Source organism: Lissotriton helveticus, chromosome 7, assembly GCF_964261635.1.
Source record: "Lissotriton helveticus chromosome 7, aLisHel1.1, whole genome shotgun sequence".
NCBI classification, from domain to species: domain Eukaryota; kingdom Metazoa; phylum Chordata; class Amphibia; order Caudata; family Salamandridae; genus Lissotriton; species Lissotriton helveticus.
The window spans coordinates 1,064,868,510-1,064,990,405 of NC_136068.1; the positions used below are offsets into that span (position 1 = coordinate 1,064,868,510).

At 50.1% G+C, this 121,896-nt stretch overlaps 1 protein-coding gene across 1 annotated transcript; it reads left to right on the top strand.

Annotated features, from left to right (window-relative positions):
* Nucleotides 1-7,760: 7,760 nt before the first annotated feature.
* Nucleotides 7,761-120,321, top strand: C1QTNF1 (C1q and TNF related 1). The gene is made up of 4 exons (XM_078653975.1): nt 7,761-7,931; nt 34,051-34,263; nt 60,794-60,930; nt 114,799-120,321. Exons 2-4 carry the CDS (start codon nt 34,067-34,069, stop codon nt 115,347-115,349), a joined length of 885 nt encoding a protein of 294 aa, XP_078510101.1. The 5' UTR covers nt 7,761-7,931; nt 34,051-34,066; the 3' UTR covers nt 115,350-120,321.
* The last annotated feature ends 1,575 nt before the right edge of the window (nt 120,322-121,896 follow it).

The following is a 121,896-nucleotide window of genomic DNA, read 5'->3' on the forward strand; positions in this document are numbered from 1 at the left end:
CACCCTTTTCTCCTCGCAGAATTCCTTGAGCTGCGCGCCGTGTAAGTTTCCAGGTTGGCCAGCTCAAATTCCATCTTGCCAGGTAGGACCTCAGACGTTCGTAGAGAAAACCAATGGAACTTGGCAAATAGAACTTTGCAAAAGAGCAGCCAGTCGGGGAGAATTTAAAAATAAAAATGCCAATTGGAGAGGATAGACAAAAAAAGGTTTCAGTGGAGTCAGGTGTAGGGTTGTGATGTACACTGAGTCACTGTGTGGTGTTAAACTAGCACAAGTCCTATCCCACCGCTGTCACCAATGTTAGAACCGGGGTCTCTAGTTGGCAGGGGTATGCACCCTAGTCCAAGTAGGGACCACCGCTTCCGACCTGGTAGCTTGGCGCAGAGCAGCAAAGGCGTAACTTCAGAGGCAATGTGTAAAGTATTTGTGCAACACACAACGGCGATGACACAGTAAAAACACTCACAAGAGGAACACCACACCAGTTTTGTATAAGAATAAGAATTTCTTTATCTAAAAATTATGCGAGAACCAACAGCAGGTAAATCCAGCTCCAGGCACGATCAATAATAAAAAGGATTCCAGTTTCCAAGCAAGATCAATAATCAATAAGAATGAATCCAGTTCCCAGGCCTGATCAATAATAAAAAGGATTCCGGTTTCCAAGCAAGATCAATAACCAATAAGAATGAATCCAGTTCCCAGGCCTGATCAAATCACCAAAAGCTCATGTGTGCCAAGGGCTCCTGCTGGTAATGTCTTTCTCACAGTGTCCTTGGATGGTAAAAGTTCACTTGAGGTAGGTTCTTATGGTCAAAATTCACTGGGGGAAGGTTCTTAGGCCAGAGTTCCCTTGTAGCGTAATAAGTGTGCCTCTCATAGAAATGATGCTCCCAGCGTAGGAAGTGCGGCTGCCCAGGCGCTGCTGGTAATGCTAAAAAATGCCCCAGTGTCAATTTCCAAGTAATTATGCCCCCGTAGGCCGGTCAGTGAAGGACGGTTCCCAGCCAAGCACAAAGCTCACACTCCAGGTACCCGGCCAACCCGCACCCCGCCCCCTCGCAGCAGCCTGGTTGCACTGAGGCGTTACCTGGGGTGGTGGTTGCGGGCGCGGGTGCGAGGCTCCTCTCCCCCTGGGGCCTCGGGCTCAGCAGGCGCTGCACGGGTGGGTGTCACGGCCAGACAGCGCTCCTTTAGCACAACGCTTAACAGTGCCTCCAAAACCGGGGCAACGACGGAGCCTCCTGCCACACAGCGCTTTGCTTCTCAGCGCTACACAGCGCTACACAGCGCGCTCCGGTCCCAGTGGCGGTGACCTCAGGGCCAGTTTCAGTCGGCTTGCGCCAGAAGCAGAGGCAATCACAGAGCCCTCGGGAGGATCAAGGGGCAAGCAGTGCTGAGGGCAGGCACAGCGTTGCAGGGCAAATCTTGAGAGTGTTGTTGCTGTTCCAAAGGGCAGTCTTTAAAATGCTGTGGTCCAAGGACAGCTAGTTTCCTTTAGCTTAAAAAGGGTGCAGTCCCAAAAAGGCAATCTTTAAAAGGTTGAAGACTCTTTAAAATGTGGTTCAAAGAAAAGTAGTTCCTTTGGGATGTTGTGGAGACACTCTGGTGGTGATGTTGCAGTCTCCCATGCAGGGCAGGATCAGCAGACAGTAGGGCAGCTCAGCAGGTTGTGGGGCAGCAGTTCCTTGGAGCAGTCAGCCTCCTTCCCAGTGGCAATCCTCTTGCGCAGCAGTTCTCACTCCAGCAGGGATTCTTCCAGGTCCAGCAGTGTAACAAAGAGTGAGGCCAGGACCCTCCCTTATATATCTTTCAGTCTAGGGGCTAGAACGTGGTAGAAGTCTCTGGAAGGGGCTGGGGGCAGGGGCTTCTGGAAGAGTCCAGGGAGTTCTGGTATGTTCCCTGCCTTCCCTGACCTAGCTGTCACAGTGACGAGAGACAGGCCGTTAAGGCTACAGTGGGCAGCCCATCACAGCTCATCCCAGGGAAGAAGGTGTGAATCACCACTCCCACCTCCCAACCCAGGCAGGCTATCAGTATGCAGAGGGGAGGGGGGAGTCTGCAGAGCCTAATCTAAGTGTAGGCAGGAAAAGGTCCCCTTTATAAAAGTGGGATCCCTAGCGTAGTAATGCTCAAACCCTATATATCATTGGAAAGGGTTCCCCGCCCCGAGCCCAACAAGACAAAACATGACAGACTTATTAGGTCCCTGTCAGAAGTTATCCCATAAGGGGAGGTTCCCAATGTTAGCCTATGGAGGATTAAGCCTTACTACGGTACCAGTGGCTTGTGGCAGATATGCCAGCCTCACAAGGTTTTATGGGAGAGCACCTGCACCTCAGCACTGTTTAGCAGTGCTGAGGCGCCCAGAGTCCTAAGTCCAACAAAAGGTAAGGTAAAAATGGGAGGCAAAAGGGCAAAAAGGTAGGGGAAGACCACCCTAAGGCTGACAGGTCCAAACAGTCTGCAACAAAGAGAAATTTGGCATTATCAAGGAATTCACCACCTGAGATGCCGCAACCAACTATATCACCCCTCCCAGGAACTCAGTAATTACTTTTTAAAGTACTGCAACTACAACACGCAGAAATCTACAATAACTTTGAAAAGCAACCAAACCCTGAGGATATCAGTAGCAAACTGCACACCTACCACTCAACAGACACCCAACCAACTGGAGAACACTCACTGAGGTAAGTACCATCTCAAACATGAAGACCGTCCACTCCGGGGCCCCACTGACCCATGTCCACACCATATCTACAACCTAGGACCCGTAATCAGAAAAATCCTCACCCATATCATCAACTCCCCCATCGAGTCTGCAACTTTTCCAGAGTGGGAGCATGTTGCAGCCACAGCCCTCCATAAAAAAAAACATCAGCTGACTCCAATGAACTAAGGGACATAATTACAAGGAAATGGCAGAGCTGTGGCAAAATTTGCAGTACCGCACTCTGCCATTTTCAAAATACAGTGATGCACCACATTTACAACAATACGGCACAGCCCTGTGTTTTCCCCAGTGCTGACACTAAAAATAGCTACCTAGCACCAATACAGACATCCTTGCTTGCGTTGCAGGGAATGGAATGGAATGGATGGAATGGAATTGGATTTGTAGAGCGTGTGGCTACCCGAGGGCGTCACAGCGCTGACTTGTGGACTGGTTAAGGAGCAGGGGTGCACTAGGGGAAAAGGCAAGTTTTCAGGAGTTTACGGAATTTCAGTAGATTGACTTCTTTGCGAATGTTGAGGGGGAGAGAGTTCCAGAGCTTTGCAGCATTGTAGGAGAATAGACTTCCTCCTGTTCGAGCCTTCCTAATTCTGGGAGTGTTTGCGAGGAAGAGGTGGTCAGATCTTAGCTCTCTGTTGGCTTTGTAGGTGGTGATCAAGGCTCTTAAGATGGGGGCCCTTGCCCTGAAGGATTTTGTGCGTTATGCAAAAGGACTTGAATTTGATTCTCTCCCGGATAGGGAGCCAGTGGAGGGAGTTTAGGGCGGGTCTGGCTGAGGACCGATTTTTTGTCCCAGTGTGCAGTCTGGCTGCTGAATTCTGAACGAGTTGGAGTTTATTTATAACAGATTCCGGTACGCCTAGATAAAGGGCGTTGACGTAGTCCAGTCGGGATAGGATGAGGCCCTGAATGAGGAGTCTCTTGGAGTGAGGTGGTAAAAGGGGTAGGATTTTCCGTGCAGTGCGAAGCAGGCCAAAACAGGAATGATTGTTTATGCGCAGAAAAGTGTCCCTTCCTGCACTTAAACGATCAATAATGACGGTTTGTTACTTCTATGTGTGCGGCATTCTGCAGCACACATAGCAGTAGTGAATTGTCATTATTTAATGATTGTTTATGTGCAGGAAGGGGCACCTTCCTGCACATTAATAGTAATTAATGGTGTTTTGCTCTTTCTGTGTGTGCTGCAAAATGCAGCACACATAGAAAATGCAAAAACAAGGAGAAATAAAGGTATTTCTCCTCGTTGCACCATTCTAACGCCTACTATTGCATGGCGTTCGTTTTTGGCGGGTCTCAGATTTACACATTCTTGTAAATCTGAGGCAGCGTCAAAAAGCAATGTGTATTGTGGTGGAACGTCCACAGCAACACCCATTGCACGCCCCTTTCATGTAGAAAACTGTGTGAAAGGGTACCATATTCACAAAGCAGCGTTAAGCCACAAAAAGCGACTTAACTCCACTTTGTAAATATGAAACAAGGTTTTGCACCACAGGAATCTTGGTAAAAGTGATGTTCCAGTGGTGCAATCCCCTTGTTAATATGCCCCTAAGCAACTTCCAACCCATTCCTTTACTACCTTACCCAGCAAAGGAGATAGAGAAAGCAATCAACCAGCATCTCACCAACTACCTGGAACTCCACAATCTTCTCAACCACTCACAATCTGGCTTTTGTAATAATCACAGTACAGAGACATCATTTATCGCCGCCACAGATGAGATCCGCACCCTTATAGACCGAGGAGAAACCTCTGCTCTCATACTGCTGAACCTCTCGGTAGCATTTGACATCAAGTCACACTCCAGTCTCATCAGAAGATTACACAATACAGGGATCCAAGGCCTAGCCCTCGTATGGATCTGTTCCTTCCTCATAAGGAAAAAACAGCGGGACAGACTCCCCCTCCGACTCATCGGAGCCTAAGGACCTGATCTGTAGAGTCCCTCAAAGATCACCCCTCAGTCCCACCCTGTCCAACATTTACATGACACCACTCACTGACCATCAGATCCCACCTTGTCTCCTACGCAGATGACACCCAGCTAATCATCTCTGTCAGATACGTCCCTGTGAGCAGATCAAACTTTACTGAATGCATGATCCACGTAGCAGAATGGATGAGAACCAACTGCCTGAAGCTCAACACTGATAAGATAGAAGTTCTGATCATCAGGAACAAAAACTCTCCCTGCGAATCCACGTGGGGCCTTCAGGGCTCGGTCCAAACCCATCATTCACCAACCATGCATGTAACATAGAGCTCATATTCGATGACAAACTCAACATAGCCACACAGGTAAATCTAGTAAGCTCCTCCAGCTGCCACATGCTATGCATCCCTCAAAAAAATCTTTGGATGGATTCCCAAGAGCACCAGACCTCTTGTCACTCAAGCCCTATTTATCAGTAGACTTGGCTATGGCAACACACTTTGAGCCGGAATCCCCAACCACATCCTCCACCGGCTTCAGACCATCCAGAATGCCGCTGCCAGACTCATTCTGGCCCTCCCTCTGCGCACCCACATCACTCCTCAACTCAGATCTCCACTGGCTGCTAATACACACATGCTGCCAATCCAGACTCCTCACACACATACAAGGCACTGCACAACATTGGACCAGCACACCTCAACTGCCGCCTCACTTCCACCAGCTCACCTGACACCTAGGCTCTGCCTCTCTCTCGCACACACAGTGACAGCTCCTCCGCTAAGGTGGAGGAGCGTTGCCTTACTTCGATGCAGAAGTAAATTAAAGACAACATAAAATGATAACTCAATATTATTATCATTTTATGTTCTCCTTCAGTGGCAGATTTGTGTGCAAGGCGGGCCAGGCTGCTCACACAGGAGCAGGGGGAGGAGTGGTTTGCCCACTTGAAGTAGGCATGAATGTTTGGCCGGCTGCCTCAGTCCGGCCAAACATTAATGCGCACTTTGCATGTTGTCCACCCAGGCTGCATTACAGCCTGGGTGGAGAACATGCCCAGGCTCCCACTGGCGCTCAGACCAATTACAGCGTTGCATTGCAGGGTTGTGATTGCCTTAGAGGAGCCAATCACAACCCTGCATTGCAACGTTGTGATTGGCTATGGGGAGCCTAGTGCTTCCTCCTTCCTATTCTGGCCGGGAGACATGATGAGGGACACAGAGGAGAGATGCAGCAAGCAGGTAAGTTATTTCTATTTATTTTTTACACCCCCTCAACCTCCACCCCCGCACTCCATCCCCCGATCATTGCCGAGCACCTCAGCACACACATACCCTGTATCCGCAAAAGCAGAACTCAAGGCCTAGCTTTCTTATTCGTCACACCCAAAATATGGACCGATCTCCCACTGCGCTTAAGGGCCTCATCCTCCTCGCTTCTGGATTTCCGGAAGAAGCTGAAGACCTGGCTCTTCAACTGAGACCCTGCAGACGGCCTTCACACCTGCTCCAGAGCCTGGGTACCCCTCGGGGACCAGTCGCGCTTTACAAATCCTGATACATCATTTTAACAAGTCAAGTTAACCTCGGTTATATACATGATTTGGGTCAGGGTCAGTACTTGAAATGGAAAAATAGAAGTGTGGGTACTCTGTAGCAGAGTACGTGCTTGTTTCTGAGAAGTATCGGTACTCTCCAATTAAAAGTATAGAATTTGTCTTGAGAAGTGCCGGTACTCTCCCTCTCAAAATAGAAAAGTGTCGGTACTCCGTACCTGACAGTACCGGCCCATTTAAAGCACTGGTTAGGGTGCTCTCATACTGGAGCACGTCTATTAGCAGGCAGGGCTGAGGCAAAGTCAGTCCCATACCAGAACGGTGTCTTCGAAATTCCAGTGGGGGTGGTCATGTCTGGGCAGCACTTCTCAAATGCTGGCGGGACTAGGACATTCAGCCACACATTAGACCAGTCTATCCGGCAAATAAGCATGTTACCGAATAAAAAGGGCACTCCTGTTATCATCCTTAAAAGGGTGAAAAACAGGTTGTCTTGCAATGTTGTCCTAAACAAAGATGTATGCAATAGGCTGGGCTTACCGCTGACCTCCCTGGTGCTTCTTAGCCCGCCCTGCTCATCACCCTTGGCGATGAATAACAGGCGTTTGTTTAGCCAACTCAATGGCACTCATTGTTTTGACATTGGAAGGATGAAAGACCGAGCATCCCCGCCTAGAATTCAACCTGTGACCACGAGGTCAATGCAGATTTCCTTGCAGAGGATGAATGAGTCTAGCAGGGAACTCACTCTGCATATAGTGCATCCAAAGTACAGGGGCACACCTACAGCTGCCCCAGGGAGGGTGGGAGCAGGAGGGAGACCCTGCTACACTGTACTTTTACAAGTGCAACTCGTGCTCTCTGCATCTCCGGACACCTGAATACTGACGTAAGATAGGGAACACCGAACCCCAGGCTCGTGCCACCTGTCGGGGGCAGCATCGCAATCTCTGCCGAGTCTCCAGCTCTGTCTGTGCAGTCACGCCGCAGATACAGTCACGTTAGGTCAGTGTCAGCGCCAAACACTGGTTTTCCTACGTGTTGTAATGCAAGGGACCCTCCTAAACCCCTAGCACTCCTCTTCCTTCTCACGAATGAGCTCCCGTGTCTGTTCGGTCACTGCCTGCAAGAGGTTCCTGCACTGCAGCCCGACTCAGGAGGGACCCCGGCCCGGAGCTGTGTCCCTCTCCCGACGGGGGAGGCTGGCCCAGGAGGGAGGGACCCTGCGCCCGGAGCCGAGCTTCCTGCTGCACGCTGAGGCGGCCGGGGGAGGCGGGAGCAGCAGGGACCCTGCACCCGGAGCCGGGTCCCGGCGGGGGGAGGGCGGCCCGGCCCGCGCAGCTTCCTGTGCAGGCTGCGGCGGCCGGCGGAGGCGGGAGGCGGGATGGGTGCCAGCAGCGGAGGGGTTGTGGCGGGGAAGTTTTCACAGCGTGTCCTCCGTTTTCATATCTTCCCTCAGAGGAGCAGAGCCTCGGGTCTCTGGGTGGAGGAAGGGAGAGAGGGAGGGCGGGGGTCTGACTCAGGGTGGAGCTCTCTAATCTCAGCTGTCTGCAGACATTAACCGCAGCTCCTGACAGGACCCTGCAGCTGCCCGCACAGCTGGCTGCAGGAGGGTTTGTTGTTCACTCTTCTTTCCAAATCCAGCTTTTCTTTCCCCAACGGCGTTTCCGCTCCAGTTCAAGCCGGGACAGGGATCGGGAGGGTGAGTCGAAGCATCTCTGGAGAGTCTCTCTGGTTCTCTGCCCCTCCTCGCCTCGCTCTGTTTTACTTCTCTCTCTTCTGCCCTCGTCTCTTCTGTCCTCTTATCTACCCTGTTTCGTCCCACTCCGTCACTGCACCCCACCCTCATCCCCCACCTCACCAGTTTGCTCAGTTCATCTCTCGTCTACTTTCCCACCCTCTCTGTCTTATTGTCTCCTATCTGTTCCTCCCATTTTGTTCTTTCCCCTCTCCTTCACACCCGCCATCTATTTTCATATGTTATGTTTATTAACCCTCATCTTTTATTAACTTCTTAGTTCGCTCTCTCCTAATTCTCTACTTCTCTTCACCCTCAATTGACCCGTTATCGCTTTTGTAACTTGTCTCCCTCTCCAACCTTTTGGTACCTCCTGCATTGTTTCATTTCCCTGGTTTTTCCACTTTTATTATCTGATTCGTGCTCTCTTCTCATCTCTCCTACCCATCCCCATGTTTTCGCCCTCTCTCACATCCTTCCTTCCTTTCTTCCTTTCTTCCTTTCTTCCTTCCTTCCTCCCTTCCTCCCTTCCTCCCTTTCTTCCTTCCTTCCTCACCTTCCCTTCCTTCCTCCTTCTTTAAGCTATCGACACAACCATTTCACCCCTTCCTTCTTTCTTCCCCCTTCCCTCTTCCCTCTCGCCTCTCTCTCCTCAGTCTCCTCTACACATTTCCTCACAAACAATTTTATTCTAACCATCTCCCATTCTTTTTCCCTCTTGATATGCTTTTCTGCCACGTTCCTCCCCCCCCCCCCTCGCCTCCCATCACCACATGTGTGGCACAGCCTCCCGTGTATGTGTTTACATTCTCTTCCTCCGGGCTCTCTCTCCTGCAGTGTATATGGCTGTATGCATATATGGTCTGCTCAGTTCCCTGACGTTCTCTTCCTCTGTCCACATTTGAATTATGTATTTCTGTGTATTTCTTCGTGACCAGCGTAGAGCTCCTAGGTGGGGTGCTTAAGGCACACCACTCTACCAGGCGCTACATACCTTCTCTACTCAACACCAGGAGCCCGGAGGGACCAGTGCCCGCCAGAATGGACTTCCAAGCCTGATAGGACCAGTGGCCCCCTCCAACTGGAACCAAAACGGATCTTCGGGTTAGAGGGGACCTGTGTCCTCACCACCTGGTGCCAGGAGGGACTAATGACCCAGAGTCCCTGCTAACAGATGTCAGAAGGGATCTAAGAGCCAGAGGAGAGGACAGCTGTAAGGGGACCTGAACCAGAGGATACCAGTGGCTACACCGCCAGAAAGCAGAGGGTCCCAAAGGGGTCACTGGTTCACACCACCAAGAGCCCAAGGGACTAGTGTCCACCACCAGGGGCAGAAGGGACAGTGGGATAGAGTCGACCACTTCCCCCACCGCTAGAAACGGGAAGAAGGGGGCAGGGAACCTGAGGCTTCTGGTGGCCTTTGCCACTAGAAACCCACAGGGACCCGTAGTTCTCATAGTCAGGAGGATCCAGTGGAGACGCGTGTTCCTCATCCCACCACCGAGAGCCAGAGGGCACCACTGCTCTTTACCATATAGAGCCAGAGGACACCACTGCTCTTTACCACCGAGCGCCAGAGGGCACCACTGCTCTTTACCACCGAGAGCCAGAGGGCACCAGTGCTCTTTACCACCGAGAGCCAGAGGGCACCACTGCTCTTTACCACCGAGAGCCAGAGGGCACCAGTGCTCTTAACCGCCAAGAGCTAGAGGGCACCAGTGCTCTTTACCACCGAGAGCCATAGGGCACCAGTGCTCTTTACCACCGAGAGCCAGAGGGCACCACTGCTCTTTACCATATAGAGCCAGAGGACACCACTGCTCTTTACCACTGAGAGCCAGAGGGCACCACTGCTCTTTACCATATAGAGCCAGAGGACACCACTGCTCTTTACCACCGAGCGCCAGAGGGCACCACTGCTCTTTACCACCGAGAGCCAGAGGGCACCACTGCTCTTTACCATATAGAGCCAGAGGACACCACTGCTCTTTACCACTGAGAGGCAGAGGGCACCACTGCTCTTTACCATATAGAACCAGAGGACACCACTGCTCTTTACCACCGAGAGCCAGAGGGCACCAGTGCTCTCTACCACTGAGAGCCAGAGGGCACCACTGCTCTTTACCACCGAGAGCCAGAGGACACCACTGCTCTTTACCATATAGGCCAGAGGACACCACTGCTCTTTACCACCGAGCGCCAGAGGGCACCAGTGCTCTTAACCGCCAAGAGCTAGAGGGCACCAGTGCTCTTTACCACCGAGAGCCATAGGGCACCAGTGCTCTTTACCACCGAGAGCCAGAGGGCACCACTGCTCTTTACCATATAGAGCCAGAGGACACCACTGCTCTTTACCACTGAGAGCCAGAGGGCACCACAGCTCTTTACCATATAGAGCCAGAGGACACCACTGCTCTTTACCACCGAGCGCCAGAGGGCACCACTGCTCTTTACCACCGAGAGCCAGAGGGCACCACTGCTCTTTACCATATAGAGCCAGAGGACACCACTGCTCTTTACCACTGAGAGGCAGAGGGCACCACTGCTCTTTACCATATAGAGCCAGAGGACACCACTGCTCTTTACCACCGAGAGCCAGAGGGCACCAGTGCTCTCTACCACCGAGAGCCAGAGGGCACCACTGCTCTTTACCACCGAGAGCCAGAGGACACCACTGCTCTTTACCATATAGAGCCAGAGGACACCACTGCTCTTTACCACCGAGCGCCAGAAGGCACCACTGCTCTTTACCGCCGAGAGCCAGAGGGCACCACTGCTCTTTACCATATAGAGCCAGAGGACACCACTGCTCTTTACCACCGATCGCCAGAGGGCACCACTGCTCTTTACTACCGAGAGCCAGAGGGCACCAGTGCTCTTTACCACCGAGAGCCAGAGGGCACCAGTGCTCTTAACCACCAAGAGCCAGAGGGCACCAGTGCTCTTTACCACCGAGAGCCAGAGGGCACCAGTGCTCTTTACCACTGCTCTTTACCACCGAGAGCCAGAGGGCACCAGTGCTCTTTACCACCGAGAGCCAGAGGGCACCACTGCTCTTTACCTCCGAGAGCCAGAGGGCACCAGTGCTCTTAACCACCAAGAGCCAGAGGGCACCAGTATTCTTTACCACAAAGATCCAGAGGGCACCATTGTTCTTTACCATCGAGAGCAAGAGGGCACCAGTGCTCTTTACCTGCAAGAGGGTACCAGTGCTCTTTAGCCCCAATAGCCAGAGGGCACCAGTGCTCTTTACCACCGAGAGCCAGAGGGCACCACTGCTCTTTAGCACCGAGAGCCAGAGGGCACCACTGTTCTTTACCACCGAGAGCCAGGGGGCACCACTGCTCTTTACCACCGAGCGCCAGAGAGCACCACTGTTGTTTACCACCGAGAGCCAGAGGGTACCACTGCTCTTTACCACAGAGAGCCAGAGGGCACCACTGCTCTTAACCACCGAGAGCCAGAGGGCACCACTTCTCTTTCCCACCGAGATCCAGAGGGGGGCACCAGTGCTCTTAACCACCAAGAGCCAGAGGGCACCAGTGCTCTTTACCACAGAGAGCCAGAGGGCACCAGTGCTCTTTAGCACCAAGAGCCAGAGGGCGCCAGTGCTCTTTACCACTGTGATCCAGAGGTCACGAGTGCTCTTTACCACCAAGACCAAAGGGCACCAGTGCACTTTACCACCAAGAGTCAGAGGGCACCAGTGCTCTTTACCACTGTGATCCAGAGGTCACGAGTGCTCTTTACCACCAAGACCAAAGGGCACCAGCGCACTTTACCACCAAGAGTCAGAGTGCACCAGTGCTCTTTACCACCGAGAGGCAGAGGGCACCAGTGCTCTTTACCACCAAGAGCCAGAGGGCACCACTGCTCTTTACCACCGAGAGCCAGAGGGTACCACTGCCCTTTACCACAGAGAGCCAGAGGGCACCACCGCTCTTTACCACCAAGAGCCAGAGGGCACCAGTGTACTTTACCACTGGGAGCCGGAGGCACCAGTGCTCTTTACCACCGAGAGCCAGAGGGCACCAGTGCTCTTTACCACCAAGAGCCAAAGGGCACCAGTGCTCTTTACCACCGAGAGCCAGAGGGCACCACGGCTCTTTACCACCGAGAGCCAGAGAGCACCAATGCTCTTTACCACCGAGAGCCAGAGGGCACCAGTGCTCTTTACCACCAAGACTAAAGGGCACCAGTGCACTTTACCACCAAGAGCCAGAGGGCACCAGTATTCTTTACCACAAAGATCCAGAGGGCACCATTGTTCTTTACCTGCAAGAGGGTACCATTGCTCTTTAGCCCCATTTGCCAGAGGGCACCAGTGCTCTTTACCACCGAGAGCCAGAGGGCACCACTGCTCTTTACCACCGAGAGCCAGAGGGTACCACTGCTCTTTACCACCGAGAGCCAGAGGGTACCACTGCTCTTTACCACAGAGAGCCAGAGGGCACCACTGCTCTTTACCACCGAGAGCCAGAGGGCACCACTTCTCTTTCCCACCGAGATCCAGAGGGCACCAGTGCTCTTAACCACCAAGAGCCAGAGGGCACCAGTGCTCTTTACCATAGAGAGCCAGAGGGCACCAGTGCTCTTTAGCACCAAGAGCCAGAGGGCACCAGTGCTCTTTACCACTGTTATCCAGAGGTCACGAGTGCTCTTTACCACCAAGACCAAAGGGCACCAGTGCACTTTACCACCAAGAGTCAGAGGGCACCAGTGCTCTTTACCACCGAGAGGCAGAAGGCACCAGTGCTCTTTACCACCAAGAGCCAGAGGGCACCAGTGCTCTTTACCACCAAGAGCCAGAGGGCACCAGTGCTCTTTATCACCAAGGGCCAGAGGGCACCAGTGCTCTTTACCACTGTAATCCAGAGGTCACGGGTGCTCTTTACCACCAATACCAAAGGGCACCAGTGCTCTTTACCACCAAGAGCCAGAGGGCACCAGTGCTCTTTATCACCAAGGGCACCAGTGTACTTTACCACTGAGAGCCAGAGGGCACCAGTGCTCTTTATCACCAAGGGCCAGAGGGCACCAGTGTACTTTACCACTGGGAGCCGGAGGCACCAGTGCTCTTTACCACCGAGAGCCAGAGGGCACCAGTGCTCTTTACCACCAAGAGCCAAAGGGCACCAGTGCTCTTTACCACCGAGAGCCAGAGGGCACCACGGCTCTTTACCACCGAGAGTCAGAGAACACCAATGCTCTTTACCACCGAGAGCCAGAGGGCACCAGTGCTCCTTACCACCAAGACTAAAGGGCACCAGTGCACTTTACCACCAAGAGCCAGAGGGCACCAGTGCTCTTTACCACAAAGATCCAGAGGGCACCATTGTTCTTTACCATCGAGAGCAAGAGGGCACCAGTGCTCTTTACCTGCAAGAGGGTACCAGTGCTCTTTAGCCCCAATAGCCAGAGGGCACCAGTGCTCTTTACCACCGAGAGCCAGAGGGCACCACTGCTCTTTACCACAGAGAGCCAGAGGGCACCATTGTTCTTTACCATCGAGAGCCAGAGGGCACCAGTGCTCTTTACCATCGAGAGCCAGAGGGCACCAGTGCTCTTTACCTGCGAGAGGGTACCAGCGCTCTTTAGCCCCAAGATCCAGAGGGCCCCAGGGCACTTCACCACCAAGAGCCAGAGGGCACCAGTGCTCTTTACCACCGAGTGCCAGAGGGCACCAATTCTCTTTACCACAGAGAGTCAGAGGGCACCAGTGCTCTTTACCACCAAGATCCAGAGGGTACCATTGTTCTTTACCATCGAGAACCAGAAGGCACCAGTGCTCTTTACCTGCGAGAGGGTACCAGTGCTCTTTAGCCCCAAGATCCAGAGGGCACCGGGCACTTCACCACCAAGAACCAGAGGGCACCACTGCTCTTTACCACAGAGAGCCAGAGGGCACCAGTGCTCTTTATCACCAAGAGCTAGAGGGTACCAGTGATCTTTACCACCAAGAGCCAGAGGGCACCAGTGCTTTTTACCATGAGAGCAAGAGGATACCAGTGCTCTTTACTAACCCTGGGCGTAGTTGGCGCAGTAGCGCTACGCGTAGCTACGCAAAGTGCACTGCGCACTACGTGAGCTACGCGTAGCACTACGAGAACTGCGTAGTGCTGTAGGAAATGCTGTCCGCGATGATTGCATAGTGCCGGATGCTTGTCCGCACTGTGCAATCATTGCAAACGGCATCTTGCACAGTGCAAGTGGTCGTTTTCTGCCGCTCGAGTAGATTTCTACTCGAGCGGCAGCTTTCTCAATGCGAACTGATAGTTTCTCATCGAGTGCGATCGCGAGCATACGCGACCACTCGTAATGAGAAAGCTGACCTCACCGCGTTGAGAATCTTGCCGGGAGATTTATTTTTCACGCTCGCGATCGGCAACTTGATGTTACTGATCGCGAACGTGGAAAAAGTCTCGTTGGGATGTCATTTTGCTCACTCGCGGTCACCAACTTGACATTGAGGACCGCGAGCAAGCAAAAAAAGACCGCTACGCTACGTGCAATTCGCGTAGAGCGAACTTGCGCAAACTTCGCAAACTACGCGAGCATAGCGTAGTACTTCACCCAGAGTTACTCTTTACCACCAAGAGCCAGAGGGCACCAGTGCTCTTCACCACCGATAGCAAGAGGGCACCAGTGCTCTTTACCACTAAGATCCACAGGGCACCAGTGCTCTTTAGCACCAATATTCAGAAGGCACCAGTGTCTTCACCACCAAGAGTCAGAGGGCAACCGTGGTCTTTACCACCGAGAGTCAGAGGACACCCGTGATCTTTACCACCAAGAGTCAAAGGGCACCTGTGCTCTTTACCACCGAGAGTCAGAGGACACCCGTGATCTTTACCACCAAGAGTCAGAGGGCACCAGTGTCTTCACCACCAAGAGTCAGAGGGCACCCGTGCTCTTTACCACCGAGAGTCAGAGGGCACCAGTGTCTTCACCACCAAGAATCAAAGGGCACCTGTGCTCTTTACCACCGAGAATCAGAGGACACCCGTGCTCTTTACCACAGAGAGTCAGAGGGTGCCCGTGCTCTTTATCACAGAGAGTCAGAGGGCACCAGTGCTTTTTATCACTGACAGTCAGAGGGCACCAGTGCTCTTTACCACTAAGAGTCAGAGGGCACCAGTGCTCTTTACCACCGAGAGTCAGAGGGCACCAGTGCTCTTTTTCACTGACAGTCAGAGGGCACTTGTGCTCTTCATCACTGACCGTCAGAGGGCACTTGTGCTCTTTATCACTGGCAGTCAGAGGGCGCCAGTGCTCTTTACCACCAAGAGTCAGAGGGCACCAGTGCTCTTTACCACTGAGAGCCAGAGGGCACCAGTGCTCTTTAGCACCGAGAGCCAGAGGGCACCAGTGCTCTTTACCACTGAGAGCCAGAGGACACCACTGCTCTTTACCACTAAGAGCCAGAGGGCACCAGTGCTCTTTACCACCGAGAGTCAGAGAGCACCAGTGCTCTTTTTCACTGACAGTCAGAGGGCACTTGTGCTCTTCATCACTGACAGTCAGAGGGCACTTGTGCTCTTTATCACTGGCAGTCAGAGGGCGCCAGTGCTCTTTACCACCAAGAGTCAGAGGGCACCAGTGCTCTTTACCACTGAGAGCCAGAGGGCACCAGTGCTCTTTAGCACAGAGAGCCAGAGGGCACCAGTGCTCTTTACCACTGAGAGCCAGAGACACCAGTGCTCTTTTTCACTGACAGTCAGAGGGCACTTGTGCTCTTTACCACCAAGAGTCAGAGGGCACCAGTACTTTTTACCACCAAGAGTCAGAGGGCATCAGTGCTCTTTACCACCTAGAGCCAGAGGACACCAGTGCTCTTTACCACCGAGATCCAGAGGGCACCACTGCTCTTTACCACCGAGAGCCAGAGGGCACCACTGGTCTGTACCACCAAGAGTCCGAGGGCACCACTGCTCTTTACCACCGAGAGCCAGAGGGCACCACTGCTCTTTACCACCGAGAGCCAGAGGGCACCACTGCTCTTTACCACGGAGAGCCAGAGGGCACCAGTGCTCTTTACCACCGAGAGCCAGAGGGCACCAGTGCTCTTTAGCACCTGCCTAGTTAGCTAACGCTTTTGCCAGCAGCCCCACCCCGCCCAGCTTTACGCCACTTCCCACCATACACACAAACACAGCCCCTTATTACAGGCAGGCTCGAATTCACCTGTCAAGCAGAACAAAGCTGTTAAGCGTCTCTCACCCCTGCCCGTGCTGTCTGCAGTAACTCTTGCCCCTCCCCTCTCTGGGGCGGTTTAGGAGCCACAGCAGAGACCTCTTGGCGCTTCTGCTCGATATACTCAGGGGAAACTCCAGCCAAAGGTAGGTTTGTATTCTACCATCTTGTGTGACAGCTCAGTATTGTTAATTGTTCACACCTGTGGCTAACGAACCTGCGAATTGAGAGGCGCGGGATGCTGACAGGGCCCCGGGGCTACGGAAGCCCGTCTCCACCTGTCAGCAGCCCCTTCATGCCGCGACAGCTCTGTGTCCATTCCAGGAGCACAGCCTGTGGCAACCTCCAGGTGTCGCCTGCCACCGATTCCAGCTGGACGCAGTGTCATTTTAAGGATTTCGGGTGGTCCTGGGCAAGAAATATTTTGAGGAGCCCCTTTTTGGAACAACGTTGTTATTTTACGCATTTTTTTTGCTAATTCACGTTCTATGTTGTTTAGCATTTTGAATTATATCAAAACTACACAGACGTGAGCTGGAGAGAAAGTTTCCTTTCCCTGGGGGGTCCTTGGAAGGTGGGGGCCTTGGGCAGTTGCCCACTTTGCCCATGCCTTAAAACGCCTCTGCCTGGACGCAGATTGGCTTTCTATGGATCTTCCGTTTACCTTTATTGGCATGACGTGTGAGGCAGGTAGCGCCAAGGTATACACACACAGGCGCGAGGTGGTTCAGGAACTACATGATGTTGCCAAGTGGTTGTGGACCGAGTTGTTACTATATGTGATGCTAACAACAACGATTGGACTCACCCAGACCTAGATTCCCCAAAATATCCGCGTACCCATATTGTAGGCAGTGGGATCTCGGGCCGCTTATTTGGCAGTTTGGCTTGTCAAGTGCAATGCAGTATTATAGTTTGGGTAGATGCCTGCAAAACGGACAGTGAACTATCCGGCCTGCATGCGGGACTGTGTTCTAACAGCAGCTCAAACATTGCTAATCTGGACAGGGGCATCACGCAGACCCCTGAAGCTCCCGGGGGAGACGGGCGTCTATCGAGGGGCTGAGGGGGAGGCACCAGTGCCCTTCAGGGTACCCCCTTTGAATCCAAGGCTATTGGTATCTGTGAGACAAGGGAGGTCGCAGGTCCTCGTGCCAGCTCCCTTTTGACAGGTCTCCTGACACTGAGATTCAATCGCCCGCACTCCTCTTCCGTGCACATCTCTCCTGCTGCATTTTTGCTCTTCCGTCTCTGTTTGCATTTTTCGTCCTCTTTTATTCCTTTTTGCTCTTTTGCTCTTTTGCCAGCTGTTTGCATTTTGTCTTATATTTTGCCTATTTCCTCGTTCGTCTCTTTGCACTCTGTTTGCCTGTGTCTTCAGTTTGATTGTTGTCCTCTGTTGCCTATTTTGCCCTGTTTGCCTTTTTGTCTCTTTTCTCTTCACTGCTGCCCATGTGTGCCTTCCTCTCACCTCGCTCTCCCATCCGCTTCCAGTGTTCCCTTACTCCTGCCTTCCTCTACCCAGCACCCCTCACACCCCCCAGGAACAACTTAATGGTGGCCGCAGCGCAGCTGCGTGGGCTCGCCAATTGCATTGACAAAGGCAAGACTGTGGTGCCCTTCCGCACCTGGACCGTGCCCAGCGCCTGGAACCCTTGGCCCTCCCGCCACCCACTACATCGCCGAGGAGCTCCATGCCCTGGACCCCGGATGATGCAATAGCAACTGCTGAACCTCCTCCCCTCGAGCAACCAAAAGACCCTGCATCTGCCTACCCTGCCCTTCTCCTACCACACAGGACTGCCAACTTACACAGGATCCTGTGCCACACCTTCCCAGAAGACTAAGAACAACCCAGAACCTCTCCAGTGCATCCTGCTCAACGCTCGATCCCTCTGCAAACAGGCCACAGAAATCTGGGACACCATCAGCAATCTCTCCCCCGACGTAGCCTTCATCACTGAATCATGGCTAGCCCCTCCTTGAACCCTGACATCGCCACTGCAACACCTGACGGCTACAAGATGATACACCAAGACCGTATCAACAAACATGGCAGAGGCATCGCCATTATCTTCAAGAAAGCCAGCTGATGCCTCACCACCGATTACGAGCTACACCTCTCATGGAACACCTCAACTTCCAACTACAGATCGACGCCAAGACATCATTAAGAGGTACCCTCGTATACAGACCCCAGAGACCTTGACTGGCCTTCTGCAATGCCATTTTTGATTTCATTGTCCCTCTAGCTATTAATTCCAATCACTACATTCCACACGGCAACCTCAATTTCCACGTCAATGACCCCATCAAGGCTAACTCTATAACTCTTCTGGAGATCATGAACAACATCAGCCTCACCCAACTAGTCTCCGAACCCATGCACAAAACTAGACACACACTCAACCCCATTTTCACCTCCAGCGTCAGGGTTAAATTCAACCACATCACAGAACTCACTAGTCCGACCACACCGTTGTTCATTTCACCATCTCTGGCGAACAGCATACCATCACAAAGCAGCACAGCTCCTCCCACTTGCAGCTGGGGCAGGGTAACAGAGACACCATGGACTCACCCCTCAGCACCACCCAACCTGAAACTTCATCAGATCTAGAACAGGCTGTCCAGAACTTCTCCACCTGGATTGCCAAATGTGCCGACAAAGTCGCCTGATGAAGCCAGCAAGAACCAACGAAACCTCAAGATGAGCAAGCTGGTACACCCAAGAGCTCAGAACCACCAAGCGCAACTGCTACCCACTAGAGAAACGATTGCGCTCCACCAGGAACCCCTCTGAGAGCGCTGCTCAAAGAGCAGCCGTCAGCAATTGCCATCTGAGTATCAAGGAAGCCAAGAAAGCAGTCATCACAGCCCTCATCTATACAGCAGCCAACAACATGAAATAACTTCAAAATATTCAAGGAAAAAAACCTCCAACCTGACAGCCACAGAGAACACAATTTACCTGTCCCAAAAACTCAGCAACACCCTCTCAGACTATTTCCACAGCAAGATTGCCACCATTTACAACAACTTCAATCCCAACCCAGAGTTCTCACCTCAACAGTCTTGACCAACCAACGCACACCAGCCAAAATATCAACACTTGGACCCCGCTCCCCACACAAACCACAACGACCAACATGTCATACATCCACTCCGGAGCACCCACCGACCCATGTCCCCATCATTATTTCAACCTCAGAATCAATCAAATTAGCATGGAACTCACCAGTATTCTCAACACCTCCATAACCATGGCAGCGTTCACAGACAGATGGAAACACGCAGAGATCAGACCCCTCCTAAAGAAACCCTTGTCCGATTCCAGCAACCTCAAAAATTATCGACCAATCTCTCTGCTCCCTTATCCTGCCAAAGTAATCGAGAAGGCCAACAACTAGAAGGTCACCGAATGCCTGGAACAAAACAACCTGCTTGACGTCCCCCAATCAGGATTCTGAGCCAAACACACCATGGAGACCACACTGATCGCTGCTACAGACGACATCAGAACCCTCCTCAACCAGGGTGAGGCTACAGCCCTGATCGTCCTCAACCTCTCCGCTACATTCAAAACCATATCCCACCACACCCTCATCAACATTGGCTTACCAGAAAACGCCCTCAAGTGGATTGCTTCTTTCCCTACAGGACCTATGCAGATCACGGGGCTGCCTCCCTTCACCTCCGAACCCAAGAACATCATATGCTGTGAACCCCAAGGATCATCCCCCAGCCCCACATTGTTCAACACCTACATTGTCACCCTTGCGGACATCGTCAGATCCCAAAGTCTCAACATCATATCCTACGCAGACACATAACTTATCCTCTCTATCACCGAAGACCTCCCCCACAACCAGAACTAACTTCTGTGACGCCATGACCAATATATCCAACTGGATGAGAGCCAATTCCCTTAAACTCAACTCCGACAGGACAGAATTACTGATCTTCGGAAGAAACACATTCATATGGGGCTGTGGCTGGTGGCCAGTTGAACTCGGACCCACACCCTCACCAACAGGCCATGCATGCAACCTAGGCATCATCCTGGACAGCAAACTGACCATGAAGCAACAGATCAACACAGTCACCTCCTCCTGCTTCCACACCCTCTCCATGCTCCACAGGATCCTCAAATGGATCCCAGTCAACACCAGAAAGACTGTCAACTGTGCTTTTGTCACCAGCTGCCTCAACTACAGCAACGCACTCTACTCCGGCATCTCCACCCAGCTCCTCAAAAGACTCTAGAACATATAGAACACTGCAGCCAGACTCATCCTGGACCTCTCCAAATGGACCCACATACCCCCACCTCAGAAATTTACACTGGCTCCCCATCGAGAAGAGATGTCAGTTCAAGATCCTCACGCATGCATACTTAGGCCTACACGGTCAAAGACCTGCTTACATCAAACACCGACTGAACTTCCAGCAACTCATAAAACACCTGTGCTCCGCCTCACTAGCCCTCGCGCACACACCCTCATCGGTCACAACCACTGGGTTGACCTTTCCTTCTCCTACATTGCAGCTAAGACCTGGAAAGACCTGACCCTGCACCTTCGAACAGCACCCTCCCTTGCGGATTTCAGAAAGAAACTCAAGATCTGGGTTTTTGATGGAGATCTCGCATTCCAGCACCCAGATAACCTCAGGGTGACAGTGCGGCACTCTACAAATGCTGATTGATTAATGTGACTCTCTGGAGCCCCTCGACACATCCTAGGGCAAGGAAGTGGATTAATTCTCCTGCTCCAGACATATTTCCACAGTGTGCAAATCATAGATGAGGGTATGTCTTTGGTCCATAAATCTGTGTGGAATCGGTAAAACACGAGTTTAAATCCAAGTCAAAAATCTCAGGGCTGGGCCAACGTGCGTACGACAGATCTGGCGTAACTGACATGTCTCTCGTTTGAATCCTCAGTGAGTAACTCAGTCAGTTCATGCATCTGTTGGTCAGATTAGAGTAAATTGTATGTCACATATTTTAGTTGCAGTAACATTGCTCTGTAGATTGTTGTGTCTGCTTCAGATATCAATGTGCAAACTGCAATCTCGGGTTCCAGTCGAATTCAGAACGCACCAGGGCAGAGCATCGTCTCCAGGAGCCTGTATCTAACCTTAAAGCCACAGGTACCAATCCCAGCAAGGGCAGCTCATCCCTTTGACTGTTCGAGGTCATCGTTTCAAGGTCAATACAATGAGTGCGGTAATAACGCATAGGCTACCCTCCAGAGGCACTGGCCTGGCGTGTGGCTGAGTGGATCCCCGGCAATCCTAATCAATGATCTCAAGCATAAAGCTTCTGTTGGAGACATGTCACGATCGTCGTCTCATGCAGTCGGTGTGCAATCCTAAAGGCAAGGTTAGATTGACAAAAGCAACATGTGGAACGAATTCTCAAATTTCCTCAACGGTGTATATAACCCCTGAAGAGTCTAAATGGCTCTCAAAGATCTACTCCCCCTGCCTCATCTATTGTGTTGATAACTTCTGAGGAATTTAAATGTCTCTCTCATTTATCCTATTCATTTGAATCTCGTGCTCACATCAACACTCTTCTCTTCTGTCACATTTTAATCCATGAGCTATGCAAAGTTTTTCCTCAGGTCTCCCTCCTTCAGCTTCTTTGCTCATACACCCCTTGTATCCTTGAATGTCTCTCGTTGATCACTTCTCTCCCTCCTCCACTGCATTGTGTTGTAATTGTATTCATCTAGTACTTCATTTCTATCCTTGATGAATGTCCTTGAGGTCAGGTGTTTAAATACCTTCCTGAGACCACCCCTCGTTCCTCAATTACATCTCAACCCACCCTTTATAAATGTATCCTCCAGACTCCCTCCCATACTGTTTATACCCATGATGTGTTTAAATGTCTCTCTCGCATTATCCCTTTCCTCTTCTATTGCAATTGATTGATAATTAATTGCACATTAAGTTAAAGGCGCCTCTCATATCACCCCTGTTCCAACTGTACCCCATTTATAAAGAAACGTGCATTCTCTCCCATCATACCTCTCCCTCGTATATTGCTTGCATACCCATGATGTATTTAACTGTCTCTCGCATACTACCTCCCACCTCATCTAGTGCATTTGTACCGCAGACGGATTTGAATGCCCCTCTCATATCACTGCAGTCCTCCATGTATACCTCTCATGTATGTGAACATCTTTAACTAGTCACACCTCGCTGTCCAGTGTCGCTTTTATACCCCTGACGTATTTAAATGTCTTTCTCATATTACCCTCACCGCCTTTATTGCAGTAATACAGCAAATGTATTGAAATGTCCCTCCAATCTCACTTGAGTACTCCAGTTCTACCTTTAATTTATTTAAATCTCTCTCTCTCTCGCCATCCCTCTCCTTCCTCGAATGCTTCTATACCCCTGATGCATTTAAATGTCTCTTTCATATCACCCCCACTTCCTCTATTGCTATTATACTGCAGATGTATTTACATTTTAATGTATAGCGCTCTAATACCTTCGGGTCGAGTCCGCGCTATATAAAACTGCAACAATAAACATGAATAAATAAATGAATGTCCTTCTCATTTCCACTGATGTCTCTCATGTATTTAAATCTCTTTCTCTCATCACCCCTCTCCCTTCTCTTGTGCTTGCATCCCCCTGATGTTTGGAAATGTCTCATATTATCTTCATCCACCCATATTGCATTTATACCTCAGGCGCTTTTAAATACTTCTCTCGTACCACCCCAGTACTCCATTTATATCTCTTATGTATTTAAATATCTCCCCCATCACCCCCCACCCCCTCTATGGCATGCATACGCATTATGCATTTAAATGGTTCACTCATCTTTTCTCTCCCTCCTCATCAGTGTTTATATTTCCCTTCCATGTCGCCCCCTGCTCTGCCCACGGTAACTGATACCGCATCACTTCAGCTTGCCCAGAGGGGGAGAACAGGACAGAACCTTCGATAGCACATCCCACGCAGCCCTCTTGACCTGTCTCCATCACCTTGCAAGTCTTCAGGAGCCCAGCTCTCCCTCACAAGTAGTGATGAGCAGGTCATACATATCTAGAGGCAGGACAGGAGGCTTTGCTTTCAGCCTCCTAACGTGCCCCCCTGCACCCTGCCCAGTCCCTGCCCTATCTGCAGAATCCAGAGCAGTGGCGCAGCAAGAATATCACCCCTAGCGTACTTGCAGACCTACCCACCTGCTCCCGCTCTCTCTCCCGACTAGACATTTCCTCTTCACTGACCTTGCCCTTTCCACCTGCAGGACACCCTTGTTATGTTATGTGTAATTGTAAAGCGCACTATCACCTGTATGGGAATCTTGGCACTTAGCAGGTTTGTGTGTGGAGCCCTGCCTAGGGTAGGTTGGTTAATTCAATAGCCAGGTCTTCAACTTCTTGCAGAATTCAAGAAGAGAGGAGGTTCTTATGTGGAGTGGGAGGTCGTTTCACAATTTAGTAGTGATGGAAGGGAGTGTCCGCCCTCCAGATCTGATATGTGCGTGGCATGTATGCGAGTAGGAATCCTGTGCAGCGGAGGTGTCTAAGTGGTTGGTGGACGGAGATGCGACTGTTCAGGTAGGTGGGGCCTAAGTTTTGTAGTGCCTTCTGTTTGTGTGTGGGGAGTTTGAAATGAGGACATTTGTGTATTGCGAGCCAACTGAGCTCGCTGAGGTGTAGTGCAATGTGAGTTCTATGTGGGAGGTTAAGGATGAGTCTGGCTGCCGAGTTTTGGTTGTTTTGCAGACTTTTGGTGAGTTGGTTGCTTGGTGATCTAGACGTAGAGGGTATGCCAGTAGTCCAACTTGCTGGTGACTAGGGTGTGAGTGACAGTTTTTCTGGTGTTGCTTGGGAGCCATTTCAAGATCATCCTCAGCATCATGGAACCAGGATGCAGTGAAGGCATTGACTTATACGGGCATGCCCATTTTGTTGTCAATGATGATTCCGAGGTTCCTAGTGTGGGTCCAAGTTCTGCCGGCCTCTACTTGGCGTCTTATGGTGAGGTGTTCTTGCTGAAGATCACCACTTCTGTTTTGTCAGTGTTGGCTTTCATCCAGTTACCGACCTCGGTCATGCAGTCTGTGAACTTGTTTCTTGTGTTGGGGTCTTGTCCGAGAGGTAGAGTATGAGTAAGCAGATGACATTGGCCATATGGATCAGTATGTGTTGAAGAGGGTATAGCTGAGCGATGAACCTTGAGGCACTGCGCAGATGAGTTTGCTGGCTTCCGAGGAGTAAGTTGCTAGGCTGACAGCTTGTGTTCTATCCATTAAGAAAGAGCAGATCCAATGGAGAGTAGGTCCTTGGATGCCAATTTTGTGTAGGAGGCTGATAAGACTGTGTCAAATGCAGAAGAGAGAATCAGGAGATTGAGGGCTTCTTTGTCTCCTCTGTCAAGGGACAGATGTAGTCTGTAGTAGCAATGGATGCTTTTTCTGTACTATGATTGAGCCTAAATCCATACTGTGTAGCATCAAGGAGCTGGCTGGAGAGGTGGTCGATGAGTGTCTCTAAGACCTTGGCCAGAAATGGTAGCAGGGAGATGGGTCTGTAGTTGGAGAGTGTGACTGGGTCAGCGGATGGTTTCTTGAGCAGGGGTGTGATGGTGGCAAGTTTCCAGGTGTCTAGGAATGTGGCTGAGTTGATAGAGGCATTAAGGATGGGTGTTAGAGCTTCGTTGATCAGTGGGAAACCTTTGGTGAAGGTCTGGTGAGGAAAAGGGTCAGATGGACCCCCAAGTAGATGGTATTCATTGTAGGGAATGTTTTGCTGGTGGTGAGGGCAGACTACAAGGTCAGGGTTTGCTTTTAGGCCATGATGAGAAGATGAGTTGCAGCAGTGATGAGGTCCGGTTGAGAGCCGAAGTTGCCTTATATTGAGATGATTTTGTTACAGAAAAATTCAGAGAGCTTGTTGAAAAGGTGTTGCCAGGGGTAATTTTGCTGGAGGCGGCAGGAGGCATGGTGAAACCTTTGCAATAATTTCATGCCGGACACTATATACAGCCTTTCTAATTTGCCTTATTTTGTTACTTCCGTGTCTGTTTGTATTGTTTTGTTTGGAAAAGCTGTGACACTAGTTAGGGGTTGCGCCAACTCCTCTTCGTATATATTAATCGTAAAAGTGCTGAGTATCCGTTTTCTAACTATCCAAATAGCATAAATTCAAGAGTCACTTTGAAATGGTGAAATCATTGAGGGTGGCAAAGACTTCCTCGGTGCAGTTTGTGCTGGTGTCGGTGCAATCTGCAAGAGCCCTTCAATATGTCCAGGGGAATAACTAGCAGCCTTTTCAGCAATGAGGGAAAAGCGAGAAGTCGTACTGTCAGGAAGCATTATAGGGCCATGAAAGGAGTGGTGCTTTATCCCAGAGCTCTGCAGAGCTTTACGGTTCCCCTAAGCACTCTGATGTGACTTGCACAGTGCAATGTGTTGCTGACTGACAATGCTTCCTGAGCCAGTGTCAGCGGTTTGTTGGTCCATTCGTAGTAAAGGAGAGCTAGATTGTTCATTCTGGGCATATTCCAAGCTCCGTGCCACACAAAGGACCAGGTTAGCTCACAAGCAGTTTCCCTTTGCAGGGAAACTACATGTGAGCTAACCACACGTTTCCAGGGCTTTGGTAGTACAGTGCAACACAAAGCAGGACCCTTTCAAGCAGATGGCAATGCCAAGCCTACAAGAGTTTATTTCTTAAAATAAACTATTTATGACCAATAAATTATCCTAACCTGACAGTCGGACCTGTTGAACAACCATAACAGTGCAACCTGTTTTTAAACCCACAGGTCACACATATGACACTAGTCAGTCACCATCAGCTCACCTGATTGAAGCTGCTTAACACTGATGAGGATAGACACCAAAGCCCCAAGAGATCTACAATTATGTATGGCATCTTGGGGGATTTCAAAACAATCCAACCTGCAATTTCCACCCTCATCCGTCACTATTTTCAAAACGGACATAGTAAAGCATTATAAATTATTTGAAAACAACAAGGCATATTTAAGGGATGACTGTAACACAGACAATTCACGTGAATCTATGTCCTCTCTCTCCCATCTCTACACAAGATTTCTTAATTGCTGTGTCCAGCATATGAGGAGGTTTGAAAGTCATTTGGAAATCACCATAAAATCAACAGGGGACTTGCAGTGTAATTTATAGCAGACAGCTAGTTATAACCTGTGTCCACTCTGTCTCTCCCATATCTTCCTCCTTTTGATCTTGACATGTTTAGAGCACCAAGGATGTGTGGGGTGGGAATGCCTGTGAATGGTGTATGGTCGTGCTCCCCTGCTCCATCTGTCTCACTGTGTATCTGCTATCCTAGTTGATGATCTTTTGCCCAGCCTCACACTACTTCCGGGTATATGCAGCGCACCGGGCCTGTCCCTTGACATGAGTGAGGGTCTGAACCCCCCCTTTCACCTGGAGGGACACACCAGGCATGTACTCATATCACTGACAGTGCACTAATGTCCCTGTCATGGGTTTAGTACATAGCGCCGTGGTGGCAGTGTTGTGTGAAACCATACTTTTGACCAGACCTTTTTATCTGTGTCACTGGAGTGTAGGCCTACTGGACCACTTGTGTTAAGTTCAACTTCCATGCCATCACCCAGATCCTAGCACCAACATTTCAAGTGTATGTTGTGCATCCTGGTACACGTGGGCTGCATGGTACCTGCATTGTGTGCATGAGTGTGCCTTTAGAATCCATTTTCGATGCCCTTAGCCCACCACCATGGAGAAGATGGAGGTGGAGTTGTTTTCCCATACAGTGAAACTGCTAACAATTCTGAAGCTGGAGGGAGAAGACCTAGACTCTAGAATGGGAAGAGAAGAGAAAGGCTCCTTTAGTAATTCGATAGGCCTTTAGCTTGAGGTTCTACTGATTACTCTTCCTGTAGCACTGCTATTTGGCAGATGGTGGGTGTAAAGGGTGAGACTGCAGTTTCTATTGTTCAAGGTGAAAGGGGCCCCTTAGATGAGGCCACCCTTTTGTCTTTCTTTTGTTCACATTTCAGGGAGGCTCATGAAAGCCGGGTGCAGGAAACTTACAATGTGTGCTTCTGTTGTGGGTGCTCCAGACTACCCTACTGTGAGGAGCATCCCTCTACACAAAGAGGAGTACCCCTCTACACAAAGGTAGTGTCTGAAAAAGACACTTGAAAGGAGAACCTTCCCAGCCTGTTCCGAAAGTGCAGACAGTGGATCCACATCTCCTGTCTGTTTTGACTGCATAAAAGTGGGACACACTTGTTCCAGTTTCAAGCTCTCTATGACCAAGGAAGAGTGTGCTCTGCAGAGTGCTCGAAGGACTGCTGTGCAACCAGAGCTGGCGTTTACCTAACAGCCAGCTTCCCAGAAGTGATGGGACATCACACGAGTCTTGCCTTGCTGGAAGAAGCTGTTAGTCTGCCCTGAAACACCTAGAATTCAGTCTGCTTCATGAGAAAGGAAAAGAGCCTGCTAGCCCTGCAGGAGGAGTCACTGCCCAGTGGGAGTCAGGTGCAGCAAGACCTCAGTGCAGGTGGCGTCTGCCAGATAAAGGAGATCGTCTGTGTGGCCCATGTGTCGGCCGCTGACCAGCCGCTGTAGGTAAGGGTGGTGGGCGGTGGTGCCGGCTGGGGGGGATTTCGAGGGACGATCACAAGGGAAAATTAAGTAAATAATTAATTAACCCTCATGGTCGTCTCTCGAAATCCCCCCCAACCGGCCCACCACCCGACAGCTCTACCTGCAACAGCCGCACCTGCCGCTGACAGGCTCTCCTGTTTGTGGTTCCAGGCAAGAACAGCAGAATCACGGCTGCCCGGTGCTGCTGCAAGTGTTCCTGTGCCATTGTGACCAAAAGAACTTTTGCGGCTACCATGTGCTGCTACACGCCATCCAAAATCTGAAACATACTTGTGTGCCACTGGGTCTGAAGAGATCGAGGCCTGGCCCAAGCTCGTTTCACAAGGAGCCTAGTGCCTTGAAGAGGAGCCGTGTGAAGCCTAGCACTCAGATCCTGGTCAGAGTGTGGGAAAGACAAGATCCAGCCTAGTGGGCCTTCTACGGCTCCAGGTGTTCTGTTTTGCATTCTCTGTGGGCACTCTGGCATCTGCTTCTGGTGCCACACTTCAGCCTCGACCTTGCTGCAGCCAGAGGAGGCTGCATCGGAAACGTGGCATGCATGCCCACCTAGAAGCAGGAGAAGGGATGCATGCTGCTGCCAACTAGCTGCCGCCTGACAGCTAAATACCTTTAGGACTCATTACAGTGAGGGAAAAACTTCATGAACTATGAAAGACTGAGCACAACGACATGCATGCGGGCCTAAACTCATACTATTACAACTACTCCAGCCATTGCCACTGATACCACTAAGTGTCAAGTGTTGAATGGGTAGTATTTAGTCCAGTTTGCACAGCCATGGTAGGACACAGACCCCAGGACATCAGATGGGAATGACCCAACCCCCTCGATTGAGGCCCAGCAACCCTTGCGTGTTCTGTGGCGTCCACATAGTGTTTGCCATCAGGTCACTTCTGCACCTCAGCAAAACACTTCCCATAGAGGCCCACAGCAAACACACCACTCTTAGCTCTCTTCCGAGCACTCTATCACGTTATAGTGTGTTACCAGCTCATCTGCTTGACCTCCTCACAATAGGGTAAGAAGTACTATACAAATGCAATTGAAATACAACAAAAACCTAAACTACCAAGCAAATGTAGGCCACAAGGGCCCAACTGTAGTAAAATAAACAGAACACCTCACATAGAAATACTTGGCAATGCGTTATACACCACAAATTGGCATTTTTGCTTTGTCTCTCTTTGGATCAGTTTGAGTCTACATTTCAATTTAGTTTCTGAATGAGGTTTTCTCCTGCTGGAGAAAAATTCTCCATTTGTTAACGCAAGATTACGTTACATCCATTCTCAGTGTCTTTGAATCGATCTGTGGTTGCGTGAAATGTAATTCACACAGCTAGGTGCTCTGTATGGTTGATGTGCTTCGTTGGTGTCCTATTTGGAAAAAGGATGGTGGATGTATATGCTTAGCGGTCCAGAGTATGTCAAACACTCTGGGAGTGGCGCAATGGAAATGGCAATTTCTGTAAAATAATCTGGGCTTATCTTTGCACCCGGCCCTCAAAACGCTACCTCAAGGGAGCCATGGTAGGGTCTTCGAACCGCTGGACCTGACAGACTAGGCAGGGGTGAGACCTGTAGTATGTCAGCATTTCTTTGGAGTAGACTGTGCTTAGGTACTTTGGGGGGTGGTGGGCTTCTAATAATGACAGTGGTGTTCGGACTCCTACCCATAAGCCCTCACTGGATGCCCAGTCTGGTTCCAGAAGGGAGGACCCATGCTGGCCTTAGGTGCTCGGCAGAGTGCTAGGCCTCGGCTTACTGGCATGGTTTGTACCATGATGAGTTCTGGCAGCTGGAGGTGGTCTCAGCATCTTGAATTTGAAGGCTTACCTTTGGTAGCCTTTCGGGGGAGAGACGTAGGCACTGCAGGTAGGCAACACACAGTCGATTGGATTAGAGGGTCCCCACAGCTCAAGACTTCACAACTTAAAAGTAACATAGTTAAAAGAATGACGAATGTAACTACACACTAAGTTCATGAAAGGTAAACAAAAATGTACTGGCTAACCACCCGCTGGATTGAAGACGTTACGAAGGGAAAACGGAGTAAAATTACTTCAACAGTTTTCAGTGACAGCGAATGAGGCCATCTGGTGACATAGAAAAATGAATGGGAAAGAAAGGGTGGGAAAGTCGGGAAAATGTTGCCATCGGAATTTCAGTGGTACTGCTGCCAAAGGAAGGACGACTTGAGGGTGCTCTTGGCTGTGGAGTAATGGTGACCAGTTTCCTCTGGATTTAGCAGTCCTTCATGGAGCTCACAGCCCTGAGGCTGAGTGTCCAGACTGAAGATTGACACTATATGCTCTGAAAAGGGCCAGCAAGATGAGCTCCCCCGAAGAAAAAGAGGTGGGCTGAGACAGCTCATGCAGAGACGGACTCAGGATTGAGGAGCTCTTTTCTATCACGTCCTCAGGGGAAATTCACACGCAGAGCATCTGGATCAAAATCACAAAATGGAGATGATGAGTCTGTTTTAAAGAGCGGCTTTGGCACAGCTGGAACACAGTCATAGAGGAGTGACCACATCATACACTATTTGATGTATATTCTCTCTCTCGTTTTTTTTCTGCATGACATCAATTCATCTGTTGCCTTTACGCATTGGTCCAACACACCCATTGCTAACTACCTCTTCACTCATTTAAACCCTCTTGTCATACTCTTGCCGTACCCCCTCCTCCCAGGCTGCTTAGTGATGATGGCTAAAGGCACCAGAGAATGAGGGTGTGCTTAAACATGACATCTGATCTGTGGCTTCCCCCAAGGCCAGGGCTCGAGTCGGGGTACCACGCGGGTGGACAGCGTCCCCCCACTTATTTTACCAGGAGGACGCCGTCCCCCCTGCCAAACAGCTGGACTTCACTCTTTGGCCTCTCTGGGACGAGGAGCTCGGCACCTTTCGTGACATCACTTCCTGTTGTGACGTCACTTCCGGTGACAGCGTCCCCCCACTTCTTTTTTTACGACTTGTGCCCTGCCCAAGGCTCATCTCTCAGCTCACACTCTTCAGCATCTACATGGCTCCGCTAGCCAACATCCTCTGCACCTATGGGCTCAACATCATCTCATACACCAACAACACAGCTCATCCTCTCCCTCTCTGATGACAATACAAACAGCTAATCAAAGGTTCACCGAATACCAGTGGTGTGGAAAAGGATTGGTGCGGTCGGGGGTGGCCAACGGTCTAGCTATGCCACTGCCAAATACATGTCAGAAGTCGCCCTCTGAATGAAGACCTACTGCCTGAAGCTCAACTCGCACCTGCCTGAGGGGGTACTCTTTGCAAAAGACACCTTGTTCTGGTCTTCTGACTGGTGGCCATCTGAACTAAGATTCACCCCATGTTTCCTAGATAGGAACCTAGGGATCATGATCAACAGCAACATCTCAATGTCCAGCCAGGTTAACTCAATCACCTCCTGCTTCAACTTTCTTAAGCTCCTCAGGAAAATCTTCAGATGGCTCCCCTTCAATATCCGTTGTGCTATCACCCGAGCTCTAATCACCATTAAGTTAGACTACGGCAACGCACTTAACATAGAAATCAACACTCAACTCACAAAAAGGGTCCAGGTCATCCAGAAGAACGAAGCAGCCAGGCAGACTTACATTCAATCTTCCCACCACCCGCACCCACATTTCCACTCAGCTCAAAAACCTCCTCTGGCTCCACATCCACAAATTCCCCCTTTTCAAACTACTAATGCATCCATGCAAAGCACTGCAAAACCTAGGTCCTACTTGCCTTAACAGCTGTGTCAGCTTTCACACCCCTGCCAGACACATCTGCTCCACCAACCGCCAGCTTAAATCTGTGCCCCCGAAGAGGTGGTGGTCATACCTTTTCATACCTGGCTCCTAAGGTATGTACCAGTCTCAAACCCTCACATCGGAGCCACCAGCATAGCACTAGAATTCGGGTAGAAACTTGGCTATTCTAATAAACTCCAGGCAGGGCAGTTTCCTCTTCTCTTAGCTCCAGGATACTCTTTCAACTAAATGCATGCTCTACAAATTTACATAATATAATATAACATAGTGTAGCATAGCATAATATAACATGACATACATCCTGACGGATCCGTATGCCTACAGGTATAGTACATGCAGTACTATGCTAAATCTGAAATAGTAGTAAGCTTAAACAAGAATTGTCCAGCAATGTCCCTCTTCCCACCTATCTGCGCTTCAGCATTACCTCCTATTCAATTCCTGGTCCCAGTCCTTGTGTGTGCACACTCTAAAAACAGGTACCTGCCTGCCTAGCTAAACAAAAAAAATTATTCAAACCATTCCCCCACCAGGTGTGTCTAAAAAGGTCCAACTATCCAGAAAAAAACTTTTTTGTTGGTGGGAGGCAGGCATCGGGTGCTTTCTGCCTACCTTTAGACCCTGTTTGGCCCCTTACTACCGCTTCACACCCACCGCTGGGTCCCAGTTCTTGCTTAGCCTACCTCCTTATCCCATTGCTGACTGCCTCTGGGTGTGGATGGATGATGTGGGCTGCCTTGGTGTGACTTTTAATTTTGGTTCTGTTCCTTCTCCTTTTTTGATTTGGGGTCTTTCAGATGTGGTGTGTGGCTCTTGCTGTGGGTTTACCCATGCCTGGCACTTGTGCACTAGTGGGCCTCCACCTGCTCCAGCGTGTGTGATGTTGTTGTTTTCGTGCCTTTTATGATTGTCCTTCCTCTCTCCACTTTACCAGGATTGACTGGTGTTTGCTGCAAAGGATCTGCAAATTAATTCTGCTCATCCTCTGATGGGTCCTCCTGGTAGCCCCTTGGGTTTTTGTGGTCCAGTCTGCTGGGTGGGCCTTGGAGTCTGGGTCCTTTTGGCAGGATACTTTAGTGGGTAATCTATGCCAGCCATGCCTTCTTTGGTAGATCCTAATGGCGTAATGTTGAGACAATGAAGTGATAAGGAGGCTATGTTTTGTTTGCTTAGCAATAATACCATTACTATGATGCTACTACCTTACCCCAGTCCTTACAACGCTTGCACCCTCCCTGCTGTGTACCCAGCTTTGATAGTGCTCCGCTGGGCAAATTTGGTAGTCGACTATGGAGATTTCTGGGTAGAGGTGGTCCTTTCTAGATTTCCTTGGAGGGTGAGGAGTCTTTTTTTTTTTATTAGGTAGGCAGTGGGTAGCCTGTTGATAGGGTGCATACGCACCTAATGATGTAAGCAGTGGAATGAGGAAGTAGAACGGGAGTAATGGGAATACCAGTAAATAATCAAAACGTTATTAAAAACTATTCTTCCATCATCACTTTGAAGGGACATTTTTAAGAGAATCTTCTTGGTTATGAAGGAGCTCTTACTCTGGAGGCAATAACATTCACGACATAACTCCAACCTGGCTGAAACGTTAAAAGTCATAGACAGCCCTGGACATAACCATTACTTCCATTCATGCATTTCTGGTAAGTTTCGGCTCTATTCCTCTTGTGACCAGACATCCACATCAATTAAAAAATGAATTTTGGTGCTATGTAAACCCATTGTTTATTTTTCAGCGAGGTGAATAGGTTCCACCTTCTGTGATGCTTAAAACATCTTTGCAGAGCATTGCCATTCAACAAGAATGACTGGTACCACGACAGGCCTCCTCTTCACACCTGTTAGACAGTTCTGCCCTTCTTCTCTGCCCGCCTGAGACCCCGGGTAAAGATGGCCACACCTTCTTTAAGCCCCATCTCGTCTTTGCCCACATTGAAGACAGACTTTCTCGATCTTAGTCTCAGTTAGAGATGGACTGCTTGTATCCTCCTTTAGAGATGGACATGCCTGATCATATAAACATTATTGATGGATGTGTCTGCTCGTATCTCCTGTAGAGACGGGCATGCTAATATCCATGTTAGAGATGGACATGCCTTCTAGTATAGGCTTTAGAGGTGTACTTTCCTGCTTTCGGCCACCATTAGATATGGACACTCCATCTTCAATCCCCATGAAGGACTCTCCTGATCTTACACCTGTTAGAGAAGAACACCCTTGTCTCACCCATCCAACAGATGGAGAGTCTCCTGTCAGCCTCCACTGGAGATGTCTCTCCAAATCTTACCACCAGTGTACATTTAGGTTCTTATTCGCCTACACCAGTTGGAGATGGACTCTCCTCTACCAGCCGCTGCTAACAAAATGACTCCTAGTGGAGACAAACCCTTCTCGCTTTCTTTCCTTGTAACGCAAGTCTCTACTTTTCTTCTCTTAGGCAAAGCTGTGCAAGGATGAATCAATTGGCCCGCGGCTCCCCCATCTTCATGTACCTGCTGCTCATGGAGATGTTGTTCAATGGCAGTGTGGCAGCCCAGCGGAGCAATCCCCGGCGGTCTCACGGGCATTCCGACAAGCCACAGCGTGATGTTCCTCGCAAGCAGCCTCCTGCACCCACGTCCTCCACACAACCCCAAAGCCAGACCTCCAGGTGAGACGAATGTGTACGAATTATTTAGTTGTCTTCTTTTAGATGGAAATAAAATAACAATGATGTCTGGAACTGCTTGACAAGCCCGAGACCATGGGGAGGTATAGCACAGTTGCAGGAAGATTTATCCTTATATATTCATTATTAGCTTCACTTACTGAAATTGTGCACTAAACATAAACATAGATGTGTAAAAAAAAACTACTGACTAAATGAATTATGTAGTTGTCTCTCCTTACAGAGTGGGTGAGTAAGTACTTGCAGTAACTAGGTCACAGGCATACATTAGAAGGCTCAGTGACAATTGGATGTGCGCTCCTGTTTATTCCCTTAAGTGCCAGTCCTGTACACAGCCTAGAGGGAGAGATATAACAGACAGATATCCCTGAACACCACAAGTGGTGGGTGCTTTCTCCAGTCCTGTCAGTCTGGAAGGCAATATGTTGGATGTGTGATTAGAAATCTCAGGCAGCACTTCCCCATATTGGGTCTCTGAAAAAGGGTTGTGAGGAAGGTACATCCTTAGGCACAGTGACCATGGGTGACCTAGGTGAGTTTAAATGGCAAGAAGCAGAAGGGAAGACTGCAGCTGAGGTAGGTGCACTGGTTGATTCTCTACAGCCTCCACAGCTGCATGTTCTAACTCAGGCAGAGGGAGGGGTACAGCTCCACTGGGCAAAGAGAGTGGAGTCACCATGTGTCTTGTGCGGGCAGTAGGACATGGTGTCTTATCAGATTTCAAAGTAACACAGCTGTGTTAGATAGAAAAGGTAATCCAAATTCTTCTTCATTTTTATCTTCAATCAAGCCCACCATCGCACGTTCTCCAACGCCAGAATCAGATCTTTAACTGTAGAGTTGAAGACTTGATTTTAGAGTTAGAATCATCACTGCCTTCATGCGACTATTAATTCACACGGTTAATACTTGTTTACATTCCCGATAACACATGGCCATGGAGTTGGAGTTCCTCTCCCTCATGGGTCCTTTGTTCATATTGGAAGGGATCTTGTACGCATAACAACAACTCATGAACAACACTCCAAGACAACTCAGGGGACAGGTCATGGAAAGACTTGGGTACAATGCACAAAGCAAGGGTGAGAAGCAGCTAACATCAACAGAGGAGCATTCCTACACCAGCCTCAGGGCATTCCTACACCAGCCTCCTGCATCGACCAATCTCTTTGATGAGAAGGAAGCCTCTGGTCCTGAATACATTAGTCATCATAATCCTGGAACTCTGGAGACCATGGGATTCCCCTCAGGGAACTCAGACGTTTGGAGCACCAGAGAAGGCTCACAATACAATACACCAGATATAACAAGTTTACAGGAGGAAAGTATCACGGGATTCCTGATTGTGATGGAGAACAGACATCCATCAGGGAGGAGCCCCCCCTTTCTAAGCAGAGAGGACCTGATATCACAAATGGTGGCCACAGATAATGGGAAGGGAGTCTGGTTGCTCCCCGGCAATTTGTGCACATGCCCGCCTAGCTCCTTTTCTTCTTTCTAGGAACTGCGATCTTCGTGTCTCTTCTGTAGCTCCAGTCTACCCAGAGTATAGGCATCAGTTCCTTTGTTCTCAGTTATTGTCTAGCTGTTGCTGGGCAGCAGTCACACTGTTGCGAAGAAACACCACATACTTGTGAAAGATTCATTGAGTGTCACCTGTTGTGTTGAGCAGCATCATAAAATCTTTAGCATCGTTTCCGTTTGAGTGGGTTAGAAAAACAAATTTCCACACATCTTCATATTTCGTGCAAATGTTTTACATTTGCTGTTTATTGGAGTACATGCATTGCAGTCTAGTGTTTCAAGAATGTTCTGGTTAATGCATTCTATGTCTTTGCTCAAAGGTTAGCGTTCTCTTCCAAGTCAGTTGTCTCCCTGACCAGCTCAGAGGAGTCCGCTCTCATCTTGTCTCCAACTTGAATAAAGTACTGAAGTTTACCTGTTCCGTATGCCACTTTCATTTACTACATTTATCTTCCCTTTTCTGTCGTGAATTAGAGTCTCAGAAGTGATAATTGATTGGTTGATCAGCATTTGTAAGGTTATATAACTAGTGAATGATTGGTTTCTGATTAGGTAGGAACATAGGTGGTGTCACCTTGGGCCTGTCCTGTGATCATGAAGGGGATGCCCCAGAGAAGAAGGAGACAAGAGAGTCTGTAGGTTGCTATAGACCAAAGTCAGACAGAATGCAATTTCCTGGTCATGTCTTGTGAACTCTAGGCACTTTGGGAAATCACTGTGTCCTATATACGACTGTGATCCCTGTGTATAGTGTAGATAATTGGTCTGTATGCATTTTAAGGACTTCTTTCAAGAAATCAGGTTTGCTAGTGTATGGAGATTGCTGGCTCCTGAGGTGGGCACAGATCCCGGACTGGCATCAGACCAGATACCTGGGAATAGTGATTCTCCGAATTATATGCCACGAGAATCTGAATTTCATTAAAGACACTGAGGCTAACAATATGCATTGTTCCTTTAATGCAGCTCTACACAGCCACTTTAAAGTATTACCTCACAAAGAACACTATTCCAAAACAAAATACTTCTGGCACTTAATAGGCAAGCACAAAGTACAATCTGCCTCTTTGAAATGCGGTCCAAATTCCTCTATCATGCATCATGAAGAATCCGAAAATGGCATGAGAACAACAGGATAAAGAAAAACTTCATAAATAACGAAGACGCTTCATAGTAGATCAAAGGAGAGAAAAACATCAAACGCACCGATATTCCAGGTGATGGAAAATCCACGAAGATCCAATCTACTGGACTTCATCTGAAATTAAAGAGGAATGTTAGTACATCCTATACAGCTAACTGTGTAAATGACCAAAAATCTGTCAACATATGAACTTATTCAATAAGCATAATATAAATGGTTAACTTTCTAAAACATTGTTTTAATATACTTTTATACTTATCTAAACACCTCAAGACAACTCCAGGGATTGGAGGGTGAAAAATGTTTAGCCTCTGTGTCTTTAATGCAATTCAGATTCTCTTGGCATATAATTAGTAGAATTGCTATTTCATTACAAGACCAGAGGCTACCATTATGCATGTTGGTAGTTCTGAAAACCCACATCTGACGTGCTCAATCGGCTTACAATAATATTTTGAAAAAGTAGCAGAATTTAACCAATCAGCGGCCCTAAGGATGTCCTCTAGTCTGCCACCCTTCCAGAAGGACTGACTAGCCATAGCACCCCTCATAGAGTGAGCTTGAAACTTGTTAAGGTCAGTGCCCCTAACTGCATAGTCCATTTAGCCCATCTTGCTAATGTTGCAGAGTTAACAGCTCTAAAGGGTTTTACAAAGGAAATGAGAAGTTGATTAACACCATCTGGATGATGTTCACTCATTCTTATGTCATACTCCTTCCAGTGGCAGCTGGTGACATTTGAAAGTGGTGAGGTGTAAAATGATTGTGGTACTGCACTGCGGCGAGCGAGCATAGCGTGCAAGCCCGAACAACCTACGGGGGTTCAGGGGTAGAACGAGTTTTCCCCCTGAGAAAATTTAAAAAAAAGAGAGGACAAATGGTGCATTGTCAAGCAAATTCGAGAAAGCAGGAAGGTTAATAAAGCAATTGAGAATCAACTAACTACACAAACAAGCACCCTGTTACATACTCACTGGAGCTGCTTTTGTTGATATAGAGGGCTGCAATGAGTATTGGTCAAGAAGATTAATTTAGTTGTTTCACCTCTCACTTTGGTTAACACCTCAACTATCCCCAAAGCCTGCATGACAACGAAAGTAATAGAAAATTAATCTGCTTTTAATGACCAATAAATTACTTTGAAACATCAATTAGGCAATCACAACTGCCAAAAAAGTTACACAACACATGATAGTTCAAACAAAATGGAATGTGAAAGTCAAATAAAAACTCTTACCTTTAGGGAATCAAAGCAGGCAATAACCCACCCATTTTCAACCTGGCAACTCTTGGTGAATGTGCAAAATTGCATTCCTCATGAGACCATGAGCAAGTTCCCCTCTGAAACTGCTTGCACACTTCAATTGTCAGCCATTTTGTATCACGTACAGGAGCCACTTTTATAGCCATGTTGGTAAAAAATGGATTTTCCTCTGTTGCAAATATAAAAAAATAAAATAAAAGGCAACACAAGACCCAGCAAGTTTCAAAATTCACGTTGAGAATAAATAACAAACATGCACAGCCTTTAATGGAGATGCTGTGAAGGAATAAATGTGGTTCCAGAGTCGAAAAGCAGTATGAAAACGTGATACCCGACGAGTGAAAAAAAATTCACTCGTCGATACATAATCCCCAAGTGAGGATTCGATGCAACAAACAAAACATGCTCAAAGGTAGCCCATGTGGTTAATGTAGAATCTTGATTGTTTCAGCAACAAACTTTAAAATAATCTGGAGTGCTATGCTGTGACTGCAGCCGGGACCAGTGTTCGTTCCAAGCATAAACACAGCCAACAACAAATGGAATACAGCACACCTCCAGTATTCTGTGATTCGGGCATCATCTTTTGAAGCGAGTTGTGTAGGAGGAGTAAGTCTCTTTGTAGGATAGTAATGTGCACCTCCAGCAGTGGGAAGTGATACAGATGCAGCACATGTGTGGAATAGGTGGCTTAGAGTGGGCATCTAAACACTATTTCTCTGGCATAGCTGGTCCCAATCATGCACAGAGACGGTGTAGCTAAAGGCTGGTTGGCAAGGTACTGCCTTGGCCTCCAGGGCAAGAGAAGTAAATAGGCATGCCTCTGGGTCAATACACAGGACCAGCAATCCTATGTGTGGGTCTGAGCACGGGACTCCTATACCTGGGTTCTGGCTTGATGCTGGTGACCTCTTCTAGGTCCGAAGTCCTTGCGGCACGGTCCAGTCTAAGGGCCTCTGAGTAGGGCACAGGAGAGTCGTCCTGTATAACTTCCAGTCCACAGCCTTTGGAGTCCACCCACGAGCACGCCCTCACTTCACCTACATCAGGGGGTGCTCCGGAGCAGGGACACTGTGCGGGCCAGGTGTTGGTAGCCCTTGGAGTCCAGCGTTAGATATAACAGAGCCCAGGCACCATACTGACCGCACTGATCCCTGCCGGGATGAAGGTTTTCCAGCACTAGTGTCCACGTGGAAAACTCTACACAAAAAATGGACACACTGGGTTTGTCATTGCCTCACAAAAATCTATTTATTTACCCCACTGGTGGACCAATCGGCAGCGCTCACACTTGTCAGGCTGCTTAAACAGGAAGAATATTTAGTTCACTTTATTTGGAGAAACATTACAGGAGGGCACTGAGCACCGCACTGAAATCCTCTCGTGCATCACAACAGCCCTGTACTGAAGCACACGGAGGACTGCAACAACTTACGCCTACCTTAAAGGACAGCGAACTCTGCCGTGCTATAGACCGGAGGGGGGGGGTGGAGCGTTGGAATGGGGCAAAGCAAGGACGATATGGCTCAAGTGCTGTGCGTAGAGTGGAATCTATCGACTTAGATCTAAGCAAAACCGATTATACAGGACTCAGGACTAAGCGATTTGTCTCTTGGCGCTTAACCAGTCGGAGAGTGTTCTTATTGAGCATATCAGTTCTTCAGCTTTGGGAGGCTGAAAGGCCAAGTCGGGCATGCCACGTGATGACCCCCATGCTTGATACCGACCACATATCAAGAACGGTTACCACTTGCTTTTAGTAGTTGATATAAAATTATAGTTTTACAACCTAATGTGGCCGCTAAACATTAATACATACCACTGACATTCTGCAGTTGGAAGGTAAGCCCTAAGCACGCTCCTTCCAAATACCGAATCGGTATGTAGTCACAATTCCAATTTGCAATTCGGTAACGTGCTACCAAATTGTAATTTGGGATTTATACACATCAGAATGCTTTTTTTGCGTTCGCCAAAAGGCCGATTCTACTTTTGCAACCGCAGAAAGGATTTGTACATATGACCCCAAGACCTGTGAGAGTGGATGTACATTTTTGAATGGGAAAATTCAAGGCGGGGAAGAAGGCAGAAGGAATTCTGTGGCAGTAGAGGTTGGGCACATGGGCGTCCGCAGGGGGGGGCAAGAGGGGGCGCTTGCCCCCCCTGGATTCAGGCCCAGTTCTAGAGGATGGGCCCACATACCTGGGCCGATTTTCCTACCTGAAAGGTTGCTACAGCGCCGAGTGTGACTCTCAGCAGGTCACAGAGTGAGGCCGGTCCATTGTCATGGGCAGAATGACAATGGGCCGGCAGAGGAGGCACAGCATGGAGCATCTCCGCCCATCCCAGGCCTCAGGAGGTAAGCAGCACATTTAGCAAGTCTTAGGCAGGGGACGGGAGCTTTAGTCTCTCACAGCAGGCCACAACAATCAGATAAAAAGCAATGGGGCGCGGGTGGGGGCTTTTGGGGAGCGGGGTTAGTGCAAACATTCTTAGTTTAAAAACTGTGAAGTGACAGACCGGATAGACCGGATTGAAATTGAAACTTTATTATGAAATTCCATCCGTTTGTGCAATGGGGAGAATGCTGTATACAGCTAACAGGGAAAAAACTCTGCAAAAAACACTAAGGACTGAAATAACTACATTTAAAGAACAATATGACTAAAAATGGAAAAAAAATGGAAATTCGATTTTGACCATGTTGTAGTGCAAAATTTAATTTCTCCTCCATGTTGTGGCCAAGGGAGACGTAAGAGCAGAGGAGAGAAAAAGAGAGAGACAGAGCCAAAAGGAAAAATAGGAAACGTAGTGGGGAGTAGAGACAAACGGAGAGGGGAGAGGAAAGAGGGAGAAATGATTGACGAGAGAAGATAGGAAAAGAGGCGAGAGGGGGGGACATAATTATAGATAAACACAATGACGGAAGGAGACGGAGGGAGACAGAGGGCGACAGACAGAGGGAGACAGACAAAGGGAAGGGGTCGACAGAGGGAGGGAGACAGATAGAGGAAGATACAGGGTGGGATACAGACAGAGAAAGACAGGGAGGGAGACAGAGAGAGAGGGAAAGAGAGGGAGACAGAGAGAGAGGGAGACAGAGAGAGAGGGAGTCAGACAGAGAGAGGGAGACCGAGAGAGAGAGGGGGGCCAAGAGAGAGGGAGACCAAGAGAGAGGGAGACAGAGGGAAACCGAGAGAGAGGGAGACAGAGGGAGGGAGACAGAGAGGGAGCCAGGGAGGGAGACAGAGGGAGAGAGACAGAGGGAGGGAGACAGAGACAGAGAGAAGGAGACTGAGGGAGGGAGACAAAGACAGACAGAGGGAGACAGAGAGAGAGGGAGACAGATAGGGAAGGAGACAGAGGGAGAGAGGGAGGGAGACACAGGGAGGGAGACAAAGGGAGGGAGACAGAGGGAGGGAGACTGGGAGGGAGCCAGGGAGGGAGACAGAGGGAGGGAGACAGAGAGAAGGAGACTGAGGGAGGGAGACAAAGACAGACAGAGGGAGACCGAGAGAGAGGGAGACAGATAGGGCAGGAGACAGAGGGAGAGAGGGAGGGAGACAGAGGAAGGGAGACAGAGGAAGGGAGACAGAGGAAGGGAGACCGAGGGAAGGAGACCGAGGGAAGGAGACCAAGAGAGGAAGACAGAGGCAGACAGAGGGAGACAGAGAGAGAGGGAGACAGATAGGCGGGAGACAGAGGAAGAGAGAGAGAGAGAGAGAGAGGGTGGGAGACAGAAGGAGGAAGACAGAGGGTGACAGACAGTGGTGGGGGGGTGACAGAGGGAGGGAGACAGATAGAGGGAGACAGACAGAGACAGACAGAGGGAGGGAGACAGAGAGAGAGGGAAATAAGGAGACAGAGAGAGAGGGAGACAGAGAGAGAGACGGAGAGAGGGAGACAGAGGGAGGGAGGCAGAGGGAGACAGAGAGAGAGGGAGACAGAGAGAGAGGGAGACAGAGGGAGACAGAGAGAGAGGGAGACAGAGAGGGAGGGAGGCAACGGGAGGGAGGCAGAGGGAAGGAGACTGAGGGACAGAGACTGAGGGAGGGAGAGAGAAAGAGGGAGACAGAGAGAGAGAGGGAGACAGACAGAGTGAGTGAGACAGAGGGATACAGAGAGAGAGATAGCAAGGGAGAGCAAGAGAGAGAGAGGGAGACAGAGAGGGAGGGAGACAGAGAGAGGGAGGGAGGGAGGGAGGGAGACAGAGACAGATAGAGACAGACAGACAGATGGAGGCAGAGACAGGGACAGGGGAAGACACACAGAGACAGACAGAGAGACGGAGAGGGAGACAGAGGGAGGGAAAGAGGGACAGATAGAGACATACAGATAGAGGCAGAGACAGGGACAGACAGATTGGGGCAGAGACTAAGACAGACAGAGAGACAGAGAGACATAGAGGGAGACGGAGGCGGCTACGGTGGAGTACCACGCCTCCACGTAGCACCTGAGTGCCATGCTGCTGCCCCTCCCCCACACGAGGTACACGATGGTGGAAGGTGTCGGCGTTTGTCTCGGCGTCTGTCTCTCGTAGCGGGATTGAAAGCTACGGCGGTTTTTGACCAGCGTTTCTTTGGTGCCTTGAGCCATATTCGGTTGGGACGCGAGGAAGAAGATCAACGGTTGGAATTAACAATTAACAACGCCATAATGCTGAAGAGACCATGCTGAGGGAGCCACTCCGCTTTTCCGTGGGGTATAGCATGGCGGTCTCACCGTGAAGGAGTCTATTTGTTAAAAACGGCGTCTGCATTCTGAGGGAGCCTGCATCGGCATCTGCATCCGTAAGAACTGCGGTAGGTGCAGAGGAGACACGTTGTGTGTTTGTTTCAGCAAGTAGAAGCTGGTAGCCCTCTATGAACTTTTCTGAGCACTTTTCAATTTGGAGAAAGCAACATTGTTATTTGACGGGAAAAAACGTCGAGTAGCAGAGCAGGGCTGAATTAGGCTCAAATCATCACGTCTTTTAATTGAGGAAAATAAACGGTGGCTCCCACTGACTACTCTTACCATTCTAAAGAGACTGTATTTAAAAATACGAGGAAGCGTTAAAAACTGTTTAAAACTGTGAAACATTAAAGGAAACAGAGAAACAGAGAAGATAACGCCTTGCTTGGTGTTAGTAATTAGCAGTCGCTGGGTTGTAAGTTACCCATCGCTTTTTCTTTTTTTCCCCGAGTGTTCAGGGTTAATCTGCTTCCACTTTAAAAAGGGAAAATAAGAAAAAAAAACTGTGGATGCCTCTGCAATTTCTCTGCAATATTTTTGCAATACCTTTCTAATAGTCTTTTGCAATAACTTCTTGGGGAGTGTTCTTTAACCCGGGGGAGAACTGAGCTGCTGAGCTGCTGAGCTACTGAGCCACTGAGTTACTGCTGGTATGGGGAAGATCCTAAATGCACGCAAAGCTAAGCAACGCCGTCAGCAGGCAAAAGAGGCAGAGGCTATGGCTAAATTAACAGATGGAGGTATGATAAAGGAGGTGGATTCAGAGCATTCATCGGACTGTTCGGAGACAGAGGATGGAGTAACAGAAGATTTAGTGCATCTGAGTGTGGGGGACAAAGCTGTAGAGTTCCATAATGGTGATAGGTCTGACATCCTTGCCTCACCTCAGCCTCTCGCACAACCACCCCATCCGCCCAAACAATTTCCTCTGTTTGTAAAGAAAACTCTTCCTCTTGTGACCAATAATGTGATCTCTGAAACAGCTATAAATGGGGCAGTATCTCAGGATCACTTAGTTTGCACAAGCGATGCAAGCATAGCCGTCAGCCCCTCTATGATTTCAGCTTCATCTGCACAACATGCCTCAGCAGCATCTATTTCTACGACAGTTTTAACATCTGACTTAAAGCAAACAACAGTGGATTCACTGAATTCTAAGGCTTTGGAAAAAAAGGACTCAATGAGTAAAGTATCTCAATCTCCATCTATATCTGACAGAAATCTGGCGGTGGAGGTGGCGGGCTTTACAGCCCCTGTACTAGAGATGGATACGGAAACAGAAGGAGAGATGAAGATGTCCGTAAAAGACATGCTAAACTTAATATTAGACGAATTAAGAGAGATTAAGAGATCACAAAACGTGGAGCTGTCAGCAATCCATCAGAGGCTGGACAAAATGGACAAAATTGAAGAGCTAGTCTCCACCTTTCCAGCCCGTCTAACTGAGGCAGAGGAAAGGATTTCCTCTCTCGAGGATCAAATGGTTGCAGTAAAGAAAGAGACTGTAGACGTATCCAAAACATCTAGGGTTCTTGAGAATAAGCTGGATGATCTTGAAAATTACAATAGAAGATCCAACCTACGCATAGTGGGGTCCCCGAAGGAATTGAGGGGTCAGACATCCTCCAATGAGTTTCTACATTTCTACAACAGGGGGTGATACCGGAACACAAAGGAGATTTAACGATCACCAGGGCTCATCGTGTTCCTGCACACCTCCCAATGAATTCTATGTTACCTCGGACTATTCTTATCAACTTTGCTGATGTTAGGGTAAAGGAGCAAATTCTATCCAGAGCAATTCGACAAAGACAGTTCCCGGTGAATGCCACAGTGAAATGCCTGATTTTCTCAGATATGTCTGCGGTGGCTGCAAGACGTAGGAAAGAATTTGTTAAAATTCTTCATCTTTTTAAAGCACATGCGGCACAAGCAATGATAGCACAGCAGTCAAAACTTAGAGTGCTCTTTAAAGGTAAATTCTACATGCTATCGGATGTGGAGGCAGCACAAGAGTTATTGCACGGGATTCAAAAGGGCTAAATGGCTGAATTCGGACTTAAGATAGACTACTTGCATGAGATGTGGACTCTTTTCCTTTTTTTTTTCCCCCCTTCCCATTAGGTGATTTATTTCTTGCACTATGTTGGGGTGGGGGTGGGGGCAGGGCAGGACAGGAAGGTTGAAGAGGTGTATCAACACGACACCTCAAATGGAAGGGAGAGGATCCTGTGGCGTGCGTGGAAGGAGGGAGAAAGAGCAAGGAGGTGCCACAGATGGAAGAAGAGGGAGGGGGGTAGGTCGGGGGGGGGGGATATTAAAAAAAACACAGTTCTTGGCAAAATTCTATGTTTATTTCCATTTTTTGGTCTGTCAGCTGAAGTTAAAAATATTCTTTTTATGGACTTTTAACAACTGCATATTGTTAAAAAAAAAGGGAGTATGATATGCAAAGAGGGAGTAATCTTTTTACTAAACTTTAGTAAACACTACCAGAATGGTTAGAAAAAGTATAAAAATCCTTTCGTTTAATGTGAACGGCCTAAATAATAAAAAAAAAATGCGGGCAATAGAGAAATGGGTCTTAACTGAAAATCCTGTAGTTATTCTTCTTCAAGAAACACACATCCCTCTCTCAAAAGCGGAGTCACAGAGGGGAGTAGCACTTTTTATTAATAAGAATATGGAGATAGAGATTTTGCAGTCAAAGGCTGAGCGCCGGGGTCGATGGTGTTGGGCAACATGTAAATTTAAGAATAGGCCCTCCCCTATCACATTTGTAAGCTTTTATGCCCCAGTCAACGATAATTCGGAAATCTATGAGGAAATGTTTCAGTCTCTTTTGTTGGTCGGAGGTGATATTGTGATTGGGGGGGACTTTAATATACTTATGGACCTCAAACTAGATTCCAGCACGGGTGGTAAAAAACAAAGGAAACCTAAAACATTTAAGACAATTTCGAACAATGTAAGGACTTTAGATCTTGTTGATCCATGGTGACTTATTAATCCCCATAAAAGAGAATATACTTGCTGGTCGGGAAGACATAGGTCATTTTCTCGTATTGATTTTTTTTTATCTCCTCAAATTTTTAAAATAGTTATTAAAGATTTCTACACAATGGCTTCTCCGATCATGCTCTCTTAACATTAGAACTGACGTATGAGGAAAGCACTAGTGTTGTCAAACGTTGGGTGTTTAATAAATCATACTTGGCCGATGCAACTTGGGTGACCTTATTGAAAAATGAAATAAAGGATTTTATTGATCGAAATATAGGAACTGCTCCTATCCATATGGTATGGGATTCACTTAAGGCATTTATTCGGGGGATTGCTATTGGGAAGGGATGCGCTGGAATCAGCGGCGTTCAGGGATACAAAGAATCTATTACAGAAAAATATCAAGGATTTGGTAGAACAAATGTATCAGAATCCATCTGCTAGGCTGAATAACCAATTAAATGCTGCAAAACGTGAACTGAGCTTACATTATTTAGAGAGAAGTGAGGAAAGTTTCTGCAGGCAAGTCCAGAAAACATACGAACATAGTAATTTTACGGGCACATTTTTGGCATGGCAGGTCAAAGAACAAGCGGCAGCTAATCTAATTCATTCTCTTAAATCTCCAATCACTAATTCTGAGACCTCAGACGCAGCAGAGATAGGACAGATTATGTTGTCTCATTACGAGAAAATCTATACTTCGCACCATATTACAGATCAAAACAGATTAAATAATTTTCTAAACAAGTATAATCTTCCTACTCTATCTCAGTCGGAGCAAGCAGCAATGGCAACTTCGTTTTCGGAAGATGAACTAGAAGCTGTAGTCAAATCTCTGCCACATGGTAAGGCTTGTGGACCAGACGGTTTCCCTGGAGAGTTCTTTGTAATATTTCTCACCTCCCTATCTAAACTTTTACTTTTATTATCCAATTCCATGCTGGAAGGTGGCTTAATCCCATCATCATTTTATGATGGGACTGTGGTTAGTTTTTTGAAAAAAGGAAAGGAAGCAAATGATCCTAACTCATACAGACCCATAACTTTGCTAAATTCGGACTATAAAATCATTACTAAATTACTTTCACTACGTTTCAATAATATTTCTCCGCATCTGATTCATTCAGATCAAAATGGTTTTATTGCAGGTCGACAACTCATCACTAACACTCATTATTTGGTTGAGGCCTTAGATTATTTTGAAACACGTAAGGTGCCGGCTTTAGTTTTTCTTTTAGATGCAGAAAAGGCTTTTGATTTGGTGGTCTGGGAGACACTTTTTTTTATTTTACAATTTTTTGGAATCCCCTGACAAATTATAACCTTAGTTAAAAATTTGTATCAAGGTGGAAAAGCCCATGTGCTTATTAACAAATCCATGGTGGGTTCAATTTTAGTGCAAAGAGGGACAAGACAGGGATGTCCACTGTCCCCTGTTCTCTTTGCCTTCTTCATAGAACCACTGGCACTGGCAATTCGGAATTCTACAGATATTCTACCACCTATAACATCTATGGATAAAATCAAATTATATGCAGATGACATAATGCTTCTCCTTAATCCAGAGATCCATTAGCAAACACGGGCTCTTTCTGTTTTTGCAGAATTTGAAGCATTAGGAGGGTATCGCATCAATAGGAGGAAAACCGAGATCTTGATATGTAGTGGTATTACTCCCGAATTACACCCGGATTTTCAAAACTGTATTAACAATAGACCCAAAAGATATGGGAGGACATACTACACTCCTTCCTGCAGAAATGTACGGAACATGGAATTACGTGAAAAATTATGTGCTGCCACCCCCACTCCCTGATACGGATTCCTGCAAACCGCACAGGATACACCATACACCATTCTACTGACCATTCGGCTCAACCCACTGTCTGACATGTGCTCTCCTGTCTCCCACTGACGACTACTTGCCCCACTCCCGGACACACACCGCCACATGTGACGCTGCGACAGAAGCCCGGGGTCCTTGCCGGAATGCCACACCCGCCGAACACTCGTGGGCTCTCCCCCCCCCCCTAATGGCTCCACCACACGGACGACTTGCATTTTCCCGTGCCCCCCCCCGGTCCTCCGCCTGCCTACCCCGTGAGACACGACTAACACGCTGATTCCAATCTCCACCCCCTCGTCGATATGGCAAACTCTGCACAAACCTACTCCCACCCACCTCCTGTATAACCCCTGTCCCTGTTTTGTAGTTAGTTGTTGATTTGGTTTCATCTCCCCTTAGACCATGTCCGTACACATACAACTCCATGCTTCATACCATTTCGCGCCACAAGGCGCCCTCGGGTGAGACAGCTGAAGCTTTGGCACCTCGCCTGGGCGCTAAGATGCAGAACAGCTCTTTCCAACGGAATGGATGCACAAGGCGGTTATGCGCCCCAAACGCGCTTAGGCGCTGATCACCCTCATCACTCATTCATATGACATCAGGCCGTCTGAATGTGGACCCATACTGAGACACTCACCAATGATGCACGTTAGATGTAGCGGGCACGACTACCACCGCTGCTGCTGATGTGGGTGGGTTCGGCACGGCCACTTTGATCCACTGACTCTATACAGGAAAACACATAGACCGCACACTTACTAGGCAATAAATGTATACATGACTATGGTGTTAAGTGAAGTACTGATATACGCTGCCGGATCCCAGGGTTGTCGGCCTTGAAGCTGTGTTCGCTTACCCTATCTACCACAATGTTCATTATCTGCAGCTGGCCCGGCTGGGTTGTAAGCTATGATGCTGTGTACACTGTATGTTGGACAATAAAGGTCTTTTCAAGAAAAAAAAAAAAAAGAAAAAAAACAATAGACCCAAAAGATATTTGGGGGTATATTTTACGCCATCAGTGAGTGATTTGTATTTTTTGAATTTTGAGCCCTTAATAAAAAAAGTTCGGGATCTGTTTTCACGCTGGAATACCTTACCTTTGTCTATTTTAGGCCGGGTGGCATTAATCAAGATGTCAGTTCTCCCCCTATTCAACTTTTTATTTTCTACTATCCCTTGTTCATTACCGGGATCCTTCTTTTCAAAAATTTAATCTATGTTTTCATCCTTTGTCTGGGCTAAAAAGACACCTCGAATTGCCATTAATACTCTATATGCAGAAAAAGAACAAGATGGTCTCGGTCTCCCAAACCTTAGAGACTATTACTTTGCGTATTTTGCACAGTATCTCTCAAGATTCAAATATTCAATGTCAAGTCAAGGACTGTTTATACATTTCTTTTTTGAAACAATTTGTAAAGAAGTTAAAATCTCTTCTCCATTATCCATACCCAAATCCCCTAAACTAGTCAGATACAAGATATTAAATTGTTTTTTCAAAAAACGAGACGTCATGTTGATGAGATACTCTCTTTCTCTCTTTAGCTTAAAAACTCCATTTAGTGATGCTATTACTGGTTTTGGTATAAAAATGGGGCCAGAAATTATACAAAATTGGGTCAGACTGGGGTTTACATCACTATTGAATTTTGTGGAAAATGATGCTTGGTTAACTCCTAACGAGATGCTCTCTCTAATAGGGGGAACCTTTCTTCTTAGGGGTTCATATAATCTCCTATATAAAGTTTCTGTTCAAAATGACCTAGTTCAGATTAGTCGAGCCTCAGATTTATCTAATGATATCTTTTGGTCTTCATTATTTATGAAACCAGGAAAATGGAGAAGAAAATTAGCACAGAGTAGAGAGGAGGATTTGAGTACTAAAGCAACTAAAAAATGGCAGAAACATGAAAGTCTCAACTTAACAGTTAATATGTGGAAAACTTTAAATAAGTTTAATTTCTCGGTATTGAGAGGCGCCAACTGGAGGCTAATGTTGTTTTTTAGTAAATGGCTGCTATATTATACCCCTGCGGTTCTTGCTAAAATGTTTAGTAATACATCCTTTATTTGTTTTAGGTGTTCTCGACCAGATTTGGCTAATTGGTCTCACATAGTAGCCTTATGCCCCAAAATAGGGGCCTTCTGGGAGGGCATCTTTTCTTTGCTCTCACTTCATATGTACTGTACGATTATTAATTATGAAAGACTGATCATATTTGGTATTGATCCAGAGCTTAATCTGGTTGAGTCACAGGCGAAACTGATATATATTATAATAGCGGTTGGCAGATCACTGATTCTCAAGTATTGGAAAACAGATGTTGTACCATCTTTGGATGAATGGTATGAGAAAATGAAGAGAGTAAGGAAAAGCGAATTTATATATGCACAAAGGACTGGGGGACTGCGCAAATTTGAAAAAATATGGGGGACGTTTTTTTGATTAAATTTCTATGTATGTTTCTGGATATGAAATTTCTTCTTTCAGGTCTTATCCTTTTTTCTGAGATGATGTAATATTTTATTATTTGTTCTTCAGCATATCATTGTGTTTTCTCTTTGATTCTTTGAAATTAATGTGATGAATGAATTGTCAAGTTCTGAATAAAAACATTTAAAAAAAATAGAGGGAGACGGAGACGGAGGGAGAGAGAGGGAGGGGAGAGAGGGAGGGAACAGAGGGTGACAGAGGGTGACAGAGGGAGACAGAGAGGGAGACAGAGGGAGGGAGAAAGACAGAGGGAGACAAAGAGAGGGTGACAAAGGGAGGGAGACAGAGGGAGGGAGACAGAGGGAGGGAGACAGAGGGAGGGAGACAGAGGGAGGGAGACAGAGGGATGGAGACAGGCAGAGGGAGACAGTCAGAGGGAGACAGACAGAGGGAGACAGTCAGAGGATGACAGTCAGAGGAAGACAGTCAGAGGAAGACAGTCAGAGAGCGACAGACAGAGGGCAACAGACAGAGGGCAACAGACAGAGGGAGGACAGTCAGAGGAAGACAGTCAGAGAGCGACAGACAGAGGGCAACAGACAGAGGGCAACAGACAGAGGGAGACAATCAGAGGGAGGGATACAGAGGGAGGGAGACAAAGGGAGGGAGACAAAGGGAGGGAGACAAGGGGAGGGAGACAAAGGGAGAGAGACAAAGGGAGGGAGACAGAGTGAGACAGAGAGGGAGACAGAGAGAGAGAGGGAGACAGAGGGAGGGAGACAGACAGACAAAGGACGACAGACAGAGGGCGACAGACAGAGGGCGACAGACAGAGGGCGACCGAGGGAGACAGACAGAGGGAGACAGACAGAGGGAGGAGGGCGACAGAGGGAGGTAGACAGACAGAGGGAGAGAGACAGACAGAGGGAGGGAGAGAAAATGAGGGAGGGAGACAGAGGTAGAGAGAGGGAGGGAGACAGGGAGAGAGCAAGATAGACAGACAGAGTGAGTGAGACAGAGGGAGACAGAGACAGAGAGAGAGAGAGGGAGGGAGACAGTGAGACAGAGAGGGAGACAGAGAGGGAGACAGAGAGGGAGAGAGGGAGAGAGAGAGGGAGACAGAGGGAGGGAGACAGAGGGAGGGAGACAGACAAAGGGCGACAGACAGAGGGAGACAGACAGAGGGAGACAGACAGAGGGAGACAGACAGAGGGAGGAGGGCGACAGAGGGAGGTAGACAGAAAGAGGGAGAGAGACAAACAGAGGGAGGGAGACAGAGGGAGGGAGACAGAGGGAGAGAGAGGGAGGGAGACAGGGAGAGAGAGGGAGAGAGACAGAGAAAGAGCGAGGGAGAGAGAGATAGACAGACAGAGTGAGTGAGACAGAGGGAGACAGGGAGAAAGATAGAGAGAGGGAGGGAGACAGAGAGAGAGGGAGGGAGACTGAGAGAGAGGGAGGGAGACAGAGAGACAGACAGAGAGAGAGAGAGAGAGAGAGAGAGAGAGCGAGAGAGAGAGAGAGAGAGAGAGAGAGAGAGAGAGAGAGATAGAGAGAGAGATAGAGAGAAAGAAAGATGTGTGTATGCCGGGTCTGGTGGCTAAGTGGACGAAGGCGTCCGCTGCAGGGACCTGACAGAGGGAGGAGGGCGACAGAGGGAGGTAGACAGACAGAGGGAGGGAGAGAAAATGAGGGAGGGAGACAGGGAGAGAGAGCGAGATAGACAGACAGAGTGAGTGAGACAGAGGGAGACAGAGACAGAGAGAGGAAGAGGGTGGGAGAGAGAGAGAGAGAGAAAGAGAGGGAGGGAGACAGTGAGACAGAGAGGGAGACAAAGAGGGAGACAGAGAGGGAGACAGGGAGAGAGAGAGGGAGACAGAGGGAGGGAGACAGACAGAGGGCGACAGACAAAGGGCGACATACAGAGGGAGACAGACAGAGGGAGACAGACAGGGAGGAGGGCGACAGAGGGAGGTAGACAGAAAGAGGGAGCGAGACAAACAGAGGGAGGGAGACAGAGGGAGGGAGACAGAGGGAGAGATAGGGAGGGAGACAGGGAGAGAGAGGGAGGGAGACAGAGAAAGAAGAGCGAGGGAGAGAGAGATAGACAGACAGAGTGAGTGAGACAGAGGGAGACAGGAAGAGAGATAGAGAGAGGGAGACAGAGAGAGAGGGAGGGAGACAGAGAGAGAGGGAGGGAGACAGAGAGACAGACAGAGAGAGAGAGAGAGAGAGAGAGAGAGAGAGAGAGAAAGAAAGATGTGTGTATGCCGGGTCTGGTGGCTAAGTGGACGAAGGGACCTGTGTTCAATCTCATGGTCATAGTTTTTTTGTTGCTCTAGCCTCTCCCCCCACCCCCACTGACCCTGCCTCCACCGGTGAGGCCCTCGGCCACAAACCACACTTTAAATTTGGCCCCTGAGAGAAAGTTTGTGAGTACCCATGCACTAGAACCGCATCAACCTGATTTAAAATGTTTTTGGGGTTTTCCGGTCATTTTTAGGTTTTGACTGGCCATGCGCTTTGCGCATGTGCCAAAAAAACCTCTTGAGTTGTGTGTGTGGGTCGGGATACGCCCCCTCCTCCGATTGGCTAGCTCCATAAATGGAGGCTAGCCATTGGACGAGGGGCCTGTCCGTCAATGCCGGACCAGATTCGGGGGCGTTCCCGAGATTCTTTGGCTTTTGCCGACGTCACGCGACGTCAGCCAAAAGCCGGGAACGCCCCCGAATCTGTCCCGGCATTGAGCCGGCACCCGCCTTCCGATGCAGCATTTTCATTGTTACTATAAGCTTGTTTATTTTATACGTTTTAGCGTTGTGGACATTAAAAAGGACTGAAATGATGTACATATATGTGAATATCCGTTTTAGAGTTAGGTCCTTTGCTGGATGTGTTTTATTTCATGGGAGTAAAGTATACCGAATTCACGCTGGTTTCTCTTTATTTTAATGAGGCGAAAACAGACTAATTTGTGCGGTGATAAATGTCCCAGCGGCGAGCATGCTACTTCTTTTTATTTAATGACAGCCTCATTAGATGAAGTTATTTATTTAGAGCTTCCCATGTGTTACCTATTATAGGGCACCGACCCCCACTGTGAAACCACTAACTTTCCGACCAGAAAAGTGCACCCGGGATCACAGCATCGCCTAATTGTGCACTTCCCGCGGCAGCGAAAGGCCACGAGGCAGCAATATTGTGCTACTGAACACTGCCTGACCCGCTGGGCATTGACAAACATTGCATGCGTATTAACACGAGGAATAAAAAGGTCTGCTTACTACAGAACAAAGGGAATATTTCAAGTAGATAAACTTCCGAATAAGGTAGGAATCGTAAGCTGATAGTTAAAAAAATTGTTTATGCTGTCGCACTTTGAAACTTCCTGCTCACCTTTTAATAAAATTTCGTAACGAACATCAGGCAAACAAAGGAACCGAGAGTGGATTTTAAGGCGTGCAGATTCAGAGTCAGAGTGCAGATTCAGAGTGCAGAGTGCAGATTCAGAGTGCAGAGTGCAGATTCAGAGTGCGATTGCAGAGTGCGAGTGCAGAGTGCAGAGTGCGAGTGCAGAGTGCAGAGTGCGAGTGCAGAGTGCAGACTGATAGTGCAGACTGATAGTGCAGACTGATAGTGCAGACTGATAGTGCAGACTGAGAGTGCAGACTGAGAGTGCAGACTGAGAGTGCAGACTGAGAGTGCAGAGTGCAGATTGAGAGTGCAGAGTGCAGATTGAGAGTGCAGAGTGCAGATTGAGAGTGCAGAGTGCAGATTGAGAGTGCAGAGTGCAGATTGAGAGTGCAGATTGAGAGTGCAGATTGAGAGTGCAGATTGAGAGTGCAGAGTGCAGATTGAGAGTGCAGAGTGCAGATTGAGAGTGCAGATTGAGAGTGCAGATTGAGAGTGCAGATTGAGAGTGGAGATTGAGAGTGGAGATTCAGAGTGCAGATTGAGAGTGCAGAGTGCAGATTGAGAGTGCAGAGTGCAGATTGAGAGTGCAGATTGAGAGTGCAGAGTGCAGATTGAGAGTGCAGAGTGCAGATTGAGAGTGCAGATTGAGAGTGCAGATTGAGAGTGCAGATTGAGAGTGCAGATTGAGAGTGCAGAGTGCAGATTCAGAGTGGAGATTCAGAGTGGAGATTCAGAGTGCAGAGTGGAGATTCAGAGTGGAGATTCAGAGTGCAGATTCAGAGTGCAGATTCAGAGTGCAGATTCAGAGTGCAGATTCAGAGTGCAGATTCAGAGTGCAGATTGAGAGTGCAGATTGAGAGTGCAGATTGAGAGTGCAGATTGAGAGTGCAGACTGAGAGTGCAGACTGAGAGTGCAGACTGAGAGTGCAGACTGAGAGTGCAGAGTGCAGATTGAGTGCAGAGTGCAGATTGAGTGCAGAGTGCAGATTGAGAGTGCAGAGTGCAGATTGAGAGTGCAGAGTGCAGATTGAGAGTGCAGATTGAGAGTGCAGATTGAGAGTGCAGATTGAGAGTGCAGACTGAGAGTGCAGACTGAGAGTGCAGACTGAGAGTGCAGAGTGCAGATTGAGAGTGCAGAGTGCAGATTGAGAGTGCAGAGTGCAGATTGAGAGTGCAGAGTGCAGATTGAGAGTGCAGAGTGCAGATTGAGAGTGCAGATTGAGAGTGCAGATTGAGAGTGCAGAGTGCAGATTGAGAGTGCAGAGTGCAGATTGAGAGTGCAGATTGAGAGTGCAGATTGAGAGTGCAGATTGAGAGTGGAGATTGAGAGTGGAGATTCAGAGTGCAGATTGAGAGTGCAGAGTGCAGATTGAGAGTGCAGAGTGCAGATTGAGAGTGCAGATTGAGAGTGCAGAGTGCAGATTGAGAGTGCAGAGTGCAGATTGAGAGTGCAGATTGAGAGTGCAGATTGAGAGTGCAGATTGAGAGTGCAGATTGAGAGTGCAGAGTGCAGATTCAGAGTGGAGATTCAGAGTGGAGATTCAGAGTGCAGAGTGGAGATTCAGAGTGGAGATTCAGAGTGCAGATTCAGAGTGCAGATTCAGAGTGCAGATTCAGAGTGCAGATTCAGAGTGCAGATTCAGAGTGCAGATTGAGAGTGCAGATTGAGAGTGCAGATTGAGAGTGCAGATTGAGAGTGCAGATTGAGAGTGCAGATTGAGAGTGCAGACTGAGAGTGCAGACTGAGAGTGCAGACTGAGAGTGCAGACTGAGAGTGCAGACTGAGAGTGCAGAGTGCAGATTGAGTGCAGAGTGCAGATTGAGTGCAGAGTGCAGATTGAGAGTGCAGAGTGCAGATTGAGAGTGCAGAGTGCAGATTGAGAGTGCATATTGAGAGTGCAGATTGAGAGTGCAGATTGAGAGTGCAGATTGAGAGTGCAGATTGAGAGTGGAGATTGAGAGTGGAGATTGAGAGTGGAGATTGAGAGTGGAGATTGAGAGTGGAGATTGAGAGTGGAGATTGAGAGTGGAGATTGAGAGTGGAGATTGAGAGTGGAGATTCAGAGTGCAGATTCAGAGTGCAGATTCAGAGTGCAGAGTGCAGATTCAGAGTGCAGAGTGGAGATTCAGAGTGCAGAGTGGAGATTCAGAGTGCAGAGTGGAGATTCAGAGTGCAGAGTGGAGATTCAGAGTGCAGAGTGGAGATTCAGAGTGCAGATTCAGAGTGCAGAGTGGAGATTCAGAGTGGAGATTCAGAGTGGAGATTCAGAGTGGAGATTCAGAGTGCAGATTCAGAGTGCAGAGTGCAGATTCAGAGTGCAGAGTGCAGATTCAGAGTGCAGAGTGCAGATTCAGAGTGCAGAGTGCAGATTCAGAGTGCAGATTCAGAGTGCAGATTCAGAGTGCAGAGTGCAGATTCAGAGTGCAGAGTGCAGATTCAGAGTGCAGAGTGCAGATTCAGAGTGCAGAGTGCAGATTCAGAGTGCAGATTCAGAGTGCAGATTCAGAGTGCAGATTCAGAGTGCAGAGTGCAGATGCAGAGTGCAGAGTGCAGAGTGGAGATTCAGAGTGCAGATTCAGAGTGCAGAGTGGAGATTCAGAGTGCAGAGTGCAGATTCAGAGTGCAGATTCAGAGTGCAGATTCAGAGTGCAGAGTGCAGATTCAGAGTGCAGATTCAGAGTGCAGATTCAGAGTGCAGATTCAGAGTGCAGATTCAGAGTGCAGATTCAGAGTGCAGATTCAAGATTCAGAGTGCAGATTCAAGATTCAGAGTGCAGATTCAAGATTCAGAGTGCAGATGCAGAGTGCAGAGTGCAGAGTGCAGATGCAGAGTGCAGAGTGCAGATGCAGAGTGCAGAGTGCAGATTCAGAGTGCAGATTCAAGATTCAGAGTGCAGATTCAGAGTGCAGATTCAGAGTGCAGATTCAGAGTGCAGATTCAGAGTGCAGATTCAGAGTGCAGATTCAGAGTGCAGAGTGCAGATTCAGAGTGCAGAGTGCAGATTCAGAGTGCAGATTCAAGATTCAGAGTGCAGATTCAAGATTCAGAGTGCAGATGCAGAGTGCAGAGTGCAGATTCAAGATTCAGAGTGCAGATTCAAGATTCAGAGTGCAGATGCAGAGTGCAGATGCAGAGTGCAGATTCAGAGTGCAGAGTGGAGATTCAGAGTGCAGATTCAGAGTGCAGAGTGGAGATTCAGAGTGCAGATTCAGAGTGCAGAGTGCAGATTCAGAGTGCAGATTCAGAGTGCAGAGTGGAGATTCAGAGTGCAGATTGAGAGTGCAGATTGAGAGTGCAGATTGAGAGTGCAGACTGAGAGTGCAGACTGAGAGTGCAGACTGAGAGTGCAGACTGAGAGTGCAGACTGAGAGTGCAGAGTGCAGATTGAGTGCAGAGTGCAGATTGAGTGCAGAGTGCAGATTGAGAGTGCAGAGTGCAGATTGAGAGTGCAGATTGAGAGTGCAGATTGAGAGTGCAGATTGAGAGTGCAGATTGAGAGTGCAGATTGAGAGTGCAGATTGAGAGTGGAGATTGAGAGTGGAGATTGAGAGTGGAGATTGAGAGTGGAGATTGAGAGTGGAGATTGAGAGTGGAGATTGAGAGTGGAGATTGAGAGTGGAGATTGAGAGTGGAGATTCAGAGTGCAGATTCAGAGTGCAGATTCAGAGTGCAGAGTGCAGATTCAGAGTGCAGAGTGGAGATTCAGAGTGCAGAGTGGAGATTCAGAGTGCAGAGTGGAGATTCAGAGTGCAGAGTGGAGATTCAGAGTGCAGAGTGGAGATTCAGAGTGCAGATTCAGAGTGCAGAGTGGAGATTCAGAGTGGAGATTCAGAGTGGAGATTCAGAGTGGAGATTCAGAGTGCAGATTCAGAGTGCAGAGTGCAGATTCAGAGTGCAGAGTGCAGATTCAGAGTGCAGAGTGCAGATTCAGAGTGCAGAGTGCAGATTCAGAGTGCAGAGTGCAGATTCAGAGTGCAGATTCAGAGTGCAGATTCAGAGTGCAGAGTGCAGATTCAGAGTGCAGAGTGCAGATTCAGAGTGCAGAGTGCAGATTCAGAGTGCAGAGTGCAGATTCAGAGTGCAGATTCAGAGTGCAGATTCAGAGTGCAGATTCAGAGTGCAGAGTGCAGATGCAGAGTGCAGAGTGCAGAGTGGAGATTCAGAGTGCAGATTCAGAGTGCAGAGTGGAGATTCAGAGTGCAGAGTGCAGATTCAGAGTGCAGATTCAGAGTGCAGATTCAGAGTGCAGAGTGCAGATTCAGAGTGCAGATTCAGAGTGCAGATTCAGAGTGCAGATTCAGAGTGCAGATTCAGAGTGCAGATTCAAGATTCAGAGTGCAGATTCAAGATTCAGAGTGCAGATTCAAGATTCAGAGTGCAGATGCAGAGTGCAGAGTGCAGAGTGCAGATGCAGAGTGCAGAGTGCAGATGCAGAGTGCAGAGTGCAGATTCAGAGTGCAGATTCAAGATTCAGAGTGCAGATTCAGAGTGCAGATTCAGAGTGCAGATTCAGAGTGCAGATTCAGAGTGCAGATTCAGAGTGCAGATTCAGAGTGCAGAGTGCAGATTCAGAGTGCAGAGTGCAGATTCAGAGTGCAGATTCAAGATTCAGAGTGCAGATTCAAGATTCAGAGTGCAGATGCAGAGTGCAGAGTGCAGATTCAAGATTCAGAGTGCAGATTCAAGATTCAGAGTGCAGATGCAGAGTGCAGATGCAGAGTGCAGATTCAGAGTGCAGAGTGGAGATTCAGAGTGCAGATTCAGAGTGCAGAGTGGAGATTCAGAGTGCAGATTCAGAGTGCAGAGTGCAGATTCAGAGTGCAGATTCAGAGTGCAGAGTGGAGATTCAGAGTGCAGATTCAGAGTGCAGAGTGGAGATTCAGAGTGCAGATTCAGAGTGCAGAGTGGAGATTCAGAGTGCAGATTCAGAGTGCAGAGTGGAGATTCAGAGTTCAGAGTGCAGAGTGCAGATTCAGAGTGCAGAGTGGAGATTCAGAGTTCAGAGTGCAGAGTGCAGATTCAGAGTGCAGATTCAAGATTCAGAGTGCAGATTCAGAGTGCAGAGTGCAGATTCAGAGTGCAGATTCAGAGTGCAGAGTGCAGATTCAGAGTGCAGAGTGCAGATTCAGAGTGCAGATTCAAGATTCAGAGTGCAGATTCAAGATTCAGAGTGCAGATGCAGAGTGCAGATTCAAGATTCAGAGTGCAGATTCAAGATTCAGAGTGCAGATTCAAGATTCAGAGTGCAGATTCAGAGTGCAGAGTGCAGATGCAGAGTGCAGAGTGCAGAGTGCAGATGCAGAGTGCAGATGCAGAGTGCAGATGCAGAGTGCAGAGTGCAGATGCAGAGTGCAGATGCAGAGTGCAGATGCAGAGTGCAGAGTGCAGAGTGCAGATGCAGAGTGCAGAGTGCAGATGCAGAGTGCAGAGTGCAGATGCAGAGGGCAGAGTGCAGAGTGCAGAGTGCAGATTCAGAGTGCAGAGTGCAGAGTGCAGATTCAGAGTGCAGAGTGCAGATTCAGAGTGCAGAGTGCAGATTCAGAGTGCAGATTCAGCCCTGTGTGTGGTGAGGAGGGCCCCTCAGTGTTTCACATGCTTCTACGGAGGTTTAGGGACCTTGTTGCTTCACTGCTGATTGGGCTCTGAGACGACCATCCTGCCTAGTTACCTGTTGTGAATGGGTATAAACAATAAACGTCCGATTATGGTGCCGGTTGGACCTATCCCCCCCTCAAGAACACAAAGAACCTACTGACATTTTCTACCTGAAATAGACCATCTAATTTGGAAAGACCACCCTGTGTCCTTCCTGATTTTATTTTCACCCAGTCACTAATCTCAAACTTATACTCCTTTCTCTCCATGCTCACATTTGTCCCCTTGCCTCCTACACCATTTCAACCTTTCAGCCATGCATGGACCAATTTAGTACCAGGTAAGCATCACACATCTATTGAAATGGGGGTCGCAGTGTGTAGGGCTTGCAGTGTGTGGGGGGGGTCGCAGTGTGTGGGGGGGCTCTGTGTGGGTGTGTGTGGAGGGCTCCGTGTGGGTGTGTGTGTGGGGGGGCTTTGTGTGGCTGTGTGTGTGGGGGGCTCTGTGTGGGTGTGTGTGTGGGGGGCTCTGTGTGTGTGGGGGGGCTCTGTGTGTGTGTGGGGGGGCTCTCTGTGGGTGTTTGTGTGTGTCATTTGCGAGAGATAAAGCTAGTTGCATTGTAAATGACAATGCCATTTATTTATGTTTTAAAAAAACACATAAATAAAAATAATGTCAAGAGCAATGCCAATAGCTCTAACTTTAACAAAGGCAAAACCATTGCATTGTAAATGCTTGTTTGTTTTTCCCTCTGTTTTATTGTAGTTGCCAGGTCGTCTGCTGTGGCGCCTCTCAAGATTTTTCTCTTCCCCCTATAGGTTTCTTTGTTTATTTAAGCTCTTTGTCTTATTAGATTTTTTTTAATGTATTTAATACTTGTGCTCAATCATGTCGGAGGATGGTGATGAAGTTAAAATGTTGCCCCCCCCTGGAAACATTTCTGCGGATGCCCATGGTTGGGCAGACTATGGGTGTAGTATCCTGATGTGGCTGACTCCCAGCCCCTCCAGTCTTTCCCAAAGCCCCGCCTCTCCGGGACCATCATCATATCCCCTGCAGTCTTTGAGTTGTTTGGTTGTGTATTGCTGGGCGCGTGCCAGTGTCTCAATCACGGACTCCCTGCTGCAGCTGCTGCCAGTGCCGGGTGAGCCTGCTCGGACACGCCCGGCCGCTGCGCGTGCGGTTAGAGAGCCCGAACCTGGGCACGTCAGCAGTGCTGACTGCAATTAACATACCACGTATGTCCCCGGTGCAGGGTTTGACCTTCTGAGGCAGGTTCAGAGATTAAAAGCTTAGGTGTACATGAATGGCGACACGGAATTAACACTAAACAACGCGCACAAACAGAAAGCTGGGAATGTTACCTTTCTTGGGTGTCGTTACTGACATCTATGCAGCGTTTATACTATAGTGCTTGGAGGTGCAAGACGTGGCAGCTAGCACTATATAAACTCCGTTAATGTGATCGTTGTTACTGTCTTTATTATCGCTGTGTTTCTTATTGTTGTCATTGTAGTTGTTATTAATAGAGTTGTTGTTGTTGCAGAATGGACCAAGAGCCCGTCATGGCGACGCCAAAAACAGACTCCCCGCCTCCTCCGCAGTGTGTGCGATGCTGCGACCCCCCGGTTCACACCGCCATGTACCAGGCAGTGCCCCAGATTAACATCACCATCCTCAAAGGTACGTCACTGTCCAGCACTCTTGGTCTGAGGAATGATGGGAGGATTGCGGGGTGACAGTGGAGGCCAGACGGGCTCCCAGGCTCGCACCTGGCGCGGGACCCCAGAGAGAGGCGAAAGGAAGCAGCCTTGACTCGGCTGGCGGCTGCACCCAGTCTTAGATTGTAACCCTGCGGGAGGCAGGGAGAGGGGTGCAGAATGCAATATAAAGCACCAATCAAGACTCTGAATCAAAGAAAAGATTGTTTAGGAGAAAGGTAAGTAACACAATGTATATTTATTTCTAATTAATACTAATGACTGGCTAACATAAGCATGGAAAGTTTATGTGGAGTTCGAATACCTCATTCCTTTCCTTGGAAACTAGAAAAAAGTCCCACCGGGATGAAAACACTGCCTAAACCACCAAAACAGAATGGATGAAAGGACTTGGGGTCCGACTTTAGTTTAAGGTTCACCTGTTTCCTTCGGCTAGAGGAAACAGCCTACAGTGGACTTTTAGAACTGGGTGCTTGCAGGTGAGTCAGAAGCTTTTGTGTGGCCCGGGACACAAAGATCATACAGGGCCCAACCCTGGTTTTGTGGGAGCGCATCTTACTCAAAATAGACACAGTTCGAGTCAGCTCCTGCAAAGGTCGCCACCTAGTGCCAACTGAGGTATGTGCATCATCAAGAATAGATTACGAAAGCAGGTTTGGGATGTATACACACATTTACACACATGCAAACATACTAGAGCAGCAAATTGGGAGATTAAAAAACAAGCATTTGCAATGCAGTAGGTCTCACGTTTGCGAGAGTTTAAGCTATTGGCATATTACATAACAATGCCTTTTATTTATGTTTTAAAAACCAACACATACATAAAAAGCATTGTCATTAACAGTGCCAGTAGCTGGAACTCTCACAAATTGCAGACCTATTGCATTGCCACAGTGGTAAAAGATAGAAGCAGCTGCCATTGCCGGCGTCCTTTGAGTGTTGGGGGAGGCAGCCACAGTGAAATCACGCATGCCGCGCTCCTACTATATAGAAGTATCCGCCATTGCCGCCGTCCCGGTAGTTCTATGGGAGAGGGTGAGGCAGCCACACTGAAAGTGCACATGGCGCACGGCTAATACATAGAAGCAGCCCCCATTGCCGGCGTCTCAGAAGTCCTGTCTATATCAATTAAGGAAATAGTTTTCCAAACCTCTGATGAAAGCTCCCGAGTTAGGACACATGTAAAAGAGCCAGTCCTAATAGGAGCTAACAACAGAAGACAGGGAGGTACTAAGGAGAGACTAACAAGCCAAACAACAAATCAAAAGCCAACATTTACAAAGGACAATGACACAAGTCAATAAAAAGTATTGGCGGGGAGTAGGTGGAGCTTTAAGTCCATAACTGAATTACAGCATGCCTCGTAAAGCAACGCATGCACTGCCCAGTCTCAACCTAAAAAAGCATTTGAAATGCAATAGGTCTCGCGTTTACGAAACCCTCGTAAATGTGACACCTACTGCATTGCAAATGCTTGTTTGTAAAATCGCCCATGTGTAGGCCGCGTAATTTTTCTTAGACAGGCTGTGTCTAAGGAAAGGGGTGCGGCCGCCTTTAAAGTGAAAGTGCTGCATGGGGCACTTAAAAAAAAAGTTAACATGTGGCCGTAATTGGTGCCACTAATAAACCAAATGCAAAAGAAACAATTGATGGACGGAATGCTGGATAATGCAAACATTCACCCCCAGTCACAAAGGTCTGGATTTAATCCACCATTCTTTTGCTTACCACGCCACCCCAGTTTGGATCCAGGCATATGCAAATCAGTCTGACCCTGTTTCTTATGGGAACAGTCCAGCCCAAACTGCCAAGCTAGGCCCTCCCTGGACCGGACACAGGCATCCTGGGACCGGTTTTGGGGCATCACCCCCTCATCAGCCAGGCTAGCTTGATTCCAGTGGCGCAGTGAGCACAGGGCCGACATCTGGGCATACCCTTTCCACTTAGTGCGACATATGCTATAGAAACAATTGATTGACGTAATGCTGGACAATGCAAACATTCAGCCCCAGTCACAAGGATATGGGTTTAATCCATCGTTCTTTTGCTCACCAGACCACCCCAGTTTGGACCCAGCTATATGCGAATCAGTCTTGGCACTGTGCCTCATGGGAACAGTCCAGCCCGAAATGCCAAGTCAGGTCCTCCCTGGACCAGACACAAGCATTCTGAGACTGGCAAATAAACGAAAGACACAGCCGCCACTGTAAGAGCTTTCCATGCTATGAAAAAAAAAAATTAAGCAAATGGGGGAGAGCGTGTGTGCAGGCAGGAGAAAACCATTTAACCAAATAGTGCTTTGCGGTTGTAATTAAAGCCTGCCGAGTAACAATACATGTAACAGGGGTGTCCTCATGGGAGGTTACAAAATGAGACAAGGAAGAGGTGTGGCGCCGCGGCTAGGGCGACTGACTCCGACTTCTGGGGGTCACGGTTCGATCCCCGCACCGGCGGCAGATTAGCTCAGCACCATGTGACTCTGGGCAATAGCTTGCTTAATCTTCCTGACGGCCCCCAGCGCCTAGAGACCCTTACGGGTGATTGTGCGCTTTACAAATGTGGATTATTATAAGGCGGTACTACTGAGGGACTACTAAGCAGACCCCCCAGGATATAGCGCCATGGATTAGCAAATTTAGCGACACAAATATTTAAATTTAGCAGCACAAATATGGAAATTTAGCGGCAATTTAGCGGCATTTTATTTGGCAGTTTTTGCTATGTCAAACACAGTTATCTTTGTTTTTGAGTTATTTAACAACATGAAGCTATGTATATTTGGTTTACTTACAATGTAGACACTTTGTTTGGCTTCAAGGCTACATTTAGGACATAAACATGTTCATGAATAAATGCCCACGGAACATGTATGCTTGTCGTGTTAATCTTGCAGTTCTTCCGAGCAGTCCAAATCTGGCCCAATATTGTGCTGCTGATTATAATGCAAAACCAATAATGCCCGGATGGATTGCTCTGAGAGGGACTGTCGTCTGGTTGACAAAATAATTTTGTAGATGCTGTTGCTCCTTTCAGCATCTGCAGAACTGGTTGCACAGTCCTTGTACACAGCTGCAAGCTGTGAAAGGACTGGAATGCAGTCAGCCACCCCACGCCAAAAGAGGTCAGTGTCAATCACCCCAGAAACAGATGCCTGTACTGCTTCTGGGCCTACATGTTCAAAGTAGAGGCAAAGCTCCTGAACGGGAACTACGCTGAAACCAGGGATGTCAGAATATGCACTCTTGTCCTTAGGCAGGATGCAGAGTAGTGCAGGATTGAAAAGGCACACTTGCTTCAAGAACCCAATGCCTGGTTGGCCCCACCCATGTATTTGCCCGCCTTTTCCAGAGAATTTTCAAAAGCTTCATTAAGCTGGGCTGTTAAATTTTTTTTCTGTTTCAGACTTAATTTAGCCCCTGCAGTGGTCTGTAAAAATGGTTCTAGTGACTCCAGAGTGAGAACTGAATTGTTTGTTAAGTCAATGTGAAGGTCCTCCAAATAATCATACACCTTCATTGTCACTGGTGTCTGACTCTGGAATAAGTCCATCAGATGTAAAATGTTTTGGCATTTTTCGGCCAAAATGTCCAATTGCACTTTAATGCAGTTTCTTTGGTTGCTGCTCAAAATCCTTTGCAGATTTTCAAGGGAATCTCGGGGAGACTTGCTGAGTTGCATCTCAGACTCAACAAACCCAGCATAGGCCTCAAAATGCTTGCAATGGTACTGGACAGCAGGAAACCAAGAATTCCCCCGGGTACTGCAGGGGTCAGGTGCCATCCGTGGTTTCATCCCATGGTTCTCAGCAAGATGGTGCAGGTACCTTCTCTTTCTGCTACCGGCCATGTAAAAGATGCGCAAGAAGTACAGAAGGGAAGCATTTAGCTCCACGAAAGGCTTCGTAAATGACTCTCCAATAAGGTTCATTATGTGTGCCAAGCAGGTGATATATATGGAGTTTGTGTACAGATTTCTCAAAACAGTGTTGTATGCCTTGAGCATGTATGCCGCATTGTCAGTGTTAAAGGAAATAACGTCCTGAAAGGCTATGCTGTACTCTGTGATCACCTTCACAACTGCTTGCTCTACAGTCCCATGGTTGCACTGTGAGAGGAACACTGTGTCTGCTAGGTGGGTGTGGATCTTACATCCACCCTGCGCAGAGACCACTGCAAATAACACATTAAATACACAACGCCCTTCAACATCAGGTGTTTCATCAAATATAACACTGATTTTCTGATCTTGCAAGTGTTCTTTCAGCTCGTTCTTAGCTACTATATATCTCTCTGGGAGATAACGTTCTTGAAGCTGATGACTCCAGGTATCGCTCCACCATTTCGTACTCGCTCATGGAGAAAGTTGCGCAACACAGGGTAAATGTAAATGTAAATGTAAATGTACAGGAATTTATATAGCGCAAATCACCAAGCGGTTTCTAAGCGCTTGCTTAGGGAACCCGTCCTGGTATTCCCCTGTGAGATAACCCCGGCAGGGTATCCGCAAGGTGAAAGCCAGGCATCCCGCCGCGAGGGGCCGTTGTGGAGATTAAGCAAGCTATTGCCCAGAGTCGCAGAGTGTGAACCCGTGAATCGAGTAGGCACCGGAGCGAGAATTGTCGAGTCCATGGACATTTTAGGACTCAAGACCCCGCCGAGCTGGGAATTGAACCCTGGTCCCGGGCTGACCTCTGCTTCCAGGTCTGCCTCCTCTAACCAGTGAGCCACACTTCTCCACAAGGTGGTCGGTTTTGCTCAGCGGAATGTTCAGCGCTCACTTATAATTTCCTGGTTTGAGGCACCGGCAGCTGTACTCTTTGTGAACAGCGAGTTCACAGTCATTTGAGGGGCATGCTTTGGCGAAGAGTGAGGGTCTGGATCATCTGAACAGCGCTTCAAGTGTTTTTGGGACCGCACATGCATATCAACTGTGTGTTTCCGGATGTGGTCCACCGCCACATTGCACACACTGCAAAACAGCACGCCACCATCAGCATGCATCACAGTGCTGTACTCTTTAGCCCGATCTGCCTCATTTATATGGGTAGGTAGATGTGATCGGTGCTTCACAGTCTTCACAGGCTGCAGAAACTTCTCCATCCTGCTTTTGTTGTAGTGGCTTATTGCTCCCTTGGAATCCAAAAGATCTCAGGCTTGTGGGGCACTCACGTAGCTCACCTACAAATATATTTGGTGTTACTAGATGTGTTCCAAAGGGGAAAAGGACATTGCAATTGTTGGATGAAAAGTTAAGAAAACGTAGGTTAAACGTGATCAAAAATGCATGTAACTGTGAGGCAAAGTTGCATACATGGCGCGTTAACATACAGGTAGGCAGAGGTCCTTTGCAGTGAAATGGCACACTTGTGTGGTCCCGCTAGGCAACTTTGAGTTGTCTGTGGAGAGCAGTGGGGGTGTGAGGTAAACATAAAAAACATAAGGCAAAAGTGTATTCACCCAAAAAACAACTGTGCCCCAAAGTGCCTGCAAATAAAAAATCACATTTGGGCAAAAACTGGAAGAAGGGGTAGGATGAGCCACCTGCGAAGAAAGCGAAATCTAACCGCTCAAAACAAATTTGTACAAGTGTACATTGTAGGAGCACATAAGCCCGGCGTTTACACTGGGGGGCGGGGGCCAACAGTGCTTAACAGGTGTCTAAGGAAAATCCCAAGATAGCCCCAAACCACCCCCAAGAAATACAAAAAACAAAATTACAAATATGAAACCCACATGATCACGCAGAATCCCATCACCAAACTATGCACAGCGCTCCCACCCATCACAAGTAGGACTTCACAAAAATGGGTGGCGACCTCAAGCTTCTGCGCTTTAGCGTATGTGGTATTCATCTCCCCGGAAGTGTACAGAAACCAAAACGTACCCGTTCTGTGCAGCAGAAAGCATATATTAGTTGCCAGACGTCCCAATGGCTCTTGAACCAGACGATTCTTCCCTCTGGGACTCTACAAAAAGAAGAAAAAAGAGTTACATCTGTGTCACGGGGACATGGCCGGACAAGACAGCGGGGAGGACTTTAATGAATGTTCCTTTCCGCCCCCTTTAACTCAGCCTGTGCTTCCCTGGGGGCGGAGGTATACCCTGTGACCTCACCTGTCAGTGGCGAATTGGAAGTAGAGGAGGCGGACGTATGCCATCTGGTGTCAGCGGCCTGGAACCAATCAGGAACAAGTGAGGTGGACAAGAGGAAGAAGGAGAAGGACAACGCGTTGTCGACCGGCGGAGAAACTGGCGTTTTGGCGGGGGAAGCAGGAGAAGAACCGGCAAAGAAGACAGAGGAGGAGGAGTCAGAAGATCCTGGAGTCCGGAGGACCGAGAAGCCTGGAGGCCACCGACACCATGATCCGCCCCGCCACACCTCAGGAGAAGTGTGGCTGGACAAGGTACGCGATCGTATCCTTAGACTTGCCTTTTCACGGGGAGGGACCGGGTAGAAGCCGTTGTGGGAGGTCACGGGACTGTGTTTTAATACCGCTGTGTCCTTCACCTTCACGAGCCGATATTGAGGAAGAGGACGTATAGGCACAAACACGGTGAAAGTCCCCGGTGATCCCTCACTCCCCGACCCCCTCTCCATACCTATTTACAGGACCCCGGAAGTAACTCCGTGGCATCTGTTCTTTTGTTTTTGTCTCTCTCTTTGGTTTGGCTGGAGGAATACTCGGGGAGACTCCTTGACCTGGAACAGCGAAGCTGGCTGCACGTCACCCCAGGACCCCAAAACCGGACCCTTTGACTTTATCCCTTGACTCATCCAGCGGATGCTTGGTTTTGCCTCTTTATGTTGGTTTAAAATAATAAAAAGACTGTTTAAGTCTGGACTGGACATCGCTCTCTCCCACCACTCCTCCTCTTCACAATCAGGCTTGGCTAGCCCTTCCCATGGCACCTGTCCCACCTCACTGCCACCTCCCCCACTACGCCTCTTTGAAAACCACAGAGCACCCCCATGTGCCCCCTGGGCCCGCATAACCAGCTGGCCTCAAAAGAATCCCCCCTGGGAACGACGCACACCTGGCATGTGGCGGGGACAAAACTTACCTGTGTCCTGCTCCGGTTCTTGAACCAGCAGATTCTTCCCTCCGGGACTCTACAAAAGGAAGGAAAAAGAGTTACAGCAGGCTTGGCTAGCCCTTCCCATGGCACCTGTCCCACCTCACTGCCACCCCCCCCACTACGCCTCTTTGAAAACCACACAGCACCCCCATGTGCCCCCAGGGCCCACCATGACACCGGGTCTGCTGCACAGGGGCAGGCGGCGGGCCCAGCAGCCACACATTTTCTTTAAAAAAATGCCCCCCAGGGCCCGCTGTGTGCCCCTGTGCAGTGGGCCCACCATGCAACCGGGCCCGCCGTACAGGGGCACGCGGGGGGCCCAGCAGCCAAACACATTTTTTTTAATGCCACAGGGCCTGCCGCATGCCCCTGTGCGGCGGGCCCACTATGCCACCAGGCCCGCCGCACAGGGGCACGCGGTGGGCCCAGCAGCCAAACACTTATTTTTTTTAATGCCCCCAGGGCCTGCCGCGTGCCCCTGTGCGGCGGGTCCACCATGCCACTGGGCCCGCCGCACAGGGGCACGCGACGGGCCCAGCAGCCAAACATTTTTTTTAATGCCCTCAGGGCCTGCCGCGTGCCCCTGTGCGGCAGGCCCACCATGCCACCTGGCCCGCCGCACAGGGGCACGTGGCGGGCCCAGCAGCCAAACACTTTTTTTTTTAATGCCCCCAGGGCCCGCCGCGTGCCCCTGTGCGGCGGGCCCACCATGCCACCAGGCCTGCCGCACAGGGGCACGCGGCGGGCCTGCAGCTAAATGAAGAGACCTATCTTCAGCAGCCACAGTTCTCACAGCAGGTGAGCAGTGAGCAGGTGAGGAAGCAGCATCGCAGCAAGGCAGATGAGGGGTGGAGGGGTTTAAATAAGCACTCCACCTCTCGCCTGCCTGCTGTGAGGACCCGAGGACCCCTCCTTCTATTGGCTCCATGGCAGGAGCCACTGGGCCAATAGAAGGGGGCGGATTCCTTGGATTTCGCGGGCACTTTTGTAAAAATCGCAGCATTTTTACAAAAGTGCCGATTTCGCGGGAAACCGCGAAATCGCGAAATCCTGGAGGGTCTGACTAAGGCTATTGACCAATAAAAAGCCAGAGGTCCCAAAGGACAATGACACACACCAATGAAAAATATGAGTGGAGAGTGGGTGGAACTTCAAGTCCATACCTGAATACTGCGTGCCTCACAGATCAGCACATGAGCTGCCCAGATTCGACCTAACATTCGTCAGACTGCATTTTCCCTATTGACATATTGAAACAGAGGCAACTTTAGGAAGAAGAGAGCTGAATTAAAACCATTTTCGGCTTCAAAAGCCAGGAATCTTCGGCCTGAATCGGGACTATTGTCAGGTGTGCGATTTAGGAGTGGCTAGACAGTGTCTGTTAAAGAGCATGTTTGCGCAAACGCAGCGCTGATGCGCCCCATTGTGACTGCCCTGAGTGTTTGTTTAAAATAAAGGGAGACATGCAACTTGGAAGATAAGGACAATTGGCCCTCTGTGCTTGCATTGGCAGTTCAATCAATCAATCAATCAGAGGTTTATAGAGCGCGCCACTCACCCGTGAGGGTCTCAAGGAGCTGGGGAGGGGGGTGAGGGGGGGAAGCTCGGGGTCAGTCGAAGAGCCAGGTGTTGAGGTCCTTCCTGAACGTGTGGAGGGTTGGGGAGCGTCTGATATTGACCGGGAGCTCGTTCCAGGTTTTGGCTGCGATGTAGGAGAAAGTTCTCCCGCCCGTTCTTTTTACAGAGAGGTGATATAAGGGTACCAAAAGTCCCTGATTGCGAAACACGCAGAACATCTTAACAGAAATGAAGGGGGAGCTCAAACTGATCAGCGTGGCGTAGGAAGCAGGTCAAGATGAACAAACCCCTCCTCCCCATGTCTCGGTTATCTGTATTCTGCTAGGGTGAGCAGAGGGACTCTCCAGGGTGGGGGTGGGCCCAGCAGAACTATACAGAGAGTTTGCAGCACACATCACATTCACTTTCTCTGCCTCTCCTCCTGTTCTCAAGTGAAGGGCCACTAACCAGAGGACTGCAGACGAATGGGAAAAGCAGTTTGTCAGTGTGTGAGGCCTGCCCAGAACCCAAGGAGCTTGATTGACAGTGATTGCAGGAAGGTGTTTCTGACATAACTGTCTAGTTTCCCAGGTCAATGCAAGACTAGTTATGCCTGTCCAGTTTTTTCTTAGAATTCTGGGACTTGTATTCTTATTTAACCCTGTATAAAACCAAGTCTACAAGTTCCAGAAATCAAGAGAAAAACGGGACTGGACTAACTAGTCACTTATAGATCTGAGATATTTGGCCTCATGCTCTTTGGGTTGAGTTCACTGACTACATTACCCAGATTAGTGTGATTCCTGCAAGGGTTTTATACTTCATTTAAATGACATGCAGGCAAATCCACTAGAACGACAACTCTCCCTCTTGCTCCAGCTAGCTACCCCTTGCACTATAATGAGGATTTCAACCATCAATACAACTAAATAAATGTCAATAAGCTTTAAAAAGCACTTGTTGCAAATAACCTGGAGGTCGATATTTACAGCTCAGTGTACCACTGCCAGATCAGAAACTGGCGTATTATAGTACATAATCTAACGCATCTGATGCCACACTGAGATTAACTGTCCAAAGGGCTGCACACTCTAAACTGTCAAGTGGCCCAATGTTTTATGAGACACTTTCAAACACTCCTAGCATTCTAGCCAACACCACTGTGCATTCTGGGGCTTGTAGTTCTGTTTTATCGTTGTAAGAATTACATAAGAAATTCCTATATGCACAAAACTTTTGAATAAATGGCGGTGGGGCGCAGCTTTTGGGATGGAAAATTTCCCTGCGTTATGGCGTACATGCACCCCTGCCTGAGTACCCCAGCTGCATGAATATCTGAATCCCTGCTAATGATTTTCAGTCCAGGGTGGACACGGCTCATGCATGTGCGGCATGACATTGACCTGCCTCATGGTAATAAGGCCTTGTTGGACTGGGAGAGGTGCACCGAGTTATACCCTCATAATGGTAGAAGGCTAGTGCCTTTACCAGGAGTTCAGCAACACGAGCACAGTGGTGGCAGCATACATGTTTGATGCTTCATAGTGATCAGTAGTGGGAACAGGCCTTTTTACCTATATAACAGGGGTGGTGCCACTCGTATAAAGTTCTGTGTCTGTGTACTCAACTCACCATTGGCCTGCATGGTTAGGTGCATGTGCGTGCTGGGTATGGTACATAACACGGAGGCCTGTTGGTTCATTTTTGGAAACACAGGGCTTAGAGAGGCTAAGAGAGATGCAGACCGCAGTCCCCAGAACGGGGATATGTATTGCTGACATGGGAGCACAAACAGAAGGAAGGGGTACAGAGCATCCTCTGTTAACATCAAAGGACTCATTGATTACCGGACGAGTTACTGGTCAGTAGGACCTGGCTTCATTCTCAGAGAGATAGTAGGACTGATAATGTTGGCACTGTGGACGAAGGAATCCTAATGGGGAGGAAGGCTTATGCCTTTAAACCTTTTTTTTTAAAGCACGGTACATCAATGAAATTGAATCAAGTTGATATACATAGTATGTGGAGCAAACAAATTAAAATTAAGCATCTTCCCATGCAATGCAGTGTAAAGCCCTGGTCGGCTAGTCATAAGGATGTGTATTAAATTTCCCTCCAACAACCCACCCCCCCAACATAGTAGAATCGCATATTGGTCAACTGTCCGAAGTGACAAATTCAAAGCAAAGGCAAGTCTGAATCTTCAATTGAGAGAGAAGAACCCCCGCATCCTAAATACCACCGTACCATAATACAGTCCAACAAATACCACATTCGAGTAGTGCTCAACCCGAAGCTCACCAGTGGATCCCAATCCTGCAGACAATCGTACAAAGGAACTGATAAGTGAATTGTAACTCGCTCGCGAGCAATTGTGTAGTGCATGCAAAGAAGAATGTTACCTAATCGGTGATTGAGGCACATTGGCAGTGGATAAAGGCGCCCCTGTTAGGCCGTCTTCCTCATCAGCCCGTTGCTTAAGGAGATGGTGCCCATATGTCTTTAGGCTGTGATTTCGGGGGCAGGAGTTCTGCATAGTCATGTAAACTATCTTGCCAAGTGGACAGGGAGTGAATCCAGCATTTAAATTTCGGGGCAGGGCCCCTGCCCCAGCGGCAGGCAATTAGACGCTTGGCTAGCAAGAGGCTAAGGGCTAAAAACCTTTTGTGGCTAGTGGCAATAGACTGCGTCAAGCCCAACAGTGCCTGTAGTGGGCATGGAGTCAGTGCTACCCCCAGCATGCTGGCAAGGCCAGCGAAAACCTGTTCCCAATATCTAGCAACCAGGGGGCAGGACCACGCTAGATGTATAAAATCTGCACCAGCGGTGCCACATCTAAGGCAGCAGTCTGATTCGGCAAATGAAGTTTTTTCAATCTGGCAGGCGTATAATATATATACGATGAAGGAATTTATAATGTAGCAGCCGCAGCCTGTTATTACTTGTGATCGCCAGTGTATGAGTACAACTAATCTCCCATTACTCATCCGTTAGTGGCAGATCGAGGTCTCTATCCTATTCTGTCCTGGACCTAATGGGAGAGTTAGTAGGTGCGGCCAGTACATGTTTATACAGTGTAGATATTACGTGTTTTGGAGTTTCAGGTTGCACTATGGCGTGAAGCGGAGTAAACGTGTCTGGTTCAGCGGGGAATGCTGGGGTAAGGGCCCGGACATTTTGCTTCAGTCTGGTATATAAAAAGGTATCCATACATGATGGGGACATATCACCAAAAAACTGTGCCGAAGTTCGAAAAGTACCCTGTAAGTATAAGTCCCCCCAGATGCAAAGGTTCAGTTTCCGAAGCAATTTGTGACATATTGCCTCACAAGTGACCTGCAGTCTTGGGTCATTTATCAGGGGAAGGTTAGGTGAGTAGACAAAAGGACTGTCAAGGACCTTGGCCAGTCGATTCCAGGCCTGAACCGCACAGTCAACAGTGGAAGGGTCCCTACTCCTCTGGCTCACCGAGGTGTGAATATAGCCCGTCGGAACTATGGGAGCCATGTAGCCCTCCTCAACAGCCAGGTGTGCCATGTATGGTGGCGGATGATACCAATATACTGCAAAGAGTGCCTGGGCACAGTCGTAGTATCTTTCAAAGTTCGGTACTTCAAACCCCCCCAAGTGAAACGGAAGCATAAGGGTATCAAGACTGAGGCGTGCTTGCTTCCCACCGCAAATCAACCGCGTGATCTGGGACCTGAGGGAGCGAAAGAAGAAAGCACCGGGATTATACGGAAAGTTCACAAAAAGGTATAACAGTTTTGGCAATATATTCATCTTAATCAACGCAATGCGGCCAGCCATAGAAAGAGGGAGGTGCAGCCACTTAGTGACATTGTCAGTAATTTTATCAAGCGTAGTGCCGTAATTGGCGCGCATAAGTGCCTCCTTATCCCTGTGAATATGAATACCCAAGTATTTCAAGTCGTCTTGCTCCCACACCAGCGGGAAATCGAGTGGAAAAGGGTGTGTGTTATCCGTAAGTGGGAAAATTGCCGATTTAGTCCAGTTAATTTGCACTCCGGCAATGCCCCCAAATTTAATTATTTAGCGTAAAACCGGGTTTAAGTTGTCACAGGGTCTTTCGATATAAAGTGTAAGATCATCAGCGTATAGCGAAATGAGGAGCGGTCGAGCACAATAGATAAGAGATCGGTGGTTATGTTTTTGTCGGAGCATTGCAGCTAGGGGCTCAATGGCAATGGCGAAGAGGATAGCGGGCAGCCCTGGCGGGTGCCTCTCTGGACAAGAAACGGGGTGGATCTAGAACCATTGAGCAGCACAGTAGCTGAGGGCTGATGATACAGCAACCTCACCCAGTCAAAAAAACTGAAGGGCTGCCCCATATGTTGCAGTGTACCAAGCAGATAATCCCATTCCAAGGAATCAAAAGCTTAGGTAGCGTCCAGGAACACCGCCGCGGCGTCACACTTGGGGTTGAGGTCTTGTAGCACGACATGAAGGGTACGCAGATTATGAGAGGTAGCACGGTTGGGAACAAAACCGGCCTGGTCCGGCAGGACCAGGCGTTCCATGAGGAGGTTGAGTCGTGTAGCGAATACTTTGGCAAGTATCTTGGTGTCGCAGTTTAAAAGGGATAACGGGCGATAGGAATCGCAATGGGAGGGGGGCTTACCAGGTTTAAGCAGGGAAGTGATGAGAGCTTCTCTCATAATGTGGGGCAGGCTACCTTCTTCCAGCGCGGTGTAGTATACTTTCTTCAGAATGGGGGCTAGAATGTGGGCGAAGAGCTTATAAAAATCAATAGGAAGGCCATCGGAGCCTGGGGCCTTGCCCGACCGCATACCCAAAACAGCTTCGTGGATTTCATCTAATTCGAGGTCAGCATGTAGAAACTTCTGCTGAGCAGTAGCCAACCATGCTAGAGCAACACCATCACAATACGTGGGAAGATCCAGGGGTTCAGTCCTGTGTGAGGTGTACAGTGACTTGTAGTGGTCCCTAAATATGCGTATCAAATCCGGAAGATTTCTGTGGACATTACCAGCCTCATCATGGATTTCGGTGACATAGTTAGCAAATCTGGGGGGTTTAACCGCATTTGCTAGTGCTTTCCCGGGTCTGTCGCCTTCCCCGTATATTCGGGCCATGTAAGGGCGGCCAAGAAATTTACTCTCTCTGTCAGCTGATTGTGTGTATTCAGAAAGTCTGTTACGCATGCGCTCATGAGTTGCAAGATCGTCCGGTCCGCGTTCAATAGAGCGTTCCAGATCCCTCAGTTCGGTTTCTAGTTTACTCAAATCAGTGCGCAGGGATTTTAAAATGCCACCCCCTTTGGCTATGCACCAACCCCTAACTGTTACCTTAAAGGCTTCCCAAACAGTTACAAAGCTGTCAACGGATGAGATGTTGCAGTCAAAAAAATCCTGTATATCTTGTTCCAGTTCGGCCTTGAAGGCCGCGTCTCGGAGGTGCGCCCGGTTAAGGCGCCAAGACAGGTATGGGGAGCTTTCTAGAGGAATCTGCAGTTCCAGGAGGACTGATGAGTGGTCGGAGAATGTGCGGGCCAAGTGGGATGCATGTCGCAGCCAGGGAGCTACCCCCGCAGTGATAAAGACATAGTCCAGCCGTGCCCAAGTGGAGTGGAATGTGGAGTAATGTGTGCCTTCGCGAAGCGCGGGATGCACGTATCTCCATGCATCTGTCAAGTGATTATCTTTGACTATATCACACAGCGTACGTTGTGTATTAGAGTAGTGTGAGGGGAGCGGGCGAGATCTGTCTAAGATAGGCCGCAGCGCTACATTAAAATCCCCACCCCAGACGACATGTGTGATGGCTAGTGTGTGGATCTTACTCCATAATGTCAGCAGGGAGGAGGGGTTATCTACATTGGGTCCGTAAAAGTTAGCGAATAGAACATCGTGAGTGTGTAATCGCCCCCAAACCAGACAAAATCTACCTTCTTTATCAGTGTCTGCCCCTGTGGGTGTGAAGGCAACTCCCCTCTTTACCAGAATTGTCACTCCTCTAGCATAATTGGAGTAGTGCGAAAAGGTGCGATTTGAGGCCCACCTGGTCGCAAATTGCGGAGAGTGTCCTGGAGCAAGATGTGTCTCTTGTAGGAGAGCTTCGGTTATACCATGCCTATCTAAGTATCCCAGAATCTGTCTGCGTTTTCTAGGATCATTGAGGCCTCTAACATTCCAGGAGGTCAACTTGATAGTCTGGCTCGGGCTAGAGCTGGTCATGTCGTGTATAGGCATATGTGGACTGAAGCGGCGGATACGTATGTTTTGAAGATGTGATTAATGAGACATTCGAGGACAGAAAGCCGTTTGCAAGGTACAGTGCATAGATGAATGACACTTCGCAACGAACATTGCAGTTACCCTCCCTCACCCTCACCCCCCTCACTGGCTGCCCCAACTTGCCAGGAAGTATTAGCCCACCCCCTCTGAACAATACACTGAGTCGTAGCGCCCTGCTTAACAAGTCCCAAACTTTAACAGTCATGAGCTGACAATGGGTAATGCCCTCTAGAGGGGGCCACTAGGGGCTCCTGTCCATTCAGCTCCACCTCCTTGTTTCACCCATCTACCTCCACCTGGGTCACAGGGGACGAACTGACGGGACGGAGGCGAGCGGCCAGGAGACAATGTTCGCCGCTAAGTCAATAGTGTTATTATACATCACCAGTTAGTTGATTTCCGTTGTGCCACAAAGGGGATCTCCAGCTCGCAGTTGGCACCATGAGGAGATAGCGCCTCAGGAAGGTTCCGACAGAGGAGAGTGGGAGCGTGAGCGGCGACGTGCAGCCGCCTCACGCGAGGACAATCTCCTGTCTCTTTTCAAATAGTCCTCGGCCTGCTGAGGTGTTTGAAAAATGTGCTGTCGGCCTCGGTGGTGAATCCGTAGTCTCGCGGGGTAGAACATCGCATATTGGATACTGCGGGTTTGGAGTTGTTTCTTTACCGCCAAGAATTTTTGCCGAGCATCCTGCACCGCCTGGGTAAAGTCCGTTTTAGAAAAACAGGATGGTGTTTTCAAATTGCACTTCACCCTTCTCCCTAGCCAGTTGCAGCAAGGTATCCCGGTCTCGATAATTTAGGAATTTCATAATGATCGGGCGAGGAGTCGCTCCAGGAGGTGGTTTAGGCGCCAGGGATCGATGCGCACGTTCAATGACCAATTGCGCCGGAATAGATTCGCGGCCGAACAGGTCGCCCAGTAGGCACTCTAAGTAGTCTTCCAGTCTGCCAGTGTTGGTAGATTCTGCCAGGCCTAGCATGCGGACATTGTTCCTTCGAGAACGGGCCTCCAACTCTTCGTTTTTTTCGGCTATTACTTTTAACAGTTTGTCCATTTGCGCCACATGTTGCCGATTGGAGGTAGCCCCATATTCAAGATCAGACACTCGCTGTTCAGTTTCTTTAAGGCGCACTTCATGCCCATCTAGTTTTGACACGACGTTATCTAGCCTGTGATTCATTGAGTCAATTTTGAGTCTATAGAGGTTAGGCTTTGTTGCATAGTCACCAGGAGGGCCTTCCAGCCGTCATCTCGCGTTTCCGGCGGATCTTCATCACCTTGGTTTTTAGAGTTTGTGCTCGATGTCTTTCGCCCGTCGAAGGCCAGTTTCGCCTGTCTTGGTTCCGTTTTCCCCATCTTGGCGGGGAGAGCGGAGTGTGATGGCGGTGAGGAAGATGAATGGCCGAATTTCCCAGGCCCTCCCGGCTGCCTGCGCAGGTCCAGATTAGGAAAGCACTGGGACAATGATTTTCCAAGCTAATCCACCGTGGCACACACAGGAGTGCAAACTAGCCACGTCGTCTGTGCGAAGCAGTGCGTGATTTCTGGTGAGCAAGGGTTCAGCGAGAAGAAGCAGTGCGCCCGGCTATAACGCGTGGACTTGAAGGAGGCAGCGATTGCTTGTGTCCCCACTCGGGGGCAGATTCTTCAAGGGGCGCTAGAGTCGTGGCCTGGGCGTAGTAATTTTCCCCCCAAAATACAAGGATGGCCTTGTATATTGTTGGACAGGCCACATGAAGGGCTCGCTCCCTCCCCGCAGGACAGGGCCCGGGCCACCGTCAGCACCATTGCCCGGCCCAGCCGCCATCTTGGACACGGCACCACGCGGCCGCGCGGCCTCAGCCCGACCCCAACCCTGGGCCTGGCCAGGCCCCGACATCCCGGCACCACCCTCCACCCAGGAGGTGAACGGACCACTTGGCAGGTCAATGGGAGTAAGAAGTGTCGATGGCTCTCCCCCGCCAGGGGCCGAGCACCCCCAGCCTCCTCGGGCGCTGGCTCCACCCCCCTGCTGGGTGTCTGGACTCCCTCATCCCAGACCCCCCGACCTCCAAGAGCGAGGGTCCGGACATCAAAGGGCGCCAGACCTATAACTGAGGCCGCCCCAGGACAGGAAGGCAGTTGTATCCTGGAGTCGAGAGACACCGAGAAGAACTCATCCTTGACGGACTGCTGGCGCTGCCACAGCCCTGCCTTGTGAACTATTGTCCTGCCTGCTGGCGCTGCCGCGGCCCTCTGCAACCTTCATCCTCGTGGGACCTGCTGGCGCTGCCGCGGCCCTCTGCAACCTTCATCCTCGTGGGACCTGCTGGCGCTGCCGCGGCCCTCTGTAACCTTCGTCCTCGTTGGGACCTGCTGGCGCTGCCGCGGCCCGTAGTAACCTCCATCCTCGTGGGACCTGCTGGCGCTGCCGCGGCCCGTTGCAACCTGCATTCTCGTGGGACCTGCTGGCGCTGCCGCGGCCCGTTGTAACCTTCATCCTCGTTGGGACCTGCTGGCGCTGCCGCGGCCCGTTGCCACCTACGACCTCTTCGGGACCTGCCGGCGCTGCCGCGGTCTGACCCATCCGAACACCGAGCTCGAGGATTGTGAGCTATCACCGTTACACCTCCGTACCCGTGGGTACCAAGACTGTCCCGCTACCCCCTTCCCTTACTAGAGACTAGAATTGAGAGGATCATCGTGTCCTGATCGCCTTGTATCGTACCACTCTACTACCAGAAGTGCCTATAAAAGGTGTTACCCTGATCTTTGTGTGGTGTCCATCTGTGGGGGGGAAGTTACCTGTCTGTGCGATCACTGTGCTCGGCCGACCCTCCAGGTCCCCGTCTAACATTGGTGGCTAGCGGCGCGATCCGAACCAACGCGTACCGTACAGACAGTAACTCACCCTACGACTAAAACCACAATGACGACCAAAGAGAGCGGATCGGCGGAGAAGTTCCAGATGGAAAAGCTGGAGGAATACAACCACCGAGAGCTCAAACAATTTTGCATGGACTTAGGCATTGCTACCACCGGGCTAAGCACAAAAGAAGACTTCAAAAACGCCCTAGAGGCCTGGACAGAGACAAATACCGCAACCCCCCGGGACCCCGCAGCCCCGGAAGTCAACACCACCCGGACGGAGGAACGGAGAACAGGCCCGTCCCGTGAAGAGATCCAAGAGCGGGAAAAAAATAGATTACACGAGTTAGACTTGGCACGACTCAGATTAGACGGAGAATTAAAACTGGCGGAACAAAAAATAAACTTAGAACACTTACGGCTCAGAGAAGAGCGAGAGGAAAAACAGAGACAGAGAGACCTCGAAGAAAAAAGACTGGCATACGAGCACGAGTGCAAACTAGCGGAGATAGAAATACGCAAACTGAACAAAAACCTAGGGGTGCCCGAGCAACCGCACTCCCCGGGGCCTACCGAGCAGAAGGTCCACATCCCCAAGGATGTGGTCCGAGAATATCACCGGAACGACGACATACAGCAGTGGTTCAAGGCCTATGAGATTGCCATGACCGCCCACCGGGTCGCTCGAAGTGACTGGGGAGCCGGCCTATGGGGGAGATTCGTCAACGAGGGTCGTGATGCCCTGCTGCAGCTTCCGGACCATCAAATGACGTCCTATGACCACATGAAGGCCGCCCTCCTCAGTCGATATGGACTTACACCCGAAATGTACCGCCAGAGGTTCCGCAGCTGCACCCGGATCCCAGGTACGACGTGGTTGGAATACGTGAACTATTTCAGCCGAGCCTTCGAGGGATGGATCAAGGGTAACAACGTAACCACTTACGAACAACTCTTCAATCTCATTGTGTGGGAGCACCTCTCCAACAACTGCTTCGTCGAGCTCCGGCAGCACCTCCTCGACAGTAAATTGACTGAACCCCGGCAGCTCGCCACCGAGGCTGACCGGTGGGAGAGCACCCGAGTGGCCCGGAGTGGGCCGAATGAGCAGAACAGAACCAACCAAGGTCATCATCGTCCCCGAGGAGGAGGAGGAGGCCCGGGCCGGGGCAGAGACGCCGTCCCGGCCGCACCCACTAACGCCACCCCGGCCCCAGCAGGCCGGGGAAACCCCCCGATGCGCCCGGGGTTCCGAGCTAACGTGACGTGTCATCGATGCCAGCGAGTCGGCCACTATGCCAGTGACCCGACCTGCCCGAAGAACCAGGTCCCCGGGCCCCGCCAGATGGCGGCCGCCGCCCTGGGAGAAGAACAAGTCTCCGAAGACACGGAGACCTATGAGTCGGAGCAGTTCGAGTGGGAACCCGCCGCCATGACCCTGGCATGCCTAGGAGGAAGAGACATGGTCCCGCGGACTCCCCTGCCCGCCAACACTCGGAAGTACAGTGTTGGACAGGCCGCATGGTCGGGCTGCCCCCTCCCCGCAATGGGACCTGGACCCTGGCTCCCCCTGCATCCCCCAGCCAGAGTCCCCGACGACCCCCCGAAGTACACTGCAATTCCTCACCCACAAGACACCAGCTCCGAACCCAGCTGGCCCGGGTCACCATCCACACCACGGCCTCGGCCCAGCCGCCATCTTGGACCACTACAGCACGAGGCCGCGTGGCCTCAACTCGACCCTCACCCCGGGCCCGGCCGGGCCCGACGTCGAGGCACCAACCTCCCCCCGGGAGGCAGAGTGACCACTTGGCGAGTCAATGGGAGAAAGGAATCGTCAACGGCTCTCCTCCGCCAGGTGTCGATCACCCCCGGCCGCCTGGGCGCTGGCTCCACCCCCATGCTGGGTGTCTGGACTCCCTCATCCCGGACCTCCCGGCCCCCCAGGCGCGAGGGTCCGGACATCAAAGGGGACCAGACCTATAACTGGGGCAGGACCAGACCAGGAAGGCAGTTGTATCCTGGAGTCGAGAGACCCGAGAAGAACTCATCCGTGACTTGGCCTGCTGGCGCTGCCGCGGCCCCTGCCTCGTGAAACCATCGTTTTGGCCTGCTGGCGCTGCCGCGGCCCCTGCCTCGTGAAACCATCGTCTTGGCCTGCTGGCGCTGCCGCGGCCCTCTGCCTCGTGAAACCATCGTCTTGGCCTGCTGGCGCTGCCGCGGCCCCTGCCTCGTGAAACCATCGTCTTGGCCTGCTGGCGCTGCCGCGGCCCTCTGCTTTAAGAGACTATCATCTTGGCCTGCTGGCGCTGCCGCGGCCCTCTGCCTCGTGAAACCATCGTCTTGGCCTGCTGGCGCTGCCGCGGCCCCTGCCTCGTGAAACCATCGTCCTGGCCTGCTGGCGCTGCCGCGGCCCTCTGCTTTAAGAGACTATCACCTTGGCCTGCTGGCGCTGCCGCGGCCCGATCCCCAGACACTCCAGCTCGAGGATTGTGAGCTCGCCTGTTACCACTACCCGTACCGATCCGGTACCAAGACTGTCCCGCTACCCCCTTTCCCTACAGAGACTAGAAGTGAGAGGACCCCCGGGTCCAAGATCTCCTGTATCGCTGATATCCTTGCCTTAAGAACCCTATATAAAGCCTTGAACTCGACTTGGTGTGGTGCCTGTTTGTGGGGAGGGAGGTAACTTGTCTGTACGATCGCCGGAGACGGTCCCCCTCGGGGATCTCTCCCTCGGTATCCGGCCGACTCTCAGGGTCCCCGTCTAACATTGGTGGCCAGCGACGGGATCCGAACCTACGCATAATCGTACAGAAAGTCACTCGCCCCACCACACACAACAACCATGTCAATAGAGAGCGGAACCACGGAGAAATTTCAGATGGAAAAATTGGAAGACTACAACCACCGGGAACTGAAGCAATATTGCATAGAACTTGGACTTCCAACCACAGGTCTTAGCACAAAGGAAGACTTCAAACGAGCCCTAGAAGCTTGGGCGGAAACGGGTACGGCCGTACCCCGAACACAAACAACCGAGACGAGCCCCGCACCAACTAAAGAAAGAGCGGATCTCTCCCTGGAAGAGATCCGAGAAAGAGAAAAAACCAGACTCCACGAACTAGAACTTGCCCGACTTCGCTTGGATGGGGAACTCAAGCTGGCAGAACAAAAAATAACCCTGGAACACTTACGGCTCAGGGAAGAGCGGGAAGACAAGCAAAGACAGAGGGAGCTAGAGGAAAAGAGACTAGAGTACGAACATGAGCGCAATCTCAAAGCACTGGAGGTCCAGAAACAGAATAAAGACCTCGGGCTCCCCGAACGACCGACCCCGTCTGCCTCGACCGAACCCAAGGTTCACATCCCCAAAGATGTCATCCGGGAATACCACAAGAACGATGATATACAGCAGTGGTTTAAAGCCTATGAGGTGGCAATGACCTCCCACCGGATTCCCCGAAGCGATTGGGGGGCCGGTTTATGGGGGAGGTTTGTCAACGAAGGGCGGGACGCCCTGCTACAACTCCCGGACCAGCTGATGACCTCCTACGACCACATGAAGGCCGCCCTCCTCACTCGATACGGGCTCACACCGGAGATGTACCGCCAACGGTTCCGCGACTGCAAACGGATTCCGGGTACAACTTGGGTGGAGTACGTGAACTTTTTTAGCCGAGCCTTCGAGGGGTGGATCAAGGGCAACAAAGTAACCACCTACGAACAACTCTTTGACCTTATCGTATGGGAGCACCTGTCGAACAACTGCTTCGTGGAGCTCCGGCAACACCTCCTGGACAGTAAGCTAACCGACCCTCGACAACTAGCCGTCGAAGCCGACCGGTGGGAAAGCACCCGAGTTGGCAGGAACGCACCCAGCGAATTATCCAGACCGTATCGCCCCCGAGGGGGAGGAGGAAGTCAGGGTCGGGGGAGAGACCCCGGCCCCTCGTCACCCCCCAGAAACCCCTCGACCCCGGTTGGCCGAGGAAGCCCTGCCGTCCGGGCCGGTTTCCGGGCCAACATTACGTGCCACAGGTGCCAGCGACCCGGCCACTACGCCAGTGATCCCAATTGCCCAAAGAACCCGAACACTACCCCCCGCCAAGTTGCAGCGGCGGCCCTAGGGGAAGAACTAATCCCGGAAGACCAGGAAGAGTACGAGACCGATCCCTCTGAATGGGCACCCGCCGCCATGGCACTGGCCTGCTTAGGGGAGAGAGACATGATTCCGCGGGCCCCCCTTCCCGCCAACACCCAGAAGTACGGTCAATGGGTCAACATTAATGGCCGCCGGGCGGAAGCCCTCCGCGACACCGGGGCCAGTGTAACGGCGGTCCGACGCCACCTCGTCACTCCAGACCAAATCTTGCCGAACATTCTTTGCCCTGTCCGGTCAGCCGACAATTCCGAAAGCCTATGCCACATGGCCTGCGTCCCCTTCGAGTGGGGGGGAGTAACAGGGATGTTAAAAGTAACTGTCCGCGATGATGCCCCCGTGGACTGCCTCCTAGGAAACGACCTTGAAAGCTCTCCCTGGGCAGCTGTCGAACGGAGGGAGCACCTGGGGATGCTTGGCCTCCCCGAATGGGTCTGCGTCACGACCCGGTCCATGACCGCCCGCGCGGTCCCCAGCCCAGAAGAGCCCGAGTGGCCAGAACCTCCTCCCGCGCTCATCCCCGAGGAGGCCGCCCCAGAAGCCAGTCCATTGACCCAAACCGAAGAAGGATCCGACCAGCTTCGGGACGTCCCTGACCTGGCACAATGGCGGCAGGAGGGAGGCCCCACGCAGGAACAATTCCGGGCCGAACAGAAAACCTGTCCCTCTCTCGAAGGACTCCGGCAGCAAGCCCTGGCCCAGAGCGCCGGGGATACCTCGGGGGCCCACTGGATCTACTGGGACCAAGACCTGCTCTACAGCGAGCAGAAAGTTGCAGAACTAGGGGCCAGTCGGGTGCTGGTGGTGCACCTTCGCTTCCGAGACTTCCTCCTGAACTTAGCCCACGATGTCCCCCTTGCCGGACACCTGGGGCAGGATAAAACCTACGACCGCCTGGTGACCCATTTTTTCTGGCCCCACATGCGGAAGGATGTCACCAACCACTGCAGGGCCTGCCCCACCTGCCAGGCCAGCGGAAAAAGTGGCCGAAAAATCAAAGCACCATTACAACCCTTTCCTGTCGTCACCACCCCGTTTGAACGAGTGGGAATAGACATTGTGGGGCCCCTCGACCCTCGAACAGCCCAAGGACACCGGTTCATCCTGGTCCTGGTAGACCACGCCACCCGCTATCCCGAAGCCATCCCCCTTCGGACTGTGACGGCCCCCGTGGTGGGCCGGGCCCTGATGGGGATCTTCTCCCGGGTGGGGTTCCCCCGGGAGGTCGTCAGTGACAGGGGCACGAACTTTATCTCCAGATATATGAAGTCCCTCTGGCAGCAATGCGGGGTCACCTACAAATTCACGACCCCCTATCACCCGCAAGGAAACGGACTGGTCGAGAGATTCAACCGCACCCTCCACGATGTGGACACCGGGGACAGCCCTCCTATTCGACACCGGGCATACCGCGTACCAGACCGGGTACGAGCCTGCATCCAGACCGAGGTGTCCAAGATGCTGACCCTAGGAGTGATCGAACCCTCAGACAGTCCCTGGGCGAGCCCAGTCGTCCTGGTTCCCAAGGCAGCTGCCCCGGGCGTTGCCCCTGAGCTCCGGTTCTGCGTGGACTATCGAGGGCTGAATGCAGTTACCCGGACCGACGCTCATCCCATCCCCCGGGCAGACGAGCTAATTGACCGGATGGGGGCCGCCCGCTACCTGAGCATCTTCGACCTAACAGCGGGCTACTGGCAGATCGGCCTCACCCCTAGGGCCCAAGAACGATCCGCCTTCTCTACCCCAGACGGGCACTACCACTTTAAAGTCATGCCCTTCGGCATGAAAAACGCCCCGGCAACGTTCCAACGGCTGGTAAACCAGGTACTGGCGGGCCTGGAAGACTTCAGCGCCGCCTACCTGGACGACATTGCTGTGTACAGCCACCAGTGGACCGACCACCTCCGCCACCTGCGGGAGGTTCTACACGCCCTCCAGCAAGCAGGGCTCACCATCAAGGCCAGCAAGTGCCAAGTTGGCCAAGGGTCCGTGACCTACCTGGGACACCAAGTGGGAAGCGGGCTGGTGGCCCCTCTCCAACTCAAGATTGCTGCCATCCAGGCCTGGCAACCCCCGACGAGCCAAACGGAGGTCCGGGCCTTCCTGGGGCTCACCGGATACTACCGGCGGTTCGTGAAGGACTATGGCAGCATCGTGGGGCCCCTCACAGAGCTCACCTCCAAAAAGAGCCCCAAAACCGTCAACTGGACCCCGGACTGCCAATCAGCCTTCGAGAAGCTAAAGACCGCCATGTGCACGGCCCCCGTGCTCCAGGCTCCCGACTACAGCCGGGAATTCCTTGTGCAAACGGACGCCTCCGATCATGGTGTGGGGGCCGTCCTCTCCCAACTCAACACCGAAGGGGTCGACCATCCGGTGGTCTTCATCAGCAGACGCCTCTTGCCCCGAGAACAGCGCTGGAGCACCATTGAGAGGGAGGCCTTCGCCGTAGTCTGGGCACTCAAGAAGCTCCGGCCATACCTCTTCGGCACCCACTTCCGGGTGCAAACAGACCACCGACCCCTGCAATGGCTGATGCAAATGCGGGGGGAGAACCCGAAGCTGTTGCGCTGGTCCATCTCCCTGCAGGGGATGGACTTCACGGTGGAACATCGTCCAGGCCAGGACCACGCCAACGCCGACGGCCTGTCACGCTTTTTCCGCCTCAGCGAGGAGAGTCCCCAGGAAGATGGCTGACTCTCCCCGCCTTCAGCTGGGGGGGACGCATGTTGGACAGGCCGCATGGTCGGGCTGCCCCCTCCCCGCAATGGGACCTGGACCCTGGCTCCCCCTGCATCCCCCAGCCAGAGTCCCCGACGACCCCCCGAAGTACACTGCAGTTCCTCACCCACAAGACACCAGCTCCGAACCCAGCTGGCCCGGGTCACCATCCACACCACGGCCTCGGCCCAGCCGCCATCTTGGACCACTACAGCACGAGGCCGCGTGGCCTCAACTCGACCCTCACCCCGGGCCCGGCCGGGCCCGACGTCGAGGCACCAACCTCCCCCCGGGAGGCAGAGTGACCACTTGGCGAGTCAATGGGAGAAAGGAATCGTCAACGGCTCTCCTCCGCCAGGTGTCGATCACCCCCGGCCGCCTGGGCGCTGGCTCCACCCCCATGCTGGGTGTCTGGACTCCCTCATCCCGGACCTCCCGGCCCCCCAGGCGCGAGGGTCCGGACATCAAAGGGGACCAGACCTATAACTGGGGCAGGACCAGACCAGGAAGGCAGTTGTATCCTGGAGTCGAGAGACCCGAGAAGAACTCATCCGTGACTTGGCCTGCTGGCGCTGCCGCGGCCCCTGCCTCGTGAAACCATCGTTTTGGCCTGCTGGCGCTGCCGCGGCCCCTGCCTCGTGAAACCATCGTCTTGGCCTGCTGGCGCTGCCGCGGCCCTCTGCCTCGTGAAACCATCGTCTTGGCCTGCTGGCGCTGCCGCGGCCCCTGCCTCGTGAAACCATCGTCTTGGCCTGCTGGCGCTGCCGCGGCCCTCTGCTTTAAGAGACTATCATCTTGGCCTGCTGGCGCTGCCGCGGCCCTCTGCCTCGTGAAACCATCGTCTTGGCCTGCTGGCGCTGCCGCGGCCCCTGCCTCGTGAAACCATCGTCCTGGCCTGCTGGCGCTGCCGCGGCCCTCTGCTTTAAGAGACTATCACCTTGGCCTGCTGGCGCTGCCGCGGCCCGATCCCCAGACACTCCAGCTCGAGGATTGTGAGCTCGCCTGTTACCACTACCCGTACCGATCCGGTACCAAGACTGTCCCGCTACCCCCTTTCCCTACAGAGACTAGAAGTGAGAGGACCCCCGGGTCCAAGATCTCCTGTATCGCTGATATCCTTGCCTTAAGAACCCTATATAAAGCCTTGAACTCGACTTGGTGTGGTGCCTGTTTGTGGGGAGGGAGGTAACTTGTCTGTACGATCGCCGGAGACGGTCCCCCTCGGGGATCTCTCCCTCGGTATCCGGCCGACCCTCAGGGTCCCCGTCTAACATACAGCCAATGGGTGAGCATCAATGGGCGCAAGGCCGAGGCCCTGCGTGACACCGGGGCCAGTGTGACGGCCGTCCGCTGTCACCTGGTGACCCCAGAACAAATCCTACCAAACGTACTTTGCCCCGTCCGATCGGCAGATAACTCGGAGAGCCTGTGTCGGATGGCCTGCGTCCCCTTCGAATGGGGAGGAGTGTCCGGCATGCTGAAAGTAACTGTCCGTGACGATGCCCCCGTAGACTGCCTCCTGGGGAACGATCTCGAGAGCTCCCCGTGGGCCGCTGTGGAAAGAAGAGAGCATCTGGGGATGTTGGGTCTCCCGGACTGGGCGTGCGTAACCACCCGGTCCATGGCCCCCCGCACCATCCCTAGACCAGAGGAACCAGAATGGGCAGCACCTCCGCCCTCGATCACTCCAGAAGACGACTTCCTCCAGACCGACCACCCGGACCCCGCCCCAGAGGGGTCCCCACAGCCCCCCGAGCTTCCCGACCTGGCTCAGTGGCGTCAAGAAGGGGGGCCCACCCAGGAACAATTCCGGCAGGCGCAAAAGACCTGCCCCTCCCTCGAGGGATTGCGACAGCAAGCGCTCACCCAGAGCCAAGGAGACACCACCGGGGCCCACTGGGTTTATTGGGACAATGATCTCTTGTACAGCGAACAGAAAAATCGCAGAACTGGGGGCCGGGCGAGTGCTGGTGGTGCCCCTCCACTTCAGAGACTTCCTGTTGAACCTAGCCCATGATGTCCCCCTGGCCGGGCACCTGGGCCAAGACAAGACCTACCACCGCCTGGTGACTCACTTTTTTTGGCCCAAAATGAGAAATGACGTCTCCAACCATTGCCGGTCCTGCCCGACCTGCCAGGCCAGCGGGAAGAGCGGCCGCAAACTCAAGGCACCCCTACAACCATTCCCCGTGGTGACCACCCCGTTCGAAAGGGTGGGAATAGACATTGTGGGGCCCCTGGACCCCCGAACAGCACAGGGGCATCGCCTCATCCTGGTCCTGGTGGACCACGCTACCCGATATCCTGAGGCGGTCCCCCTTCGTACGATAACAGCCCCAGTAGTGGGTCGAGCCTTGATGGGGATCTTCTCTCGAGTGGGCTTCCCCCGGGAAGTCGTCAGCGACAGGGGTACGAACTTTATTTCAAAGTATATGAAATCCCTCTGGCAGCAGTGCGGAGTCACTTACCGCTTCACCACCCCCTATCACCCCCAGGGGAACGGACTAGTCGAGCGGTTCAACCGCACCCTCAAGGGGATGATCATGGGGCTGGAAGAACCCCTACGCCGCCAGTGGGACGTGCTACTACCGTGCCTCCTCTTCGCCTACCGAGAAGTCCCCCAGAAGTCCCTCGGCTTCAGCCCCTTCGAACTCCTGTACGGACACCCCGTTCGCGGGCCTCTCAGCCTAGTGAAGGAGGAATGGGAAATGGCCCCCCTAAAGACCCCTCCGGACGTCTACAAATACCTCCTGACCCTCCGCAATCAGACCCGGAAATTCAGGGAGATCGCTAAAGCCAATCTGGAGGCCAGTCGAGAGGACATGAAGAAGTGGTACGACCAACATGCCTCCTCCATCGAGTTTGAACCGGGTCAGCATGTATGGGTGATGTCCCCCATCGAACCGTGTGCCTTGCAAGACAAATGGACGGGGCCCTTCAAGGTGATCGAGCGCAGGAGTCCCGTCACCTATCTCATCGACCTGGAGTCCCCCCGGAACCCCCTCCGGGTCCTCCACGCCAACAGGCTCAAACCCCACTTCATGCGCTCAGAACTCAGCCTGCTGATGGCGACCGACAGTGGCACAGAAGGAGACTCCGAGCCCCTCCCTGACCTACTGAGGACTCGGGAAAGAGATGGCTTGGTGGACGGGGTCCGACTCTCCGAGGCCCTGACCCCAGAGCAGCGTCAAGATTGCCGGGCCCTCCTGCTGCCGTTCGCAAACCTGTTCTCCCTCGCACCCGGAGTCACCTCCTGGTGCCTGCACGACGTGGACACGGGGGACAGTCCTCCTGTCCGACACCGGGCGTACCGGGTACCGGATCGGGTACGTACATGCATCCAAGAAGAAGTCTCCAAGATGCTCGCCCTCGGGGTCATCGAGCCTTCGGACAGTCCCTGGGCCAGCCCGGTCGTCCTGGTCCCCAAGGCCGCGGCACCGGGCACCACGCCGGAGCTCCGATTCTGCATCGACTATCGGGGGCTGAACGCGGTCACCCGAACCGACGCTCACCCTATCCCCCGAGCAGATGAACTAGTCGACCGCATGGGGGCAGCCCGCTACCTAAGCATCTTTGACCTGACAGCGGGCTACTGGCAGATCGGCCTCACCCCCAGGGCCCAAGAACGTTCCGCTTTCTCCACCCCGGACGGACACTACCATTTCAGAGTGATGCCCTTCGGCATGAAGAACGCTCCAGCCACCTTTCAAAGACTGGTGAACCAGGTATTGGCGGGCCTCGAAGAATTCAGCGCCGCCTACCTGTACGACATCGCGGTATACAGCCGCCACTGGGCCGACCACCTCCACCACCTCAGAGCGGTCCTGCAGGCCCTCCAACAGGCCGGCCTCACCATAAAGGCCAGCAAGTGCCAAATCGGCCAGGGGTCCGTGACCTACCTCGGACACCAAGTGGGGAGCGGTCTGGTGGCCCCCCTCCAACTCAAGGTAGCTGCCATCCAGTCCTGGCAACCCCCCGAAACACAAACAGAGGTCCGAGCCTTCCTGGGGCTCACCGGATACTACCGGCGGTTTGTGAGGGACTATGGCAGCATTGTGGGGCCCCTCACGGAACTCACGTCTAAGAACAACCCAAAACGAGTCAACTGGACTCCCGACTGTCACGCGGCCTTCGAGACGCTGAAGGCCGCCATGTGCACCGCTCCGGTGCTCCAGGCCCCCGACTACAGCCGCGAGTTCATTGTGCAGACCGATGCCTCCGACCATGGTATTGGGGCCGTCCTCTCCCAACTGAACCCCGAAGGAGTGGACCAACCCGTGGCCTTCATCAGCAGACGCCTACTGCCCCGAGAACAGCGCTGGAGCACCATTGAGCGAGAGGCCTTCGCAGTGGTATGGGCCCTCAAGAAGCTCCGGCCGTACCTCTTCGGCACCCATTTCCGGGTACAGACAGATCATCGGCCCCTGCAATGGCTCATGCAGATGCGGGGGGAGAACCCCAAACTATTGCGATGGTCCATCTCCCTGCAGGGGATGGACTTCACTGTGGAGCATCGTCCTGGCCAAGACCACGCCAACGCGGATGGCCTGTCCCGCTTTTTCCGCCTCGACGAGGAAAGTCCCCAAGAAGATGGGTGACTCTCCCCGCCTTCAGCTGGGGGGGACGCATGTTGGACAGGCCACATGAAGGGCTCGCTCCCTCCCCGCAGGACAGGGCCCGGGCCACCGTCAGCACCATTGCCCGGCCCAGCCGCCATCTTGGACACGGCACCACGCGGCCGCGCGGCCTCAGCCCGACCCCAACCCTGGGCCTGGCCAGGCCCCGACATCCCGGCACCACCCTCCACCCAGGAGGTGAACGGACCACTTGGCAGGTCAATGGGAGTAAGAAGTGTCGATGGCTCTCCCCCGCCAGGGGCCGAGCACCCCCAGCCTCCTCGGGCGCTGGCTCCACCCCCCTGCTGGGTGTCTGGACTCCCTCATCCCAGACCCCCCGACCTCCAAGAGCGAGGGTCCGGACATCAAAGGGCGCCAGACCTATAACTGAGGCCGCCCCAGGACAGGAAGGCAGTTGTATCCTGGAGTCGAGAGACACCGAGAAGAACTCATCCTTGACGGACTGCTGGCGCTGCCACAGCCCTGCCTTGTGAACTATTGTCCTGCCTGCTGGCGCTGCCGCGGCCCTCTGCAACCTTCATCCTCGTGGGACCTGCTGGCGCTGCCGCGGCCCTCTGCAACCTTCATCCTCGTGGGACCTGCTGGCGCTGCCGCGGCCCTCTGTAACCTTCGTCCTCGTTGGGACCTGCTGGCGCTGCCGCGGCCCGTAGTAACCTCCATCCTCGTGGGACCTGCTGGCGCTGCCGCGGCCCGTTGCAACCTGCATTCTCGTGGGACCTGCTGGCGCTGCCGCGGCCCGTTGTAACCTTCATCCTCGTTGGGACCTGCTGGCGCTGCCGCGGCCCGTTGCCACCTACGACCTCTTCGGGACCTACCGGCGCTGCCGCGGTCTGACCCATCCGAACACCGAGCTCGAGGATTGTGAGCTATCACCGTTACACCTCCGTACCCGTGGGTACCAAGACTGTCCCGCTACCCCCTTCCCTTACTAGAGACTAGAATTGAGAGGATCATCGTGTCCTGATCGCCTTGTATCGTACCACTCTACTACCAGAAGTGCCTATAAAAGGTGTTACCCTGATCTTTGTGTGGTGTCCATCTGTGGGGGGGAAGTTACCTGTCTGTGCGATCACTGTGCTCGGCCGACCCTCCAGGTCCCCGTCTAACATATATAAACTTTGCGTGAGGAGATTACAGCAGCGCCGCAGTCCGCTGTAAAACGGCGGCAAAAAACAGTTCGGACTCCGGCCCTACACTGTACTTAAAAGCTCCCAGGTGGTAGTGCGGGCGTCTAGCGGTCCAGAGGGCAGCGCCCCGGCCAGGAGAGTGGGGGTCAAATAAAATCCAAGACTAGCACTACGCTCCGACTCAGGCGCGTGGATCCAGGCGCAAAAGGAACGGCAAAATGGCAGGCGCGACTTCACCACCGCAGCCCCACACTCCGACGTCTCTGTCGGAGATTCTTCTTCCCTCCGGACACAATCTGTGTACGCCGCTCAAGCCAGACAGCGGCTGCGACGCTGGGCAGCAATTGGACAGGGCCCCCCCCCAGCCCCCGGAAGTTGCAAACGGAGCTGGTAATTTCAGCAGTTATCAGCGGGAGAGAGGGGGAAGCCACAGCCCGCCTGCAGGTAGGCACTGGCTTGGGGTGTGATGAGGATCCACGTACCTGGCCCGGGGAAGTCGCAAACCGGGCAGTACAGGATATGCTACGCCGATCCGATGGTCTGCGGTCTATAGGCCGGAGCAGCCTCGCCCTCTCGTAAATCCCCCAGGCCGCCCACGAGCTCCGCGCTCGCGCCTGCCTCCTGGCGCAGAAGTTACTATCGCCGATACCGGGCTCGTCTTGATGGCTACAGGGCTGGGAGTTTCCACGATTGTGCCCAGCGTCTTCTGGTTTGATGTGGTGGCATTTAAAGGTCGCTGTTTGGCAGCAGGATAGGGATGATGGATATTTTTCTCCCGGCAGGACGAGAGCTCTACGCTAGAGCGGCCATGCCAGTCTAGCGCCACCTTGCGCCACCCGCCTTTAAACCTTTATGAGGCATATTTTAGTGGAGACTCAAAGCCAGGTGTAATCTCCGATTACTCACTTGGTTTGTGTTGTGGGTCAGTCAGAATTGGAGCTTCTCCTGCTGAGGCAGACTGTCCCTTTCACAGAGGGCAGTGCAGAAGAGAGAGCATTTCAATGGAGAAGACGCCCGCAACCCTAATTTCAAAGGATTAGGCACTGAATCACGTTTGTATCTGGAGTTGGACTATAAAGGTGGGAGTATGAGACACACAAGTTGTTCAACAGCACTGTCTTGGCTAATGGCTCATCGCCCAGCAGGGAGACTAGCAGAGCTGGATGACCTCCTGAAGTCCTCCACACTGCAGAAGTAACGCCCTGGATGTCAACGAGTCATCCACAGAATCAAAGCGGTTAACACATAACACTGCCACTGTGAAGGCATAAATATCGGGAGATGTACAGGAGCTCAACAATAGACTGATTTTTAATTTGTAGCTCTAGCCGGCTAAGCAGTTTGGCCTCACTCACTGTGACACAGAAGCAATGGAGGCTGCCACTAACAACCAGATTTTGGAAGGACTCTGGTATACTCAGGGCAAGCACGTTTTTTGATGCTTGATATGATGTGCAGTGTGCACCGTGCACCCTGGTTATACCAAACAAAGTGAAATGGTGTGGTCTGCTTTCACTTTAGATCAGTGCCTGAGAAGGACAGGGTTGGTGGGGTTTGACATGGGGGTGGGGCATAACTGCCTTAGGGAATCAATCTCCGCTTGAAAGGCAGTGCAGGAAAGGGGTCAATATCCCCGTTCCATCACTGTCTCTTACTAGCGGATCCCTGCTTGGGGATTGGCTTCAGAGGATGATTACAAAGCAGTCCTCCACCCCACTTGACTCCAGAGATATATCTCTGGGGGGAAGAGGGAGCGGTACCCCTGGGCAAGTGCCTGAGCCTGGGGTGTAACTATTTTCCTGCCCTCCCAATCTACCCCAGGGGAAACAAAAAGATGGTTGCTCCTAGTTTGGGGATAGTTGCGTTCCACTCAGGCATTGGGCTCTTTCAACATGCCAGAATGGGCCCAACAGTCTTTCAGGGGATAGCCGAGCCTTGGCCAAGATTCCACAGCTACCCACATCAGCGAAACTGGTTGTTTTACATGCCACAGACTTGATGTCTCCATGTCTCATTTTGGTACCATTCCTGTCACTGGCACTAGGCCTAGCCACACAAGTGTGGTACCATTTTTATTGGGAGAATGAATTATGTGAACGGTGGGTCGTGGAAATGTTGTGGATTCCCACAAATTCTGGAACTTTCCCTCACATAAATGTAAGGAAAATGTGTGACTTTAGCCCAAGTTTGAAGTTTGCAGGGCCCTGTGGATAAGAACACTTATCAGCATCTATGTACCCCACACCACCTTCAACTCCTGTGGGGGCCTAGTTTTCAGAAATGTCAAGGTTTGGTAGGGTTCCCTGGGTGGCAGCTGAGCCTTTGCCCAAGTTCTGCAGCTACCCACATCGCCAAAAATGGCTATTTTTCATGCCAAAATGGCACATTTTCATGCCAATATTTGATGTCACCTTTTCTTGCTTTGTGGTCTTTTCCTGTCATGTATGATGGCCCCACTCAGACTCAGAAAAATGGGCTATCTTTTTATCAGAAGAAACCTGGGAACACATACTAGTAGAACATTGTTATTTCCAATTGAATTTCTCTCCATTTTTGGCTTCCAAACATAAGTCAGTGTGCAAAAATGAAAATAATTTTCAAAATAAACTGTATCGAATGATAGTATGATAACTCAAAATTCAAAGGTGTAAAAATGACCACTAGTCCTAAACTCTGCAGAGCATATTTACAAGCCCCTATCACCACCAGAACATCACTTTTTTGACGTTGTGGTGGCGATACAGTTTTTGCCCTATTTACAAGGCAGCTTTAAGCTACTTAATGTGGCTTAATGCTGCTTTGTAAATAAGGCACCCTTTCATGCTGTATTTAGAATGAAAGGGGTGGGCAATGGGTGTTGCAGTCAGAGTTCCATTGCAGCACCTATTGATTTTGACGCTGCCCCATAGTTACAAGAATGGCGTGAACATGGGAGAGCAACAAAATTAAGACCAGGTAAAAACTGTTCTTAACACGGTACAACAAGAAGAAATGCTTATTTTCTCCTAGTTTTTGCATTTTGGAGGTGAGCTGCATTGTGCAGCACACATAAAAACAGCAAAACGCCATGCATGATTGTTTATGTACAGGAAGGTGTCCCTTCATGCAACAAAAATGATCATTTTAAAAATGACGAGGTGCAACTTCTATGTGTGCTGCACAAAGCAGCACACATAGAAGTTACAAATCGCCATTTAGGACTGCAAGGAAGGAAGGGACACCTTTTGCACAATAAACAATCATTCTCCACAATGCAGCCGAGCTTGCACTATGGTGTAAGAGGGCCAGCGTTGGCGCTAGGCAGCTGAAATTAGCATCAGCGCTGGAGAAAGCGCAGGGCTGCACTGTATTTATGTAAGTATGGTGCAACCCTGCGTTTCGGAAGTGATGGAGCACACCATTAAGCCAAGAAGGTTAACGCAGCGCTTGCTCACTTCTTTGTGAATATGCCCCTGTATGTTGTGCATATTTTTAAAAAACAGATTTCCTTCATACCCAGTTTTCAATCATTAGATTTTACCATTTGAATTGTTGGATGGTCAGTACACTATCAAAAATCATTGTTCAGTTGCAGCTAGGTGTTGACTCTGGGTATCTTATGTTTTTGGACAACCAGCTAACACTTTATATTCCTGCGACCACAAGAACCTGGTGGACAGTTTGCTACTTTTGTAAACTGCTCTTCATGGCAAAAAACAACAGCTGAAAATGTTGTTGCCAATTGCAATTTTTTTCTATTTGCAATTATTTTGTATTTCAACAAATATTTGAAAGACTGTGAATTATCATTGTCATTATCGTTAAAAAAACAAACGAAGTCATGGTTTTACTAATAACAAGCATTTACAATGCAATGGTTTCGCCTTTGGAAAAGTTAGAGTTATTGGCATTGTAAATGACAAAATTTGTATTTATGTGTTGGTTTTGAAAACAGATAAATAAATGGCATTGTCATTTACATTGCCATTAGCTTAATCTCTGCAGTCACTCTGCACTCTCTAGCACTCCCTACTCACTCTGCACTCTCTAGCACTCCCTACTCACTCTGCACTCTCTAGCACTCCCTTGCACTCCCTATGCACTCTGCACTCCCTATGCACTCTGCACTCCCTATGCACTCTGCACTCCCTATGCACTCTGCACTCTAGCACTCCCTACTCCCTATGCACCCTGCACTCCCTATGCGCCCTGCACTCCCTATGCGCTCTGCACTCCCTATGCACTCTGCACTCTGCACTCCATATGCACTCTGCACTCCCTATGCACTCTGCACTCCCTATGCACTCTGCACTCCCTATGCACTCTGCACTCTGCACTCCCTATGCACTCTGCACTCCCTATGCACTCTGCACTCCCTATGCACTCTGCACTCCCTATGCACTCTGAACTCCCTATGCACTCTGAACTCCCTATGCACTCTGAACTCTAAACTCCCTATGCACTCTGCACTCCCTATGCACTCTGAACTCTGCACTCCCTATGCACTCTGAACTCTGCACTCCCTATGCACTCTGAACTCCCTCTGCACTCCCTATGCACTCTGCACTCCCTATGCACTCTGCACTCCCTATGCTCTTTGCACTCCCTATGCACTCTGCACTCCCTATGCACTCTGCACTCCCTATGCACCCTACACTCCCTATGCACCCTGCACTCCCTATGCACCCTGCACTCCCTATGCACCGTGCACTCCCTATGCACCCTGCACTCCCTATGCACCCTGCACTCCCTATGCACTCTGCACTCCCTATGCACTCTGCACTCCCTATGCACTCTGAACTCCCTATGCACTCTGAACTCTGCACTCCCTATGCACTCTGAACTCCCTATGCACTCTGAACTCTGCACTCCCTATGCACTCTGAACTCTGCACTCCCTATGCACTCTGAACTCCCTATGCACTCTGAACTCTGCACTCCCTATGCACTCTGAACTCTGCACTCCCTATGCACTCTGCACTCCCTATGCACTCTGAACTCTGCACTCCCTATGCACTCTGAACTCTGCACTCCCTATGCACTCTGAACTCCCTATGCACTCTGAACTCTGCACTCCCTATGCACTCTGAACTCTGCACTCCCTATGCACTCTGAACTCTGCACTCCCTATGCACTCTGAACTCCCTATGCACTCTGAACTCCCTATGCACTCTGAACTCCCTATGCACTCTGCACTCCCTATGCACTCTGCACTCCCTATGCACTCTGCACTCCCTATGCACTCTGAACTCCCTATGCACTCTGAACTCCCTATGCACTCTGAACTCCCTATGCACTCTGAACTCTGCACTCTGCACTCCCTATGCACTCTGAACTCCCTATGCACTCTGAACTCTGCACTCCCTATGCACTCTGCACTCCCTATGCACTCTGAACTCTGCACTCCCTATGCACTCTGAACTCTGCACTCCCTATGCACTCTGAACTCTGCACTTCCTATGCACTCTGCACTCCCTATGCACTCTGCACTCCCTATGCACTCTGAACTCTGCACTCCCTATGCACTCTGAACTCTGCACTCCCTATGCACTCTGCACTCCCTATGCACTCTGAACTCTGCACTCCCTATGCACTCTGAACTCTGCACTCCCTATGCACTCTGCACTCCCTATGCACTCTGAACTCTGCACTCCCTATGCACTCTGAACTCTGAACTCCCTATGCACTCTGCACTCCCTATGCACTCTGCACTCCCTATGCACTCTGCACTCCCTATGCACTCTGCACTCCCTATGCACTCTGCACTCCCTATGCACTCTGCACTCCCTATGCACTCTGAACTCCCTATGCACTCTGAACTCCCTATGCACTCTCAACTCCCTATGCACTCTGAACTCCCTATGCACTCTGAACTCCCTATGCACTCTGCACTCCCTATGCACTCTGCACTCCCTATGCACTCCCTATGCACTCTGCACTCCCTATGCACTCCCTATGCACTCTGCACTCCCTATGCACTCTGCACTCCCTATGCACTCTGCACTCCCCACTCCCTATGCACTCTGCACTCCCTATGCACTCTGCACTCCCTATGCACTCTGCACTCCCTATGCACTCTGCACTCCCTATGCACATCTGCACTCCCTATGCACTCTGCACTCCCTATGCACTCCCTATGCACTCTGCACTCCCTATGCACTCTGCACTCCCTATGCACTCTGCACTCCCTATGCACCCTGCACTCCCTATGCACGCTGCACTCCCTATGCACTCCCTATGCACTCTGCACTCCCTATGCACTCTGCACTACCTATGCACTCTGCACTACCTATGCACTCTGCACTACCTATGCACTCTGCACTACCTATACACTCTGCACTCCCTATGCACTCTGCACTCCCTATGCACTCTGCACTCCCTATGCACTCTGCACTCCCTATGCACACCCTATGCACCCTGCACTCCCTATGCACTCTGCACTCCCTATGCACTCTGCACTACCTATGCACTCTGCACTACCTATGCACTCTGCACTCCCTATGCACTCTGCACTCCCTATGCACTCCCTATGCACCCTGCACTCCCTATGCACTCCCTAGCACTCCCTAGCACTCTGCACTCCCTAGCACTCTGCACTCCCTAGCACTCTGCACTCCCTAGCACTCCCTAGCACTCTGCACTCCCTGGCACTTCCTAGCACTCTGCACTCCCTAGCACTCTGCACTCCCTTGCACTCTGCACTCCCTTGCACTCTGCACTCCCTTGCACTCTGCACTCCCTATGCACTCTGCACTCCCTATGCACTCTGCACTCCCTATGCACTCTGCACTCCCTATGCACTCTGCACTCCCTATGCACTCCCTATGCACTCTTCACTCTGCACTCCCTATGCACTCTGCACTCCCTATGCACTCCCTATGCACTCTGCACTCTGCACTCCCTATGCACTTCTGCACTCCCTATGCACTCTGCACTCCCTATGCACGCCCTATGCACTCTGCACTCCCTATGCACTCTGCACTCCCTATGCACCCTGCACTCCCTATGCACCCTGCACTCCCTATGCACGCTGCACTCCCTATGCACGCTGCACTCCCTATGCACGCTGCACTCCCTATGCACTCCCTATGCACTCTGCACTACCTATGCACTCTGCACTACCTATGCACTCTGCACTCCCTATGCACTCTGCACTCCCTATGCACTCTGCACTCCCTATGCACTCCCTATGCACCCTGCACTCCCTATGCACTCTGCACTCCCTAGCACTCCCTAGCACTCTGCACTCCCTAGCACTCTGCACTCCCTAGCACTCCCTAGCACTCTGCACCCCTTAGCACTCTGCACTCCCTAGCACTTCCTAGCACTCTGCACTCCCTGGCACTCTGCACTCCCTAGCACTCTGCACTCTCTTGCACTCTGCACTCCCTTGCACTCTGCACTCCCTTGCACTCTGCACTCCCTAGCACTCTGCACTCCCTAGCACTCTGCACTCCCTCGCACTCTGCACTCCCTAGCACTCTGCACTCCCTTGCACTCTGCACTCCCTAGCACTCCCTAGCACTCTGCACTCCCTTGCACTCTGCACTCCCTAGCACTCTGCACTCCCTTGCACTCTGCACTCCCTAGCACTCCCTAGCACTCTGCACTCCCTAGCACTCTGCACTCCCTTGCACTCTGCACTCCCTTGCACTCTGCACTCCCTTGCACTCCCTAGCACTCTGCACTCCCTAGCACTCTGCACTCCCTAACACCCTGCACTCCCTAGCACTCCCTAGCACTCTGCACTCCCTAGCACTCCCTAGCACTCTGCACTCCCTAGCACTCTGCACTCCCTAGCACTCTGCACTCCCTAGCACTTACTTGTAACTTGAACACGACAGCAACGAGACACACAAAGGGGAGACGACATAAGACGGAACACGGAGAAAAAGTATAAATAAAATGCTGCTTACCTGATCGGAAATCACAACAACTTCCTGGCATTGTAATTCTCACCGACCACTCTGGCTAAAGACACTTCCAAAAAGAGGAAAACATCACGGGAGAAAAAAAAAAATACACGCCCACAGCCACATGACGTCAGAAAAGAGGCAGGATGAGAAAAACATTGCCGAAACGCCCACGAATCGCCTCGAACGATGACAGGCAGATCTCACTTCCAATGGCTAGCCTCCATTTATGGAGGTAGCCAAGGGAAGTGAGAGGCGTAACAAAGCACCATACTCTTCACAAAAGATTTCGCCTGCGCTAACCGCTGCTTGCGCAGCTTTTCGCCAGGTCGAAACCTAAAAAGCGCTTATAGTTTTTGAGGAGTAGACTAAAGTTCACAGTGAATGAAGGAGTACAACTTTAGCTGTTGGATGATGATGTTTTTTCCAGCATTCCCCTTCATACATGGGTCAGGTCGGGAAAAGCAGTATTGCTCCTGATTTTTTTGTATCACCCTGAGTGCTCTGTGCATTATGTGATGTCATTTGATTTGATTTGATTTGTGGATTTATATAGCGCTTGAATCACCCCCATAGGGGTATCTCAGCACTCATGGACTCACAAAAGGAAGCTTCACATAGAAGCAAGTCTAGAATAGGGCTATTTTCAGAGCCTTCCTGTTGGACAGGCCTCGTGGCTGGGCCGTCCCCCCTCCGCACAACGGGGCCCGGACCCCGGCTCTCCCTGAATCCCCAGCAAGAGCCACCCCGGCAACCCCCCGAGGCAACCCACAACCCGTCCACAACGGGACGCCAGCTCCTGAACCCTCCCGTACCGGCTGGCCCTGGTCCCCGTCAGCACCATGGCCCCGGCCCAGCCGCCATCTTTGGACACTACAGCACGAGGCCGCATGGCCTCGACTCGACCCCAACCCTGGGCCTGGCCCGGCCCCGACATCGAGGCACCAACCTCCACACAGGAGGTAAAGAGACCACTTGGCAGGTCAATGAAAGAAGAAGGTGTCAACGGCTCTCCTCCGCCGGGTGTCGATCACCCCCGGCCTCCCTGGGCGCTGGCTCCAACCCCCTGCTGGGTGTCGGGACCCCCTCATTCCGGACCTCCCGACCTCAAGGCGCGAGGGTCCGGGCATCAAAGGGATCCAGACCTATAACTGGGGAAGCCCCAGACCAGGAGGGCAGTTGTATCCTGGAGTCGAGAGACACCGAGAAGAACTCATCCTTGACGGACTGCCGGCGCTGCCGCAGCCCTGCCCTGTGAACCCTTCGCCTTGGCCTGCTGGCGCTGCCGCGGCCCACCCTCGTGGAACCATCATCTTGGCCTGCTGGCGCTGCCGCGGCCCTCTGCAACGTGAACTACCACCTTGGCCTGCTGGCGCTGCCGCGGCCCTCCGCAACGTGGACTACCACCTTGGCCTGCTGGCGCTGCCGCGGCCCTCTGCCCATTGAACCATCGCCTTAGCCTGCTGGCGCTGCCGCGGCCCTCTGTACTTGAACCATCGCCTTGGCCTGCTGGCGCTGCCGCGGCCCCTTCGTCGTCGACCTTCATCTTAGCCGGCTGGCGCTGCCGCGGCCCGACCTTGCAGACTCCTAAGCTCGAGGATTGTGAGCTTCTCTCTTACCACCCCCGGCACCGACCCGGTACCAAGACTGTCCCGCTACCCCTTTCCCTACAGAGACTAGAATTGAGAGGACCCTCGAGTCCAGAATCTCCTGTACCGCTGATAACCTTGCTACAAGAACCCTATATAAAGAGTGTCTATCTCATCCTGGTGTGGTGTCTATCTGTGGGGAGGGTAGTGACTTGTCTGTACGATCGCCGGAGACGGCCCTCATCGGAGGCCTCTCCCCCAGTATTCGGCCGACCCTCTGGGTCCCCGTCTAACACTTCCTATACTTTAGATGGTCTGGGCAAGGCCTTGAAGCTATGGGAAGTTGGTTCCAGACGGAGGGCGCCAGATATGAGAAGGCTTTTCCCCCTGTCCTTGCTTTCTTGATCATGGGATTCTTAAGAAGAGATTTCGAGCCAGAGCGGAGGTTCCTTTGGGGAGTATATTGGTGGAGTATTTCTAATGTTATTGTATAAAAAAGTATTCTTGAAACTAAAGATTTGCTCAGCAGTTTAGTTTTAAAAAATGCATCCATTTTTTGCTGCAACCAAACAATGGTTGCTTCCCTGAAAACGCTGGTCAAGGAAAACACAACAACACTAATCTTAACTACTGATAACAAATTAAGGCTTTCATCTGTATTATACGGATGTATGACGTTACAACGCAGGCTATTACAACGCCTGCCTTTACAACGTGGTTTTTACATCGCAATCCATTACAACGCATAGTGCTTTTGGGTGTTGGATAGTGAATAGTTTAATTTACTATTCCAACTCCAGTCCCCGTGGACACTAGGGAAGGTGTTGGATAGTAAATTAAACTTATTCCCTATCCTAGAGCGCCCCCCAGCGCAATGCGTTGTAATGGTTTGCGTTGTAATGACCGCGTTGTAATGGTAGTGCGTTGTAAAAGTTTCGTTGTAAAGGTTGTTTACCGTATTATACCATCAAAGGTCAGGAGCAATGCTTTCATTGGAAATATAAACGAGCAGGTGCTCACTATTTATAGAACCTGTTTGCTCCTGAGAAGTGTCTGTACTCTCCTATTAAATGGATTGCAGCAGTGCTGAGAAGTGAAGGTACTCTCCCTTTCAAATTAAAGAAGTGCAGGTACTCAGTACCGGCCTGTATCAGCCCATTTGAAGCATTGGTTGAGAGAAAAACTAAAACATGTTAATCTCACTTAACCGAGTTCCTTTAATATACAATAACAACTGGCAAATACACACATTCAGCAGCACTAGAAGTGTCAAAATGAGGGTGAGGAAGATTACCTGAGGAGGCTGAAGTTTACCTGAAGGTGGCGGAGAAGGCTATGGTTAAAAGGAGTTTGGGGGTTAGACACCTGAGTGTAAGCGGTAATGTCAGATGGGGATGACAAATAGTACATGTAAAAGGATGGAGGGAAGAGGGAGAAGAGAAAGGACACCTGAGAGCAGGTGAACACAGGAATTCTTAGGGAGAATGGAAGAGAGATGTTTGGGCAATGGGGCGGATAGTGAATACCTGACAGGGATTCTGTAGAGGGAGTTCAGTGGAGCCAGAAAAAAAAGAGTACCTGAGACTAATGGATTAGGGAGCGCGAGGGATGGGCAAGAGAAAAGTACCTGAGAGGTATGGTAAAAAGAGAGTGCCTCAAGGGTTGGAGGTGATTGAGTGCAATACTTTATATGAGACAGATACTGATACTCCTGCTGGCAGAATGGAGGAGAGATTACTTGTGGATGGAGCAGACATAGATTACTTGAGCAGTGAAGTAGCAGAGACTCCCTGAGTGGGGATAAATAAGAGGGCATCTAAGGGATACTGGAAAAGAGAAACCAAAAGATCGGCAAGAGGCAATGTACTGCAGAAGAATACCTCGGAATAATGGATGAGATGTTTCCAGGTGACGGGGGATAGGGGCTACATTAGCAGGAATGGAGTAGAACGCATGAGGGATAGGCAAGAAAAAATGTGCATGAATGGCGTCCTGGAGAGAGCGTGCCTGGGTGGTGGAGGAAAGAGATTATGCTAAGAGGCAGTATAGGATTCCAAGGAAATGAAGAATTTGATTTGAACTTAAATATCATCATTCGGAGAGCGCTTAGTATTGTAAAATATGTGTTATTTCCATAATTGACATTAAAACACAGATCCAGTTGCTTTTTCTCAGCTTGTGATAAAGTATCATTCAAGGTGCCACAGAAAAGACATAGGAATGTTACACGTGAGTGCACTACAAACATAATTCTGTAACTGTAAGAAAATGCCTCTTTTTGAGTGATCACCTCTGTTTTTTGAACTGATGTTGGTCTTTGGATTGAGTTTGTGCTCACGAACTGCGCAAACTTCAAAGGGGCATCCCGGGTCACAGACAGATGTAACTCATACTCACGTTTTCCCCTTCCATTGTCTAGGTAGTCAGGATGGCACCAATTCCAGAGGCGGGGGAGAACTGGTTCACAAGGGGAGTGTTCCATTTCACTAGACACACTTCAGGGATGTGGCAAGAGCTCTGCCCCAGTGAAGGAAGGGTCAGCCAAATTGGAGTTTGGCTCTGTGGGATTGTTCAGGGTCAAACTCCCATAAAAGGATGTCCAAGTGGGTAGGGCTTTTGACCCTGGGAACTTTTTCCGTATTGCTCAGCGTTTTTCCCCCGCCAACAAGCTAGCACCAGTCATAAATGTGGCACCACTGGATACCCTCTTCAGAACTCATCTGGCACTGTGGAAGGCAGAAGGAGGACTGCACCTGCTGAAGAACCTTTGGAGAAAACCCTCAAACGGTGGACCTGTTCCCACTTGCACCCAGGACCAAGACATGGACTCCTAGGGTCAGTTGGCAGACCACCTTTTAAGCTGTAGGGCCACAAGAGTTACAAGAATCCTACTTTTTCCAAAACCCCAGCTGATCAACTGGATTTGCCCTGGATCCTGCTGGTGGCTTCTGGGAAAGTAAGTCCTAACCTCCAGGTGGTGACCATGAGATCCTGACCTATGGCTGGTGTTAGAATGTACTTCTTTGACCCTAAAACATGAAAAACGTCAAACCTTTTTCAGAACATTGCCACCAGAGAACCAGCAGAGACCTTAACCACAGCCACTGATGTCGAATCGTAGGTTGGATTCAACTCACCTGCTTCCTCTGGTGACAAGATTTCATCCTCCAGAAAATTTCAAAGTACAAACGTAGTGGAGCTCCACCAAGGCCGATGTCGAACAACATCTGACTGCCAATGAGACCTTCCTGAGTACAGATTCTGGACTTCTCCCGCTCGGAGCTGCCCGCCTTGGACATCAACACTGCCAAGTTTCCCACCCAAGCCGAGGCTCACGCCCAGGTCCAGCACTTCACCAGTCTACCGTCTTTGAGCCCTCGTTTAGACCCAGCCTGCAGCCTAGCCTGCTGACGACTGGTTGATGAGGATCTTTCTCCAGAAAATCTTGTAAGTCAGAAGCTAAACTTTCCAATGGGAGAAACCTGGTCCCTGTACCTGGCCGGCAGTAGATCACAGTAGGCCTTAACTTCTGGCTTAGATTCGATTGGGCGCGCCCAGATATCGGAGATTGGCAGTTTGACCTTTACGCTTTTAGGCACTATTTGACTAAAACTTTTAAAAATCACATCTCATTTTCCCTACATCTGGTTTTGTTTTTTTGGTCTTTATTTGTTCATTAAGTTTAACAATGTTTTGATTAATTGGAGTGTGATTTTTATTATTTGTGTTTTCTACTTTTTACTTGTTTTGGTTCTGAAAAATGTTTCACCTAAGCTTAGCCTGTCTGCACTGTGCTACAGCTACCAAGGGTTGAGCACAGGTTTAAATTATTGAGATGTAACCTAATTATGATGTATCCTGCTAATAATCCATGTTCTCACATTGGTGGTCGGCAGTGGGATCCAGAACATGTGTTCAGCAGTACCACTCAGCTATTAAGCTAAGAAATTAAAAATCCCAAAATTCACTGAATGCCGAAATTGGTTTTGGATTTTAATTGGTATTAAGTATTAATTGGGCATTTTTAATTTTCCTAAATTATTAACTTCAAATTTTGAACCTGTTAAAAGTCTAAAGGGAACATGAAGTTAGACCCTCGGGGTCTGTAATTAAGCTCACATAGACCAGATCACCTCTGAGACAGAGGAAACTGCAGGGAATTAAGATGAAAGAGACGAGGACCCATGTCCCAATCTTCTACATTAAGTGTATCCTCGAGGGTAGGAAGTGAGCTAAACTAAGTGAGTACCAGCACTTCTGAGATGACTGTCCGCCAGAGAGAACTGGAACCGCAGCTGACACCTTTGGCAACGGAGGAAAGGAAACTGTCTTTTGAAAAAAAGAAATTGGCCTTAGAGGAGAAGAGGGCCACGCTGGACCGGAGGTCCAATTACAATGATGGCAGCAATGAAGAGATATCTGCATGGTGTCCGCACCCTACGCTTGCCCAACGGCATTGTGCCTAGCTTTGTGATGGGGGATGACATAGATAAATGGTCTAGAAGTTAGAAGTTAGTGCCTTTAGTGCCTGTTATCCCGTATTAATAAATGCAGCAAATAGGTGACAAAACGGAAGGAGCAATGGATACATAATTAACAGTGGGCGGCATTGCAAGTCAAATGAGGAACAGTTAAAGAACAATCAAAGAACCACTTATTTGGCGAGATGATGCGTGAGAGTAAAGGACATGATATTGATGTTACAGATGAGTACTTGTGGGGGTGGAATGAAAGGCATAATAATAAATGTGGGGGGACGAGGGATATAATACATTTGGAAAAAACATATGTGAAAAAACATAAAGTAAAGTTGGAGGAGTATGACAATTCTTACATGGCATGTTGGGAGTGTAGGAGAGTAGGGTCTGCTTTCCTATGGTCACCCCACTTTTTGCTTTTTGCTTTTCTGGTTTTCGACTTAAAGTGGCTGTGGGCCTGCTAATCAGACCCACAGCCCAGCTGTTCTCTCTCCAAATTCATACCATGTACTTTAGGTACATTAACAATTGGGAATTGGGTCACCCATGTGAGCCCCTGTATAGTGTACCATAGGTACCCAGGGCATAGGTGCAACCAAGGCCTACCAGGGGCTGCAGCATATATTATGCCTCCCTGGGCTGGCCATCCAAACTGACACAACTGGCTGATCACTCAGCTGGGGCAAGGTCGTGTAATCGCCCCTTGCTTAGATATAGTATTCCTATATCTAACCTTATATCTAGACACATATGCACCTATAATTCACTCCTATGGCAGGCCTTAACAATCCTGGAGGCAGAGTGCTTGGTTTTATGTGAGATGAGGCTCTAGCATGAGCTGAGCCTGTCTGCAGCTTTCGGAACCATGTCCTTATAGCTGTTCTAGGATATAGCCATACCATATACCATATACCCACTGTTAATTATGTATCCATTGCTCCTTCTGTTTTGTCACTTAATTGCTGCATTTATTAATACGGGATAACACCAAATTGCATTCCCACTTGTGCTGCCACTTCCCCTTCTCCACCTACATGACACGATCCCATGGAAATCTTAACATCCAATCTCATTCTTCCAGTCCTACGACAGCCCACCCACCCCTCCCGAGGACACGCCTACTCCTCCCCGACATTGCGCTCTACTCAGCAGCTGCGTACCCTGCCTCCGGATTTATTCCAGTCCGTACTGGCCGATCAACTCAGGTAAATCTACGCACGTTTCCCTGGATTACATCTTCCAGCCTGCCGCTTTCCTACCCGATCCTGATCCCCCTTCCCCGGTTCCTTCTCCAGCCACAGCTCGCTGCAAATTGAACCCCATGCCCGGACCCGGCACCTCCCGCTCCGAGGATCCTTCTTGGGACACAACGCGCCGTAATCTGAACAGATCGGCCTGTTCCTGCTCCCATTCAACCGGAGCAACTTAGTCAGGTATGCCGCACCCGCACTTTCTGTGTGATCGCAGCACTCACGCGCCACACGGCTTCTTTACAGTCCTGCTTTCCCTTTTTTCCCCAGCTACCTCGCTTAACCTTTACCACAGAGGGGCATTCACTCCCAATTGACTACCCCCAAGCTCGCTCTGACAGGTATTTTATTTACAGTAGCACTAGCGCCCAGCGAATACGTCCTTCCCGAGTGTCACCCAGAGCACTCCAGGACAGTTTTCCACAGGCTCCACCAGCGCGTGGCAACCTGTCATTCACCACCCTCACCGCTATTTCTACCCTTAGTCATTCCTCAGGCTCCATACAGCGCCCAAACACACCTTGTCTCCCTTGGTCCCCAGCGGCTACCGTATAGCACTATTCCTACACCCTTGGATTCCCATGCGCGCCCCAAGCCACTTTAACCGACTATCCCCTTCTCACTCTGCCCCGACCTTAGATACGCCTTCTTACCCATTCCACGTGTTACCGACGCGGCGTGTATGTTTTTACTCTTCCCCAACCCCCGCTCATTCTTATCCTTCCATCCCGCAGCACCGTTCATTCACCGCAACCCCGTCCTGAAGATGATCCCAACTAAAGTGGATCGAAACGTTCGTCGACAACACACAGCGCAATCATTGGCGCAACCTCCTGCAATGGCTTACTTGAGTTATCAATTGTAAATCATTTGTTATCTGACTAACGTATGTATTTTAGCCATTGCTTCTCATTACACTGTACATTATCTCACTCACTTAACCTGCGCCGTTTTTTGCTGTGCACCATTGTCACTTGCGTCGCCACCTTGTGTCGCCAATACACACTGAGCACCAAGTGCAATTTGGGTTGTTTCTTGATTTTTGTCTATACAGTGCTGCTATAACTGTATTCCCTGTTTATTATTTGAATATACGATGCTATATGCACTTTCTAAAAACTAAATTGAGTCTCCTTTTTCATTGTCAGTAATGCTTTTGGCATACATACTTAATTGCCTGTCCATTAATACCTCGTGGGATATTGTTTGTTCATTGTATACTTCTACCCTAATCCCACCTTGGTTTAAGGGTCATACTTCTGTTGTTCCTTACAAGGAATAAACAAGGGCACACTTGGCAGAAAGCAAGTAACAAACCACACAAGGAAACTGGAAGCTAAGATAGCAGGAGCAGGAATATAGCAAACTAGAAACTGGAAGTAATGTAAATGGGAAGAAGGTAGGAACTGGGAAAAAGGTAAATACAGAAGGAATCAAAGAATCAAGGTATCGCTGCAAGTGGTGGTAGTTTCTAGGAAAAGGGGATCATTTACAGCTAAGGAATCAGGAATCTTTGGGTAAAAAGACCAGCAAAAGTTCAGGAACCCGGGAAACAAGGAGTCAGTCAAACAGCGCTACAATGACCCCCGCTGGACTGAAGAAAACTTGAGCTTAAAAGACGTCACTGTGATCAAATGCTTACGGTGCAAGCAAGCTAACACCTGCCAGCCATCGTGCACGGAATTCCTCCGCCCATCCTTGGCATGTGGGGGTGGAGATAAAGCAGTGAGTAGGAAATTCTAGGTATTGGTGTTTTTAACATAAGCAGACTGACTTCCACAAAATCTGCATGGATCAGAAATGTACTGGAATTTTCCAATTGCATCCAAGAGCCTGGAATACAGTATGTGGGTATGGTAGAAGGTATGGAAGCTTATTTGAACACTAGAAGTTCAACATGTAGGCCCCTAGTGGCGGGCACAAATGTGCAGGGAGCGAATCATGACAGTCTGCTGGGAAATATGACTTAGAAGCCTGTGCTTGGCCTATGGCCGAAATGATGATTCATGCAGAAATGCTGGATCTCCCTGAGAGGGTATGTATGACCTCAAGGGCCCTGAAAGCACATCAGGGGAATGGGAGCCTGTAGTCTAGAACAAGGGCCCATGCTCCTACAACCGCCAGTAAGGGCAAGAGGCTTGGGAAACCAGACTCGATGGTTTCTACAGTCTAGAGGGAATCTGACCCCAAAGCTGAGGCTCTAGAACCTAAAGGGGAAGGCGTTCCCCTGAGAGGCCGGCCATAGCTTGCTGAATTATGGGGTTGTCTGAGAAACTCTCTGGGAAATGGAATGTCCTACTCTCATGCCTTTTATTTGCCTACAGGGATTTACCATAGTAGGGAGTGAACTTCAGCCCCTTTTAACTTTTAAATTGGCACCCTGTTAGAGGTTCTTTAAGTCTTGTCTTAAAAGGACTATAGAAACCTCTCAAGGAACACAAACAGGACATAGTCGACTGTGTGCTATGCCTGTGCTGCTGCATGGCAGAGTACACAAAGAAGGCTAATCGAAACCTAGAGGCAAGTCAGGAACTTGTTAAGCACTGGTATGGCCTAACAGCTTCCTTGGTAGAATACCAGCCCAGTAAGAAAGTGTCGGCGATGGAGCCTGTGGCTCCCATCGATCTCCAGGACAAGACGGCTGGGCCCTAAACAGTGCTGGAAAAGATGGGAGAGGTCACCTACCTGATGGACCCTTGCACTCCCAGACACCCTCACCGGGTGATCCATGTTAACTGGTTGAAACCACACTATGACAGGGCAAACATGATTATGCTCATGGTGACTGATGTAGGATAAGAATAGAGTGTGCCTTTCATAGACCTCTTATCCCATAATGCCAAAGAGGTTCTGTGGAAGGAGTTGTCCCCTCTCCAACACTGACTTAACTGCTGCAGAAGGACTGTCACCAGCTACTGGTACAGTTTGCTGGACTGTTGTTCCTGGCAACTGGCCAGACCCAGTGGTGTGTCTATTACATAGACACTGGTGACAGTTTACCTGCTTAAAACAAAATCTATGAGCTGTCAAACAAATTCAAAGGCTAGCACTCTGGCAGGCATTGCCAAAATGTTAGACCTGCGTGTAATTAATATGTTCAGTAGTCCCTTCTCCAATCCTGTGGTGCCAGTGTCCTAGGCCAACCCGAAAAGAAGGGGGCGCAGAACTCAAGTTCTGTGTGGACTACAGAGGGCTCAAAGTCTTCAACAAGACTGGCGCACACTCCATCCCCAGAGCAGACAAGCTAATTGACAAACTAGGGGCTGCTAATTATCTCAGTACATTTGATCTCACTTCTGTATACTGGCAGATTGCACTGACTGAGAAAGCAAAGGAGAGGTCATCATTCTACACTCCTGAAGGCCACTTTCAGGCCTTTGGTCTAAAGAATGCCTCTGTCACGCATTCTAGAGGCTGTTAAATGGGATACTGTCTAGGTGGGCGGAGACCTCTAGTGCAGCATATCTTGATGATAGCTGTTTTGGCCTCACCTGGCAGGAACACCTAATCCACCTCAAAGCAATGCTTCCTGCACTGCATCAAGAAGGCCCGACTGTCAAGACCAGCAAGTACCAGACTGGGCGAGGGTCTGTGGTGTACCTGGGCCACCTTGTTGGTGGAGGACATGCACAGTCTCACCAACCCAAGATGCAAACCATCATGGATTGTGAGCCTCCCAAAACACACTCAGGTCAGAGCATTCCTGGGCCGGACTGTGTACTACATGAGATCTGTGAAAGGGTATGGCACCATTGCTTCCCCTGCCAGAACTCACCTGAAACAAACAGCCCACGAAAAAAATTTGGACCGAAGAGTGTCTGAAAGAGGTGTTGTGCACAGCACCTGTATCCAAGGTGCCTGAATGTAGCAGAGAGTTTGTGGTTCAAACAGATGCCTCAGAACACTGAATTGGAGCAATATTATCACTGCTGAATGGTGACGTCCTGGATCAACCAGTTGTAAGTCTTGATATCCCAGTAGATATGGCTATGGACTAGAGAGAGTGCATTGAAAGACTCTCTGTCAGGTGTGGTGCCAATAAAATACACTACTACAGAGATACCAATGTATTTGGAAGGAGTCCCACACCCCTACAGGGATCAGTGTGTGTATGTGACCGTGGTGCGCACTAAGAGGTCAAGTATGTGAGTCAGACTGTTAAAAGTGTGACAAGGGTGTGTGCCTGAGTGCAATATAAAACAAACAAGTATACAAACTTATCAAAACTCCTTTAAGAAGCAAAACATCACTGAGTCCCATACCCCCAACAACCTCCCACCCCATACTTCAACCCTAGAAGAATCTGTCGACCTTAAATCAAAAACTAAGATCCAGAGCAGATTGAAAATAGAAATGGAATGGTGGACCCCTTCTTAAGACATAACCTGTGGTGACCATCAGGAAGAATATCAGTAGTGACCAATGGAAAGCATCACCCCGGTGACCCAGAGTGCGTGGAAACTGTAAATCACAGTGCTGGGCTTTGCGATAAGTCAATGTCTGCCGGTAGCTCAACAGAGGGTGGAGAGGACCCAGCAGGAAGGTTTTCAGGAGCCATCAGGGAAGTCACTGCTGTAAAGGTCTGAAGGGAGTGCACCGAAGACAGGGGCCGGTCGTGTGACCTGGGTCATAGGGAGAAGGATTTAGGCAGTTTGATGCTGCATCCCCTGTGTAATCGGGTGCAATATCGCCTTAACTTTGATGCAGTCGTTGTCCATGCCGGGCCAGTTGATCTTGGCTCCCGGTGGGCAGACCCACCAGGTCTGTAGAGTGGACATTCCTCAGTGAGCCATGTCCATGCAGCCTCCAGGGTGTCTAAGAAATGGGTCTGATTTGCATGGACTACACAGAGCCTGGCTGACAGGATTTGATATGGAAGACCAAGTGCCTGGAGCTTCGGCTTGACCGCCAGGTAAGAACGTCATTGCTGTTGGAACTCTCTTGTGTAGTCAGGAAAACGGAGATCCTTGGCACATTAGAGGGTGGGACAGAAGCGAGCCTCTCTCAAGATAGCATATCTGTCCTTGAAATTAAGGATTCAGGTGATCATTGGCCTGTGCTGTGCTTCCGGTGGTAGCTTAGGAGCCAATGCCCTGTTGCCATCTGTATCGCAAACCAGGGGGAAAATTGATCCCCGGGAATCCAGGACCTAATACGGGTTTCAAGAAATTTGGCAACTTGCTGGGATATTCTGCCCTTCAGGTTCCAAATCTTGTTTATGTTATTGATCCTGAATCGTTTTTCCGCATCCTCCATACGGTGATGGAACTTATGGTACGTGTAAGGAGACTGAAGACTTGGTATTTCAAAGTAACAACATTGCCTTCCACCATGGACAAACGTGTCTTGGCCTCCGAGATCCTGGCTGAAGCGCTGTACAGATCTTGGCACAAGAGGGCAACGTCAACACGCACCTCACTGATCTTGGCTTACACAGCTGCCTGGGAGGTCTGTATGGCTTGGAGGATCGTGGCCAGATCTCCTTTCGAACATGAGGACTTCTCAACTCCGCTGTCCAGCACCAGCACCAGGGCTAGTGGTATACTGGTCAATGTGAGGCCACTGAACGGGCAGGTATATCCTGGCCTATGGCAGCAGAGGGAAATTGCAGTATAACACCCGCAAGCAGAAGGCGTGTGTCATTTGGCGGGCAGATTTGGAGCAAAGTGAAGCTCCTAATAATGTGCAGATGGTAGCGGATGTCAGAAGGGTCCAGTGCACTTAGAGTGCGACCGCCATCTTGATGCTCCAAACTTGACAGGGATAAAAATTTAATTGGTGTGATAAATAGCAACAGTTACGTTATTAACAGAAAATGGGACCTAGCAGGCACAATTTGGTGTTTTCTGAAATGTACCTGTGCAAAATTACGGGGATGCAGTGATTACCGCACACCTCGTAATTTCCGCATGTGCCGTTACAGAAGTTACTGCACGTATCGGAGTTAATATGGGCAGCTGTAATCAATCTATCTATCTATCTATCTATCTATCTATCTATCTATCTATCTATCTATCTATCTATCTATCTATCTATCTATCTATCTATCTATCTATCTATCGCCCTCTATCTATCTATCTATCTATCTATCTATCTATCTATCTATCTATCTATCTATCTATCTATCTATCTATCTATCTGTCTGTCTGTCTATCTATCTATCTATCTATCTATCTATCTATCTACCTACCTATCTATCTATCTATCTATCTATCTACCTACCTACCTACCTGTCTGTGCTGTCTTTCTATCTGTCTGTCGGTCGGCATATCTATCTATTACAGAGTCACTGACAGCAACTCTGTAGTTAGAATTCAGTCCATGTGTCAATTGGAATGCTGTCTGTTATGGTACTAATAATGTTTGGCCGGATACGATGAATCTACACAAAACATTCCAAAAGAAGTACACGTTTAGGAAAGCATAAGTTTAGAAAAATTCACACGAATTGGTCAGGCAGAGGAACAATTATAAAAAAGTGTCCAAAAAGTTACATTTTCCATTCAGCCTCCTTTGGAACGTTTGCTCAATTAGTGCTTGGCAGGTCAACACCATGACGTAAGATGGAGAGAATCCAATGTAGCTATAGTTTACTGTAGTCAGACCATTTTTTTTACAAAACATAAAGAAGGATACAATGTGTATTTTGTCAGCTAGGTCTGAGGAGGCCTTGAAATGTGAATCCGAGCTGGCCAACACAGGGCTCTGGATAGGACTTTCAAAGTAGTGTTGCCCTGAGCCCCCTTCAGCACGTGAGAATCCATAGATTGGAACAAACAGGTTCAGTCAATTGATTACTTTTGATTCCTTGACATGCCCGTGGAGAGATGATGTTAGCTTGCACATCTAGCTGTGCATCCAGTGGGATTGTGTACTCGCATCTGTATGCACTGCATTTCATGCCTGGTCAGAGGGTTCGAACACTTTTCCACTTGCTTTTCCCCCGAGACAATAAACTTGTAGGGTGATTTCCTTACTGCAGAAGTTGCCCTCTGTGTTTGTCCTCTTTCCCCTGACCAGCTGTCTCTTCCTTGATGTCCACATACATTCCGAGGTGCTTCTCCTGTTCCCGGCACCCTTACCCTTACCTGTCCCATGTATGTACCCCCATCCCTGTGTTAACACATTCCCTTTTCTGTCATCACTGTTGCTGTCTTGTTTTGTCGTTTGTGGTTCTCTGTGAATGGAAGGTAGCACTACCTCCTGGGGTAGGATCCCCGTGACCTCTCATGCCCATCTTTGAGGCAGACAGACACACACACACACCCCCACCAGGGGCGGCCTTAGGCATGTGCAAGCTGTGCACCTGCACAGGGCCACCAAACCCCAGGGACCGCCACGCCAATATATATCCTTAATATAATAATCCTCTGAGGATGGATACATATTTGCATGGCGGCCCCTGGCAGGGATTTGGCGGCCTCCGGCTCTGTTCCACTTCCAAACACCCTGACCCCCCCCTTCACTGGCCTCCGCGCCTGCGTTCCCCCGGGGGCCCCTACCTACGCTCCCTGCCCAGGGCCACCAATAGCCTAGAGCCGCCCCTGCCCCCACAACACCCCACCCCCGTAAAAGTGATGTTTAGTATCTTCACTCACTGATGACATCTCAAATTACATCATTGATGACTTCACTAGTGATATTGATGTCAACAGTGTATGAATAAAAATAATTGTGTTGTATTACAGCATTTATATGGCACACTGAAGTGCTTGCCAACATGAGTAGCAAGCTACACGATGTAGAGTGTGTGGTTGGAAGGATTCTGTTTTTGTTTTGATCCTATGTGCGAAGTGTTTATGTTGTGGTTGATGACAACCGAGGTGTGGTTATCGTATCATGGGATGCAGAGCGTAGCAGTGTGTTGGATGATGAAGTGTAAGAGACAGAAGCACAGTTTATGGTTTGTACACCTGGCCTTTGACCGTACATAGTACAGGTGTGCATAGTGTTGAATGATATTATATGGTTTAGTGTACGGCGGGGCGATGATTCTCAAGAAGTGAAGCCTCAAGTCCTCATAATAGCCCGTTACACAACTCACCTGCATTTATGCCTTTGCCCATGGTGTATTTTCAAGCGCATCGCTTATAAAGGTATGTAAATAACCATAGCGTAATGGGTGAAGTCTGTGAGATAAAATCACAGACAAGTACTAAGTGCATGATAGTGTTAGAGTAAGCCCATAATGAAATCTTTACTTGTACCTTTAGGAGACAAGGGGGACAGTGGAGAACGCGGAATCGCTGGCAAGAGTGGAAAAGCTGGGTCTACAGGGCCCAGGGGTCAGAATGGGATCAAGGGACAGAAGGGGAATCTAGGACACCCAGGAGATCCCTGCAAGAACGTGTACTCAGCCTTCTCGGTGGGCCGCAAGAAATCCCTGCACAGCAACGACTACTTCCAGCCGCTCATCTTTGACACGGAGCTGGTGAACCTCTACGGCCACTTTAACATGTTCTCTGGCAAATTCTACTGTTATGTGGCTGGTATTTACTTCTTCAACATCAACGTGCACACCTGGAACCAGAAGGAGACCTACCTGCATGTGATGCGCAATGAGGAGGAGATGGTCATCCTGTATGCCCAGCCAAGTGACCGCAGCATCATGCAGAGCCAAAGTCTGATGCTGGACCTGAAGGAGAATGATGAGGTGTGGGTGCGCCTCTTCAAGGGCGAGCGTGAGAACGCCATCTTCAGCGATGACTTTGACACCTACATCACCTTCAACGGCTACTTGATCAAAGCCAGCACTGAGGTGTAGGCAGGGCCCATCACCTCTTTTAACCTCCTCTTTTAATATGTCTATATATGTGTAAAAATATATCAAAGTATACACGTCAGGTCACGTGGTTTGTATGTCCGGCGGCACTGTCACAAGTCATTTGGGGATGCCCAAGCCTCACCGTTGACCAATGGTTGGCTTGTGATATAATATTGCAGATGCTTAATCAAGAGAGTCCTCTCAAACCGAGTGCAAGAGACAGAGAAAAGCGAGAAACCGATAGAAATAGAGAGATAGGGAGAAAGAGAAAGGGATGAGAGATAGAGAGAAGCAAAGGGAGGAATGAGAGACAGAGAGTGAGTTTGATAGTGTGGCTCAGATTGAGACAGCACACCACTGACCAAGAGAGTATCCAAAGCTTTTTAAAGGGAACCACGCAATAAAGAGTTGACTAAAATTACTATACGTACCATCTGAGGCGAGGCCTTTGAAAATTGCCCTTTATGTGACCTCTTCAAGAGTGCTGCACTTAGATGTGCATGGAAGGTGCTCCCACCTGTCTTCTAGCCCCCTGAAGTATACCTGTGTTGTCAGTGTGTGGGTAGCCCACTACGGTCTTATTGACAATATCACCACCACTGTCCCCCCTTATGGTAACCGTGCCCCCCCACCCCCCTCCTGCAGATTAGATTTCTTTTGTGGCTTTCTCCACCGCTGGTGTTCACCAGAGGTAGTAGCATTGACATTCTTGTAAGTTTCTAGGTGCCACGATTTGCTGTTCAATTGGTAGAATCAGATTACCATGACAGGCAATCACGTGGGAGTGCTGGGGTTGTTTGGGCAGTTGTCAAAAATGATCCAAACTGTCCACTGACTGTTCCAAATCTTCAAAACCTTTTAATATTGGACGACATATAAAGATCATATGCAGATCTAAAGAACGCTCTGGGTGCACCACTACATTCAGGGCCTCATCCCTGAAGATAGGGTAAGGCGGGATCAAATGTGTATGCCTCAAGCCAGTGAAAATGTCCTCCAAAATCCTTGGGATTTGATTTAAAGTCTCTCTTTCTCTCACTGCATGTGTGTGTTTCTCTCTCTCTCTTCCTCGTTGAAATTGTATTTATTGTCTGATTTCATAATAAACGTTCATTCTGTGATACCGCCGAGCATATAATATAGATAAAAGTATCGCCCATGAAATTACTCCTCCTTATTGGGCCGGTGGGGCTTCCATCTCGTAGGGGTGCTTGTGTAAATCTTGCCTCTGCACTGGCTCTCACTGTACTTCCGGCCCTAGTGTCAGCAAGCGATATTTACCGCAGCAGATTCTCTCATGGTAGATTCTCCATTGGTCCCTTTGTGTCACCCAGCATGACCTAAGGCCCCAGAATTTAGGAACATACTTCTTGGAGCCAGGGCTTTAAGTGGGCCGGGTCCTGCCAGTGCTGAGCACCGGCAGTTCTAAAAAGCAGGTGCTGAGACGGGGCCCTAACAGGCTCTACATTTACGCCCTCACCCTTAGGGTGAAAACAAATCTTAACCCTGTAACAGTGCCACCCTTCACTTTCTTTGAGGTAACTTCAAAGAGACTCGGATAATTCTTTGACAGTCTCATCATTTCAGAACTGGAGCATTTTCAATGTTCTGTACAACGAAACCATAGTTTTTGCTCATTTATCATAGGCATCCAACAACCATTGACAAAGCCATTAGTTCAGACTTGTTGTCGGTGTATTGTTATTTTTTGTATTATATATTTGGATGCACCGAGAGAAGCAGCAAAATACCAGGGGGCGGGACACTTTGCTATGCACAGATTTTTAGCTGAAGTGTTTTTAAACCACGCCCTTAATTTAATCGAACACGCCCCTTTGAGAGTTACCCCCCCCCCCCTCCAGTTTTTTCATTTCTCTTAAACCCTGCCGAGAGCTTACTCCCTGTTGTCAGCGAACAGGCCCAGGAGCAGCGGAGCCTGTCACGGGGATACGGTTTTGATTAATAGTATTTTGTCTATTAGCTGTCAGGATGGACTAATAGCTCCTATGTGTGTTAGTGTTGATCGGCATCACCTGCCCGGTGCCTGAGGCAATCAGAGGGAGCCTTGGCTCGCGAACAGGTAAGTCTGTTGCCATGGATATGGCAGTTATGAAACAGTCTATCGTGAGCCCACGCTTCTTTAATCACGTTGCAGCAAGGCAGCTGTTTCTCATTTTGACCTCTCCGGCCACTAAGGGCGTAGTCAGCGGTGCAGGTAGGTCATTGCATTCTACTGACTCTATGACCAGAAAGGCTAGCACTGCGCGGTCCTGGGACCTCCACAGAGGTGCTGGTGTAACTAATACAAAAGTAGTGCCTTTGATTTGTGGAAATATGCTTTATTCCAAAGATTCAGCGGAAAGCAGGGGAGTGTATCCTTCCACAACGAAAATCAGAGTGCATCTTCTCGCAGTTGCATTCTGAACACGTTAAGGGGAAACTGCCCCACGAGCTATACATTCAATGATAAACATGTTATTGTATGGGCACGTCACTTAAGAATTATTCTGTAGAGCTAGCATTGTTTGGCATAGTATTGAACATAGAAGATATATTAGTGAAATCATCATTACACCTTCCCCCTTCTTTTAAGAAAACTTAGTACACATAAAAATCTCTAAACCTAGTAGGCAAGGATCAATTGCGTGAAGATCTGGAGCTTCAATCCTGAGCATGCATCTTCAAAGTATTTTGTTGCAACAAGGCATTTTGTTGCGCAGAAGGTTCTTAATTGGGTTAACTTGCAGGAGGAATATGTACAGTACACCTACCAAATGAGGAGTAGACTCATTGGATGCACTAGTCAGATAGCGAACCCAACAAGAAGTGAGTGCAATTGTCTGTATCATCCTCAGTTACATTCTTAGTAAACAGTATCTTCGCTGCCTGCCCAGGGGACAACTTAACAACCACCCTTTTATTCCACAATCCAAAAAGAGGGATCCTTTAGCAGTTTTAAATACCTGTATTGGCAATGAGAATTGAGATGCACCTTTCTTTAATCTTCTGTGTTTCTTAGACATGACCCAATCACCAACTGAAATATCATCTTTCCCATTTGTGTGTTTTGGGTCAAAGTATTGTTTTTGAATACTTTGTTATATGAAGACATTCAGACCCTGCTATATGCAAATCAGTCTTGACCCTGTGCCTCATGGGAACAGTCCAGCCTGAACTGCCAAGCCCGGTTTTCCCTGAACCGAAACAAGAATCCTGGGACCGGTTTCTGCGTAACACCCTTCATCAGTCAGGCTAGCTCGGATTCAGTGGCAAAGTGAGCAAGGGACCCACGTTTGGGCATATCCTGCCAGCTGAGGGCGAACAAAGCAAACACAAGGAGATGATGGATGAAGCGATGAAACTTTTCAGACACTTCCCCCCAGTCACAGATCTGGGTTGAATCCATCATCATTCTTTAGCTCACTTTGCCACCTCAGTTCAGATCCAGCTATATGCAAATCAGTCGTGACCATGTGCCTCATGGGAATAGTCCAGCCAGAACTGCCAAGCCAGGTCTTCCCTGAGCCAGAAACAAGCACCTTTAGACCGGTTTCTGCGTAACACCCTTCATCAGTCAGGCTAGCTCGAATCCAGTGGCAAAGTGAGCAAGGGACCCACGTCTGGGCATATCCTGCCAGCTGAGGGCGAACAAAGCAAACACAAGGAGATGATGGACAGAGCACTGAAACTTTTCAGACACTCACCCCCAGTCACAGATCTGGGTTTAATCCATCATCATTCTTTAGCTCACTTTACCACCTCAGTTCAGATCCAGCTATATGCAAATCAGTCATGACCCTGTGCCTCATGGGAACAGTCCAGCCAGAACTGCCAAGCCAGGTCTTCCCTGAACCAGAAACAAGCATCCTGAGACTGGTTTCTGGGTAACACCCTTTCTCAGCCAGGCTAGCTTGAATCCAGTGGCAAAGTGAGCAAGGGAACTACGCCTGGGCATACCCTGCCATCTGAGGACGAACAAAGCAAACACAAGGAAATGATGGACGGACCGAAGAACACCCTCTTAGAGCAAACACCCTGTCTTTGTCCTCAGGGGCTCGGGCTAGGGGAGCCCAGGGGAATCACCCAAACCAGGCAGAAGATGCACACATTCCCGCAAGGGGCTGGAACGTGCTGGGCCAGATTGGACTCACCCCTGAGCCCTGGACTGCACCCTAGATACCGAGCACTACTGAATAATTCCCACTCTCCACAAAGATCTGGATCCATAGACCGCTCAGTACCCAGAAGTATCTTGCTCAAAACTCCTCACATGGTCTCGGCTGATACAGACCTCTCTCGAAGTCCGGCGCACCTTGAATGGTAGCCCCTGTCAACAGTGGACTACCCATTGAAACAATGAATGAGACATTTTCAAGTAGACACATCTTGCTACAACTCATAGACCTTCCCTACTGCGATGATAAGTATCCTTATGTAGGGAGTGGTCCTCCATGCAACTCCAAACCCAAGCATTCTAGTTTGGTTACTCACCTTTGTTCATTTGGGAAGACAGATGGTTCTGTTCTCGAAGTATAGGGTGGGGGGATGGGGAAGGGGGGTTGGGACCGTTGTCCAGAGTTTATGTTGTTGTACAATGTTCATCACGTCGGCATTCCTACTCAAAAGCAGGACAGTCGTACGTATCACCCACAATACGGAAATACACTTGTTGCCCCGCAGCATGCGCACATCGTAGTAAATCTCACACCCAACCCAAGTCCCGGAGTCCTCCACTTACACCCTCATCCACCCTGACAAATATATGTAATAGGGGAGATCCACTCCGCATACTATCATGGAATGTCAATGGGTTACTGGATAAGGTTAAACGGATGGCAGTCTTGAGATATGCCAAACACCAAGCGTACAATATAATCTTATTTTAAGAAACCCACCTTATGGGCAACAACTGCACTTTTCTGGCACGATACGGCTATGTCAGGGTTTGGCACTCAGGGTTCGCCAGAGGCAGGGCGTGGCAATCCTCATACGGCGCAATCTCCCCTTTGTACTCACAATAGCCACTAATGACCCCCAGGTATGCTTCATGGCCCTAAGAGGAACTATAGGAGGAAACGCTTTTAACTTAGTCTCCCTATACTCCCCTCCATCGATGCTCAAATTCGATCTTAAAACACACTACAGACCTTATCGCCTCTCTACCTCCAGGGTTGACAAAAATTGGAGGCGACTTCAATGCGGTCATGCACCCAGATCTTGACACCACAAGTGCCACCTCTGCCACAAAATCCACACACGTTAAATACCTAACAAACCTGGCAAGAACCGTAGGTATCTGTGACACCTGGAGAATCTGGCATCCCCTTTGCAAACAATTCACCCACACCTCTGCAGCACACCACACCCATGCCCGAATTGATAATATTTTTATGCCTGCATTAGACTGTCAAAAGATCAGAGACGTTGCCATCCTTCCCAGGGGCATTTCTGCAATTTATACTGAAGCTGTCGAGAAAGGCTCAGTTCCACCAGAAACAGACGCCGCTATCATTGTGGTCATCCCTAAAACCCAACCTCCCTCACCAAACTGCACCGAATATAGCCCAATCTCCCTCATAAATACGGAGGTAAAAATATTTGCCTCGGTCCCAGCCCACCGATTGAGTCCCTATCTCACTAAATTGGCCCACCTGATGGGAAGCAAGCGTTACAACCCTGCCATTACCCTGCATACCGTTACAACGCAAAATGCTTGTTGCAGGAGGTAGAAGATGTTGTATTTCACTCCAACACGTTACCTACTGTTGCACACACTGGAGTTGGAATAGTAAATTATACTATTCCAACTTCCAGCGCACCCCGACAGCAAGTCGGGGTAAAGGTACGCATTGTAGCGGCATGCAGGGTAATGGCATGCTTTGTAACGTCATACAACCACCCTGATCAATGCGGATTTATGTCATCTCGTGGGACCAGGCACTGCCTCAGACGTCTTCATCTAGCCTTAGCAAATCGCAAATATCTAACACCCTATTAGCACTCCTCCTCATTGATTTTGAAAAGGCCTTTGACTCCATAGACTGGCAGTATCTGGGAGATGTATTGGCCGAGATAGGTTTGGGCCAGCACTTCCGTAACTTGGTTAAAGTATTATATTCCTGCCGCAAGCACAATTGCTCCTCAATGGGGCACTGTCGGAGATGTTTCTCATTAAGAGGGGGATGAGGCAAGGTTGCCCCCTTTCACCTCTCCTATTTGCCCTATCGAGGGAGCCCTTGGCATGCCTTATATAGTCCGACGACCGAATTCAGGGATGGAAGTGGCCAAACTCTGAAGAAGGCAAAATCGCCTTGTACGCGGATGATGTCTTACTCTTTCTCGCGGAAATGGCTCAATCTGGCCCCCACTGCCTTCAGGCATTGCACCTCATTGGACAGGCCTCTGGCCTGCAATTAAATCCCAGTAAGTCTGTCCTGGTCCCTCTCCACATATCAAGAGATTGCTTCGACTGGCAGTCCACGATACCTATCAGAAGGCAATCATTCAAATACTTGGGAATCTGGGTGGCCTTGCTCCCTGTCCTTGC

Bases quoted from the DNA above. Each gene is read 5' to 3' on its own strand.
- C1QTNF1 (XM_078653975.1), top strand. From the start codon at position 34,067: ATGAATCAATTGGCCCGCGGCTCCCCCATCTTCATGTACCTGCTGCTC. The intron at 34,264-60,793 runs GTGAGACGAATG...TTGTTGTTGCAG, and splicing joins CCCCAAAGCCAGACCTCCAG to AATGGACCAAGAGCCCGTCA. The intron at 60,931-114,798 runs GTACGTCACTGT...TTGTACCTTTAG, and splicing joins TAACATCACCATCCTCAAAG to GAGACAAGGGGGACAGTGGA.